Source organism: Siniperca chuatsi, linkage group LG21 (genome assembly GCF_020085105.1).
Source record: "Siniperca chuatsi isolate FFG_IHB_CAS linkage group LG21, ASM2008510v1, whole genome shotgun sequence".
NCBI classification, from domain to species: Eukaryota; Metazoa; Chordata; class Actinopteri; order Centrarchiformes; family Sinipercidae; genus Siniperca; species Siniperca chuatsi.
In genome coordinates this window covers 21,761,218-21,878,145 of record NC_058062.1, presented here as the reverse complement: position 1 = coordinate 21,878,145, position 116,928 = coordinate 21,761,218, and the positions used below count along the sequence as shown (strand labels likewise).

Here is a 116,928-nt window from a genome sequence, read left to right as displayed (position 1 = left end):
AAGAATTCATTCTTCTGAACTGTACCAACCAATGACACCGAAAAGCTCCTGGACATTTGGTTCTCCATCACCAGGTCGATATTCGAAACATAAATGTAATTATAATATATAATACATGATCTCATTACCAACCGTACTGAAATAGTGCGCAAATATTTGCTGCCAAAAGAAAAAAGGAACAGATTTTTGCATTAATGTCATAGAACAAAGTCCCATTTCAAAACGCAAAATAAAATAATACAACTATACATGTTTCATTATGAAAATCTGCTTTTGTTTTGTTTTAAATAAAGGTGATCTTAGAACCATAAGGTTACATCTGTCTTCTTTTGAAGGAAAATGTATTTATTCACACAGGTATTATCTGTATCTCTATCCCTTACAACTTCCAACTTACTTGAAAAAATTGGCAGTTTCCCCACCTTTTACCTGAGTTACTTTGCCAAAAACATCCAGGTCTGCTGCATTCAAGCTGCACAAAATTTCACCAAATCCAGACGAAATTTCTAGGAGACAGGGTTGCCTGAGGAAGTCCTCGACTGTCTGTAGAAACCGACAAGACCACATAAACTGGTGGAGGGCGGTGGTGTGTGGTGGGATGTTCCAGCTGCAAGGTCCTGTGTCTTCATTGCGTCCATGAAAAGGCCGGAAACCCCAATACAAGCAACAAACACAAAGAAACCAACAGAGCGGGAATCGAGAGGCCTGTTTGTGCCCCCTGTTCTGTGTTGCTGCTTTATTTTCTATTAAAATTTAACTCGGGGCATTTGCATATAGGAAGCGTTGGATCCGCATCTCCTGCTAACCAGACACCCTGCAGTTTGGAAAGGTCACGTGTGGGTCACTGAAGGTCTAAAAACAAGTTTTCTGGGTTTAAATAGGAATAGAACTGAATCTGAATGCTGTCTGTGCTGGAAACTGATTTTCGAGGACCATCCAGGCGTTTGTTTAGACATGTAGTTTGCCAGCGTTATTTGTTTATCCCTGTTGATAGCAGATTAGATAGGCACAAATCCTGGCTAAATCCGTAAATGTAAATTGGATGTTTTATAATACACATAGAAGACGGTATGAACGCAGACTGAGGAAACCAAATAAAACAGCTGAAATAGCTGACCGGGTATGTTGTGCAGTCAGTCATATGTGGGTCCTTGCAGGGTCGAAATCGGATCTTTTGGTTGATAAAGTGTTCCCAAAACCAGCATTTTAACTTGTCCAATACTCTGGTTTTGGTATCCAAGAGTTTCTGAAAATGTAGAGCTGAAAATATCACTTTGGACAAATTCTGTCTTATTGAAGCAGACACACTAATTGTTTGTGTCATACTGCTGCAGAGGAGGCGGCATATAGCTTATTTAAGATTCACGAGGCGTTGAATTTCGGCTCAGGTTCCTGCGTGAGAGGACAGGAACTTAATTAACAAAATCAAGTAGTAGAAGCATTTAAACATGTTACATGAGCCCAGCAGAGGAAACCAATTCCCTTACAAACAGTAGCCGTTAAACTTCAAATTCCGGTCATTCAGGTGTGTTTTCACATATCTGCTTTGAGACAATCCTCTAACCGCAATCTTGTAAAGCAATATTTTGTGTAAAAAAAGTCACTGCGGTGTCTTTGTAGAGTCTCTGAGCATCCTGCAGACCGTTAAAATGGTGACGTGTTGCCGCATTGCGAAACCGCTTTTACGCACGGCTTTTCAGGCCCGCACTACCACTGAGGTGGTGCTGTTCTTGTTCCTGCAAATCGCCATCGGCTCAAATTTCACCAAGTTTACTGAAAGTAGTGTGCAGCATTTCACCCCTCTGTACCTTGGTAGATACAAACAAGGGACATGGACACCTCTGTCAAAACTATAGCTATTTCACTCTGGGGCGTAAAATATATATGTTTATAAAATGACAAGTCTTATCATCATATTAACCTAGGTGGTTGGGAATAATGAGATTTTGCCACCGGTTTTGATCACCGGTTTTCTTGCGTTATGGTGCAGCCACCCAGAGAGCCAGCTTCAGAGACACATTTTTCTTGGATCTACATCTGTTGGCTTGGCTGTCTTATGAGACACTGCGGAGGTTTACTCACACCAGACACTGCCGCTCTTAGAACAACACAACACTGAATATTGGGGGTGCAAATAATTCAGAACATGCAATGTATTTGAAAACATTTTTCCAAACTGGACAAATCTCTTATGTGGTTAATTCACATGACAAGTCCAACATCAGCAAATAAATGAAGCAGTCTATTGTTAGTTGTGTTGCCTTAAAGCAACACAGCACAAACACAGATGAAAGGAAAGGAGAAGAAGAAAACAAGAGCAGAATTCTCAATTTCTTTCATGTGCTTTGTGAGCTGCTAGCGTGTTGTTTTTAAGAGGGCAGAAGAAGAAGAAAATGGCGGCGGGGAGAATGAGAGAAAGAGAAGGAGCAGCTCCCCTCTAACAGCACTCCATGAAGAAATGCAATAAATTCCTTGTTGTTTTATGAAAATTTACAACTTTGTGATACAAGTTTATGAGTGGCCGCGTGCGGGGATTGGCCGACGGGCTGGTCATGTGGACGCGCTTAACGTGAACATGAACTTTTTATGATTTCCCAAGTGGCTATATTGCTGCTGCACTCCGCTCCGGCCCGAGCAGCCGACTCTCCTCCCTTGCTCTGCCCGGGGTTTGCGAGGCGCCGCGCGAAGCCCGGCAACCGCGAGGAAATGATCGCCCTGCTATAATTAAACGAACTAGTTAATGAGAATACTAGTTGTGACTGTGGAAACCGGCACGAGGAGACGTTGACAACAACCCCCCGACCCCCCTCCTCCTCCTCATGCTCTTCCTCCTCAGCTATGGCTCCTCGCTCCGTCTGGTCTCGTGCTGCTGTCTACGCTAAATCGGCGGACCGAGTTGGAGACAGTTCCGCTGTGATGAGGCAAAGAGGGGGGGAGTTGCGGGACCAAACCTGTAAAAACTATCCCGGAGACCACATTATTATTTTTTTAATTTTAATTTGACATTTTATAGAATTTGTCATTTGTCACCGCGAGGATGATGATGAAATGGGCGGTGATGAAGATGACGGCGGTGTTTTGACGACTTGGTGACAACGGGCAACGTACCCCCTCCAATTTCTCCACCTCATCATCCTCACCTCCTCACGCCGCCACCCCTCTGTCAAATTATCATCCATCCATCCGGTCTACACACGGTAGGGCTGTCTCGTGCCATTCCGGGGTGCCTGGCTGCCTGCACGCGGGACACCGAAGTGAGCTGCAGGTGTGTGGGACTCGTGACGGATTATCAACAAACGGTAAGAACCATTCATGCACGTTCCTCCTCTGGCAGCCCTGCGCGCGCTGCTGCATGCGCATTGTTAAAGGAGCAAAACAAGTCAAACTGCAGTGCTTTGCGTGATTCTGCTGCTTCTGGTTGATACTTAACGTCATAAATGAAGTGTTACTTTTCCATCTCAGATTAAAGCGTTTGTTAGCTGGAATATGCTCCATGATGAATTATCCAGATGAACTGGTTCTCTAAATGGTGGGATTAGCCGCGGAAGAGCCATCCATCGGTTAAAACTCGACTGTTTGAGATCCGGAAGATTAGCTCACGTCTTTTTGCCCCAGGACGTTCACGGTGTGCAGAGGGAGGGGTAGACATTTTAAATAACTTGTTTCATTCTATTTTTAAAGAAAATAGACCTTAGTTTGTGCATCCCACCGGTTGTTTCTTATTTTATGTCTTTACCAGGTTGCAGGTAGAGTAACTGTAAATTGTAGTCCCTCTACCTTTTGCTATCTGTGTTTCTATCTTTCCTTTTGTGCTCTCGGTGTGTGTGGGTTTTTTTTTATTGTTTCACTTCAAGATCTCAGTGGAATAGCTTGCAGGTTCTTTCAGCTGACTGACAGCTTGTGAGTTTGTGTGTGTATATGTATGTGTGTGTACGTACACAGGAATGTTTTTTAGTCTCGATCCGTCCAGCCCAGTTTTATGACTTTGTTTCCCTTCTTATTTCCTCCCTGCGGCGGGTGGGCTGTTTTTTTCTACAGCTAACCGACCAGGACACCGCCCAACAAACCCCCCTACCAACCCACACTCACAAACACATCTGCTGGTCTGTCTGTCCGTCTTCTCTTTGGTCTGCAATTTGTTGCTGTCTCAAATATCAAACACCTCCACTGGAGGGAATCCCTTAATACCAAACACACACACACACACACACACACACACACACACACACACACACACACACACACTGATAGTAAGATTATTTTTGCCTGAGAATAATTCCTCAGAATTAGGTTTTATGTTTTGTTTTGTTTTAATACCTTTTAAATGTATTTGTAAATGCCCATGCTCTGCTCAGTCAGTTTATCTTGTAACTAATGAATGTTTCTATGCCTTCTTCAACTGTATTGGATAACACCCATCTCCAAATTCATGGAGGCTGCTAGTTTGGTTCACTTGTTATGGTAAACAGCCACAGGCTAATAAGAAATTGATACAACTTGCTGTCCAAAATGACATATTTGCTATTAGACTTGTATTGAGTAATATTGAAACGTATATACCACGATGTACAGCTAAATTAACTGAATAAAGATTCGTGACAATGTGTAGATCTGAAGAAATTATTTCCTACAAGCGCGAAAACATTTCTGGTTGGTTATCTGTCTCAGAAAATCGCACAACTGTGCAGATGTGATGTGGAAATAGACGATCAACAAGATGAGGTCTTAAGTAGCTTAATTTATGGTATTTTTAGAAGTCACAAGACACATCCATAGACATTTCTACAAAATATACGTTCAAATTCAACATTTTGGATAGCTTCGAATATCCGCTGGCCACTGCTTCTCCTCCGCCACTCTTTAGGTGAACACGGTCAAGCGTTCATACTATATCCAGTGAATATCAGTAACACCTTTATTTTGAAAGATAGCTTTCTTCTTTGGTCGAATATGTCACTGCATATCGCTGCCTAGGAAAATATACTCTACAGTATAAATTTGAAACCAGTACAGCCACTTCTCTTCCTTTCTGAACCAACAAATAAACAATAAAGTTATCATCAGTTATCAAAAATACAATGATATAGTAGGCCATTAATATAAACTTACAATGCTTTAGCTCTGTCAGCACCAACTAAGTAATACTAGCATTATAAGCATCACTGGCCCACTACGTTTCCCATAATCTATAAGCGTATTATTGGCTCAGAATTTTTCTTATGTTTCATTACAGAATTAGTCGCATTTTCATGCTGCAACCCTATCACCAGACAAGAACGTCAATATTGGACGCCTCTGCAAAACTCCGGATTACGTTCAGGGACATTTTTTTATTTTATTTTTTTTACTTTTTACGTCCAATGGCAACGTTTATAACATTTTCACTTTAATATCTGCCTATAGCAACTCTGGTTAAGGGATATTATGCTGTCATATTAATAGGCTCTAGGCTTTAAGCAATCTTCCTTCATTACCACAGCAAAAACATTTCTCTGTTAAATTGGCTCATATTTAAAACACACATTCTGTGTGTGAGAGAAAGGGGTAGTAATAACAAAGACAAAGAAGCATAAGACTTGCTCAGCTCTGGCACAGATTTACGCTTTAAGTATCGGCCTAAATATATTGTTATTATATACAAATACTGAATTTCTAAATATGAACGTATAAGTAAAAACCCTGTTTCAGAAGATCTACTTAGCAGGCCTTGTCTACCACAGTAAACAGATACACAAAAGCGTAGGTTGAGAGAAACACTATTGTCTTTTGAATATTTGCAATTCAGTCATTTACTATTGTTGCTGTTATTGTTTCTGTTTGTAGTACATCAATAGAAGTGGTTATTATTGTTGTTAATATAAATAATGATTATACGAGAATTATTAATATTCTTCACAGTTAATAATAGTATTCTTATGATTGGTTAGTTCTAACAGAAGCGGCAATTCTGTCTTATTGCCTATGACCTGCAGTAGCAGCAGCAGAATTAGTATTAGCAGTGTGTGTGTGCGTGTATGTGTGTGTGTGTGTGTGTGTGTTTATGTGTGCATTAACGGACTCAGGGCTCAAGTCAAGTTTATAAGTTTATTTATATAAACAAGCATTTGTACAACCATATATTATTCATATAGGCCTACACGCATATACATTCATATCCCCAGTACAGATCAATACCAACTTGCATCACAAGCAGGCTATGTAGGCCTATATAGCCCATCATATACATGGCATATTCTGCCAAATACTGCGATTACAGCCTACAGGGAATTAAAATAGAATTTTCAATTGCCTATATAAAGTAAAAGTCGAACAATATTAAAGCCAGGCTCACACAAGAGGTACAGACGTGCATCTGCAGAAACAACAGGAGCGGTGGTCACAATGACACCCAGTCAGGACCATGCTTCTGTTCGGCGGCGGGACTCACCAGTAGCCCCAACCCGCTCCTTCAAAACGCGCTGGTGCCATCTAGCGTCGTGTTGACAACAGTACCAAACATTCCCAAACACACACAGGCTTCATCCTCAGGGTAATACTCACTAGTCAAAGACTACACGCACGCTATGCAATGCTAAATGTCTCTGTCGTAGTTCGAATGTGTGATGTGCTGTTGGCCAAGTGTGTGAGTGTGTATTGTATTAGCTGTTGACACACCGATGATGTGCCCGCGATTTCACTTTTGTGTTCTCTTTGGAAAGAAACCAGACATGACGAGATACAGGGAGCGCGTGTATGTGCGCGCACGGGGCCGTGTGGGTGTGTGTGGGGCTACAATTTGTCTTTTTAGTTGTTGGCTTCTTTCTTTGATGTAAAGGCAGAGAGAGACAGATGTGTGGAGAAATCCATGCGCGAGAGCACACATATGGGTTCTGTGTGCGCGCGCGTGCGCATGTGCCAAAGGAAGCAGAAGCTTAGAATGTAACATTTTTGCTGATTGGTAAGGGTCGCTGTTTCGATAAACAGAGGCAACCAGCGGCTCCACTGTACGCGTCGTACTTGCTTATGTGTTCGCGTGTGTGTAAACATAATAACTGTGTGATTTCATCATCTTTACTGGCTTGCTCGCAGATCTGCTGTGCAATCCCCCCAAATACATGCATCGCTGCGTGTGTGTGTGTGTGTGTGTGTGATCATTTGAAAGACCCTTGTGGACGGAAGGCGGTAGGAGGCAGTAATCCACAATGTTGTTTTAATGTACGCCTCCAGCACTTTCTTACTTCAATCTGGCATTCAAAATCAACTTCAGTGCATTAAGATCAGATGGAAAATCAATATTTTCCCCCTCTCATCTATTCTTTTTCTACTCGACATCCGGACACCTCAGTTGGATTTTCTGTGTAGTGAGATTACGATTATTATCAAGACGGTAGTATCAGAGGGTAATTCCACATTAATATCTAGCTGCATATGAACGATTCAAACCTAGAAAACTCATAGGAAGTACATTTGTATTGCGCTTTGGTAATATTAATGGTAAATGAAAAATACAGTGCAGGCTCAGAAGATAATAAGTGAAACTGAATTAATTTTAGGTAACTGAATTATTGGTATTAACCACATTAAAACTACGATAGTAGTTATATATATATATATATATATATATATATATATATATATATATATATATATATATATATATATATATATATATATATATAGGCTAATTTGTTATACATTAGGCTACATATTTAGCCTTCGTATTATAATTAAATTATATAATACATTTATAATAAATATTATAAATAACAGTTAGCTCTAGCGTTCACGATAATACAAATAGCACTGCTAGTACTGCCACTACTACTACTACTATTACTAAGAATAATAATAATATAAAATGTAGCTATTTATTGTTTACATTCAATTTAATTTTGTATATAATACAAAATATAAATAATGTATTAAATTAAATAAAGTAATTAAAATAATGTAGGTATGTTAGGACGCATCTGCATGTGCGCATGTCCGCTTCTTCCTTATTTAACAGAGAAAAGCAAGCGGCCTCATCCGTGATGCTGCATTCATTCTTACGTTAATCTTTAACTCGTCCTGGGGCCCTTATGAGGCCGAGGGCTCGCGCCCACCGGTAACAATCCGGTGAACTGACCCAGAGCACTAGCTCATGGTACCGTGAAGGACGAGGCCAGCCTGCTTGTGCTGCCTGGAAACGATTAATACATTAAAGCAAAAAAGCACTAGTGAGGCAGTTTCTTTCAGTTTGTCATTAACTTGTGCAGGAGAGGTCGTTCAACACACACAAACACACACAAAAACACAGTCACACACTTCTTCCTATCCGGTGTATCGAGTCTCACTACTCTAAAGGCATGAACATTAGACCTATATGTGTGTAAACCTCGACATTGCTGTAAAGAATACAGAATTGCTTTAGGTAAAGTCCCACTTTTCCTCTTTTCCTGACATGATTCAACAATTGCTAATTTAAAGTAAAGCCTATTCTAAAACCTAGTAGGCTAATTAAACTTTGGAAATAAAACCACCTTTGAGGATATTTATTATTTTAAAAACATATTTCTCTTCCTGATTAGAACATTTCTGAATTTACTTTTCTTTTAGGTACTGTGGAGTTTTGAAATGGTTTTTAACTATTCCCCAATTTTAAATAATCAACAATGCATTCATGGGTTTAAAGATGAACACATCATACATTTTTAAATTTAAAAATAAAGATAGGGGTGTTTGTGAAATTATAGCTGCAATATAAATCCTATCACATCTGTCAGTCGGTAAAGGAATGTTTTTTTAAAACATTCTAGTGTAGATCACTCTATGTATCGCTTGAAATCAAATTCCGGATAAAAAAGAAAAAAGTGTGAGCCGCCAAAATAAATAGCGAAGGTTTGATTTCATAGTAATTATTTCTCAGTTCTTGTTAATAATACTGAGTGAAATGCAGGCGATTTGAGCTTTGCCGGGCCTGGAATGAACCGCAGATGAACTGTACAGTGCCCGTGCGTGTGTGTGTGTGCACGCGCGTTCCTTGTTTGCAGTACAGCACATTTGTTCATCTGCTGTTTGCTGCGGGCCTGTTTTTTAGTTCGTCGCCATTCCTCGGACTTTACAAGGAGTCATAAACGGTCATAAAGCCATAAAAGTCCCGAGGTCTCACACACACGCACACACACGAGGTGAAAAAGAGCCATAAAGCTATAAAGCAGCAGTCTGACTCCTTCAGCTTTAATTGTCGATAATCTCTGAAGTTTCTCAGATTCCTGGAGTTCCTTCAGCAGCTCTTAACTATTTACACTGCAGCTCAATCACAGCTACACCAGTATGATTTCCTGCGCAGGAATATAGCAGGAAATCATATATCTTTTATGAAAAATCTGCCATTTGTAATTATCGTCCTGTCGCAGTTGAAAACCGTAGGCAATACAAACTCTTTAAACATAATGCAGGTTATTATTATTGTCAGAATATCTGTCTTATCTGGCTCTAATTTGTTGTCTGTTATATTTTCGCAGACTGAGCACACTGTTTCAATTTCTTCTCCATATTATTATTACTTACTTCGTTTTAATTCTTCTATTTCGCACAAAAGTTTAATTATTTAATGTGAGGAAGAAGTCCTAGATTGTCGTCCTACAAGGTAACATGTCGTCTTGCCTCACAAAAGTTGTTAAAAACGTAATGCCTTTCTGGAAAACCACATCCGTCAGACTATATGTAACGTTAAATGCCTTGAACACAAGGGTGAAAAAGGGGCCAAATGTACAGCGACATGTAGCCTTCTTTTCAATATGTGCCTCAGGCACGCAATACGGTTCAAGTCTGGCTGAACTACATTATGCTAATCTACAGGAAGAAACGGCAAAAAGGGAGACAAACACGGTGACGGTTAGGGCGCGTGACAGAATACATGACTGTCTCCCTTTAAGGTATGTCCTTCTATTATCCCTTTATGTGTCTATCCTTCTCTGTCTCTTTCTCTCTCTCTCTCTCTCTCTCTCTCTCTCTCTCTCTCTCTCTCTCTCTCTCTCTCTCGCATACACTTCTGCTTCTAACCGGACAGACTCCCAGTTTTCATTAAGCAAACAGTTTCCAGTCTCCTTTTCCGGTCCCAAGTCTTCCTTTCTTCCTGCCGTTTGGTGCGCTTTGCCACGCCGCTTCTACCAAACTGCAACCCACCTGCAACGATAAACAAGAACCCGGCCATTACACCTAGGCTACACAGACCGCTAGCATGTAGGATACTGTATGAATATTTCAAGGCAGTCACATGATATTGTAACAGAAATTAGGTCACATTGTTGCCTTCGAGTTCTGTTGAATGAAGCAGTTATTCACATAGTAAACTTTATTTAAGTAAACTAGCCATATAACTCAGTTGGAGTAACCTATACTACTGCTCCGTTATTATAGAATTTAACACTAATATGTAAGAAGTCCTATCATTAGCCAACATAATTGTCATGTTATAAAGTTTTATGTTATATCTAGTTTTTGGTAAAAAGACTGTAGGCCTACTATTTTAAAACATGCCATAATGCTAGATTGTGTCACTAGGCTTATAGCAGGCTATATTTATTTATATTATATATTTATATTTTTAGGTTTTTACTGTTAATTAGTGTATGCATTTTTGAATGGAATTGCATGTGGAAACACTTGACTTCTTACATCTGCACCGGTTATCATGGTACATCTGTCAGTCACATTGCATTTAAAAAATATGCAGTTTAAATGCAGATTGTATGTTATTGAAGCAGGTTGGGCTAACATTACCCAAGACATCTTAGCACCTATATTTAACAAACTTATGGAGTGTTATAAAACTTAATAATGCAGCATTGTTAGAAACACTTGAACCTCACCTGCTGAGTCCTGGCATTAATTTACGATGCGTGATACCATTTAATTCAACACATGGTAAACACTTTTTTAACAGCATATCAATCTTACTGTGTCGACACAGTCGTGTTGGCTCTAACTGCTACATTGGATAAATCTGAAAATGTCACTCTTCTGTCAGAAAGTCATATACACTCCAGGCTGCTGAGCAGGTACCACCGATAGTATGCCAAAGCCACAATCACGTTTAAGACCGTGCAAATGCATATTGGCTGTATATATATAATAGTAGTATTACCGTCTTGTGTGTGTCCCAGGCTGTAGGTCATGCCTGTCCTGTACCGACTGTTAGTGCTCATTAATGATTAAACCACAGTCAGCTCCAACACAATGCTGCTGCTTCCCGTTCCCACAAAGCAGGGAGGAAACGGAGCGTCCTGCCAGAGAGAGAGAGAGAGAGAGAGAGAGAGGTCAAAATGAAAGTTAAAAAGAGAGATTCCCCATCTGTCTGTGTGATACTGCACAGAAAGCAGGAGTCGAATATTAAACTTAATATCTGTCTCCCTGCTCTGAATAGTGTTACTTAAAAAAGAGAGAAGACATGGAGGAATGGGGTTGGGAGGGTAAAGTAAAAGTAAAAATAGAGTCTTTGTCTCTATTTGTCAGTCGGATTGTCTGCAGTTTGGCCATGCAGACAAGTCAGAGCCTGTAGGGGAAACACAGAGAAAGACACAGAGAGGGAGACTTATTTATGGCTGCGGTTATTTTACGACCTCAGCGACACATATTCCGTTTGTAACTGCGAATGAAAAGCAGGCCGACTTAGCTTTTCTTTTTCTCACTCTTTTTCAAGAAGAAGAAGAGAAGGTGGAAAAAGGATTGTGCTGGAAAGAGAGGATATCAATGATATCAGTGATATTTCTTTCATAATTTTGTAAGTTGAAAGAATAGTAGCCTACTTAAGAAGTGTGTGTGTGTGTGTGTGTGTGTGTGTGTGTGTGTGTGTGTGCATTTTGGTTTTATTTATTACTTTTAAATTCATAATCTCGAAAACTCTAAAACTATTATGCTAAAAGACGCCACAATGACGATATTAATAATAAAAAGTTTGTGATAACAACTATTCAGAACAGACTCTCTCTCTCTCTCTCTCTCTCTCTATATATATATATATATATATATATATATATATATATATATATATATATATATAATATAATATAATATATATATTGATAAAATAAATAACAATTGTGTGATATAGGCCTATTATAGACACAGCTGCTGTAGTTTTTATATATTTATTTTTCTTTTTAACATTTATATTTTTAGTTTAAATTGTGATGTGTTTTTTCATTTTATTTCTATTTATGTATTTATATGTGTTTGCCTAAACATGATGAATTTAGGTCTACTAATTTGTAGATCGTATTGTTAACTCATTGCTGGATGCGTTAGTGATAAGCTGTAATATATGATGAAGTAAGTTTTTTTTTCTTTCTTACGACTGTAGTTTATATCCTTTAGGATTTTCACCTGAATATATTTTGTCCCCATGGAAAGAGTTTCAGGCGCGAGGCTATAATCAGTGTCAAGAAAACGAAAAAAAAATGGGAATCTTAGAGACTGTTTCCTTTCTTCTTCTCCGTTTACATTTCAGCCTAATCACTGTCACAGAAGAAGAAAATAATAATTCATTGCACACACTGATCAAACCGAATAGACTCCTGTAGAATACAACTGGAACACTTCAGCTTTAATTTTCTACAGTCATCACAGCCCGGACCTCGTACAGCAGAACACGGGACAGAGCAGCGTCACACAGGTTATCTTTCATCAATAAAATATTAACAGCTATCAAATTATGTTCAGAAAATCCCTTCCAGATTATCAATTACACCTGGAGAAATGGAGAAAATAATGCGGTAAGAAGAGGACACACGCACGCACACACATTGACCGGGTGGGGGGTATAAATCTACCCACCGACCCAAATATACCAATTATAAATGTACAAACACCTCAATTATAGACAAGCATAGCTCACATTTTATTGTGGGCCAACTCACATCCCCGCCACACACACACACACACACACACACACACACACACACACACACACGGGACCACACATGACTGGTGTGCGCTCCCGGCTGTGATTTACGCTCTCCAAATTCATTTTAATGCGGTCGGTATTATCTGCAAAGCGCCGGGAATATGTTTTATTATTCGGTTGCCTCTGGTGGTGCAGCAGCAATCGGGGATGGTGCGCGTGCGTGTGTGTGAGCTGCTGGTTTTTATGGGTCCAACAACAGACGGAGGAAGACACACAGGGAGAAAAAGAATCAATTTAACGCGCGGAGGATTCCGGTGTGATTGCGCAATCTCACCGGAACCGGAGGAAGATTAGAAAGAGAGATTGAATGAGAATTAGGAAGAGAGAAAGGGAGTGGGAGATTGAAAAAGGGAAATAGGAAAGAGGAGAGGTGGTGGGGGAGAGGGGGTCGCGGTAGAGTCCCCCCCTCCTCTCTCCAACGAAAGGAAAAGGGGCGAACGAATGCCAGGCACGGAAGTTTCACATTGGTCAGTCTGAGGTCAGCTGGTCTCCCCCCTTCATACCCCTCCTCACCCTATCCCGTCATCTCCGCACAGAAACACACACAGACTCTCTCTCTTGTTCTCGCCCTGTGTCTCTCTCTCTCTCTCTCTCTCTCTCTCTCTCTCTCTCTCTCTGCCCCACACTGGCATTCATCCACCCAGATACCTACCCCCCTTCTCACCCTCTCACCCTCACCCTCCTTACCCCCCTCCTCCCAATCTGCGATAAACTAAGTGATAGCAGCAGCCTGTCGGACTGTCGGCTATAAAACACAACAAATCATAAAGTGCAGGCAGGGGAAAGCAGAGGAAGGAGGACGGGTGGGAGAACCGTTAGCCGTTAGCCGTTAGCCTCCTTCTACTCCTCCTTCTTCTTCGTCGCGTGAACGTTGTTGTTGTGCTTGTTTCGTGCCCTCCTGTCCTCCCCTCTCCTCTTCTTCTCCTCTCCTCTCTCCTCTTCCTTCTTCTCATACTTTCTCCCGATGAGTTCTTATTTTGTTAACTCCTCTTTCCCGGTGACGCTACCGGGAACGGGTGGAGGCGGGCAGGCGGCGGAGTCGTTCCTTGGTCAGATCCCGCTCTACTCGTCGGGATATGCCGCTGACCACCCGCTCAGGCACTACCCGGCAGCAGCCGTTACCGCTGCCGCGGCCGTGGCTTATGGCGCGAGCGGCGGTGGCGTGCACCAGGACAAACCGTACTCGGCGTCCACCTACTACCAGCAAGCGGCGAACGGAGCGTACAGCGGGCACCGGGCAGCGGCAGCAGCGGCCGGGGTCAGTGTAGGTGGCGCAACCGGAGCCGGTGCCTGCGACTACGCCACGGCGGCGGCAGCAGCGGCGGCTGCGGCGGCGGCCACGAGCTTCTACCGGGACAAGGAGCACCCGTGCAGCCTGGAAGAGCACCAGCTCGCGCTGAGCCAGGACGGCATGCACCGTAAGGCGGAGTGCGCGGGGCTGAGTGGGAAAGTGCTGTTTGGTGAAGCGATGGACGACAAGCAATCGGCGTCAGCCCCCATTTATCCGTGGATGCAGCGGATGAACGCGTGCAACGGTGAGTGTCTTCTTCTTCCTTTTCCTCTCTTTCTTGCATATTTTGTGATCCCCGTCATAAAACTGACGTCTATTTCTTCTGTCAGCCTCTCAGCTGTCTTTACTTTCTCTCTTTCCTCCTCCTCCTCTACCAGTAGCTACTTTATGATCCCCGTTTGTTGGCCTGTCAGTCAGTCATGTGCTCGGTATTTTATTGTCCGTCATAAACCGGGTTTGTTTGGGTTGCAGCTCCTGTTACTGTTTGTGACCTGCTGACCGACGCTGCTACCGAGCTGGGGGAAAGAAAGTTGAGAGGAAAAACCTGTCAGAGAGTGTTGTGGATGACAACAAGAAACAGATAGAAAGATAGATAGACAGAGATGAAACTAAAAGCATGCAGTCTCTACCAGTCCGTTATCTATGTAATTGTTTCTGTCTCATTCCTTTTATTAAAACTGTAATCTTCTTTCGGGCTCCTAGTCTCCCTTTAGGCACGAACAAAAATCTTAAAAATTAATTAAAAAATACGTAACCCACTGACATTTAAAGCAAACATGTTTTCACAAACGTTTAATATGCCAGTACTGATAAACGATGCATGGTATCTGCTGCTATTTTTGTTTACCACAAATTATTTTCTGTTATCTTATATGGAGCCTGTACCGTTAACCTTAGGCTACCGCTGACAGTGTCATGCGCTGTTTATTCATAACCGAACAGATGAGATATTATAGACCTGCTGCCAAGTTCGGAGTGAAAGTGAGACTTAAGGGGGAAACAATTAGATTTATTTGACTGCCCAAAATAAGCATACATTTGTCCTGTTTTACACTGTTGTGTAAAATTGTGGATAAAATAATTGTATTGTTTTTGTGAGCCACTGTACTGCAAACCCGAGTGTCTTTGTTTAACAGAGAAAAACGGCCTGTTGAGAATGAAGTGAGTAATGGTGGATGATGCAGGGATACTGCTGTACAAAGCCCTGCAGGACACTCCGAGTTATGACAGATGAGGTGGAAACAGGCTCCGCCGCAAAGAAATATATAGCCTACGGAATAAAACGCAACGCGGGCTATAAATGACAGTTGAAGATGTGAATGGCAGCTGGAGAGAGAACAGAGTGGCACAGAAACCCTGAGTGCTCTTCCATAATCCAGTTTGGCTGAGTTTTTATTTATGGATATTTAGATTTAGATGTGTGCCCTAAGCAGTGTGCGGTTTTCCATCCATGCTCTGCCTTTCAGATCGATACAGAAACTGAAGCTGCTAAACTGACAACATGGCGATTTGTTTACCACCGGGGGCCAAAATACTGTTAGTGAGGATCAGAGGAGACTAAAGCCCTGGAAGCTAATACTCACCGGGGGGAATGTCCTCTGAAATATTATTGTTACTGTCCTTACTTTCATTATTGTTATTATTATTATTATTATTAATTTTTGGACTGTAAAAGTGGAAGAAAGCGTTCTTCTCTTCTCCGCTGAATGCTGTTAAATAAATAACTAAATATGTTTATTTTTTTAAGACGTTTTATTTTGGTTCTACAAAAAAATCAACTTCATAATTCCACCCTTCACCAAGGAGAAAACATGCGTCAGTTTCTCTAATCAGGCTGGCTGGACTAAACATTTAACTAAAATGATGCTAAAACCAGATTATAAATAGGCTCTAACGGGGTCTCTCTGTAAAGTAGCTCAGTCCAAGAAAACGCGCACTTTTAGAAGGACATCAGGACACTATTTGATTGGGGGACTGATTAACTGAGGGATTCACTTCTAACTTTATTGATCCCCAATTGGTAGATGGGGAACAGAATACATTTGAACAACGGGCATTAAAGCAGCAAAACCAATGACGTTACAGCGTTTTAGAATAGAATTTAATAGAATAAGACAAAATCCCGCACTGAAGGTGACTCACTCTTTCTCTCTCTCTCTATGTCAGCAGGTACAGCCTATGTGTTATTACTTTGGTTAAAACGTAACTTTCTGTGTCTGTCTTTCCTTCTCTCACAGGGACATTCGGCAGCCCCGGGAGGCGCGGGCGGCAAACTTACACGCGCTACCAGACTCTCGAGCTGGAGAAGGAGTTTCACTTCAACCGGTACCTCACACGGCGGCGGCGGATCGAGATCGCGCACGCGCTCTGCCTCACAGAGCGGCAGATCAAGATCTGGTTCCAAAACCGGAGGATGAAGTGGAAGAAGGAGAACAAGCTGATCAACTCCTCTTCTTCTTCTTCATCCTCCTCCTCTTCCTCCACGGTGAACGGTGCAGAGGAAGAGGAGAAACGGACGGAGTGAAAGAGGAGAAACAAACTGACTGTAAGACACATAAAAGAGGAGGATGGAAGAAAAGACATGCTGGTTAATTCCTTCCCCTCACCGTCTCAAGGTTCACCCAGAAGTTTGTCTGGTGTAAAAACTTTGGGGAAAAGTAGCCTACATTTTATTTTTTATTTTTGTTTTTTACCGGAGCAGAGGTTAAACACGTACTAGAGAAGGAAGAGGAAGAAGAGGATTCCTTTTTGATCCCTCTAATATCGCCACCCACCACAAATGTAGGCTACCCAACTGCTTCTATAGGCTGAATTTGCCTCTTTGTGTGGTTTGAAAATTGGTAAATAATTTGTAAAAGATTAAAGAAGGAACCGTGGGACTGTGGAAAGAACAGATAAAATTAGGAATTATAAAAAGACAAACAAGAACATAAAAAAGAGAGAGGGGATGGTGGTGGGGCAGGTTATGGCAAACATAGTGAATTTAAAATCTACTATAAATACCGCCAAACTGACAAACTGTAAGACACAATTCATTGTTGCATTCCATGAAAACCACCGAACTTCTTATTCTACTTAGTTTCTATTTTTGTCAAATGTACTTCCTGTCTGTCAGGCACTTGTTTTGAAGCTTTTAGGACTCGAATTGGGGCTGTTTTCCCCCCGATTTTTTTTTCTTTCTGATTTTGTAAACGTGTTGTGTGTATTATAGCCTACCGTCAATTAAACACGTGGATACACACAACAATGTGGGGATGAAAAGCAACTGGAGAAGTTTATGTATGTCATATGGTGTTCATATTTAAACTGTATAGAAATAAGCAAGGGAAGAAATCACCTTGAACGGTGAAAATAATGTAAGTGGGGGTGGGGGTAATTTAACCTTTCCAGCTGTTTCACTATAGATGGGGCGCGTGGGAGGGGGTGTTAACCTACTGATGATGTTATTCTCCAAACTACCTTAAAACGTTCAGGAAAGTGTATATTTTATTGAGTTTTACATTGTTTGTTTATGTTAGTGTTTTTTGTCAAGTAATTACGTATACTACCTATGAGCTATAAGAAATGTTCAATAAATTGTAAAGACATGTATGGAGAGAGATTCTGTTTGTTTTGTTTTTTTTGAGGGTGAGTTTGGGGGGGGGGTTGATAAATGATTCATTAATCAGTTAAAACAGTGACATTTTAGTTGACTATCAAAAGTGAACATTGAGAAGTAGAATTATAAACATTTTACAATGATATATATATAATAATTAATTTTACTTGAAACATGCACAGATATATTTACTGCGCGCGAGGGCAAAGTAAGCGCACTCGGCGGTCCGGAGGGGAAGTGACAAGGGGCGCGAGCTCCTGCTGATGGCGGTCTAAACTAATTGATGACCAGACCGAGTTAGAGAAAGTTGACCTGTCCTCGAGCCGGCCAACCAGACACGTCACACATATACACACTTTACCCAGACAAAGTGGACAATGTCCTCGTGACCCTTTGAACTCTGCTTGTCCCCTGAGTGACCGGCGCGGGTTCCATCTCTCGGCAGCAGTGGCTTGGGTTTCAGTGATGCATGCGCGTTTTTCTACATTAACTTATCTCTTGCAAATTATCAGCATTGTTGACACGTAAAAAACATGAACACGCACAATAACGATATTAGCATTAACACATGACAGAAACTCCGCCATTACTTGGCATGACAACCATTCTTTCATTTTTGCTCTTTACATTACATTAATAAAGTTGACTAATAGAAATTCTTATAATGTATGAAATGTTATTCTATTGTTAAAAGGTCCATTTATAACACTCATAATCAGTTTGTATTTTCTAAATGTATTATACATGCTGGCAACAAAGGACACTATTATATAATAACGTTACCACATTATTTAATTTGTATGAGTTTATCAACAGCATACTTCTAAAAAAAACTCGGACTGGCATGCATGCATTAGTTTTTTTATTATTTGTATAACATGTGCCTATTGGAGTAACTCACATCTGCTTTAAACTTGCAGCTCATTGAGTTGGAGTAAGTTAAGTTTGCTAATAAAAGCCCATTCAGTTGAAAGATGTGCTGCCAAGGTAATAGACGGCATGGGTTTTCGGTAAATAATTAATACCACACTGAGGAAATAAAATATTTTCTGCAGTCTGTGTGTGAGAGAGGAAGTAAGTTTAGATTTAATATAATGTAATTCACTGCAATACCTTTTGATAATCACTGTTGGTTTGCAGCTAAATTCAATTCAATATCCACAGACAAAAACAGATAGACTTGACATCAATGATCTTGGCAGGATATCATTTGGCTGGGTAAAGGCAGAGAACTTGATCTGGCTTGTTGTATAGTTATTGTTTAGGCTTCTTCTTTGGCTCTGACCATGCCATGGTTGGTGGTTCAATTCCCACAGTGAAAATGTCTGCTGTAAGGTGAAGTGCATGCTGGCAGATGTTCTATGTTAAACACAGTGGAAATGGTTTCACTGTGACCCAAAGGGCTCATTTTACCAACCAACACAATCTAACTGGAGACACGTGTTTGGTGTTTTTCACATTTTTGGCAAAGAATGTTATGGATCTTTATTGTCTATGCTTTGTATCCTCCACTTAAACACTTGTTGCTCCAAATATAAAGTTTTAAAGAGCTGCTTTGTTTTACGCTATTAGGCCACTTTCTGAGCTCAGTTTATATCTGTGCACATCTTGAAATGAGGATTAAAGTACTCTATAGATTACAATGAATTGTGCTCACATTTGTGTGCTCCATTTAAGAATATCTGTTATTTAGTGGATGATTTTATCTATAAACAATCTGAGATGAAACTGATTCAGAATGTGTGGCTCCAGCTGGAGCACCTTGCTCTACTAACAGGAATTCAAACCCTGAATCCTGAACATCCTGAGAGCCATCAAGCAAACTGGAGAGCTAACAAAACATTATCATGACATCATTAAAATGTATGTTTTGTATTCTATGCTAAAAATCTAAATTAATAGCCACTGACCCGTCTTATCTGAAAATGTGGAATTTGTTTGGCCCAAAATGGTCAGCGAGCTATTTCACAGTACAGCTATTCAGTGTGATGGTGGAAATCTATATATAATGAGGGGAGTGTGTTCAGAAGTGTGTGCCAACTGGGTCAGTGGCTCCTCCACATCATCCCTGCGGCTTATAGGCCATTCCTGGCACACTTTGGATTCTGTGCTTTTTAGCTCCTCGGCCTGTTTTCAGGCCAACAGTCGGCTGATTTAGTATTAGTATCAAAACTCTAGTGGGTAAAATAATAAATCTAATATCTGTTTTGTGCATTTTAGCCCAGTTTTGCCTGTTGCAAGTATTTCACTCTGCCTGGTTACTTTGGAATAGTCAAGATGATTTCCATTCCAACTGCTGGTTTCTCTTGCCAACGCACAGTGTGAGAGCAACTGAGTGTCTGAAATGTGGCCTGAAACTACACACACATGCAGAAGCACATTTATGCACACACACTCCCCCACAGAGTGCATTCATTTGTCTCAGAAATCTGGAATTCTCCATCTGTCCCATGTTCTAGCCTGTGTGCATGTACATGTGTGGTGTGTGTCAGAGTTATAGCGAAACATACCCACCCAAGTGCATGTTGAGGCCTACTACACACACACACACACACACACACACACACACACACACACAGACAGACACAAGCACACACACACACACACACACACACACACACACACACACACACACACACACACACACACACACAGACAGACACACACCCTAGCACCCTAGTTGAAATGCATCTCAACCCGGGAATTAACAAATCATAAATCAGCAGATTTCCATCCAGTGTGGACGTCACAGATCAGGTTTAACATTCTTCCTCTGCAGCTGGAAGGGAGGCTGCAGGGAGAATGGTGGAGATAGGGAGAGAGGGAGAGAGAGAGCGAGACAGACAGACAGACAGAAAGAAAGGAAGAAAGAAGCACAATAGTAGGCCAAATCTGACTTTATGGACTCCATGGCCTCACAAAGTGTTTATGTCAATACGTGGGTTTATGAGTGTGTGTGTGTTTGTTAGTTATTTTGATTAAAGTTATGGTTAGGTTTTGGTTTATTGTCAACATACTGCCTAGTTTACTAAAGTCAGCCAACATTTGAATGTACAGTATTTTTTTAGAATGTCTTCAGTGGAGAGGATGTATACATATGCAAAGAGGGAACACTGCGCAATATTAACAATTAATGAAGTCGTGTTGAACTTGGTTGAAGAGGCCACTTTTTGTGTTTGAGGTGGATAATTGGGATACATATTGATGATATTAAATATATTTCAACAAAAATAGAGAAGCAACCCTCTTTTGTCCTTTGCCTCTGGTCGGTAATTGTTTTAGAGAACAATTCACTCGGCCCTGATTGCATCACTGTATCTTGCCACAGCTGTTATGGTGCAATAGAAGTGCATAATGACGCAGTAATGTGCCTTAGCGGCTTTTATGGCATAGTAAAAGCTAGTTCATATTTGTGACGTCCGACACATCATTGATGTTGTTATTTTAATTGTTTTTAGGCATATTATTGATATTAGTAGGCCTACTGGTAGTAGCAGTAGTGTTATAATTGCTGTGGTTATATTTGTCCATGTAGGCCTAATTGCGGATGGAAAAGCTGTTATTATTATTATTGTTAGTTGTCTGCGGTGTTAAATATTTCATTAATAATGGGTTATTTATTGGGGTTTATGGTCACAGACTCCTAATTTCCAGCCTAAGCAAAAGTCAGATAACAGGCCTGTGTGACAAAAGACACACACACTCACAGGGAGAGAGAAGGAGGGAGACAGAGAATATTATAGAACAGCCGTAAGAACTACTTTCTGCTTCTCCTTCTCTTTTTGTCTTTTTAATCAGTGCAATAAATTATGTCTGCAGTAGGTGGCGCTCTGAGCTCACCCCCGGCTCCTCCAGCAGCAGAATAAAGGGTGAGAGAGAGAGAGAAAAGAGAGAGAGAGTTCCCCCACCCACCCCGTCATCATTAGAAACCTCAGAGCATGAATTACCTCCAAAGTCATCGGCGAGAATTTACGACTGGTCAACAAAAGCACGTGACCGCACCTCCTACTTCTCTCTGTCTCTCTCTCCTCCCTCACCTCACCCCTCACCTCCCCCATCACACACACCCCTCAATCCAATACACTCTCACACACACACACACACACACTACCCCACCCCCATATTTGGACGGCGCATACATAGCTAAAAACGAAGTACAGTGCAACGCCATAATTCACTAATACATCATAAATCGTTGAAAGTACCCGCGTTATAACGACCGAGGGAAATCTAACAAATCAAGCGCCCCTTACTACTCAACTGTAAGCCTGCAACTCTCTAAAACAACCTAAATGAGCTCTTACTTTGTAAACTCGTTCTCGGGGCGCTACCCAAATGGCCCCGACTATCAACTGCTAAATTATGGAGCCAGCAGCGGCGCATTGAACGGCGGGACGTACAGGGACTCTTCCTCCGCCACCATGCACCATGCGACGGGCTCTTACGGCTACAGCTATAATGGCATGGACCTGACCGTCACTAACCGTGGAGGGGGGAGCAGCAGCGCCGCCAACACCGGAGGACACTTTGGGAGCGGCTCGGTCGTCGGGGATTCCCTGGGCTTCGGCTCCCCAGCCCCGGAGAGGGGCTTCAGACAGCCGTCCAGCTGCTCCCTTGCCTCTGCGGCAGACTCCCTCCTGTCACCCGGTAGTGGAGACACCAAGCTGGGCGCCCAGAGCTCGTCTCCCCGCTCGGAGCAACCAGGAGGCAGTAATCTCAGCTCTCCAAACCTGTCCTCCACCTCGTCCGTCTGTGGTGGCGGCGGCGGCGGCACGGCGCAGCGCTTCACGGAGCTGGATGATTCGCCGCCAGAGTCCAAGGAGTTGCAGCACAACCGTGACGCCGGCCACGGCAACAACCCGCCCCCCAGGACCGGGCACCCGCAACCCGTGCAGAAGCAGGAGGGCGGCCCGGCTGGATCAGCCGCTGGCAGCACGACGGGCAGCGAGGCACAGTCACCACAGATATTCCCCTGGATGAGAAAGCTGCACATTAGCCATGGTACATGCTGCTCTTGTGTTTACAGCTGATTAGCTCGGTAGCATAGAAGTTCCACGGCGATAATAGTCATAATGCTGGCTCAATAGATTGTAGCCTGTATGTTTGGACACATGGAGTTTAGCGCTTGTCGAAACTACATGGGGAGCCATGGTGCTCCGTGCATCTTTGTATCACATTAAAGCTTCAGCAGACTTATTGCTGCTTTGATTTGAGTTGAGTAAACTGGTTGCTTGAGAATAGCTGAAAGACACACATTTAGCCATGGTTCCATGTTTTTGTTCGCACCCCACCAACCCCACCAAGCCTTTTCCCACTGCATCAATTTAATATTTTCATATGACCGTCAGAAATCAGTTAACGAGGTGTTTGAACCTCCCAGTAAAGCACAACGTATCTGTTGGTATTTTGCGTCTTGCTTTCATGCAGATAAAGAGTTATGCGGACATTTCAGTAGGTCTATTTATTTTTTTACTCATTTAGAAATCAGAAACTAACTAAACAGCTGGCCACCTTCTTGTTAACCAGCTGAAGTTATGTATTAGCGTTTTCTCAGTGCATCAGGGTACAATTCGTTTGGCATTTCCCCTTGTTGAATTTAGACAAGCCGGATGGTTGCCCCCTTTTTCTTTTCTCCCTCTTTTTTTATTTTAGCAAATTCCACAAAAGCGTCATAAATCTGTCAGTGGAGAGGCAACCCGGGCACCAAAGCCCAACAGGCTGTTGAGCCATGAGACATAGCCGGGTGGGAAAAGAAAAAAGACAGAGAGGCCAGGAAGGCTTTGGAGGCTGTTGCGCCTTTGAAAAGTGAACCTTTATTGCGTGTGGGAACTTTATTAGGGAGGTGAGGCAGAGGACGGGACAATAAAAGCCTGAAGGGAGCTAGAGGGAGTAAAAGGGGGAATAGAGAGGGTGATGGTGAAGATGGTGGTTAAAAAAGAAAACAGTAATGTGACAATAAAAGCAAATCTTGTAGCACAGGCTGTGGAGTGGAAGTGGCAGACACAAAATGTGTCAAGAAAGACTGCTGTCAGAATAAGGAACAATTTTACCCGCTATTGTTTTGCCTTTACGCACTTTTGTTCTGATAAAACTATGGGTGAAATCAGCCCTCTATTTCGAGTGTATGCTACACCTGTAGCTACAATATAGTAGAATCCAGTGCGGCAAACCTGTAAAAAAAACCCACCAGCTCTGTGAAGAATAATGTTACGCCAAAGAATGTATTGAAAGGTGGTCGTGGTATTTTGTCCCACTGTTTGTGTGCATTTCTAAATGATCACCCGTTTATGTAACATATTGGTGCATCCAAACACGCCCCCTAATAGCCTTTTGTTCGCTCCAAACCCTCAGATATGACGGGCCCGGACGGGAAACGGGCGCGGACGGCGTACACCCGCTACCAGACTCTCGAGTTGGAGAAGGAGTTTCACTTCAACCGGTACCTCACGCGGCGAAGACGGATCGAAATTGCGCACGCGCTCTGCCTTACGGAGCGGCAGATCAAGATCTGGTTCCAAAACCGGAGGATGAAGTGGAAGAAAGACAACAAACTGAAAGGCATGAGCCTCGCCACCGCCGGCAGCGCCTTCCAACCCTAGAAATTACCCAGTAAAAACGTCTAGAGACAGAAAAAGCCATCAGAAAATGGAACAAAAGGAGACGGTGATGAAGACACATGTGTATAACAAACAGATTCCAAATCTAGATTTTAAAAACCCTTCCTATCATCAACTAAGTACTGTACAACAGCGCAGCACTTTTTATTTGTTCGGCATGTTGGTCTTTGGTGTTTTAGGGCAACGTAAAAAAATGACTGTGGTACTTGCTCTTGTAAAAAAACGAAAACATAGTGTTCCTGTATGTTGTCGTCGTTTTTAACATAGCTGTCCGGAGGAGAGGACTCAAGATAAGGAAAGGATGAATAGTGCTACCCAACAACGTTTATACCCACGTCCTACCTTACAACCTTGCTACCTACCTGTTGTTTAATGTCTAAATATCGTTTTATGTGTGAGGTGCGATGTTTTGTAATTGACGAAGTGCTTTCTAGAGAAGTTAGCATGTAAGCTCTTATTGTAAGTTATTTACAGCCAATAACGCGTGTATAGCCTACTAGTTTGAGTCCCCCTTCCTCTCTCTCTGTCAGTTACTTACCATTCAAATCTGGTCCTATTTTTATTGAGGAAGCAGGGAATGTGTGTGTGTGTGTGTGTGTGTGTGTGTACGTGTGTGTGTGTGCGCGCGCGCGTTTGTGTGTGTGTTTGTCTAAATACAAACCAGCCCTACCTACATCTCCGTATCAATTCATAATGTTGTGTATAGCGCTATTATTCGAAAAAGTTTAACTGTATATTATTGTTATTATTATTGTAATTATTGGATCCATGTTTCAGAAAGGATGTATATAGATATATATTGACATTTTTAAATGTGACCAGTTGGCTATTTGTGGTTGCAGTGTGTGAGTGCGTGCGTGCTTGCGTGCAGCGTGTGAGAGCGTATGTGTGTGTGAGGGAAATGTCTAACGTCCTGTGAGGCCTGTAAGCTTTCTCACAATGAGCTTTTTGTATTTGTTTGTAACTTGGAGTAAAAAAAAAAAACAACAATAAAATCCCTCATACTCATCAAAACCAGACAGACTTAACCAGCTGCTCATGTACCAAACTGTCGCACAAATGGCTTAACTGGTTGAAAACCATGACACTCACACTAGCCAAAAGTTTTAGAAGTATTCAGGTTGTGCTGGAGCAGCGCCCTCGGTCGAAATTTGGTTTAGACAAACCAATCGTGAACATTTGCGCTAGTTGCCGTATGAATTGTGTTTCAAGTACAAATCCCTATCGTGGGATGACATGAGGTCATATTATGAAGTCTATCTGACTGAGAAATAGTCCGGGATAGTATGGTTTGATCAGGATTAAGCCATATGTGGGTCTGGACTAATTGTCTGACATATCCGAGTCCAATTGTTTCAGAAAAATCCCTTGCTTTTATACTTCTGTGCATTTTCGTCCTCCACCACTTTTTACATATTCTTGTACGCATTTCTGAGCCTGATCTAATGAAAATAGCTTTCTGTCCGTTTTCAGTTCTACCAAATGATTCCAGTTGGAAAAATCGTACTGCATCATGCTTAAAGACGCATCACACCAAACACCCGTCCGGAGGCCTGCCGTCTGTTTTCCAGGCCTCACTTTAACCCTGAACGCCACATTTTCGAGGCGACAACCTCCTGGACCTTAGCAGCATCACAGTGCCATGTTCATCAATCACTAAACACGCTGCATAAAACACACACATAACAGACGCACACAGGCCAATTTTCATCTTTGCTGACCAAGTCTGACAAGACAACAAACAACCCGCAGTGGACAAATTGGTCACTTTTCTCTAAACGGCCTCCCTTTTCCGTCCCAAAGGAGGCCACTCCCGGCCAAATTAGGTTAACTTCTCCAGGTTTCTAACTGTAAACAAGCAGCTGAACTGTTAAACTCACCGTCTGATGCTGCTGCAACTTCGCTGCTCAGACACGGTTCTATTTCTGAGCTGATGGGGGGGGGAACGAGGTCCTGCTCCGAGCCTCATCTGGACACAACCGCTATCTCCTGCCTCCTCTGTGTGTGTATGCGTGTTGAGATATTTTTTTTAAAGCTAATCCCCTTCTGCTTTAGGGCAAACTATAAAAAGAAGGCAGCTTTGACATTTACATGTCAAACGGATGAGGGTTTTTATCTACAAGTTGGATCGTAAAGATCAGGCCTGGCCTCAGACTGATACCTCTCACTGGCTCTCCTCTGGTCACGTGGGGTCCATAAAGTTAGTTTTATGGTTTTGGGGAGTTGACAATGTACTATATATTTCACATTCTAGAAAGCAAGTGACGGTTTAACGGCTTCGCGGGGATCCTAAAGGGGTCAGTAAAGTAGAGACAGAGCTGGAGAGGGAGGGAGTGTGTGTGTGTGTGAGAGAGAGAGAGCAGGCCACTACTACCGGCCGCTGTTCCTGCTCCGGTTCACACGCGGAGCCCACTGAGCTCCGGTCTGTGCCGTTCTACACGCTGGGAGAGACCCGGTAGAGAGAAGGAGGCAGGACGCACAGTAAGTAATGTTTGAAGGCTGCCTGTAAGTGGGGGCTAAGTAGAGAGCGGAGGGGTGGGGGTGGTAAAGGGAGAGAGAGAGCTACGTAATTACCATGTCACTCACTCACTCTGTAATGCTGCTGTATTAATGCGCTAGCTGAGTGCCGCGAAGCTCTGGTGTATTTAAGATAGGCCTATTTGAGATTCGTTGTTGCGGCTGGTCCGGACCATGAGACGGTGGGGGGCGTCACAGATGGAGTGAGATACTGCGTGTGTACACGAGCGCAGTTGTGTGTACTTTTGTGTAGCGCCCAATATATGTGTGTATGCGTCTTAGTGCGTGCATAATGATGGCGCACAGACACACATGAGACTTGTTGGTTCACAGAGTGGTTTACATCCGTACAGGTTATGTGTGTATCCGTGTGTGCCTGCGTGTACGTGTGTAACATACTAAACTTCAACAAAAGTAAAATGAAAAGGAAGTGTGAGCTGTGAGAATGACGTTAAGACTGCGTAAAAACTATTTTCTGGTTTTACCATGGGGTTCTTATTTCTTAAATTTTAATATGGACTTGTTGGAGTGCTTGAATAATGCATTTAATATAAGGCTGATGAACTGACCCAGAACAGAAAATGTTGTTCGTTGTTGTTTGCGTGATATTTTAAGATGTGGAACTGATCTGACTATGTTCTATCTCTCTGGATAACAGGGAAATATATGGCAATCATGTTGTGAAGTGAATTCATATTTCCTCCCTGATGGCTTTTATTGCAGCATTTTTGGAAAGGAAACGTACGTTTGTTTTGACACTTTTACGTGTGCGTAAAATAAAGGATTGAGAGCTGGAAAAATGTCCCTGTGTGCTAACGTTAACCAAGAAGTAAATGGACAAGGACACCGCCTGTAGTCATATACGTCCTTGGGTACAAGAAAATCTTTGTCCGTCCCCGCCCTTGTATTTCCCAGGCAGGATGGGTGTGAGTGAAAAAGTGTCGTGGATACAAACATTCCCAGGGCTCACCACCAGAGTCCTTGCAGGTTGTTTTACACCAGAGATTTTGTCTGTTGTTTGAATCTCAGCAAACACACACACACACACACACACACACACACACACACACACACACACACACACACACACACACACACACAATGTATATGTGCTCATCTCAAGCTTTGTTGGAGAAAAGCTTGTAAATCAAATCAAACTTCCACCAGACGCTAGGGCCTCCGAATTAACCCCATACAGAGAAAACTTCCATTAAATTATTTAATCAGAGGGCACAAAAACACCTGATCTAAACCAACTCTAATACAGAATTTCAAGACTAAATTTAAGCTTTGTTGTTGTCTTAAAAGGCTTTTATATCAAGTGCTACTGACATTTTGTATGGCAAGGGGCATAAACTATCATCTGTACCAAATATTAGTGAAATTGTTTATCAGAGCAGGGCACCCATATAATACATTGAAAAACACACTGATGATATGCAAACTCTGCGCTTGAATCAATTAAACATTTCATGAAACCAAAACTCTTAATCGAAAGCTATACCAATCACACTTTTTTTATGAGGACGTGAACGTGAAACAAAAACAGTATGCCACTAAAACTTAAATCCTCTTAATATTAGCGACACCAGAACTCTTCATTAATGCCACTGAAATTCTAACAGCCTTCAAATCAGATTTAGCTCCCAAATTCATTTTTCAAAATCAAAGTGAATGAAACCAGTTCAGACACGTGGGACTGTCAATATTAATAATAATGGAATAGTAATAGAAAGTAATACTACTGAGGCCACGTGATACCAAAAACCTCAATTAAAACAACCTAATGGACTTCTATGATGCAACAGTTAAACCATGTAACTCCAAAATACACAAATGAAACTAAAACTAATAAAATTCTTAATACAACAAATATCCGTTTAAAATCACCAGGAATAACACTCTGTATCTCTAATAATTGAAGAAAATATGGGGTAACATGTTTGAGAATGTAACACCTAATTTATCCGTTGAAATCAACAGTCAACGGCTGTAAACCGTATTTAGACACAAAAAAATCACCGTCATTGGTCGATGACGCCAAAGCCGCCAAGGAAACCAACAACTTTATCTGATGTTATTAAATAATGAAATAACTATAGGCTGTCTTGTAGGCCTAAATAAAAGGGGAGAAGGTGGGGGTGTTATCAGTACAGTCTCTTACTGTTTCCACTGACCCTGTAAATCTTCATTAATTCTCCACACTATTTCCCTCTGATGTCTGAAGCGGGACTCAAACTGTCAAACAGCACGGCTACCAGTCACGCGGCGCCGTCCTCTCCACGCGCACGCTTGCTTTTTATTGCTTAGATCCATCATGTAAATTGTTTAATGTCCAGTGTCAAGGCGGACGCTCACATTTCGGTATATATCGAGCGGAGTTTCAAAAAGTTTTTTAAAACATTCAATCACTGCGGCGTCACCGCTCCCGGTAGATTGTTATCAGCCAATCTCCGGTAGTTAAACTGCAGATCAAATGGGTTTCGTCACAATAATTTGTGTTAAGGCCAACCGAAACATGGCGACCTTAAGACGCCGACAAATACAAAGTGGAGAGGGATGATTCCCCGCATTGACATAGGCGTACAACTTCCTAAATAATAATATTTTTACTCAAATCAGACATGTATCTTTGAAATAAGTTGGCAGCGAAAATTTTATTTCAGAAAATATAACACAATATAGACTCCATCCGCAAAGGAAGAACGTGGGATGCGGCAGAAAGCTACGAAAAAAAAGGTAGTAGTGGACCTTGAATTCCCGTCAAAATGTGGGTCTAGTTTTAAGGGGATTTCATTGTAATATTCTGACACAGTCTATTTTGTGTCACAATATGGGTATTTTATTTTGTTTTAGGAACCTTTCACCAAACGTGTGTCCATGTACTAATATTTTTAAAGTAGGCCTAATTGTATTTGATTTGATTTTTCACTTTAATTAACTCTCTCAAATGAAGTTTTTAATTATTATTTTGGCCTATATAAGTATTTCACGGTGTAAGTAAACCTAAACTAAATCTGTTCTTACAGAAAGCCTATTTATACTTTATACTGTACTTCACGTATGAGTGTATTTCTCCTCGCCACGACCACACAGTTAATCCGGGGTCCTCTGCACTCCGCTAATAAGAGATGAGGATTCTCCCGCTCTGCTCTCAAACTGTCATTTATAATGTACACTTTAGGTGTGAAGCCAGCCTGCCCCAATGCATTTTCAGGCTGGGGATTCCTGGCACTGCCCTCTGCCATCACAATGATTTCTCACAAGCTTCACAAGAATGTTATTTAGAGTCATGCTCGGGATACCATAAATTATTCGGACACCAGTGGAGAGACAAAAAGTTAAGACCATCTTCTTCTAAAAAAGTAAACGTTTTCTCTGTCAGATAATGGGAAAAGGTTAATTTCATTACAACAGACGCCACCACATATTTGACTTTGTTCAATTTAAATTTGTGCTTCTGAAAAAAGAAACAACTCTTTCTTTTCAGGCTGTGTTTTGTAATAATGTGGAAATAACGTATGCTATTATCATTTACGCTATCTGAATAAGATAATTTGCCCGTAAAAATAGTCAAGTGTTTTCCGCTCCAAAAACTAAAGGTCTGCTTACTTACTTTTTCTAGGGCTTTCATAGGATGTTTATTTTTACTTTTTCTAAGCATGTTATTATTCTACAATTCTACAGACCACAGCTGTATTACCTATTCCATTCTAAAACAAAATAGACCAAAACAAACCAATAATAATAATAATAATTCACCTTGCATATAGCTCAGTCCAGTACATGTTTTTGTGAGTATGTTATGCAGTCAACCTTTTTTCCAGCACGACATTATTTTGTACCCCCCACCCATATCTACACGTATGTGTGTGAGAGTGTGTGTGCGTGTTTGTCACGGGAGCGGCCTGGGTCCTTGAGGAAGTTTCAGTTCAGTAAACAGGAAGGCGAAAAAACTCCCCATTTCATTTTTCATCAACTTCCTCCTTTTAATGATGATACAGGAACACCCCCACCAGCACCAGAACCCCCCCCCCCCCCCCCCCCGTCCCCGGCCTCTCAACACACACACACACACAGGGACGGGGCATGACACGCGTGACACAAATGTAGTTCCTTTTCTTGTCGGGATAAGTGAGAGAGGCTGTGACATGGGAAGGCGCAGCAGCAGCTCTATATGGGCTCCTTTGTTTTTTCTGTGTGTGTCATCTGTTTCCCGTGTATGTACACAGCGCAGCTCCAGCATGCAGATCCGCTTCTCCTCAGCATTGTGTGTATTATGTGTATTATGTGTACGGGCATGCTGCTCCTTTGAACCTGTCGAGGCTTTGAGAAGGCGCTGAGTTTGGCTTTACAGTCTCTGTGTTGGTGATGATGAGTGGGGTGAGTAGCCTGACTATTGCGAATGGCCCTTTTTTATTGCATTGGCAAAGGTGTGTTTGTCTGTGTGAGATAGTCGCGGGCTGTATGTGGGAGTACGTGGGGTGTGCTTTCTTGTGTTTGTGGGTTTACTAGGGCATGAGAGAGCTGAGAGAGAACGAAAGGTGAATGACCCAGGCATGGGAAGAGCCTGTGTGTGTTTTCACAGAAACCATCGGCGTGCAACACTTGCGGTGCTTTTTGCTCAGCCCCAAACTGATCATTGGAGGCGATTTTGTTAAATTTTGGGCTATTTGCTGCGTATTTATATTTACACAGAAGAATATCATTTAGTGGATTGGAGATATAGGATGAAGCAGTTACAATATCCATGTCCCCTGCAACCACACACACACACACATACTCCTGACTCCGATCTTTCCCCCCTTTTTTCGGTCGCAGCATCTCATGTGATTGCTTTACGTAATCAGAATGAATTTGCGAAGCCTAATGTCTTCTGCATACTGATAGGGGTGAACCGCGCGGCCACACCTCATGAATAATGTATGAGCAGGAGTCACCGCCAGGTCAGTAGACAGGCTCGAGCCACGCACGAGGAGACTGCCGCGCAGGCGCAGGAGAGGGAAGAAAGCTTACAGCACCTTACTACTCCCCATGCGTGTGTGTTTACTTCAACAACAAAGGGGAAAGGATTCAACAACTGGCTGCTTTTATTTATCTGGCAGTGTTCCCCACATCCGGGTCAGAAGGGAGGGAAGTTTACCTCAGACAAACTAAAAACTTCCACAATTTAAATCAGGCTGGCTCGGTAAATACACAGTGGTAACCCGACAGTTCAACCAAGCCAACCACCAAAAATCATGGTTTTAAGCACACGATTAATTATAATACAAAATGGCATAATATCATTAGTGGAGAAAAAATAAATATATTTACCACAGATTTTAGAAAACGGGTGACACACTTGTCTGTATAAATTAACCTGCACCGAATGACCACCGTCATAAATGTTGAATGCTCGAAATGAAGGGAAACCAAGGTTGATTGGGTAAAGTCAATAAAAACCTTTATCAGTGCCGCTTTTTGAGACTGGTAAGAAAGCCTGGATAAAACCAAAATAGTTTTGTTTGCCTTGGCGATGGGTTATGACAAGCCGATAACCTTGCAAATATTTAAAGTTACCCAGGTCATGGGCGGGTATCATGTTTATTTTTCAGGTTATGCCATGTTCAATGTAAGCTACGCCTGGGCCACACACTCTAACAGAGAGACTATAGTTAGATGTTGGCTTAAGAAACAGCATGTTAAAAGTCATTCATAGGTAAGCTTGCTAGGCTACTTGGGCGTTATTGATAGAAAAGGTACAGCTATAGCTGTGTTATTATTAAAAGAATATGTTAAATGAAGGATATTATTAATACAAATCAATCCAGTGCTATTGTCAGTTTAAATAGCAACTTCTATATAGGTCTTACTATTTACGGTATTATTAGTAGGAGCAATGGGGGGAAATATACTACTGCTACTAGGCTACTAATAATAATAATTATTAGGTGTCTCCGTTGCTGCTCTAACAGCAGTAGTAGTGTGATAGTAGTAGCTTTTTGTTGTCCTGACGGCGCCACTCCCCATGCTTTTGAAGGTTTTCCGCCCCCAAACATGAATGAATGAGTTTTAGCCGTTTTCCAGTTTATTTTAATCGCCATCCCATGGTTTCAATGCGTGCCAGATGATTATATTTTCCCATAGAATGCAGCTCTCTCGCGCCGCCACCAGAGCCCGCTTCAGACCAGTAGGACAGCGAGATCCAGCCCGAGAGCCCCTGCGAGCCCCACCCTGTTCCTACCCCCTCCCACTACGCGCCCCCGTCCTTTTGAATCCTAACCGACGATAACCAGCAACAACCTCCCGTGTCTCCCTCGCTGTTAAAATACACAACTGTCAGAACTGTCGTTGTCTTTTGCAGTTGGGTTAGGCAGAAGCACAAAAACTGGACAACATTCAAGCTACCAAGTGAATTAATACCTAATAGCCTATACTGTCTCTGTTTCTCTCTTTCTTAAAAGGGAGGAGCAAAACGAATCCAGGGTTATTATCAAGAGAACAGCCTGGGTGGATGTCCGAGCTAATAGCCAGCCGAAGGTTCATGGAGTTGAAGGGTCAAAAGTTCACCGTCGTGCGTGAGTTCCGCCCTCGCCTCTCCTCACTCACTCGACTCTCGACCAATTGCTGCATGTCAAAGGGAAAAAAGAGGGAGGGAGGGAGTAAAAGGAGCAGAGGTAGGGAGGGGGTACAGATGAGAGAAATGATAGCATGAGGCAAAGGAGAGGTGAAGGCCTGACCCCTTCCCTTCCCCGGTAACAAAAGCAACGCTTCTCCTGCTGCCGCAATGTACAAAGACAGAGAGATGAAGAGAAAAGAAAGACAGGAAAAATGGAGGGGTTGAAGGTGGTGGTGGGAGGGAAGGTATTCGGTGACATGGATGGGTGGGTGGGGGTGTGCAGGTGTTTGGCTATACATTTTATTCACACCGACTAACATTTGTATTTCATATGGAGTGACTTTCTTTTCAATGATCACGTTTGATATTTTCATCATGGGCAAAGATTACTTCACTGAGGTGAAGGAAAAGGGTAAACAAAATAAAAAATGCGTAATATTACCACATGCAGTTGAAACTAGGCATGGTCATTTTGAATAAAAAAAAAACACTAATGGCTCAAACATCCCCACATCAACCTAATGTAATGCATTTCATTTTTACATTAGCAACAACCATTCTTACACATGTGTATGAACTAACCTGCCGTTATAATGATATTCATATTGGGAGCTAATGACATAAATATCACGTACCCGGTCTAATAACATTTATTGACACATCCTGCCATTAAATGCTAAAAACAGCCTAACAATGTCAAATAGACTGTATTTATACAGAGCTTTTCAACCTTACCGGTGTATAAGTGTCATGCTCAAGGGCACTTCGACACATGGACAGGAGGAGCCGATGACTGAACCGCCAACCCTGGGATCAGGCTAATGGACGACTCGCTCTATATCCTGACGTATAGACATATTTTTGCATTTGAACATAGTAAGGGTTTGTTTTACAACAACCTCACTATATTTAATGCAAAAATATCTGTCTATAATGTATAATGTTAGAAAAATGTATTATTAATACGTCTTATAGGAAACAATAGTGCCACGTTACTGGAGGTATGTGTGTATGTGCATAACCAGAGAGTGGTTTTAAAGTGGTGGTTTTGTGCTTGGAGCTAACAGCTATTTATAGCCTATTTCCCCAAACCATTTTGGAGAGGGAGTTTAGCAAAGCAGCGCTCTTCCTCTCCTCAGCCTTATCAACACAACCCTGTCAAAAATAAACTCTTATCTCGCGCACCATCCATTACTCTACATATGTGATTTTCCACAGCAAGATTAATGTCTGGCCTCGTTTACTTTTCTAGCTGAGAAAAATGAGCCTCAACCCTGAAACCCTCTGCTTTCCATCCCTCTGCCTGCTTTCTTTCTTTCTTTTTATTTCTTTCTTCTAAAGTTGAGCAAATAAGCTACTTACATTTTTAACAGCTACCTGAGAGTAACCAAATGTACAGATTCGACTTGTTTTGTTGTTATTGCTGTTAACAAACTGGCAACTTGTTCTGCTCTGTATATCAGGGGGTATTCACATAAAGTTAGTGTGTGTGTGTGTGTGGGGGGGGGGGGGGACATCTGAAACAGAACCTAAGAAAGAGTGATACAAGTGAGAAAAGTATGATAAATGTGATATAAATAGAGATTTAAAAATAAAAAATTTTTTGATCGCTGAATAACCGAACTAAGGCTAAGGCTGTTTGATCTGACTAAGTGCTTTGACCTCAAACGATGCGACAAACAATCTGAACTCCAGATTGTTTAATCTCAATTTGTTAAATAGCACCATTTGGACACATATTGTTGGAGCTATGCTTTATGGTTCAACTGAGGAGGGGGTCAGAAAGGAGGGGAAATGAGTCTCCACAGTAGAGGAAAATGATAATTCAGTAAATAAATAATCCGTTTATTTACGTAAACACGCTGGCCTGGGCTGGCACGGCTCCGCCTGGCCCGGTCAACACACACACATACACAACATAAGGTAATGGGTGAATAACTACGTTACAGATTCCTTCTTTCTCCAAAGGTTCATCCCGAGTTCACCAAATTAATTCAATTTAGGTTGTCGGTTGTCTGTCAAACAGTGAAGCTATTGGCCATGACTTTTAATAATCTATTGCATTTTGCACGTGCACAGCCCTTCTAAAACATCACACGTGAATATCACTTTCTTCGCATGTCTTTATCTATATAAATATATAGGGTATTATTCACAAAAATATCACGTAGCCTAAAATGGAATTTTATTGAACAGAGGAAACAACACTACACATATGTTCTCTTTAACCGACATGGTAGTGATAGAAAGCGGAAATATAATGAAAGTATTACTAGTGAAAAGTGTACTGAGAAGTGTGCAGTTAACGCGATATAAATTCGTCGCAGCGTTGCAGTCGAACAACATCAATATAAATCCCCCATACCTCTGTGTCTCATCTCCACGCGGCTCAAAGCCTGTTAATCACACTAAAAATGGTTGTTTATACGAACTAAGCTGCATTCAACACATTTGTTTCTACGAAATATGCATGTATAAGACTCTGAAGTGATGGTGCGATTATGCTGTGGGTTCACATGTCAGCGTGCACGGCGGTGTCATTTATATGTATACAACAAAAGGAAAAGGAGAAATGATCCTGGAAGAAAAGAAAAATCTGTGTGTGAGAGAGAAAGAAAAAGAACCCCCCCACCCCACCCCCCTTCGCATCTACTGACCATTTTTCTTCAAAGTAATGACTGTAGCTGAATTGAGTATGACGGAGAGAGAGAGGGAAGGGTAAAGAACAAAATGACAAAAAGAGGGAATGAGGGAGAGAAGAGAGAGAGAGAGGTGGAAAGAGCGGAAAGAAAGGGTGTGGAAAAGGGAGGGAGAGAGAGAGGGGGGCTTGGCTGTGCTCGGGGTGAACGGGAGGTCAGCGCGTCTCACCAATATTAAAATGTGTACCGGGGACGCGGGGTGACACGCCTCGCCCGTTATACAAAGAGTGTGCCAAACTGGCAGATTAATTTGAAAACTTGAGTCCATGCACACACACACAACACTTAATGCCTTAAAGAGCCCACACTCTCCGCAGCAGCCCTGCTTGGTCTCCCTCAGCCCCAGCCCGCTCGTGGTAACACCGCGAAACTCGGGGAACGGCCACCGGGGGTTTCCGATTTAGTTGCACGGAGCACTCGGTGCTGGTGTAGCAACGTTAAATTGACGTGTTGCCTTTGTATTCGCTGGATTATCATCGTTAACGTGGTTCCAACTGTACAGTAGCCTATTATTTTGTTTAAACGCGGATTCTGAGCGATGCGGTTCGGATACAGTCACGTTTACGCTTTACCGGACACCGGGGTGTGTGCGTTTCTGCGCGTGTGCACGTGAGCGTGGGTGTCCACGGAAATGACAAGGACTTTTTTTTTTTTAAGATACCACAAAGAAACCCGAAGAGGTCAAAAAACCTGTGGCGTCGGAAGAAGAGAGAGGTGGGGGACTGTGGTGTGAATGCTGAAGTAGGCATGCTTCTCTTTATGGAGAAAAAAAGAGTGGAACACAGCTGTCGATTTGTTGGAGATGTAAAGTAGAAGAACAAGAAAATGTAATAATGATAACATCAGGAAAAATGGTTGAAATCGATGTGACGACGACGCCAGAAAGGAGAGGCGGATCCGCGAGCTACAGAGGAGTGAGTACACAAAAAATAGAAATCTTCTTGTAGAAGACGAAGCTGCCTCATTTGCATATCGTTGTGTGTGTCCGCTTTCTTGCTCGTGTATGTGTGTGTGTGTGTGTGTGTGTGGCAGGTGCTTTGCCCATGCTGGGAGGAAGGGGAAGACCACGTGTTGAAGGAGCTACCGCAGAACCCCTCCTCAACATCCTCCCCTTCCTCCGGTTTCCAAGACAGTTTAGTTTATAATGTCGATTATAAGCTGTGCACGTCACGCCGTGGGTGTTTGAACTGTGTGTTTCCTTTTTGCAAGCTCCATTTCCTTCAATGTATCTTCACTATAGTGCTAGCTAATTAGTTAGCCTAATTAAGCCACTTGGGGCGGTGTGACTTCAGTGTGCACTACAGACATTTCTTCCTCCTCTTGTCAACCAGACACTAGCTTATAAGGATATATGTTCAAATATTAATAGGTAGATAGATGTGGCTTTTTTATTAACCTCCTCAGGCCTAGATGCCCCCCCCAGCACACACACACACACACACACAATCACCAATATATGGCTACCGAGGGTGAAGGCGAGGTCGTGGCCAGTGGAGGGTTGAAGGTCACGCTGGACAACTTTCTCCGACTATAGCCTTAAATAAAATTAGGAAAAATGATCCCTACAGCGTATTAAATTCGGGATAGCAGATATCGCCATTGCTAAAGATTGTGCCAGTTGATTTTCTATGTGCTGTTATAAAAAACCTAAAATAGTAACAAAGAAATCCGTTGGTAATGGTTCCACATGTTGCATAATTGTACTGTAATTGTAGAAAAATACAGTGAGTATGAATGAGGTGATTTTTTATTTTTTTTGCAGTGGTTTTGACTCAGCATGAGTATTGCTGCGGTTTCATCAGTTTGCGTCCAGATGTGTGGTTTTCTGCTGTTGATGTACAAACACATGGCGTATCAAGCGTGTTAGCAATATGAGCCTGTTGAAAGCGGTCGTGGTTTCATCTGTTTATTTTCCTCTGCTGATTGCTAATGTGCTGTTTCTTTGATTATACGATGGCTGCGGAATGAAATGATCAGGTTCTACAGGGAGCATTTCCTTCCCTCCTTCCAGTTTCTATCCATCGTTTGTGCTCCTCCATCAATACAAATGCTGTGCTAATGCTGTACATATCCAGTCTGTGTTCACCAACCAGTTCAAATATGCCACTAATTAACATGTTTATGTGCGTCCATTTAGCATCAAAAATGAAGCTTTGAGTAGAACCGCACGATGTGCTTATCTCTATTTTTTAATGCATGCTGTAATTTCATTCATATAAAAAGACGGAGACGTTGTTGTACAACATTAGCTTGCAGCACAGAAAAAAATAGACATACTGTGTTTGATTAGAGTTACAGTTTCAGTGTCTTCAGATTTATCTTTAAAAAGAAGGGAGGACCTTTTGAAGATGTGAACGATGGAACGTTTTGTTGGAGTTTATTGGATTTTATTGAACACAGAAAAAGTGCAGCAGTAGGCCTCTTTCTCTGGTCATTTTGTAGCAAGCGCTTGGATTCCACTTTATTTCCTCCCTGCTGTTTATATTTCCCAGTTTTACCTGACACTCTGCAGGCTGATGTTCCGCCTACTGCGCCGTGAAATTAATTTAGACTTACCCTACTGTCAGAGCCGAGCTTCCAACTTCCACACAATAGATATCCCAGAAAACACCTTTTGATTAATACTTGCCACACGGAGGGACAGGCCTCTGCAGCACTTCATTTTTTTCTCTGCCTGATACTTTGCATGACAATAACCAGGAGAATGGACTTGGATATATTTTTCAAACAGCACAAAGGCGCTAAATCACATTTCTCTTCTTCGTCGTTGTCCCTACAGCTTTTTCACCTCGGTAATATTTCAGAACGTTGACAGGTCCGGTCGCTGCAGATAATGAGGCCGTTTAACCCTTCAATATGTTCATTTTAATTTTCTCATTTTGGCTTTATACCAGTTAAGGCCTGCCATTTTGCTTTTTAATGTAATTTTTCAGGTTAAGTTTAAAAACGGATGAACACAAAAATCTAACTTAATGTGGCCATTCTATTAGGATATTATTTTTACGGAGCTGACAAATGTGTATTTTTCTAGCGCAAGCTATTCACGGAGTGAGTACCCTGCAAGAGCCGTTTAGCCTTCCCTATTAAATCTCACCATTTATTCCTTCACTATGAAACTACCCAGGGCTATACAAACGATGAAATCTTACCTTAATGCTCGTTAAACTTAATCCATTTAAGACAAAAATGTAATCCCAATTTGTAGGAATCGATAGGTCTGCAGTTTTTTTCAGCAGCTTTGCCAACAACAGCTGAGTTTGTGAGCCTTTGATGGGACAAACTTAGAAAGGTCGTAAATTGTGAGGGTGACTTTAAAGTTATTTATTCACCCCGGCCCTCTTTCGCTCTCTGAATATTTTATAGCTTTTTATTTCACCCCCTCCCTGCAAAAACCTTTCAACCTCCGGGAAGTAACCGTTTGAGCTTGTTGGCGTTTGAGCTGTAAACTGAATTGACCCGCAATAAAAGCCACATGTTTAAATCCAGATCCGCTGACCTTTTCCACTCACTGTATCCCGCTGTATGTCATCCTCTCTCTATGTCACTGTCACTCGGGCTGTCTTCAGTTAAACACGCCCTGATATTATTATCTAAATGTTACAGCCGAGAGAAAGCGTAGTTTTATTTTTAACTCTAGAGCAGGCAGCTGACTCCAGTTTACTCGTCGTGCATGTGTGTGTGTGGTTTGAAAACCGGACAATCTGGTTTTTCAGGTGGGGTGCCACAGCTACTGAAGTGGTCCTTAGCTCCCTCACAGGTTAGGATTTATAATATTTATATAAACTAAACTAAAAAATGAAGGTTTGTTTTGCGTATTTCAAAAGCACATATTTAGCAAAATGGTACATTTATGTTATGGAATAGCGAACAGCTGTTTTTAGTGTCATTAGAGATTCCTGTCTTATTTTGTTGATATTACATTCCACTATGTCTGGAACCTATACATTTAATTGGCGTTTTTCTTTCCGTATCCTCTAAATATCTCTGAGTATGTGTGCACATTGAACTCTACCTGTAGCCGGAAACAATGGGCTCCCGTTGAACTGAATGATTGCAGCTGACAAACTTGACAGAGGGAAGGGAAGTGCCGCAGTCAGACTCAACACACCTTGATCGATACCTGAGGTGACCCGCAGCATAGCGGGGGTCAAGGTGACAGAAATCCCCCACCCCCTCCGCATAGTATAATAGAATAGACTAGAATAGAGACTACACTGGATTGTATTGGAACTAAACACTACAAAAAAGATAAAAGAAACAGAGAGAAATAAATAAAAACTATGCAGAAATAGAAAAAAACACATACTAGAAGCAGATTAGAAGCAAACTGACAGTGCCTCTCCCTCCAGTCTGAAGAGTCTCCATGTTCTGCTTTTGTTGTCCGGTCTGGTGATGTATGAGCAACTTTTGGAGGAAACAGAGAACAGCAATATTGCCTGCAGCAGACGGGGAGTGTCAGTGGCATAAAATCAATGTGGGAGCAGCACAGGAGAAGATAGAAATTAAAATAAAAAAAATAGCAGGAAAACAAGTTTATCTTGAAAGCATGAATAGCTTCAAAATGCATCAGGAGCAGCAGCATTCTAATATTAGTCAATTTTTATTTTATTTTTCCACTTAAACAACCTCTTTTTACAGCCTATCAATGTGATATAATATTCACTAAATGTAAACTAGTTTGAGGCCAAATGCATTTAAATCAGTGAGGTTTTAATTGGAATGGAACATTTGTGTTTTTGTGCTGTTTTAACTGTGATTTTTATTCTATTTAGATAGATAGATAGATAGATAGATAGATAGATAGATAGATAGATAGATAGATAGATAGATAGATAGATAGATAGATAGATAGATAGATAGATAGATAGATAGATAGATAGGAAAGAAAAAAGGACAATTATAGAGTGCAGGCCCTAGACTGCAATTAATTTACCATATTGAAGAGACATTTATTCATTGGTCCATCCATTCTTCAGTCAGATCATTCAGAACAATTTTTGATAGGACAGTGTTTCCTGTGCCAAGCGATTTGTCTTTTCTTTCATTAAATTGTGTTCATGCTGTTAGAACGGTCCACGGTTGGAGCTGCCAATTTTTTTTTTTTTTTTTTTGTTTTGTTTTTTCTTAGGTAACTACAACTGTACTACTAATTAAATTGTGTGTTACGTGGATGGAAAGCTTTAGGGATATTTCGATTTTGAATAAAACATTGGTTTTAGGTTGGCCAAGAAAATATTCAAATAGATAAAAAGGAGATACATAAAGCTTTGTCATTGACAGAGGCCTGATCTCCCCTTCACAGTAGAATTGTACTTGTCCTTATACAGGATAAAAAATTATGTTATTTCATATCATAAATAATATTTCACAATTCCTGGAGTATAATTTTACTATATGCATTTTACTCTCAATGTAACATCTTATAATACTGATAAGCAATTAATAATTCAATGCACATTCCATTAAAATAAAGAGAATAGGCCTTTATTTTTTCCAGTCAAGATTTATTTGGCTGTTTCTCATTTAAACCTGCACATGGAACCATAATTTAAACGGACCTGCAATGCAGACTCGAGCACACCTGTCGTCCCTTCTCTGCTCCACATTTCCATCACTTTCTAAAAGAAAAACAAAAACGGCAGATATGTTACATGAAGTGTTACAGCATTATAACTTAATTTCCCAGATCCCCACCAGCAGTGAGGAGGTCACGGGTCAGAGACAGTACAGATGGATGAAAATATTCAAGTGTGGCTACGATAGGGAGTTTATGAAAGCAATAAAGGTATTTCCACGGTGTGACCTTGTGCCTCCAGAGAGCCGCTGTCTTCTATATCTACCCTGTAGATCCGGATTTGTGTAAAAATCATTAAAAGAATCACAAATTCGCTTCTAGGGGAGTATATAGTTGATTTATACACGACGGCAGCGATGGATCCAACACAGGGAGGAGAGGCCTTTGGCTGCTGTCATTGGATTGTAACGCCTTTGTTCATTATGGATCGCTGCTTTAGATTTTAATTTGTAAAAGTGGAACTGTGAAGGTTTAAAAAGATGTCTCTTCCATGAATTAGTATTTCCTTTTAGCATAGACATAAGCCAATGTAGCGTATTTATTTAAGGACTTTATTGGTGGTTATGTGATGTTTATTTTGAAGCACCTGTGTGGATCAAGCACCGTGTTGTGGGTCTATTATGCTCCAAAGTGATGAAAACTCAGTCCAAGTCTTGTATTTTTTTTTCCGATCATCAAACCGCCTCATAGTTTTATAGTTTTAAAGGCCAACTCCAGGTTGAATCGGTTTTTATTTATTATTTGTCTTGTTGAAAAATGATGCGGTTGGATTCACTGTTAATCTAGAAAGGCGTATTGGGGGGTTGTGTGTGTGTGTGTGTGTATGGGGGGTCGATTTCGAGACGGTCAATTTCTCGAAACAAAGGACTTGGATATCTCCATCATCTGGCCTGTGTCTCTCTCTGTGTGTGCGCGCACCTTTGATAACAGAGTGCACAGCAGCCTCCTTAAAACATCAGTTGTTTTTTTGTTTACCTGACACAGGGTTTTGGTCTTGTTTCGATGCTGTTGAACGCACACAGAAATTGCAGCAAGCAGATTTTACTGGAATTAAAGGAGTTTGCTGTAAAACTTGTTAGGTGAGAATCTGGGAAAATAGTATTATTAATATTATTTATAATGCAGACCGTCGTCTAGTTTCTGTGCGTCTTCTCTCGTCTCTGTAAAGGTGTAAGTCCTTGTTATATGGTGTATTGTGTCTGTTTTATAGCAGTTTGAAAGTACAGTGAGACTGCGTTACATGGTAGTCTGTTCAGTAATGCACAGCTCAAGGGCAAATGAAGCCGCACAATCTGAATGAGGGCATATGGACTTGTTATGCCAGTGATGCTTTTCAATCGGAAAAGTGGAGGGAAATAAATCCTGTTTTTTCATGCAAGGCAAAAGACGACCCTGGCTGTGGCTGAATTACCATGCAAGGGGAGTTAAATGTAGAATTGGCGCCTGTTGAAGCAACGCGGGTTTTTAAAAAAGAGGGAAATGGTGCTGGATTCTCGTACCGAATGCAAAGGTCTGCAGTGATTTAGGAGGCCGTGTAACCTGAATTAGTTGATGAATTTTCTATCGATCCTAAACAAGCCAGATTTATCTCTGACAAGGTGCTGCAGCAGCCGGCCAGGCCACTCTCCCACTCCCCATTATTAGCGATTTAGAAATAACAGGAAAAAAAGAAAAAAGCTTTGGCAAGCAAGTCCCTACACACACCCAAATATATACACAGAGGGTGGTGCAAGCAGGCGCCACTTTAAATCCCCCCAAGCGCTTTCTTTCTGCTGCTTCTTTTTTTCTGTTTTCTTTATTTTTTTCTATTTGAAGTTCCAGCCAGACGCAGGGGGAAAGGGTTCGTTTGCAATAAGGGAGGACTTGTCATCTGTACTGTACTCTGTTGCTCGAGTGAATTCATGCGTGCGCGTTCCTCAGTGGCTTCAGCTGGAGCGAGATGTATTTTCAGCGTGTCAGAAGTGCTTTGTTGTTGTTGTGATTCTCTGCCTGCTTAGGAAGGCATGCACGCCGACATGTGGTGGGGAGATATATAGATAGACATAAGGAGAGAGACGGTGAGGCAGAGGGGAAAGTATTGTAAGACTGTGAATGCCCACAAAATGAGGCCATCTGATGATGCGCGTGCGGGGGCCGTGTATACGCTTAATCCCATTTCCTTATCCGGGGTCCGTCTGGAGGCGCGCCATTGGCCGGCTGCCGTCACGTGGCTTCTTAACTTTGTTCACTTGACAGAAAAGTAGGAGGGTTCAACGGAACAGGAATAACCGAAGAGTAAAGGGATGAGAATATATTTTAGTTATATATTTTCCAAGTGGGTGCAATTCCACAAAAACACTGAAATTAATGGCCATGAGCTCCTATTTGATCAACTCCAACTATGTGGATCCGAAGTTCCCACCATGCGAGGAATACTCACAGAGCGACTATCTGCCCAGCCACTCTCCGGACTATTACAGCTCCCAGAGGCAGGAGTCTGCTGCCTTTCAGCCGGACTCTCTCTACCACCATCAACACCACCAGAACCACCACCAGCAGCGAGCCGAGCCGCCATACACGCCGTGCCAGCGTGCAGTTCAGCCCGCCTCGGTGGTGATGTCCCCTCGGGGTCACGTCCTCCCCCCGGCCGGGCTGCAGACCACCCCCGTCCCGGAGCAGAGCCACCGCTGCGACTCGGTGACACCCAGCCCGCCTCCGTCTTGCGGCCAAAAGCCCCACAGCCAAAGCACTTCGTCCCCCGCGAGCACTCCTAAGGACCCCGTAGTCTACCCTTGGATGAAGAAAGTCCATGTAAACATCGGTAAGTGCTGCATGCAAACTTCTTTCTCTCTCTCCCCCTTTCTCTCTTGCTACGCCTTTGTGCCTGCAGTTGAAACCCATGCAGTCAGCTAGGTGACCACCGTCAAAATCTACGGCTTCCCCTCCCTGTTTTCTGTTACAAGTAGAAGAGTAGCCCTTGGGTGAAGATTTACGAGCGTCTGTTTGCTCGGCCAATATAATTACACCCTCCATAAATTTTTATTACACCTCTTCGCTGAGGTGCCTTTTGAAGTCCGATCTCATGCTCGTCTTCTCTAATTCCTCGCCTTATGACAACTCAGACCGAGCCCATAAGTTAGCTTTTATGCTTTGGTAATTTGATTTTAAGTGGTCGGGTTGTATAAACGGTGTACTTTACTCTGTCGAGCCTTCCTTCCCCACTCGTTGTTCCAGGGGAGGGAACGTTTTATGGCAGCTGAAATATTCATGTTTATGGAGCCGGCCGTAAAACACTAATGTAAAACCGAATAGCTCCAGTCTATTATGGCTTCTCTTCAGTGTTATAATAGACTTGCTGCGTTTTGCGTATTGGGATAACCGTAGCGCATGCTCGCGCTGCAACAAAATGCCACTTTTATAAAGTCACCGTAATGCATTCACCCCACCGGATAGTTTACTCGGTAAGAAAACTCTTTCTTGCATGTTTCCCTTTGCAGAGTAATTCTAGCTGTCTTGTCTTAGGAGACATCGGACTCGGCTGCAGCATGTTTGGTTGCTGTTGTACGGCTGTATTTTTGGGGATTTGTTGAATCATTACCCACTCGGGCCATTCAGTGCCGTCGTGTAGCTGCTGCACCACCTTTATTCTCAACCAGTTTATACAAGACAGACAATGCCACCATTCTTGCTCTCCGTCCATGGCTTCTGTGCATAAGATCAGTGAAAGAAAAGGTAACTGTTCAATTGGCTCGTCGCTGCTCTTACTGTTTTTATGTATTTATTTTTTTCCGACAGTCCTAGTCGTCGTGCGCAAACGTGTCAGAATAGCAGTTTTCCAACCTTTAAATGCGACCATGGCCCCGATTTGCTCTCAGATCACAACCTTTACACACCAGCGTCAGGCTGACAGTGCTGGGAAGATTCACACCACGGCATGGCCTAAATGACACCTGACAACATGTGTTCCCTGAAAATGCAGAGTCTAAGCAACAAAGTGTCGTGTAAAATAAACGAGTCCAGCTGTAACAGCTGCATTTGAGATGGCAGAAAGGAAGATTTGTCGTAGACTCAGATTGCAATCATTAAAGGGTCTGCCAAGGTTACAGCCATTTTGTATTCTACCACAACCGTGTTGGGCATGGTTTTATTTATCTTCGTTGCATGATCATAATGTACTGACATTTGTTCTCTCCCTATGGCTTGATGTGCTGTTTTCAGTTTTGGAAATTACCACTAGACTACTGTGTTGCGCCCTCATTAATTAGGACACCCTGCTAGATATAAAACAATTACTCTATGTATTTTTAGTGTAAGCCAATATTGTACTCCCTACCTATGTTTCTAAAAAGGTGTTGCAGTGTTGTAAATCTGAAAGCAGTCGGTTGGCATTCTGTTTTATAGTGCAGCTTCTGAATCTGCTACATTATTATTACGCTATATTTTGGAGGTAATTGTATTGTGGTTGTTTGTTTGTTTTGTTTTTTTGTTTGTTTGTTTTTTTGAGTGGTTAATATTGTGATTATCATTTATTTAAATTGTTCTCCCACAGTGAGTTCAAACTACACAGGGGGTGAGCCGAAGCGCTCGCGGACGGCCTACACGCGCCAGCAGGTCCTGGAGCTCGAGAAGGAGTTCCACTACAACCGGTACCTGACGCGCAGGCGCAGGGTGGAGATCGCGCATACGCTGTGCCTGTCAGAGCGGCAGATCAAGATCTGGTTCCAGAACCGGAGGATGAAATGGAAGAAGGACCACAAGTTGCCCAACACCAAGGTCCGCTCCGGGACAAACAACAATAACACAAACTCCCAGGCTCTAACCGGCTCCCAGAACCGCACCGGACCCCTATAGCCCGATTCTTTGGCTCTTTGTCTGATGTTTGCCCTCCCTTTCCCTGATTCCCAGACTGAACGCCGAAGCGGCAGCCACGTTTGTAACCGCCGAAGCCTGCACTTCGGACCGGAATAACGCCTTTGCTCTGGAGGGAGGGAGAGATGTCATTGCTGCCTGTTCGGCCCTGATATGTGCCGATGTTTCACACTATAATATGACGTTATGGCATGGGAGGGGGTGGAGGGAGAGATTTCCCATTCATAAAAAATGAAATGAACAAAAGAAGGCGAAGAAGGAGACTTAAAGAACTGATCCCCCAATTCTCTCTCTGCCTCTCTCGCTCTCTGCTTTTTATATTTCTGTCTTTTTATATTCGTCTCTCTCTTCCTCTATGACAGAGCATAAGACGTAGGCTGAGGATAATGTGCCCGCGTGCGTGTGGTTTCTTTCCTTCTTTTTTTCTATCCGAGACTTTTTTGGTGAAGATGGATCCTCGTTTTCATCTTTAATCATGCCAAACTCGGGCCCCATTTGTCATGTTTACTCTGCGGGTACAAAGCAAAGGGGTGAACCGCGGCTCTGCCCATTACCCCTCGCCCCCACCCCCCTGCACCGCTCCCCAAACCACTACCGTTCAACCCTCCACCCACTCACTCACGCACATGTAATTAATGGAACTCACGTTTCGTCAAGAGAAGTATTCTTACACCCCGCCACACACACACATACAAAAACCACGCATGGCCGTACCCCCCGTCCGCCCTTATAGTATGCAAAATCAAATATAACCTCCGGTATGATCCAAAATGACGCCAGGCAGTTTTCTGTCTTGCTGTTATCATTATAACTGTTGGTATTTCTGTTTTGTTAAATGACAAAATATAGCTTTTTAAATTTTAATTATCATTATTTTGAATTCAGTGTTGATTGTAAAATTATACGTTATGCTGTTATTGCTGAGAATGACAAGGAGCGTGGTCGGTTGATTGTTCATTTTGTGATGTTGTATACAGGGAAACAGACTGACAGGGTGATTAAAGTGAAATAAAGTTAAATTAAGGCATTTTCCACTACGTGCCAAACGGGGTTTATATAGCTGCCTAAACAAAGGACACTAATAGGCCTATCCAAACCAAAATCCTGGTACAAATAGCTCAAGAACACATTATGAACGCAGCACTATACAATGTACTACCTATTACCTCAGTTGTACTTATATATATAATTTTATTTTTTGTCGTCATATTTTCTCTTGCTCGTTTAATGAAGTGACAGCTTTTCGAGCTTTTATATTTTTAAAATGGTGTGACGAGTTATTATAATAATTATTGTTACCTGCAATACAAAAAGCGCTATTCATTTCTTGTATGTGGACATTTTTAAAATGTAATTTAATTCTAAGCAATTGTTGTGGCCAGGGACACTCAGAAAAATAAGGAGCCTTTTGTTGCTTGTCTGAATGATGTTCATTTATTTTTCTATGTTTTCCTATTTGTCTCTTCTTTCTCCGCACATTAAATGCCCACACACTTCCTTTTTCGTATTTGTTTATCCCCCTTTTCTCTGTTCTGTCACCTTGTGCCACTTCTTAGATATTTTATTCTGCAAATGTTCTTTAATTGATGTTATTTTATTTACATTCCAAAGATCCGTTTCTATCGTTATTGGTGATGATGATAATAACAATGATGGTATTGTTTAACACGTGTTACCTCCTCCGATATGTAATTTGCTCCTTTTTCCTATGTCTCCCCAGTGTCTACCTTCCTATTATTTGTAAATAGTTCATAGAAATTTAAATAAATGGCTAAAAAAGTTTCGTTTTCTATCTTCTTCTCTTTCATTTCCTCTCTCAAAATTATGATTTGTCCAGTTTCTTCTCATCGAGGTTTAACGGTGTAGGATGTATTTAAATCATACATTCACGCTCCCACATGCACACACAGTAAATAATTTTATTTAATTCCAGTGTTGGTATTGCCTACAAACGCACAGCGACCTGTCTTGAGAAATCAGCAGCCTGCGATGATTAATCTGTCCCTGCCGTGAGTGATCTTGGTACATTACGTCCTGTAATCTCGTTTTAAATCACAAACCGTCCCTTCGTTTCACTCTCGTTCTCCCGTTAATTTAACGGCTGCTCAGACGCACTGGCCCAACACAGAGTTTGGGACACCCCCTCCCTCCGTCTCCTGGTTCTGAGGAAAAAAAACATTAAATAGTTTCTCGGTTCGTGGTCTTTTAATGCTTTAATGAGTGTCATTTTTGCAGAACTGTTTTTTTTTTAATATCGGTGTTTTCTGGACCGGTGCTGTGCGCGCATGTGTGTTTTATTTTTTTATGTATTACAAAAAGGGAGCGGGCCGGCGCCATAGCTCAAACCCTGACAACCAAATAGATAATCAACAAGACGAATGGCTTCTTTTGTAAGGCGCGGCTCCCGTATTAATTTTCATTTTCTTTTCTTAGAGCAGGTATCGAAAAATATAGAGCAAGAGGGGGGAGAACGAGAAAATAGCATTCCTCTCGATGAACTTTAAACAAAAAAAAAATGTGCCCCTTAAATTGGTCCGTGCGTATTCCTCGGCCCAGAGAAGATTCCTTGTTACTTGTTGGTTGATTTCTCCCTGGGCTTCTTGCCACAGAAACTCCCTCTGCCCATTTATCTGTTTTCTTCCTGTTTATGAAAGGCTCCCCCAGAGCTAAAACCGCCCTCCTATCAAACTGTACAGCTAAGTGTGCTCAAACACACACGCGCGCGCACACGCTGCGCTAAAATGGTAAAGCTTTACATATGGTGACTCAGGAATAGGCTTGTAAACCTGCATTTTCAAACATTTTATGTTCATTACTGTAAAAATCATTTTTTGTTTTACTATTAACCACTCTGCCCCAAAGTGACTACAACGCGTTTTCACTCGTTTCGTTTTTTGAGAATGTGCATTAATTTCCAATTGCTGAAAACAAGCCATATATATAGGCTATACTTTCCTCTTATATGGTGAACGCTATAATGTTTAATACCCCCTCCTCCACACACAAACACAAACCCTCAGGCGGTCCACCTCTCCTCACATAAGACAATATTTGTGTCTTATAATGCTTTCGCTACACACCAATTGTCCTATATTGCAGCATCTAAAGAGACACCCCCTCCACAATATTCACACACATATGTTCCTCCACAATAACCCCTAAAGCCCCTGAGCACTTGCAGTCCGAGTTGAAATAAATTTGCGTGTGAGGTGACACCGCGCACAATAAAATCCACCAAGGAATCCTTATTCTTTTTTACCCCCCTTTATCAGCCGGGGCCTTCTGCTGCTTCGGTGAATGGGAGCAGATTTTTGTGAGGATATTCACCCCCACCCTTTACCCACCCGCACCCCACGAAAAAGTTCACCGCCATTATTTTCTGGACAGGACAGAGGGGACGGCACCTCAAGAAAAATGCGAGAATTATACAAGAAAAATCATTAATCACTTGCTCTTCTTTAAACACTTCTCCTTCTTCTTCTGCTTCTTCTTTTTCTTCTTCTTCTCTATTGTCATCCGGCAGCCACACACAAGACCCCTTCTGCCAGGAGAGAGAGAGAAAGGGGAAGGAACAGAGACAGACAGAGGAGAAGTAAAAGAAGACGTCTTGGAAGACACTTGGAAGACACCCCCTCCTCCCTCCCTCACAAGCAAATACACACCCTCCTCACACACACACACACACACACACACACACACACACACACACACACACACACACACACACACGTCCCCTTCCCAACCATCAGTAAGCTATCTTTTACACCCCACAAGTATCCTACCATAAGCAAAAACTTTTTTCTTCCTCACTGGAAAGAAGAAAGTCCTTCCAAAGAAACTCCAACAAACCAGCGAGAGAGCCCTCATGGCGCCGAAGAAGATGGCCCAGAGGTCGCTGAAAGTGGTGGCATCTAAGGTAAGAGGCCTGGGAACTAATTTTGTCTCCTTTTCTGTCTTTGCCTCTCTTGCTCCTCTGTGTCTGATGGCTCGGTGGCGTTTTTATGGTTTTATTGCCCCATGCGCATTTGGCGAGGTCAGGCGAAGAGGGCATTTATGGCCGTGGAGGCTTTGATTTTAACACAGGGACTTTTGGAGCTGCGTATTTGTGTTGGAAGGTGTGTGTGTGTGTGTGTTTGCATGCAGCGTATACAGCTACAGATGAGGGGCTTGTGTTGTGCTGTTTTCTGTTATCGCCTGAGTTTTTGCAACTGTTTCCGTCCCCTTTTGCTGCGGTGGTGTCACTTGTGTGTCTGTCAGTCATGGGGCCTGCCGTTTCTTGATCATCTGTTGTTGTGCATAAAATGTGCTATTGTGCGTCTTTTACGCACGTTATTTGGGTGGGTAGTTCTGATGAAAGAGTTCATTTCATGTGATTTTTCAGATTCAGCCGACGGTGTATTTTTAATTTATATGGCTTATATGATGCAGTTTGACTAAGAGTTCACCGCAGTCGCCTGTGCAGGCTCCTATTACTTCAGGGAATTTCAGAAATGCTCTAGCTAATGTATATGAGAATGGGCCACGTGAATAATTCCTGGTTCGTCCGGAGCTTATTATGCATTGTGTCTTGGCTGTGTTTCTGCCGTTATAAAGTGTTGCTGTGGTTTAAGCCTATAACTTTTAATGAGATAGTGTTGCATGCGCGTGTGTGTGCATGTATGTGTTTTGCCGGCCAGGTGCGAAGAGGGTATGGAGACTCCAGTAGGAATATGAATAATACGGCGCTCAATTGGAGAGAGGGATGCAGGGGGAGGAGGGAGGGTGAAAAAGAAAAATTAAAAGAACTGGGGGGAGTGCTGGTTAATGGATACTCTCGCGGTTGCGCTCCAAAACAATTTACCTCGAAAACAAACGATCTACGAGGCTTTCCAAATGAACTGCGAACGATCGCCGCCGTGCGCGCTCAGGCCTCCGATATCTGCTGAGCCGAGCAGTAGCGGCCTCAGGAAGCGCACTCACTCCTGTTTGACCCCTTCAGAAATCAATCTGCCCGGGATTAAAAATAAAAGTGCAGCGGTTCTGGTGGAGGGGCTCCGGCCTCTCATGGGGATGCAGGTCATGGCGTGATGCGATGCGTGGAGAAGTAAGAGAAACAAATGAGAGAAAATTAAGCGGCGGATATCGAAGGAAAGGCAGAGAGAGAGGGAGAGGTGGAGGAGGAAAAAAAATCGATGATCATGCAGAGGCAGCGGAATGGCCAAGCTGCGGCCACAGAGGGTTCAACCACGGGGCACGTTTTTCTGACCGATGAGGGCCACTGGCTCTGAAGCCAGATGCTGACCCGTGGTTACCCCTGCACACACCACTCCTAACCCCACCACTCCTGGTCCCCCTTGACCTCGCAAGGCTGCTGGACCCTCCGCTCCCTGGGACATTTCCAGACCTCCGGAGCCCCCGGGCCACTTAGTCATAACAGGACGAGTTCAGGGCACTGTAACCCACGGGTACGGCGACGATATCTCCGCTCCCACACCCAGGCAGACAGTTAGACAGACAGGCAAGTAAGCTGCAGGGGTCAGCTATAGGCCAGTGCTGACTGTCATGGCTGTGTTGCTGAGACTGGCTGAAATGAAAAAAATTGATTCACAAACATAAGACACTTTTGGAATATGTTTTCACTGCTTAACATAATAATATTAATACCATTTGACCTATTATTTGCCCCTAATACAAGGATACTGTTATGTAAATTATGCCTCAAAGCAGCTGTCTCATGTCATTTAAGAGCAGATCTTGTTAAATTTGGTGTTCTGTCTCAATCTAAAGCATTGAACACTAACACAAGGTGTTGTGAGACATTCTAACTGTATGATTTGGTATGAAAGGGTCAGCCAGGCCTAGGCTGAAATGTGCAGAGAATGTGCAGCCTGATGCTGGACAGTATTTAGACAGGCTGGGACCTCAGTGTAAACAGAGTCTGCCCCTCCTGATTGCCTTGTTGAAAAGCTGCTGAGCAGCCTTTTTAACTTCCAGACTTGTTCCAGCCATGTTTGCACGTTGTATTCAGGAGGAGAATGCTATACTTGAATGTGTTTAGTAAAATTCAGGGCATGGCACTCATTTTGACAAGCTGATTCATAGTAAACAATAAATAAAATAAAATAGAATGCTGGTAGTTTTACTCTAAAAGTGATTTTGTGCAATTCAGTGAGTTGCAGCTCTTCCTTCTGTCTTACAGATGAACTCTTTCGGCAACTTAAACAAAAGTGTAGAGGAACTCAGAGAGCACAGAGTCAAGCTTTCTCAAGATGCTAGATGGGCAACTTTAGTATGTAATAATAATTGTAAAATGTCAAATATAGGGACCGTAGATTAAGAAGATGGTCAGGTAAACAAAAAGTCACAGGTCTGATCCCAGAATATCCACAAGTCCCACTGAAGAGACCTTAAAGCAACATTGAACCACATCCTGCTTTCACCAGTTGAGAGCAGCACTTCAGCATCTGAAAATTAGATAAATATTTCACAACTGAAGTTTTAGATGCCACCATCAGACCACATACTGCACGTGATATGAAAATATCTGTTTGCATGAGTTTGAATGACTTATGGGTGATTGTTAAAATAATACAAATCCCCCTTAAGCCCCACCGATTATTCAGTCTGGTATCTTTGGATGCTGACTGAAATTAAAACAAAATTGTATGGCTCTGTACAGAGCTTCACAGCACAACAAGTGAGTGAAAGCATAGACCCATTGTTGTAAAGGTGCAAGAGATTGCATAGGTAATACTGTAATAATTAAATGTTGCATGCCTTATGAGACCTTTGTGAAATCTAAAATCTAAAATGAAGGAGCATATATATACGCTGTATGGGAAACAAACAGCATTTTCCCTATATGGCATTGTCCCTTTGATTAATCAGTACTTCCCAACACACACACACACACACACACACACACACACACACACACACACACACACACACACACACACACACACACACACACACACACAGCACCCTTCCCAGCTGCAGGTCAGATTACTAGGCTGGAAAATGACCGCCAGCCCAATGCTGATAAATGTTTGATCTAGTCTCTGAGTTCTTAATAAGTTTGACGTGGCTGTGTTTTTTGCCCTTGTATTTTTTTATGCTTTGTGTGTTTTTTGGTCCTTGGTTACATATTACATGAAATGCTTTCAGCAAAGTATTGAACTGAAACAGATATAAGAGAGCAGCTTCTTTCAGCAGGCTAAAGAGGAAGATAACATGAGATGTATGAGGACCAACATGCACAATAGCATGATGGTGACATAATAACAACAACATACAACAACTTTATACAACCTGTTTAGTTGTAAAGCTAATAATGTGGCATTCATAAATTTATGGTGTGAAGTTATGGATAGTGGATGAACATACAAAGCCTTTGGCGGAGACTGAAAAACATCCTATTTTGTCATTTAGGTATGCATTTCACATTTCTGTTAATTGCAGAAACAAACTCATGTCTGTAATGCTTCCTAACAGGTTGCAATGTGTCATTAAAATGATAAAAAGGTGGTGCAGGTTTCAAAGCAGAACAAAAATAAGAAAACTATGTGGCATAAAATGCATTCAATATATTTGACTTTATACACAATGCATTTAGGTGAGAAATATTGCAATCAGGTGACATGATAAATACTGTATATACACAGGGAAATGAAAACTTAACACTATCAGTATTAATGCTATCTACCGCTCATTGATTTATACAGAAATGCTGTGGAGTAGTTTGTAAAGTTTCTCAGCATAAACCTTGAATGGAGTAAATTTAACTTCTGCCCTGAGTGGATCAACAGCTTCATTAAAAACGCACAAATTAAACATCCTGCTGCTCTGCTGATGCATAAATGCCTGCTGATCTCTTATAAAGTGAAACTAGATTTAGTTATTTACAGATTAGTTTTTGTGATTTCAAGTTTCTGTCCCCGGTATGTTAATATGAGTTGGGGGGTTTTCTGCAGCTGTATCACTTGTCCTGGTGCTTTTCTCCAACAACTATTTGTGGGTTTAGCAAATAACTGTGAAGTAAAAGTATGAAACAACAAGAGCTCTGACAGATGTGAGCCAGCTCTCACTCTGACCCGTAGTTTACAGAGAAGCTGCTTTCTGCTTTACAGTCTGCTGTCATTGAGATGTTTGAAGGGCTTGGACCATTTGATGGAGCAGATTTTTCAACAGCAGCTTTGCACAGGAAGCTGCAGGCTTTTAGGGTTCACAACACAGAGACATTCACACATGCAGGAGGGTGGGTGTACACATGCACTGTGACATGCATTGTTCAGGTCAGAGGCACCAAATATGGCTCCACTGTGTGTGTTTGTGAGCATGCACGTGTTCACAAGTTTCAATGATCATCACAGGCTGACACACACACACACACACACACACACACACAACCAAAAAACAACATAACCAATTTGTAATTTTATATGCCAGGATAAAACACAGACACCGGACACCAAGACCTCTCTCTCTCTCTCTCTCTCTCTCTCTGTCTCTCTCTCTCTCTCTCTCTCTCTCTCTCTCTCTCTCTCTCTCTCTCTCTCTCTCTCTCTCTCTCTCTCTGTCTGTGTCTCTCTCTCTCTGGGAGTTTGCTAATTGCCAGACAAATCGCCCGCGCGTTTTTAGTTTTTTTTTTTCCTTGCTTGCGCAGCCGCTTTTTGCCCGATAAATTTATTATTCTGGAGAGCGCGAGGAGCCAAGGAGGTCACGGTGCAGGCGCGCGGGCTTCAGTAGGAGGTCGTCACGAGAGATATATGGCTGCCAGGCTTTTACTACTGCACCGGCTGTGTGTGTGTGTGTGTGTGTGTATGTGTGTGTGTGTGTGTGAGCGTGCGAGCCATTTAAAAGTAGACGTGTATTAAGTATTAAAAAGACAGCGCCAAATGATGGTTGCCAAGTTGCAACACGCGCATGAACAAATTATTTTTATAGGCCAGGCTGTTGTAGTAGCCTATAATGCTGTGGCAATGTGACTGTGTTTTGGAGTGTACAGTTAGTCGACAGGTATTTTTTTAATAATTAACTAATTACTAACTAGAATGAGTATGATCAAATCAGTAACCTCAAGCAATAATTAATTTGAAAAACCGAAACTGTAAATCTCTTGGTATCCCGTTATTCTTTGTCAGAACTGCTTATACTAGCAATAGGTAGGAAGGAAGCATACCCTTCTAGTGGACTGTTTGCCTCCCCTCTTTCTGGAAAAAGACGCCACAGCATCTGAGCCAAAACGACTGTCTAACTGTTGTAACAGCAGGTTTTACTTGTTTATTGAAACAAACACAACCTTTTATAATTATGTTTTGTTTCTTATTGTTTTACATCAAATCTGCAGACGGGTCACAGCGTGACAACCCAAATGCTTTGTATATTAAAGAATTCTAAGGTCCCATCACTGATTAAATAATAAATATAAAAGCATGCCATATATGCCTTTTTTTTTATTGTAAAGTAGCCCTGTTGTCTAGCAGCTTTAGGATCGTTGACGCTGCATTTAGTGAATGGGGACAAGCAGACCTATAGTGTGATGATCCTACCTTTGTGTGTTACAGCAGCGCTCATATCCGTTAGATGTAATTGATAAATAGGCTTCTGTGGTCTGTATGACTAATGGCGGAGCATTAGCCCCCCCTTACCTTTTACTTATCAATACTCTAATGACAAAGACGCGCTAACTGCTGTTATGTCATAGAGCCTATAATAAGATCCTGTGGACAGCAAATCTGACACACACACAGATTAGAATACAGTTTATTATAAGTGTCGCAGAAATTCGTTTTCAGAAATTAGAGGAACAAGAAAAACAAGAAATTAGCAGCAAAAATGAAAAAAAAAAAACACTTCCACTTACGACGAAACAATTAATTTGGACCCTGATTTTGCTTTTTATTCCCCCGTGAGCATTTCGATTGATAATAAGCCTAAAAAATTAATTAAAAACTTTCAAACAAGGAGCAAAAGGAAGTGCAAAATTCACTACAGGTAGTATGCATTAGTGCTACTTATCAGTTATGCCCATCTTGTCATATATTCATCGTTCTTTTATGTATAATAGATATCTCTGTACACTTTAAATGTGGTTGCAAATTTTTATTTTAGCAAAATGTTTATTTTAGCATGTGCCCGCTAGTGCTTTACAGCCAGCATTGGACCACATGCCAATTAGTTTGTCACCAGTAATCTAGAGGTGAATATGTATTAGTGTTACGCCAAAACACTCAAAAGCATGTGGCTACATTGTGTTAGTAGGAATCCAGATGTTGTTCAGATTGTTATACTGTTGGCTTTAAACTGGCACGTGAAACACAGAAAATCACTCAATTGAAAGACCAACATAAGAAGTGTAATTGTAAAAATGTAACATATAAAGAGTAATTGATCTGTACTTTTACTCAGCAGGCTCTACCCCAGACTTTATAAAGTTAATAATGGTGAGGCAGTTTGAACATTGCTCAAAAGCCATTGATCCTGTCACGTCTGACAACAAAACAGCCACAGCAGCCTATTCAAATGCACTGTACGTCTTATTTAAAGTACAGGTGGACGGTTTTCAAAAATGGGTCGAATATCAATCCTGTTCCGTTCATAATAATAATAATAAAACAGTAATGAGGGCGTCCATGCTTACAGGTGCATTTAAAAAAAGTTTAATTACACACATGTTATCGGTTGTTGATTGGTCCTTAACGTTTATAAAATAGAGAACAATAATAAGCCATGGGGTCTCTACCGGCCAAGCCACACGGCTCGTGAGACCGGCCGGGGATGTCTCTGGTGCTATCCCATAACGGGGGGAAGACCTCACGTCTCGAGCAGGAGAATAATATATTTCAAAAAACGGTTGTGCGCGTGCTGCCGTCTCGAGACAGATTTATGAGCCGCAGTAAAAGGCTAGATGTCGGGACTTGGTAAATCAATCTCTCTCTCTCTCTCTCTCTCTCTCTCTCTCTCTCTCTGTCTCTGTCTCTGTCTCTCTCTCCCTCTTCCTCTCCCTCTCTCTCTCTCTATCTATCTATCTATCTATCTATCTATCTATCTATCTATCTATCTATCTATCTATCTATCTATCTATCTATCTATCTATCTATCTATCTATCTATCTATCTCTTCTCTCTATCTCTCTTGCTATCCAGTTCAATTGAAAAGCTTTATTGGCATGAAAGTTTTGAAAAATAATTTTGCCAAAGCATCCAAGTACAAGTTGATCAAATATTCGGACACTCTCTCTCTCTCTCTTTCTCTTAGGGTGTCTGTCTTTCTTGATCTCTCTCGGACCAATCTGTCCTTAATAATTAATAATAATAATAAAAATAATTATTGTGGATATATTCTATTGTGATATAATATGTAACCACTTAATCACGTCTTGGACACTTTAATTTTACGGCCATTCTACATTTTAACAAAGAGACATTTTCAGTTTCTCTCTTTTTATTCAAAGCCTAGCTAATCATTAACGAGGAGGAAGAATCTACCTGTCTTAATCCATCACGGACCAAGAGACCCCCAAGATCTCAAAGATCTCCAACATCACTTCACTTATTGACTTTTGGTACTATTGTGTGCCTAGCTAATATATATTAAAATATCTGTTTTAATAAGCGGTGAACCATATTTTTATGCCGATTTGAATAATAGGCCTACAATATTTGCAAAAAATCTGCTTGTAATTTTCTGTAAATATATGAATTATTAGTTGGTTATAGATACTTTTTTTTTAAATGTTTCTGTCGCTTTGTATTGATAATATTAAGCGTGCAATTGCTAAAGTAGCCAAGTCCAGCATCTCACAAAGACATTCCCTTTCTGTTGTCAGATGTAGCTATGGCGGTAGTCTACCATCACTAAATGAATGATTATTATGATTTAGCGACAGCGTTACAGCACTTTAGTTGTAAAGTATCTCCTCCTGGTTGACCCCCCCCCCCCCCCAATAATTCGGATGTTTAGGCTATTGAAATGGTTTTGTGTGTGTAATAGCTTTGCATGCGGCTATGCCAAGTTTAGAGAGCTGATTCGTATTGCTGTTGTCAGGCCGGCCCAGGTCTCTGTGCTGCTACTTATCTTAGCTGTTGTTTCACACTGTGATTGCCATAATTTATGGCCGTCATTACAGACGCCATCATCACCACCGTAAATGTTTGATTTCAATCTTGTTGTGGGTAAAATCTCAAGGAAGCGCCACGGTGCTCGGAATGCAGGTTTAAAGGACTCTCTCTGTGCGCTTTTTAGTGCATCAAAAAACAAACAAACAACGAGTTGGCCTAATAAAGAAATTAGAACTACATTTGTTTCCTTCTTACTAATCATTTTTATACCTTTGTCATGTTGTAGAATATATTTTTTAGAAAGTGGCGAAATGCGTTTCTGCTCTGATCTCACCACCAAGTACTTCTGACTAATTGCATTTGATATTACACATATTTTATTTGTCTCTACTTCTCTGGCCTCCCAGTTGTTTACAATTGACTGAATACAATCTAAAATAAAATGACTTTAGTTTTAAGGGTGTTATGGGGAGCTTTTGTATTTTTAGCATTTAGATACCTGAAGGATTGAGAGGCCGGTAGTGTTGTTGAGGATACACGGCGATTTTTAAATGGCCTTTGAAACCCATCTGTTCCTGTGAGGAGAACCCGCGTGTCTTGAGGCTGCTGCCCGTTTGACCTTGAAGCTTTCTTGTAAGCTACTCAGCAGCTAGGTTAGCTCTGTTATAGCGTCCCAGCCTGAACTCTTTTTTAGAGCTCCATTGTTCTGCTAGAGGCGGCTCGAGCTCTGGAACCGGGAGACAGAGAGCCAAAAGGATTCCAACGTCCTATTGTTGCTGCCCTGCACGCACTCGCGACGGGGGTTTTGTCTCTCACTTGTTCCTTCGTATGTCTCTCCCTCACTCTCTCCTTATTCTCTCTGCCTCCTTAGTATCTTTTTCTCTGTGTTACCATATCCATCTTTCTTTGTCTCCATTTCTTTCTGTAACAGCCTTGTTCTCGGCTCGGTTCCGCGTGCTACCTGTCCCTCACTCGTCCCTCTAAATATATGGCCCTTTCTTCTAAATGGACTTGTTAATGGGATAAAAGAAGGTGCGTGTTTGGACAATTTAGTCCAAATGAAATATGAAATATTTGATTCTGATTAATATCATCACACAGAAGTGGAAGAAAAGCCTTGTCTCGTCTGTTTTAGGGATTTGACTTTTTTTATCTTAGATTTCCAGCCGCCTTACTCTCACATTTCGATGCGGAACATGATTTTGTAGCCTAATTATTAAACAAACATTTGGCGTGATTTGTTGCAACCGACACAGTTGGCTTCGGTCTTTGTGGCTGTTAAATATTTAGTTTAGCTCCAGGACGCGCTGACATGACATCGAATATGAGAAATAATCTCTGCTGTTGTTTTGAGATGCACAATAGTAGTAGATAAAATTTGCCCGTGCTTTTCTCCGTCATCATCGAATATTTCAAATTGCTGGAAACATGTACATTGAAATACAAAACAGGACAATATAAGGGATTCCCCTTGTTCTGTCGACTAACGGCCAACTGAGAAAGAGGTGACAGTGAGGAATAACGAAGAAAGAGTCTGAGGCGTGCAGTCATTTTTAAAAAAACGAATACTCGGTGACAGTCATCTTTTATCGGTCTCTCTGTGCGTCTGTCATAGGCCTTCCTCTGCTTTACCTTACAGTTTATAACACACACCACTCATTGCCTCCCACTGAAAAGTGCTCACAACTGTTTTTGTGTTCATTTGTTTTAACTCAGACAGAGTCCTACAGCACTCCTGCATGCACTGGTCCGGATGGGTCCCACAAACGGAGAGGCGCACGGATAACCCCCACCACCCCCACTCCACACCCCCCGCCCCGACCACACGTCACGTGATTCATTAAATAATTAATGCAGAGGTTGCAGAATAGATATGTATTAGTCAGGAATATAACGGTAAGACATGGTGCCGCTCCAGTGTGTGTATGCCTGACGTCGAAAATTCAACTGTCCTTTAAAAAAAAAGAAATACAAACCCCCCTACAGCAGTGGTGAGAGGGGGAGAGAGAGAGAGAAAAAAAAGAGAGGGAGAGAAGAGGAGACACTGAGAAACGCCAACGGAGAGAGAGAGGGGAAGAGAAAAGAGAGGGTGAAGGAGGCTGCAATAAAACAAATTTGGACGGGTGTGTGTCTTGCGGGTCGTTGTGGACACCGTGAGTATTGCGGAAGGAAGGGGACTACATGGGGGGAAACCACACTTCTTCTTCCTCATCTTCTACGCCGCTACACCGCCTTCGCCCGCATCCCTCTCAGTGAATCATAGGCTATTTTAACATCGTGGTAAATATGCCCAAAAAATACCCATCTCTTCGTCGTGTTTTCTCATCGTGCATGTTGCTGTCGTGTTGTTTACACATCACCCCCCACCCATCATCATCAGCCATTGTTTATAGGTTGAAGCGGTGCAGCCGCCTGCAAACCGGCGAGAGAGAGAGAGAGAGAGAGGGAGCAATGCAATGTTAGCCGATGGCTGTTTATATTTTAAGAAGCACTTGGATATTCTCCTCCATCTTTCTCCCATCAACTCCTGTCTGCCTCTACATCTCTCTCTATCTGCCTGACTCTCTGTCCATCCCTCTCTCTCCTTCTCTCCTCCTCTCTTTCTCTCTTCTTATTTATTTATTTTTTTACCAAGCCAGCTACTTCTCTTGATTTATAGTGAGGCAGGGTGTCAGCGTGCGGCCGGGGCTTCCATTGTGTGTTTGTGAGGGAGTGCTGTTGTTTATGGTGCTGCTCGCGATAAATCACGTTTTCCTCTGCTGTGGGAAGACGGTGGGGAAAAATTACGGTCGGAACGAGGAAGAAGAGGGAGAGGAGGAAGAGATCTCGCCACGGAGGCCGCCGGCGCCTCTGTTTTCGCTCTGTTTTCTCTGCCTTGCTCTCTTTCTTCCTTCTCTATATCTGCCTGCCTTTCCTTTCATGCCCTCACACACCCCTCCGCTTTTTTACCCTTGATTGTTAGTAGTGGTGTTTTCTTTTTTTCTTGCTCAGTAGCTATGACAGTGGCTGGCTGTAGCTCCGGGTCTTGAATTACTGCGGCGACCAATTAACGAGAGATTTGTTTAAATCTGGCACACCGGGCACGCCTCGGCCGCCGAGAAATCTCATAAAAAAGGACCTACCAGCCAGAAAAATCTCATCCATCTACTCAAGAGGTGTGAGTGAATCCAAGTAACTCAGCCAGGGAAGCCAAGCTGAAGATCTAAATGACGCAGGTTCAAGCCCATGGCTTCTCAAGCACAATTAGCCTCTGCCCTGGTTTTAAATGAAAAACAATCATTAAACTGCTGTTTGCATTTACAGAAGCTATATCAAGGGAGAATTAACTTGGCTTTGGAATCCATATCGGCTCTATTTATGTCATCGAGACTACTACTACTACTACTACTACTTGTTATAGTATAGTGAAAATAGTCTGCGACATAATACATCTGCAGCTTTTCATTTAGAGGAGACCAGAGGTGTTTTATGGTGTCCAGCTAACCCTATGCATAAAACCACTGACTCTGAGTATATTTTTTTAGAAGTTGTTTTTAATCTTTCTCTCTCCATACATTTTTTTTCAATGTATTTTCTTTGGTTGCCTGCTGGAATGAAGCTGGGTGCAATTATTCATGTCAGCACTCAGTGTCTCTGCCTTTGCTCAAATCCTTCACAGTGAATCAAATCAGACCTTCTTCTTTTCTTTAAATGTGGCGAGGAAAATAAGATGCAGGGATGGGGAGATTTTTTTTAAAATTTTTTTGCTCCATGTCAAGTCCATGTTTATCTTTACGTATATCTCATATCAAATTCTGTTGCATTTATTCCTATGGCTACGGTAAATCAAATGCAATGACTCAATGAGACATTGTGAATTGGTTGTGGTACCTTTTTTAGCCTTTCCACTTGCGGGTAGCAAGTGGGGTGGGGTGAGGAGGGGTGGGATGTAGTAACGTAATTTCACCGGATAACCTCATAACTCACTATAGTAGATAACGCTTGTGTGGTGTTGTTTTGGTGTTAAGTCAGCTGGTAATATATGCAAAGTGCAATAATACGCCTACAGTCAGAGGACAGTAAATGCAGCATCAAAATTTTTATTACATAGCCTACATACAACATTAGCTTGCAAGATAAATTTTAAAGACATTGCATTGATGATGATGATGATAATAATAATAATAATAATAATAATAATAATAATAATAATAATATTAATAACTGATGTGTATTACAGACTTATTAACAAATGTAGGGGAGGCATGTAATGCGACTGGAATGTATGGATGGATGGATGGATGGATGTGCACCCGGAATCATTTTACAATTGCGTTCCCCTCTCTGTGTCTCTCCCTACTCGGCCATTACTACCAGTGTAAACCTTAGGGTAACCAAATTAGAGCGGCTTCCCATCACATAATAATGGCAGTAGCAGCAAGAGGCAGCGCTTTTCAAAATGTGTATTCCTGCTGTCCGCCGCCGTGTCAAAAACAATATCTCGCCTCATTTCTGCGGACGGAGAAAGAGACGAAGATTGTGTGTGTGTGTGTGTGTGTGTGTGTGTGTGTGTGTGTGTGTGTGTGTGTGTGTGTGTGGAGGGTTGACAGGATTTCCTTTATTTTGCTGGGTATCTCGACCTCATATCTGATTTGGGTGACAGGGAAGCGTTGAAAATACATTGGTTGTGAGCATGATCCTGCACAGAAGGAAAAGTTAAGAGGAAAACATACCTGAAGTTAAATTAGTCAAATCACAAGTTCATTACACTGCATGACAATTGTCTAACGTCACACAGTGAACGGAACACCACAGCAGAGGTTGGTTTATCTTATCTTATTCCAGGCATGTGTCCACTGTTAAGTGTGTTTTGTCTGGCAAGATAGTTCCAGATCAAACCCAGCTGAAATAGTTCAAATATTTGAAACGGTGTTGAGAAATGATATCACTCTCTGTCTCACATCGATTATAGCTGCTGGAGGGGGATTTCAACTCCCGTGAGGCCTCGCCACATGCACATTTTATAATCCAGATGTGAAAAGGCATGTTTTTACCCCACTATGAAAAACACAGATAGATGGCGTTAATGTGTCACTGTGCTGTGTCTTAAAATAATAGGTAGCCTATTGTGACACCACAAACATTTGAGACTTAAATGAAATGTTTGCACCGAAACCTGCTGCAGGACAAAAACAGCATAAGGGTAGAATAAAGGAAGCAGCTAACAATGCCACTGGCCTATTGTAAGACGGGTAGCTTGTTTTGTGTATGTTAATATAGTTATTTTTCTTAACTGTTTGATTGTAGCATTTTGTTGAAGCTGGAGCGGAATCATTAAATGGAAGCGGCTTGTGTAAACATTTCGGTGAAGGGCTGCATAGGCTATTTAAAGAATGATGGTGCATTTCCGTTAGATGTGTACCTTATTGTTATATATCATCACTTCTAATGAATTTAACTGCGCTCTACGTCTTGCGTATTTGAAAGGATGCAAATGTGTGTGTGTGTGTGTGTGTGTGTGTGTGTGTGAGAGAGAGAGAGAGAGAGAGAGAGAGAGAGAGAGAGAGAGAGAGAGAGAGTCTTTATCGCAAATGTCTTGTTTACTGCTGATTTACCAGTAACAGCTCAGGGGAAAGCTTGTTTTAAATCGTGGCTTGACGTGACGGAAGGACACTCAACAGAAGCTCCATGTCTCGTGGCGCTTTAGTGTTCGCCAAGGCAAAAACGGCAAACAAATCAGGCTGATACGCACTAAAAATGGACATAGGCTATCTGTTTGTATCCACCGTTATTGAAGCATCCTTTTATTGCATGTGCTCAAAGGACGGTGCAGACCCACGCGTCTGACAGACACACATGAAAGCAAGCAGGCATGCGGACTAGACTTCACACAAGGCGCATCTTCCCACTTACTAATGGGCCTGGCAGCCATATTGTCTTCTTCTCTGTTCTTTTCCTAAGCCAAAAAGTATCTAAATGCGCTGAGCGACCATTCCGGTAGGTGGGAAAACTGTCTTTTTTAATCAACACGAAATTGTAACACTTTAATTAATATCTAATTAAACATAACTCGTTATTTTAACTTAGGTGCCTACAAACATCGCCAAATTCTAAAACTAGCTTTTTAGAAAATACGTAGGCTAATATAGAACGAAATCACCTTGAATTTGAGCATGCCACATAACACAGCACACTGTTAGCAGCATCAAGAGAGCAAACAGGCGTTTGTTTTATGGCCCGTGTTGACCTATAAGGCCTATATGGAGACAAGGTTGAAGTATGGTATGTGAAATTAAATATTTCAATTAAAATATTTGTAGAAGGACAAAAAATGTTTTCGTTGCACCTTTAAAATGCTCAATATGTAGACTGCTCTGTAAGCTTTCCTACCAATACTCCAGTCATGCAGAAAAGCGCTGTAAAAAGGGCCTGTAAACTGTGAAAATTAATCCATCCAACGAACAACACTCCAGTTTTTAGCAGCACTGAAAATGCATTACATATCCATAAGACTGGTGCTTATTGCTCGAATCCCCCCTCGGCTATAAAACGGCGCAGGGTTAATTTAACATTACGGTTTTACATGTAAGCCTATAGCCTAATATTTGCTTGCAGACAAGCCGTTTTAATTTCTCGCTGAATTGAACTGAAAACGCAAAAACCATGGGAGCAATGAAAGCGGTTCGGTTTAAAAATGGGAAGTGAGCAGGGATTCTCCGAAAACACTCAAACATAAATCAGAAGACCGCTCGGCCTCATAAATATGCAGCCGCTGGACGTTAACGAGCGAAAGATTTAAGTGTGGGGGAAATAATGTTAACAAAACACGTTAACATGTGTTTAAATCAACCCTAACAAGGGGGTATTTTAGAAACGCTATTTGAATAGAAATACACGAGTAGCTAATATAGCACTATTAATATTATTATTATTATCAATATTGCCTTATTTCTTCGAGGCTGCAGATATCCAGCCTCGTGCTCCATGCCCCATGCAGGTACTTCCGGGGCTCTTCCTCTCGCGGAGATAATTACCCGTTCGGAAATAAATCAATAAGAAGCCTCGCGCTAATTTATAATCGTCTTCGCAAGAGCAGTGATTCAAAGCGCGTGAAAAATGATCGGCTGAAACTGTATCCAGAGCCCGCGAGCTTCGCTTTTTTCCTTCAACCGGGCCGGAAAGCAACATGCACGAGAGCGATAAGAGAGACAGAGCTGCTGAGCCGAGGACGGGAACAGGCACGAGCTTTTTCCCCTCTCCGTCCTCTTTCTTTTATCAAAGCGGGTACAAACTAAAAATAACGGATTTGCTTTCGTGCAATTGAACTTCTCTCTCTCTCTCTTTCTTTATCCTCTTTCTCGCTTTATCTCTCTCACCCCCGTGTGTGTGTATACGTGTGTGGCGGTGAATGCATGTCTATACGCGTGGGCAGATAATACAAATACACACACTGAGGGAGAGGGAGAGAGACAGAGAGATAGAGAGAGAGCAAAGCTAAGTGCATCTGTTTGATATTAATTTAAAGTCTAAATTTTACCAGTAAATAACGGTCGATACCGTCAGGACAGGGCGCTCAAACAATCTTCACAAATAAAGAATTGCAATCCAGTAACATGTCCAGGGTGTCCAAAAATGTCCCAAAATCCTATCTCTGTGATAGGCTGACAAGATGCATTTGGCTATTTTAATAATTTCAGAGCAGCATATCCTACAAAATAGTAAGCATTATTTTAACCAATATTGTGCTTCCTGATCATTTGTATTGGCTGCCAAATAATAACACAATTGGAGTGACATCTCTATCAGGTTTATGGTCATCATATGGGAAGGGTCCACATCAAATTATTTTGGTTACAGAAATAGTTGGGTCAATTTTATTCTTTGCCGATAAATATTAAATTGAAAGTGAAACCTCTTTGGTAAAGTTTGCTTTCGCTTAGATTAATGTAAGGTTTTGACCATGGTTTTCTCACATCCCGTATGAATAATGGACAATTCACGGTTTCGAATGTAAATGCACAAATCAGACAGGCCTATAGGCTATATTCTACGACTGAATGTGTAAACAAGCCAAACACTGCAGCGACAGTTTCCTGTGTGGACGCGCAGGTCAACTCACAGCCGAATTTCTGCTCTTCCTCCCCTCTCTCAACCTCCTTCTCCCCCTTTCTCTCTTCTGATTGCTCTCAGTTTGACTCCATGTAATAACCAACATCTGGCCCTTACGCACGCAGAACGGACAGGCAGGTCACGCTGAACCTCGCTAACCCCCTGGCGCACCTCAACCAGACTCCCCTATTGGACAGGAACAGAACCAGAACCCCCTCCTCCTCCCCGCCTCTCTCGCTGCCTGTCTAGCTGTCAGTCCGTAGCCCGGTTCAGGAACAGTTCACGGTGTCAATCTGCCTATCCCACACCAGCAAAGCCCGGACGAACGAACAAGGCAGAGGTCCGAGCAGGGAGAAACACCGGCGGAGAGGGAAAGACAGCGATGGTATGAGGGGGAGAACCAGGTCATCTGTGATAGTCTTCAATGTTCCGCAGATAATCAGTGAAACAGTTTAAATGCGCATGACGGGGACGTTTGACTATTTGAGAGACAAATCTAGAATATTTTGGTCCGCAAGGGTTGCAGTTCAGCAGGGAGGGCTAACGGCTACTAGTTAGCAATGCAACAATGAAACAACAACAGTGTGTGTGTTTTCTTGAGTGTAAGCTAGCCTGGACGAAAAGCCGTCAGGGTGGTAGGAAGGAACGTGAAGAACAAGAAGGACAGAATGCTTGACTCTGCTCCTCTCTCTTGGTGTACTGGGAAAGAATACGATAAAGAAGAGGAAAGAAAGAGGTTGAGAGAGATAGAGACAGAGGAGGAGAGCCCAGGGAATACGGCGTCACGCTAAATCCAGAAAAGCTCTTGCAGAGGAAACTGCTTTCTTTTGGAGGCTCGGTCAGCATACTGTTTGCCCAGCGGAGCTCGCGCTGTACCCCAACCTTTGCTCTCGTGTCGGTGGATAATGTAACATAAGGTTTCAAGAAAAGAAAAGCGCGAGCCCTGACCGTGGTGCTGGCCAGGCACACACCGGTCCACTAGACGGGGAATTTTGCAGCACAGGCGGAAGGGGGTAAGCGCGCGCACGCGGTGTGTTTTTTAGGGTAAAGTAGCCCTGCGAGTCCCACACAGAGCAGTCCCCGTCAGCTTCTGTGCTTGTAGGTAGGCTTTGATTGTTGGAGATTTATGGCGGAGCCGACCAAGATTTATAGCTTTTCCCAAACCGGGCTTGGCGTCTCTTTTACGTTATGTTTTAGAGACGTTCTAATAGATACACCAGTAATATAAGAACAGGCAACATTGCTCTTTAAACGCCGGGTTTAACTGGCATGAATGTTGTTTTAGTGCCATTTTGGACTCAAATGCATGTTAGAAAAACAGTCGGACTGACTGCGCCTAATTACGCACTAGCAATCCGTGAAAAATACGTCCATGCTTTTCCAAGAAGGGCTTCTCTGGTCTTCGTTACTCCAGCCAGTGTGTCCGTCCGTGTCCAAAACAGATTGCATCCAGGGAAAAAGAGACAACACCAGGAGGGGAGACACGCGGAGAGAGCAGGTAAGGTCTGCCGGGATGCCTCTCGCTCAGTGTCCCGGTGTGTGTTCCCGAGGCGTCCCCGTCCCACGCCCTCCGCCGCTCGACATGTCATTAATTATCTGTTGTGTGACCGTGGTCTCTCTCGAACTCGCAAAGGCATTCGCGGGGTGTGCCCGCGTGCAAGCTCTATTGCTAGCCAAAAAACTTTTTTTCTTCTGTGGTGTGTGTGTGTGTGTGTGTGTGTGCGAACGCAGCTGAAGACAGATGCCTCAGAATAGGTAACAGACAAGGGGGCGAAAAGGGCGCATTGTCGTTCTCTCTCTCTCTCTCTCTCTCTCTCTCTCTCTCTCTCTCTCTCTCTCTCTCTCTCTCTCTCTAGTCATTTAAAAAGAAGTTTACTTGCAGCGTGAAATGGCGTTCTGTGGTTTGGACAGAGAGGTGTGTGTCTGGTAAGTGTGTGCGCGTAGGGAGAATGAGTCGTAGTGAATAGGGACCTGACGGTTAGGTATAAAGAAAGAAGATACATGTTAGCCACACTGTGATTTATGATAGTGTGAAAAGATTGCTTACGCAAGAATCCCCCCACCCCAAAGTGGTTATACGTGAATGTATAATTGCAAGTTTACAAGTGCAACTATTTCAGTCTGAATTATTACAAACTGAAGTTGAATACAGCATCTACCAATGAAAAAATAATGAACTTCTCTCTCTTTCTTTCTTTATCCTCTTTCTCGCTTTATCTCTCTCACCCCGTGTGTGTGTATACGTGTGTGGCGGTGAATGCATGTCTATACGCTTGTGCAGATAATACAAATACACACACTGAGGGAGAGGGAGAGAGAGAGAGAGAGAGAGAGAAACAAAGCTAAGTGCATCTGTTTGATATTAATTTAAAGTCTAAATTTTACCAGTAAATAACGGTCGATACCGTCAGGACAGGGCGCTCAAACAATCTTCACAAATAAAGAATTGCAATCCAGTAACATGTCCAGGTGTCCAAAATGTCCCAAAATCCTATCTCTGTGATAGGCTGACAAGATGCATTTGGCTATTTTAATAATTTCAGAGCAGCATATCCTACAAAATAGTAAAGCATTATTTTAACCAATATTGTGCTTCTGATCATTTGTATTGGCTGCCAAATAATAACACAATTGGAGTGACATCTCTATCAGGTTTATGGTCATCATATGGGAAGGGTCCACATCAAATTATTTTGGTTACAGAAATAGTTACTCAATTTTATTCTTTGCCGATAAATATTAAATTGAAAGTGAAACCTCTTTAGTAAAGTTTGCTTTCGCTTAGATTAATGTAAGGTTTTGACCATGGTTTTCTCACATCCCGTATGAATAATGGACAATTCACGGTTTCGAATGTAAATGCACAAATCAGACAGGCCTATAGGCTATATTCTACGACTGAATGTGTAAACAAGCCAAACACTGCAGCGACAGTTTCCTGTGTGGACGCGCAGGTCAACTCACAGCCGAATTTCTGCTCTTCCCTCCTCTCTCAACCTCCTTCTCCCCCTTTCTCTCTTCTGATTGCTCTCAGTTTGACTCCATGTAATAACCAACATCTGGCCCTTACGCACGCAGAACGGACAGGCAGGTCACGCTGAACCTCGCTAACTCCCTGGCGCACCTCAACCAGACTCCTATTGGACAGGAACAGAAATCCAGAACCCCTCTCCTCCTCCCCGCCTCTCTCGCTGCCTGTCTCTAGCTGTCAGTCCGTAGCCCGGTTCAGGAACAGTTCACGGTGTCAATCTGCCTATCCCACACCAGCAAAGCCCGGACGAACGAACAAGGCAGAGGTCCGAGCAGGGAGAAACACCGGCGGAGAGGGAAGGACAGCGCGATGGTATGAGGGGGGAGAACCAGGTCATCTGTGATAGTCTTCAATGTTCCGCAGATAATCAGTGAAACAGTTTAAATGCGCATGACGGGGACGTTTGACTATTTGAGAGACAAATCTAGAATATTTTGGTCCGCAAGGGTTGCAGTTCAGCAGGGAGGGCTAACGGCTACTAGTTAGCAATGCAACAATGAAACAACAACAGTGTGTGTGTTTTCTTGAGTGTAAGCTAGCCTGGACGAAAAGCCGTCAGGGTGGTAGGAAGGAACGTGAAGAACAAGAAGGACAGAATGCTTGACTCTGCTCCTCTCTCTTGGTGTACTGGGAAAGAATACGATAAAGAAGAGGAAAGAAAGAGGTTGAGAGAGATAGAGACAGAGGAGGAGAGCCCAGGGGAATACGGCGTCACGCTAAATCCAGAAAAGCTCTTGCAGAGGAAACTGCTTTCTTTTGGAGGCTCGGTCAGCATACTGTTTGCCCAGCGGAGCTCACGCTGCACCCCAACCTTTGCTCTCGTGTCGGTGGATAATGTAACATAAGGTTTCAAGAAAAGAAAAGCGCGAGCCCTGACCGTGGTGCTGGCCAGGCACACACCGGTCCACTAGACGGGGAATTTTGCAGCACAGGCGGAAGGGGGTAAGCGCGCATGCACGCGGTGTGTTTTTTAGGGTAAAGTAGCCCTGCGAGTCCCACACAGAGCAGTCCCCGTCAGCTTCTGTGCTTGTAGGTAGGCTTTGATTGTTGGAGATTTATGGCGGAGCCGACCAAGATTTATAGCTTTTCCCAAAACCGGGCTTGGCGTCTCTTTTACGTTATGTTTTAGAGACGTTCTAATAGATACACCAGTAATATAAGAACAGGCAACATTGCTCTTTAAACGCCGGGTTTAACTGGCATGAATGTTGTTTTAGTGCCATTTTGGACTCAAATGCATGTTAGAAAAACAGTCGGACTGACTGCGCCTAATTACGCACTAGCAATCCGTGAAAAATACGTCCATGCTTTTCCAAGAAGGGCTTCTCTGGTCTTCGTTACTCCAGCCAGTGTGTCCGTCCGTGTCCAAAACACAGATTGCATCCAGGGAAAAAGAGACAACACCAGGAGGGGGAGACACGCGGAGAGCAGGTAAAGGTCTGCCGGGATGCCTCTCGCTCAGTGTCCCGGGTGTGTGTTCCCGAGGCGTCCCCGTCCCACGCCCTCCGCCGCTCGACATGTCATTAATTATCTGTTGTGTGACCGTGGTCTCTCTCGAACTCGCAAAGGCATTCGCGGGGTGTGCCCGCGTGCAAGCTCTATTGCTAGCCAAAAACTTTTTTTCTTCTGTGGTGTGTGTGTGTGTGTGTGTGTGTGCAGAACGCAGCTGAAGACAGATGCCTCAGAATAGGTAACAGACAAGGGGGCGAAAAGGGCGCATTGTCGTTCTCTCTCTCTCTCTCTCTCTCTCTCTCTCTCCTCTCTCTCTCTCTCTCTCTCTCTCTCTCTAGTCATTTAAAAGAAGTTTACTTGCAGCGTGAAATGGCGTTCTGTGGTTTGGACAGAGAGGTGTGTGTCTGGTAAGTGTGTGCGCGTAGGGAGAATGAGTCGTAGTGAATAGGGACCTGACGGTTAGGTATAAAGAAAGAAGATACATGTTAGCCACACTGTGATTTATGATAGTGTGAAAAGATTGCTTACGCAAGAATCCCCCCACCCCAAAGTGGTTATACGTGAATGTATAATTGCAAGTTTACAAGTGCAACTATTTCAGTCTGAATTATTACAAACTGAAGTTGAATACAGCATCTACCAATGAAAAATAATGGCCTTTTAGGAATTGCTTATAAAAGCCAGGTAGCCAAGTATTAAGTGTAGGCCTCACCATCAATGAGTAGTCCCACAAGACAAGAGAGACTACCTGATTTCATTTGAAGGATGTGAGATGTAATGGGTTGCATCCAAATCTATTAGTAAATACAATCATATGTTATTGTTTGTTATCAATACAAGTTTTCCATGTGACCAGATGTTGATCTCCATGCAGGGCCAGGATTTTAGAAATACTGAGGTCATGAATCCTGAATGAGGCTTACAAATAAGAAGTGGTTTTGTTGCCATATTTGGTTGGAAACATGACTAAGCCTTAGCCCTTTGCCCCCCTATTTTCACACCTGATTAATACTAAAAATATGAATTTAAACATGGTAACAAGTTTCAGTCACAAGATGACAAGATGATACAGGGATAAGAAAGAAAAACATATATATCTCTTACACAAATATGTTTTATTTGTTTTTGCTTTTTGCTTATGAAATCCTGGATAATTTCATGTCTTCGGGGCACCTAAAATCATTCAAATGAAACAATCTGAGAAGTAAAAATCACTTTTAGTTTGAACTGTTTGCCAATCATGTCTACACTAAGGCCATAACCTGTGATAAGGGGTCGCAAGAAGACATTCCTTCATTTTAGGAGGTCACAAGCCAAAAAGGCTTTGAACCACTGCTCTATATGTACGTCATATCAAATAATAGCTAAACAGCTCCTCTTGGAAGCTTGGTTGACCTTGGCGGTTTTTGCTCACTTCCAGGTATAGAGACTTTAAAGTCATGAAAAACCCACAGCAACTCCAACACAGCCGTGATTTAATTGATTTTTTCATACATCACTGACAAACTATGGGCAAAACACCAATCAGAATAAAATAGTGGGGGCAAGCACGCCTAACGCTGTCGCAGTGTATAAAGGCTGACAGGTCTGGCCAAGATCCATGTAGCCGCTTTCTGCTGCTGTTACAGGCTTAATAGCAGATCTGTCTGCTGCTGGGCCAAGTGGCCTGATTATATTACAATCACTGGCTTCTTTTTCTGATCCATGTGTCATAAGAGGAACACGTTGTTAGGAAATGGATGCAGGCCTATTGTACTGGCACATGTTGTTCAACACTCAGCGTAATTAGGCCTCAGTGCTATATAATAACTTAAATCAATTTTTAAGGCAATGCCAAACCACAAATTACTACAGATACATATCACTGAGTGCTAGTGTCCTGGATGGACTGCAGAAAATTATCTTTTTTGACCAACCAGCAGCCACAGGCTGTATGTACTGAAATTCAACCACCACCATTGTTCAGACAACTGGATACACAATGACAAAACCTCTGAAAAAGATGCTCTGTCATTGGACAAAGTGGCTTGCAGAGGACAGCCAAAACCTACACCCATCCTGCTGTAATCCTCAGGAATACACATGAGCTAGTGGAACTGTGCATGGGGCTGCAGTGTATACAGCAGGAGTAACTTGTCACTATTGTTAATATAATCTGAGAGTTAAACATTGATGCAGCAAGGCTTTGAGACATTCTCCTGAAATGCCTCTGAAGGCTTTCCACATAGACTTCCTGTAAAATCAACCATCAGCTATGAGATATTACTGTGTCTTTAACTGAAGGGCCTGCAGTATTTTCAAACATGGTGATATTTGTTGTGACTAGCACTCAGCAGAGAACAGTGTGGCTGTACTAAACTTTCATATCACTACCAGTACATTTTTTCAATCCACGATAATATTAACTAATATGTTTCACCATCCATATACTCATCAATATAAGCTTTTAATATAGAACATGCAAACCTAACATCTCCTGTGTTACTGGTTAGGACTTCAGAAACCCCTTGAATCTTTTTGACATCACACACAGAAACCACACAAAAACCATGGATCACTTTTGCTGATTTAAGTCAGAGTTATAGAAATACTTCATTATTTAGGGTCAGAACAAACATGCTGACACTGTCTAAGCTTTGAATGTAATATTTAAATACAGTCTATCAACTTTATCAGAGCTCAGACAGAAATGAAACTTGCCCCTACAAACCTTTCCAGCACTTGCGCGCACGCACACACACACACACACACACACACACACACACACAAACACACACACACACACACACACACACACACACACACACACAGTCACATCCATCCCTGTTCTTCCAATGCCTGACAGAGTTGGTGAGCTTGACACTTTTCATGGCTCAGGAGCAGAAAGGGCAATTTAACCCCCACACCCTACCTCCCTCTAAACCTCCAAACAAACTCTTCCTCTCTCTCTCTCTCCCTCTCTCTCTCTCTCTCTCTCTCTCTCTCTCTCTCTCTCTCTCTCTCTCTCTCCTATCATCAGGGCTTTCTTTGAGTTTTAGGTTAAAGATTAGCATCTCTGATAAAGATTAACTCTCTGTCAAAGGAAGGTGCTGATGGCATGAGTTTCTGGTTCAGGCCTGTTGACACAGAGGTGAGCTCTTCTGGGTTATGGGCGGACCCTGCCTGCAGCAAGAGAGTAGAGTAGAGACTGGGCCAAAATGTTCGGCTAATGTATAAGATAATACAACATAACATAATGGAATGCAACATAGTTGGTTAAAGTTAGGTTTTGGTCATGTTTCACTTAATGTAAAGATGGCTTGGTTTATCCCACACAACTTGGAACTGTCTATACATGTAGAAATAAGATTAATACAAAGGAAGGAAGCCAACAGACATTTTCAGCTTCCAAGCAACCTTCAGTCTACCTCTTGTTAATAATTTGTTGAAGTCTAAGTTCGCTTCTGATTGTTGGTAAATTGTGCATGATCCCCTGCAAACTCTTCTGAGACCAAGAATTTGGAATCATATTTGTCCTCTCCAGCAGAAGCCTGTGGCTTAAACAGGATTCAAAAACTTTTGTACACAGGATGAATGTAATGCCTCAGTTATGTATCTACAGCCAGGAGCAACAGATTTTATAAGTAGAATATTTGTTCAGATTTCAAAAGCCTGAATGAAAAGAATGTGCTCACAAAATAAGGGGATGCATATCATAATGGCAGATGATGCCATTTCTTCTAACATGCTTCAGTTCACACCCTGGTGTACCACAGATGTGAAGCTGTTAGATGTAACTGAAAAATGTCAGTTAGAAACATGGTTGTACATACCCATGGAGGTTATGTAATTTACAGTGGTTGTGAAATGAATAGACTATCATGTGTACTCAAAGGGTTTCTCGTGAATGCATGTTGGTTTATTACACAAACCTTTATACTGGAATAACACCTATTAAGAATAAAAATATATGATTGTGTCGTGGTTGATACATTTCAAAACAAAGTTACTAAGTTGTCAATGCATAGAAGTTGTTTGATTTGAGTTTCTTTATAAGCTTCCAAAACAGGGTTTATTGCTGTTGCATTGGATTGAATCGATTTGTACAGGCATACCTAACTGATAATTGGATACAGGTAACTGCATGGGCAACAAAACCAAAAACCTTTACTCCTCTGAGAAGAACATGTAAGGTGTCTCTCTCTCTCTCTTTCTCTCTCATATCAAATAATAGCTAAACAGCTCCTCTTGGAAGCTTGGTTGACCTTGGCGGTTTTTGCTCACTTCCAGGTATAGAGACTTTAAAGTCATGAAAAACCCACAGCAACTCCAACACAGCCGTGATTTAATTGATTTTTTCATACATCACTGACAAACTATGGGCAAAACACCAATCAGAATAAAATAGTGGGGCAAGCACGCCTAACGCTGTCGCAGTGTATAAAGGCTGACAGGTCTGGCCAAGATCCATGTAGCCGCTTTCTGCTGCTGTTACAGGCTTAATAGCAGATCTGTCTGCTGCTGGGCCAAGTGGCCTGATTATATTACAATCACTGGCTTCTTTTTCTGATCCATGTGTCATAAGAGGAACACGTTGTTAGGAAATGGATGCAGGCCTATTGTACTGGCACATGTTGTTCAACACTCAGCGTAATTAGGCCTCAGTGCTATATAATAACTTAAATCAATTTTTAAGGCAATGCCAAACCACAAATTACTACAGATACATATCACTGAGTGCTAGTGTCCCTGGATGGACTGCAGAAAATTATCTTTTTTGACCAACCGGCAGCCACAGGCTGTATGTACTGAAATTCAACCACCACCATTGTTCAGACAACTGGATACACAATGACAAAACCTCTGAAAAAGATGCTCTGTCATTGGACAAAGTGGCTTGCAGAGGACAGCCAAAACCTACACCCATCCTGCTGTAATCCTCAGGAATACACATGAGCTAGTGGAACTGTGCATGGGGCTGCAGTGTATACAGCAGGAGTAACTTGTCACTATTGTTAATATAATCTGAGAGTTAAACATTGATGCAGCAAGGCTTTGAGACATTCTCCTGAAATGCCTCTGAAGGCTTTCCACATAGACTTCCTGTAAAATCAACCATCAGCTATGAGATATTACTGTGTCTTTAACTGAAGGGCCTGCAGTATTTTCAAACATGGTGATATTTGTTGTGACTAGCACTCAGCAGAGAACAGTGTGGCTGTACTAAACTTTCATATCACTACCAGTACATTTTTTTTCAATCCACGATAATATTAACTAATATGTTTCACCATCCATATACTCATCAATATAAGCTTTTAATATAGAACATGCAAACCTAACATCTCCTGTGTTACTGGTTAGGACTTCAGAAACCCCTTGAATCTTTTTGACATCACACACAGAAACCACACAAAACCATGGATCACTTTTGCTGATTTAAGTCAGAGTTATAGAAATACTTCATTATTTAGGGGTCAGAACAAAACATGCTGACACTGTCTAAGCTTTGAATGTAATATTTAAATACAGTCTATCAACTTTATCAGAGCTCAGACAGAAATGAAACTTGCCCCCTACAAACCTTTCCAGCACTTCGCGCGCACACACACACACACACACACACACACACACACACACAAACACACACACACACACACACACACACACACACACACACACAGTCACATCCATCCCTGTTCTTCCAATGCCTGACAGAGTTGGTGAGCTTGACACTTTTCATGGCTCAGGAGCAGAAAGGGCAATTTAACCCCCACACCCTACCTCCCTCTAAACCTCCAAACAAACTCTTCCTCTCTCTCTCTCTCCCTCTCTCTCTCTCTCTCTCTCTCTCTCTCTCTCTCTCTCTCTCTCTCCTATCATCAGGGCTTTCTTTGAGTTTTAGGTTAAAGATTAGCATCTCTGATAAAGATTAACTCTCTGTCAAAGGAAGGTGCTGATGGCATGAGTTTCTGGTTCAGGCCTGTTGACACAGAGGTGAGCTCTTCTGGGTTATGGGCGACCCTGCCTGCAGCAAGAGAGTAGAGTAGAGACTGGGCTAAAATGTTCGCTTAATGTATAAGATAATACAACATAACATAATGGAATGCAACATAGTTGGTTAAAGTTAGGTTTTGGTCATGTTTCACTTAATGTAAAGATGGCTTGGTTTATCCCACACAACTTGGAACTGTCTATACATGTAGAAATAAGATTAATACAAAGGAAGGAAGCCAACAGACATTTTCAGCTTCCAAGCAACCTTCAGTCTACCTCTTGTTAATAATTTGTTGAAGTCTAAGTTCGCTCTGATTGTTGGTAAATTTGTGCATGATCCCTGCAAACTCTTCTGAGACCAAGAATTTGGAATCATATTTGTCCTCTCCAGCAGAAGCCTGTGGCTTAAACAGGATTCAAAAACTTTTGTACACAGGATGAATGTAATGCCTCAGTTATGTATCTACAGCCAGGAGCAACAGATTTTATAAGTAGAATATTTGTTCAGATTTCAAAAGCCTGAATGAAAAGAATGTGCTCACAAAATAAGGGGATGCATATCATAATGGCAGATGATGCCATTTCTTCTAACATGCTTCAGTTCACACCCTGGTGTACCACAGATGTGAAGCTGTTAGATGTAACTGAAAAATGTCAGTTAGAAACATGGTTGTACATACCCATGGAGGTTATGTAATTTACAGTGGTTGTGAAATGAATAGACTATCATGTGTACTCAAAGGGTTTCTCGTGAATGCATGTTGGTTTATTACACAAACCTTTATACTGGAATAACACCTATTAAGAATAAAAATATATGATTGTGTCGTGGTTGATACATTTCAAAACAAAGTTACTAAGTTGTCAATGCATAGAAGTTGTTTGATTTGAGTTTCTTTATAAGCTTCCAAAACAGGGTTTATTGCTGTTGCATTGGATTGAATCGATTTGTACAGGCATACCTAACTGATAATTGGATACAGGTAACTGCATGGGCAACAAACCAAAAAACCTTTACTCCTCTGAGAAGAACATGTAAGGTGTCTCTCTCTCTCTCACTTTCTCTCAGTAGTGAATACCTGCCCTCTGAAAACGTTGTTGAAACTTGTGTGTCATCCACCCGAAGCAGGAGGGGAGGAGATGAAATGTGTTGCAGTATAGGTTTGTCGTCGCTTGTCCATTTGGTGTGGCTGTGTTAGTGGTGCTGGTGATGATGCTGGATGGCCGTTCAACCTCATTACACTTCAAGGAAAGCTTTGAATGGACTTGATGAAAAATGTCCTTTTGGCAAAATAAGTATGGATATTGACTGATCTTTGGGGAAGTGAATGGCGATGGCAATGGGTGCTTTGTAGAGACATTCTAAACAAGGAAAGACAGGTGTTGTATATGTAGTTTTAGACAAAATGAATTACTATGAACTAACTATGAACAAAAAAATAACTGTCATGTGATATCAGACTACAAATGTGTAAAAGTTTACAAATGTAAACCAAGGTGTGTCTAAAAAGCCCATGTTCTAAATTGACTCGATTGGTTTCCATATATGACTGTTTTTTGCCATTGAAATGAGAACAAAACAGGAAGTTCAGCTTCTGGGAAAAGAAACGTGATATATCCAAACTAAATGAAATTCTAACCATGGAGATCATTTCAGAAGAATGTAAGTGGCCAGAAGCCCACTGACATTGCAGTAAATTACGTCAAATCCGGAAATTGGTTACATATGGTGGGATGTGTTCAACAGATAGGTTGTTTGAAGCCAGGGCATTTTAAAGTTGTGTTTCTAATTCTGCAGCTACTGCAACTGGCCTCGAGGTCCAGCTTTGTCTAATAATGCTTCTTAGTTGGTTAAATAAGGCTGAACAAATTTAGAAAGATTTTTATGTTCTCTACATGATCTGAGAATGGTGGTTGGCGCCATTTTCAAACAACCATCCTCAAAGTTGGCATTCAGTTTATGTGGTCTGCATTTGAACATGGACCTGACTACATGGACTGTAATTAAAATGGAGACTGAGCTCTGAGAGTTGGCTTAAAACAGTGCTGTGCACTAAAATAAAACACTGCATTTCTTTAAAACAGAAAAAAAAATCAACCTGTTATTAATAATTACCAAAACAACCTTGATAAACTACAATTGTTCAATGTAAGCATATTTTGGATGATAATCTTACACTTAGTATGATTAATGTCAATATGCTTTTGTGTTGGAGTTGGTAGGGATTACTTGTAGGCGCTGCGGTTATATTTGTTGTCTGTCCTGTTACCAGCGGGCTGCAGTTTCACGTCAACAGCTACAAAAATAATCCTAATGGTTTAAATTGAAAGTTTAAATTTCTTTTTCTGTTAATCATGTCTATGTCAAAGGGTCACAGGTTTAAGGATTAAATCATAAAATAGTACAAGAAAATGGGATTCTAAAGCACTTTGCCAGTTGGTTGATCATTAAAGAACTGAGCTATTGCTCCTCCAGGTCAAAGGTTTCTTTTTGAGAGCTGTATGCAATAGTTCATTGTGTGACTGCTTCGGTGGGGGCTTTATGCTCCTGTGTTCATACCACAAGGTACTTTTTTTTAACCACATTTGTAAAGTAACAGCATTGATACTAATACTGAAAGGTCTAAACTTGTGCAGTTGTGTTGTAGTTGTATGTTGTGTTTCAGTTGGATCGAAGGTCACAGAAGTATAAGGACAAAGAAAAACATAAAACTTTTAGATCAAGCCAACCCAGAAACACTACAATTGTTTAGTTTTATCCTGCACATAGACTTTGATAAACATAGTGCATGTAAAACTATTCTGAAAAGCAGAATATGTGATAAAGTAGTGATAAAGTTTATTCAGATCATGTGAAACTTGAATGAAGCTGCAGCAGTAAGCAGCAACATCAATCCATCCATCAACATAGATCAAGTTGTCATGCTATCAACAACATTGTTTGGATGCTTAAAACTCTAACATTGCATCACATTTCAAGAGATTTGTACATAGAAGAGTATCCTGCAAAGTAAGCACAGAATTCAGATAAATGCAGTATGTTTCCCTACGAAATATATATATAAGTAAAAGTATAAGTAAAAATATAGGCTAAAAATATAGGTCAGTACTCAAGTACCAGTTTCACAAAAATGCTTTATTTGAGTAAATGTGCTTTGATACTTTCAGCTTTTGTTCCATCCATGCATCCATCCATTCATTCCTTCATCATCCAGGAGTCTAAAACTGCTGTTCACTTATTATACATTCTATTAAATTATGCACCAACAGACCCTTTGTTGCTTCCACCTATGTTGCTGCTGTTTCTACCGTTGCTCCATCCTTAATTTCAAACTTTCACTTCATCCAACCTGATAAAAACAAAAAGGATCGTGCGGCTCAGACAAGAGCACTGATTTCATCTGAAAGTCCCCTTCTCCCCCCCAGCCTCCTCTTCAAAATGTGGCTCATCAGCTGTTCTGGGGCTCTGGAGGCGACCTCCTCCCTTTGTCTCGGCCTATAGGCTAGCTGGCTAAGCTAGTCAGGCCCTGCATCACTTTCTGGGCAACTTTAGACTAGTCCACACCTGCTCCGTGGCTCCAAATTTCCGACTAAGCCGCGGGGCTGAGGGGGGACACAGGGAGGAAACCCCGGCTGGTGCTGCGATGGGGATGGACGGCAGCCAGAGCTGTGCGTGAGTGCATGGACGGAAACAATAAATAACTTTATAGTAGTAGGAGTCGTAGTAGTAGTGGTGGTGGTGGTGGTGGTGGTGTAGGCTGGTACGGGGAGGTCGGGGGATCCTTGCTTTTGATTTATGTGTTAGGGGAAGCTGTCAGGAGCAGAAACAGGAGCAGCGCGGGCCCGAGCTTTTATTCCAGCACTTTAATAATATAGAACAGCCATTATGCAACAACACGGACAGCGCTTTTCATCCTGCTGTAGTGGATATTATACAATTATACAATTCACCTTTAAACAATGTTTACTACCGCATGCAGCAGTGGATGAATGTATATCGATGGGATGCGTTCTCCTGCTCTGGTTGCTCAACCCACATGAGGATAACCGGGCAATAACATTAAAAGCTTTCCGGGATGTTAGTTTCATGCTGAAGATATTTATGGGCTGCGTGGATGCAGAGCCGCTGGTAAACATATGTTGGCTTTATGGGGCCGCTTCTCCTTTTCCTGTGCTTCTCATTTTTTCATCGTCGGGCCGTTTGGTGTTTTTAGAAGTCATTCTTATTGTGATTGTTATGGTATTTTACAGTAGTAATGCAGAGCTTATATGTGTTAATGTTAAGCGTTTCACAATAGGCTTTGAATTATAGTTTTATGATAACTCCCATTAAAATTAATCGGCATCAGGATTTAGACGCACCCCATGCTTTTCTGTTTTAGATATTTACTCTATTTTTGTTATAGCTGTTCATGCTTGGTGTATTAATGCACCAATTTATGTGTTAACGTTCTCACAACAGGTTGCTGCCATGCTATTTCGATAAGATAATTAAGTAAACAGCCTATTTATTATTTTAATTACTTTATTTTTTTATTTTATTTTATAGAATAACACCCTCGAACACAGGCTTGTTGTTTTACTATTACTATTATTACCCCATGAGCTGATTTCACAATACTATTTTAAAAAATTGCGGATCATTTTATTGTATTTTCGATTATTTCTATCTCTCCATTCCGACTTAAACGGCATTACTGATGGGAAAAAGCTCAATTTTTCCTTGTTAAATGTTAAAGACTTTCCCAACAGCAGGCAATCCAGATCAGAGATTTCCACCGTTTTTAAAACACAGGGAAAACATGGTAATTATAATAGGATGTGTAATATGATCACCAGAATCAATAAAATCTTAGATCGCTCCCACCCAGCCTTCTTCCCTCTCTCTACTCTTATTGCTTTTATTCCGGAATTTTTCTCCGGGAATAATTTAAGGTCAGCAATAGCCTACCTGTCAGCGGTTGCTCCTGTCCCAAACGTTCGATTAGACTACAAGAGGTCTGTGCTCTGTATCGGATTTTACCAAGACCTTTTGATTGCATATCTCTTTCTTTCCTATCTTTTCCCCTCCTTCTCTCCCCTTCCCTCTTCATCCTGCAGTTCTTAGGAGCCTTCTGGAAGCCGTTTTCTTCCATCAAGACATCAGAAGATAAGAAGAAATCTTTCTGTGAGTCCTACTGTTTCCCTTTATTCCTTGTGATGCTATACAATTTTAGAACGAGGTTTTAAGTCTGTGCTAATGTAATCCGTCGACACGTTATCAGACCGTAGAAAATGTGGCTATTTCGTTTAAAAACCTCGTAACTGCAAGTAAGGCGATTTCTGTTCAGACTATTAAATCTGTTCAAAACACTAAATATTTTAAAAAATATGGGCGGTGATCATTTTGTTTTAATTGACTATGTACTTTAAGACAAGTTGTAGCCCTGCCACGTGCTACACGTCATTTATTCTTCTTATTATCATTATTATTAGGCTACATTTCGACGCTATGACGTTTGAATTTCACCGTTTACAAAAACAGATAAAGCGCAGCTATAATGTTAACGCAGTTAAATTGATGCGAAAAGTATGTAGGAAGTGATTTTGTTACATTAATAGACGATTTACTTTATAAAATTAGTTTCCTTTAAAAACTGACTGTAGGCCAAATTTATAGAACAGTGCAGCTGAATGTATGCCAAATGTTACGTGCATGTGTGTGTGTTGTAATATAATGTAATGATTCCTGCTAATGAAATATAATGAGAGGTATGAAGGGCAGTGTGACGGCCGCGAGTTACAGCCGCAACAGTAAACATTAAAGGGTCAGTTCATTATTTGACAAGACAGTTACTAAAACAACACTTTGTAACTGCAATAATGACACGAATGTTAACACTACCAGTAGTAATAATGGCAATGAAACTAACAGCACTAACAGCAGCACACAGCAGCAGTTGTAGAAATGCATAAAGTTATTTTCACTCAGATCACATTAGGAACGCATATTACAAATAATTCTTCATCCTTCATTTGTGTTGAATATTTTAGCATCGGCATTTACAGCAACACTGTGTATCCCGTTGTCGAAGGAAATTAATTTGTGTCATCCTCAGTGTCTGTCCTACATGTCTGAAGGGCTGGGGGGAAAAAATAAAACAAATGGAAAGAGGATTTCCATGGCTCTGCAAGGCACAGAGTTTCAGTTGTGAAACCCAATATCCGTGACTCAATCCGAAACGTGAAGCCAATAACTTTATAGTAGTAGGAGTCGTAGTAGTAGTGGTGGTGGTGGTGGTGGTGGTGTGGTGTAGGCTGGTACGGGGAGGTCGGGGGATCCTTGCTTTTGATTTATGTGTTAGGGGAAGCTGTCAGGAGCAGAAACAGGAGCAGCGCGGGCCCGAGCTTTTATTCCAGCACTTTAATAATATAGAACAGCCATTATGCAACAACACGGACAGCGCTTTTCATCCTGCTGTAGTGGATATTATACAATTATACAATTCACCTTTAAACAATGTTTACTACCGCATGCAGCAGTGGATGAATGTATATCGATGGGATGCGTTCTCCTGCTCTGGTTGCTCAACCCACATGAGGATAACCGGGCAATAACATTAAAAGCTTTCCGGGATGTTAGTTTCATGCTGAAGATATTTATGGGCTGCGTGGATGCAGAGCCGCTGGTAAACATATGTTGGCTTTATGGGGCCGCTTCTCCTTTTCCTGTGCTTCTCATTTTTTCATCGTCGGGCCGTTTGGTGTTTTTAGAAGTCATTCTTATTGTGATTGTTATGGTATTTTACAGTAGTAATGCAGAGCTTATATGTGTTAATGTTAAGCGTTTCACAATAGGCTTTGAATTATAGTTTTATGATAACTCCCATTAAAATTAATCGGCATCAGGATTTAGACGCACCCCATGCTTTTCTGTTTTAGATATTTACTCTATTTTTGTTATAGCTGTTCATGCTTGGTGTATTAATGCACCAATTTATGTGTTAACGTTCTCACAACAGGTTGCTGCCATGCTATTTCGATAAGATAATTAAGTAAACAGCCTATTTATTATTTTAATTACTTTATTTTTTTTTATTTTATTTTATAGAATAACACCCTCGAACACAGGCTTGTTGTTTTACTATTACTATTATTACCCCATGAGCTGATTTCACAATACTATTTTAAAAAATTGCGGATCATTTTATTGTATTTTCGATTATTTCTATCTCTCCATTCCGACTTAAACGGCATTACTGATGGGAAAAAGCTCAATTTTTCCTTGTTAAATGTTAAAGACTTTCCCAACAGCAGGCAATCCAGATCAGAGATTTCCACCGTTTTTAAAACACAGGAAAAACATGGTAATTATAATAGGATGTGTAATATGATCACCAGAATCAATAAAATCTTAGATCGCTCCCACCCAGCCTTCTTCCCTCTCTCTACTCTTATTGCTTTTATTCCGGAATTTTTCTCCGGGAATAATTTAAGGTCAGCAATAGCCTACCTGTCAGCGGTTGCTCCTGTCCCAAACGTTCGATTAGACTACAAGAGGTCTGTGCTCTGTATCGGATTTTACCAAGACCTTTTGATTGCATATCTCTTTCTTTCCTATCTTTTCCCCTCCCTTCTCTCCCCCTTCCCCTCTTCATCCTGCAGTTCTTAGGAGCCTTCTGGAAGCCGTTTTCTTCCATCAAGACATCAGAAGATAAGAAGAAATCTTTCTGTGAGTCCTACTGTTTCCCTTTATTCCTTGTGATGCTATACAATTTTAGAACGAGGTTTTAAGTCTGTGCTAATGTAATCCGTCGACACGTTATCAGACCGTAGAAAATGTGGCTATTTCGTTTAAAAACCTCGTAACTGCAAGTAAGGCGATTTCTGTTCAGACTATTAAATCTGTTCAAAACACTAAATATTTTAAAAATATGGGGGCGGTGATCATTTTGTTTTAATTGACTATGTACTTTAAGACAAGTTGTAGCCCTGCCACGTGCTACACGTCATTTATTCTTCTTATTATCATTATTATTAGGCTACATTTCGACGCTATGACGTTTGAATTTCACCGTTTACAAAAACAGATAAAGCGCAGCTATAATGTTAACGCAGTTAAATTGATGCGAAAAGTATGTAGGAAGTGATTTTGTTACATTAATAGACGATTTACTTTATAAAATTAGTTTCCTTTAAAAACTGACTGTAGGCCAAATTTATAGAACAGTGCAGCTGAATGTATGCCAAATGTTACGTGCATGTGTGTGTGTTGTAATATAATGTAATGATTCCTGCTAATGAAATATAATGAGAGGTATGAAGGGCAGTGTGACGGCCGCGGGTTACAGCCGCAACAGTAAACATTAAAGGGTCAGTTCATTATTTGACAAGACAGTTACTAAAACAACACTTTGTAACTGCAATAATGACACGAATGTTAACACTACCAGTAGTAATAATGGCAATGAAACTAACAGCACTAACAGCAGCACACAGCAGCAGTTGTAGAAATGCATAAAGTTATTTTCACTCAGATCACATTAGGAACGCATATTACAAATAATTCTTCATCCTTCATTTGTGTTGAATATTTTAGCATCGGCATTTACAGCAACACTGTGTATCCCGTTGTCGAAGGAAATTAATTTGTGTCATCCTCAGTGTCTGTCCTACATGTCTGAAGGGCTGGGGGGAAAAAATAAAACAAATGGAAAGAGGATTTCCATGGCTCTGCAAGGCACAGAGTTTCAGTTGTGAAACCCAATATCCGTGACTCAATCCGAAACGTGAAGCCGTCGATGCGCGTCTGCCATCCAAGGAAAATAAAGAATAACTGCCATCCTTTACAAGCACCGGCGTGCTTTTACAAGTCAATACATACATGTAATCCGCTCTACTTATTTCTCCACGTGCATTCTCTTCCCACACTATTGCTCAGTGGAAAAAAGACAGGGACAAAAAAAATAGCTGATTTGTGGTTTGGTTAATGAGTAATGAGGTTTTTCCAGCAGGAGTTAGCAGATCCTTTAGTCCGTATAAAGGCTGGTTTGAAGAAACAGTTGCAGACAGACACATTTCAGGCTCCCACCTTCCACCTACACGGAGCTCATCCTCTCATTTCAGCAGCTCACAGCAAATGCTATCTGTTTTAAAGTTGGGCTGTTTACACACACACCCACACACACACACACACTCGCTGCTGGGTGCGAGAAAACTCATAAATCTTACGTAGCTATAAACGACAGGGGTAGCGTCCTGAATAATAAAAATAGAGGGAAGTGGGAGAGAGAGCTCGAGAGACAGAGAGTGTGTGTGAGTGGTGGTGTTGGGGGAGGGTATGAAAACATTGTGAGATACCTTCATATTTTCATTTTCATTTTGGTCTCACCTCTCGGTGTCTCTTTCCTTCTGGGTTTTCTTGTCACTCTTTAGCCTACTTCACTGTTTTCTTCAAACGTCGCTGCACTTCGCTCCTGTCTTCCTCCCATGTGTGTTAAAGTCGAAACACAGGGAAGAACGCAGATATTAAAAAGACCTGAAAGTGGAGAAGTTAAAGGCAGAAGTTTCCCTTCCAGCAGTGCAGCCTGTAAGACTTGCTTATATCATGCATTCTTATTACCTTTTTGATTTTTTACATTGTTACTGTTGTCTGTACCTTTTTATGTCAGTCTCATTCTTTCAACTATGGGCTCCTTTTCTATTTATTGACCTTTTTTTTCTGTACAAAAGTAGCAGCAAGGAGAGACAAGGTGTTGAAATCTTAACAATGCAAAAGTGTCTAGTTTCTGCAGGGAGACATGGAATGAGCTGCAGGAGAGGCTCTGTAAAAACAATAATAAAATGTTTTCACATTTCCTTGAAAAGTAGTGAGAGAGGGAAAAAGTAAGAGAGCAACAGTCTTCTCATGTTGCATGTAAAATGTCACCAAATGTTACCAAATTAATTCACCAAATTGCCACAAACAGGTGAATGATAAGCACACCGCAGTCTAAATGAAGTGATACCTACCAAAAGAGTAGTAAAGGTATAATCTACATTCACTCATTTAAGTCATGGATCTGGCTCTCCAACTGATTATGTTGGCTATATTACACTTTCAAATGAATACTTTCTCTACATTTCCAGTTACAGTCTAACTTGGCATAAAAATAGATAAATAAATATATATCAGCCATTAATAAGATAGGTTATTTGATTTATGAGTATACAGTTAAGGCATTAGGAAATAAATGCTGAATGATGCTATCAGCTGTTTGCTTTAGTCTCTTTAGTTTGACACAAACTAGCCTATCTCTCTGTTCATAACATGTTCATGATAATGTTCTCAAATGAGGTCTACAATACTAATACAGCTTCTGTGATTGTTACCATAGTTTATTTATTAGATTAGTGTTATTAGTGTTTATATTTTGCTTTTGCCATGTGTCAGATTTAAAGCTTAGTTCCTTCATGCATGGAGTGCAAAGCAGTTTGATGTTAGTACCTATAATTTTAATTTACATGGTACCAGCTAAGCAAATAGGCCTGCTACATTAAACTAATCTAGCAGCCAAACTCAGCAAAAAAGAACTGCTACCCCTGATTGGAAAATGAAACTATGGCTAATACTAATACTCCAAAGCTGTTATCTCTGTCCTTCTCCTGTTCACCCTGACCCACCCTAAACAATATCATGGCCAACAAGTACAGTTAGCCTTGTACATCTAAGTCAAATATTGTAATAGTAAATTGTAGCCTATGTGGCCTAGTCGCATATAGTCTATTAATTAGAAAATAAAGAGACGGGTAAAGATGGTCTCTCCTACCCGAACAACAGGCCCACGCTCTTTCCACGCGTTTTTAAGAGATAATGGAAATGTAAGGGCAGAATAGGAGTTTCAAGCCGAAACAGCATGTTTTTATATTGCATAAAAGTTACGCCAAAGTTCACTTAGTGAAAATAGACAGCTGTTGTAGGCTATATGTTAACATAACTATATCGAAAAAAGTCCAATTTGAAAGACTTCAATTCTGAACTAATTGTGACACAGAAAAGTCACCTATATGCCTGGTTGTAGCATAACTAACATAACTGCCTGGGTGTTTTACATCCAGTCAGTGAAATTAGCATAATCTGTGAGTGACGCTGAGCTGTTTGATGGGGGGAAAACGCGTCCACAAGTCAAGCCCAGTTATTTCCTCCGTTACACCTCAGTGAGCGTCGCTGATACCCGGTCTTGTTGTCAACAACATGATGAGAATACCAACTACCTACTACCACCACAACTAACCTACTAACGTTACTAATATAACTCCTGCTGCTACCCTTGTGGAATAAGCACACCACCTATAGCGTTCCAGAGACCGAAGCGAGGCGGAAACACAGACCCAAGACGCGGAGGGAGAGAGGGGGAGACCCGGGGAGGCGGATAGAGGAGAGAAGGAGAAGGGAAATAAAAAGAAGGACTAATAACCATCCAAAAATGCGATGGGCTGATATTTAGTGGCGGACCTGTTCCTCAGTGGCTGTCTTACTGACTGGGTGGCTGCTGGCTGTGTGAGCGAAAGAGGCTAAAAAAGAAAGACATTTGAGGCCATTGTTATCAGCCAGCAGCGGTGCAGGCAACGCTGGTGCTGGGGCGGAGGGGGTGGGGGGCGCGAACAGGCAGCAGGCAGGCACCCGGTAAGCTCGTTCAGCTCGTGCGCTAGCTAGCCTGCCTGTAGCCTATACCAAGCCTGTCCGTTAATTCCCGTAGCCTATATCGAGCCCCCCACCGACGCCCTGAGTCCGTCAAGCTCTCTCATCAGCCAGCCGTAGACTACATGCCACACGTTGTCCGGTTCGCCGCCCTCGCGCAGCCCGGTCTGCCGCTGCTGCTGGCTCCAGGAGGTGTTGTGGTGGTGGTGGTCGCGAGCAGCCGTGCTAGTCTCGAGACAGCACCGGAGGAGCAGCGGGTTTGCGGAGAGAAGAAGAGAGGAGGCGGAGAGGAAAACGGGAGAAAAGCGAGTGGATTAATTATTTATTCAGTTATTTATTATTTTGTTATTGATTACCTAGTAGTGAACGTGCGTGAGGACTAATCTGTGATGCGGTGTTGCTGGGTCCGTGCCGGACTGGACCGGGACCACCGGTGCTAAGGAAGGTAAGGAGCATCACCGGCAGGCAGGCCAGCCGGTAATGCACGAACTCAACAACAAACCAGAAATACAGAGTGTGTTTGTTCGGTGTGCAGTTTGTGAACGGCGGAGTGGCTGGCTCAGTGATTTATGGCCCTTATGACTTCAATCCCGGTTCAAGAAGAGTTCACAATGCTTTAAGCTGCCGTAACCAGGCTCCGCCGCAAGCAGCCCCCCTTCTTCTTTCGGCCTTCCATCTCTGTCTTTTTTCTTTCAGTTTTTTCCTCCAATTTTATCTACTATTCTGTCCATGCCTCGTCCTCACTTATAGCTAGGCTATTTATTTACAAAGCAATGGCCGACCATTTTTATGGTTATGATGATCCACATCTCCCTGGCGTTTAGGCTACTTTTTTTCCCTTCCCCACGGGCCTCCGTTTTATTATTTTGCTAATATCTGACATTTAACTATTATTTTTTTAGATGCTGTAATTTTATTCACACATGGAGGCTTCACTCTTTGGTGATTTTAGCCTAAATCCAGGCCATGGCAACAATAGCTCTGACCAGGCCAATCTTTTATTGTTTCTGGGCTCGGCTCCATATAATTGGCTGCTCTTTCTCTGTGTCTGTTAATGGGATAAGGGATACGTGGATTGTCCAAGTTAATGCATTCTCTCCGTGTCTCCCTGCCTACATAGCTCTTCATAGCAGGCGCCATTTGTAATTTTATATGCCAGGATAAAACACAGACACTGGACACCAAGGCCGACCTCTCTCTCTCTCTCTCTCTCTCTCTCTCTCTCTCTCTCTCTCTGTCTTTCTCTCTCTCTCTCCCCCTCTGTTGTTTTTGTTTGGGTGGCTGTTTTTCCGTCGGTATAAGTGGATTATTCAAGGAGGCGTCTAGTAAAGTTGGTGATTGTATTAAGATGTAGCCCTACAAGCCAGGGCAGAGACATTACGTGTCCTGTTTAATGACGAAACAGCGATATGATTTAATAACATATTCCTCCTACACTCACGGCCCCTCTCTCTCTCTCTCTCTCTCTCTCTCTCTCTCTCGCTCTGTCTGTCTGTCTGTCTCCCTCCCTCTCTCTTCTTGGGACTATTCCTCAGAGTAAATAATTAGGATTCCAGCTTGTCTACTGGAAAGATAAATGGCTGACATGTGTGACGTGCTGAGAGCTGGAGTAGGGTTGGGCTGTCTGATAAAAAGTAGCCTATAATAGTAATATTTTAAAAGCTAAATTATAGCTTTTAGCGCAATTTTACCCCATTATGAAAACATTCGTATCTGAAATAGGATTTAGGCTACTTATTTATTGTCTTAGCTCTCTTTTTTGCTATTTTTTCTGCTATGTATTTATTTAGGAAATGTATCATCTAGGCCTATCTGCTACTGGCGTTTATTTTTTAGGCTATATAAATCATTAATATCGTGAAGTCATACAAGTAGACAACATGATTTCAGATTTTTTTTCAGCGTAGCTTTTTGTAGCGTAGGCCTGATATCTAACAAAATAGGCTAATGGTGTCACTCTATCTTACTCGCTTTAGCTGATTCTTTTTCCCCCCTGTATTGGTCCGCAATGAAGACGGTCAATAACAGGCCGCCAAACACACAAGTAGCTTCAATTTTAGGACAATATTAAAAAGAATTGATGGCTACATAATATCTGTGTGGGCTAGCATAAGCTAAGTTTGTCTGATGGCAGAGCCAGTAGAGCCGCTTCACCTCCGCTTCTCCCCGTTAAACATTTTATCTCCAGAGGAGAAATGAATGCCAGGTGCTCTCTCGCGCCTGACAAGCTGGCCACAGGCCACCCCAGCGGTGTGCGCGAGATAGGGACTCCATGGGCGCTCACATTGCTGTTTTTTCCTTCCTCTCTTTTTCCCTTAAGGGGCCATGATAGAGCACTCTGGCCACTCGACCCTAATGAATCACTGACTCGTGAAGCTTCTTCCGGGGATTCTTTCTTTCTTTCTAAATATCTATATCATATTTATTGTTGGCCTCTAAAATCCAAGTGGTTTGTTTATTTATTTATTTTGTCATTTTTCTTAAAGGTATAGGCCCACCGATTAACCAAATGCAAGTTTCTGGAAATGATTTATATATACTACACCCTAACCCCGATTTCCCCTGTCCAAAAATAATTATTTGAGATATATATCTCACCTTGCTAGTTTGATGACCTTTACCATTAATACGTTTTTCTTTGTTACTTCATTTAGAAAATCAAAAAATCTTAATAACGTGCAAAAATATGCATTACTCTCATGTTTCATCTGACCCGTTAAAAATCTGTGTTGCAAGAGTAGCCTGTTATTCAGCAGCAATGGTCGCTTCCGGAGATAGACTCCTATGAGTAAGGATGTGTGAGGTAACAGCCGATTAGACGGAATACAGTAAATCATGTGTGTAAGGCAGAGGTTGACAGAAATAGGCTACCTACACACAAGGAAAATATATACAGGCCACATTCACTGCTGCCATTAGACAACAAAATGTCATGTTCCGCTTGAATAACACCAGACATGGTGGGGGAGTGCTTTATTACAAATAATATTAAAAATAATTCTAAATGAAATTAACTTATCGAATAAATAGAAAAATACTACATATAGTAATGTTTAAAACAATACTGAAAAGAGATTTTATTTCATTTCATTCTTAAATTCAAAGGTGAAGCATCATCATCATCATCCTTGGATTAACTGCTGAAAAATGAGAATTAGTGAATAACACAAAAATAACAACTAATAATTCTACAACTACTACCATTATTAATAATAAGACTAGATAGGCTACTATGTTATTACTTAATAACACTAATAAGAACAATAATAATAATAACTTTGAATTACTATGTGACTTAAGGTAACATTTCAATGAACATTTAACATTAATAAGTGTATGCGTCTTTTCATGTATGTGTGTGAGTACAGAGAGTGAACACAGTTTGCCCTCCTTGTGCCCCCTCCACTAGAGCATCTGCAGGCTGTGCAATGGACTCAGAACGGAGGGGGAGGGTAAGGGGGGTGAGAAAAGAAAAGCAGTGGTTTCTATTCATGTCATGGTGCCTTTCATTGGAGGAAGATGGATTTATCTCTCATTTCTTTACTCTGCCTCTCCTAACTTTTTAGGTCAGATTGCAGGGGACCGTTGGAGAGACACCGTCACGTGACCCCCGGTACCAAATGGTCTTCCGGCAGTGGCTCTCAGCAAGGACCGGAGCACAAGAAGACGCCACCACTTCTCTCAGAAATGCAGAAGACAACATACTACGACAACTCCTCAACACTTTTTGGTGGCTACTCATCCTACCAGGTGCAGGGAGTGGCAGCAGCAGCCGCCAATGGCTTTGGGGGCTACGATGCCCCGGTCCCAGTGTCCCACCACCAGCCGGCCTTCCAGTCAGCAACCCATCTGGATGTGGATTCGTACCAGCGCTCTGCCTGCTCTTTACAGTCGCTGGGCAGTAACGGTGGCCACCAGCAGCCGCAGCAGCTAGCCAAGACCAAGGAGCTGAATGGCAGCTGCATGCGGCCCAGTCTGCCATCTGAGCACCACCCCGGCTCCCAGGTGTCCCCTCCACTGCCGCCCAACTCCAGCAACGGTAATACTGGGGCTCAGCAGCCGGGGGGCAGTGCTGGGGCCTCCTCAGTCTCTAAATCAGGCCCAAATAAGTCCTCTAATTCTTCTGCCTCCATTTCGTCCTCCACATCGTCCTCCTCCTCCTCACTGCCCCCCAACCCGACTATAGCCAAGCAGATCTTTCCCTGGATGAAAGAGAGTCGGCAGACGACCAAGCAGAAAACCTGTTCACCCAGCAACAACTCTGGCAATGGTGTGTTATATTACACCTGTTTCTGTCTCTCTATCTGTCTTTGCTTTGACCCCCACCCCCACCCATAGTACCACAGAAACAACATGGCTTAGCAGAATAATTATTCCTCCTGCACCAGTCTCTCGCTTTCTCTCCCTCATTACTCCTTTCCTTAGCTCCTTCTGTCCTCCTTCTATTTCTTTTTTCCTTCATTTTCCTTCCTCATTAGTGTCTTTGTTCCTATTATCCTGCCTTCTTCTTCCCATCACCACATCCCTCTTTCCTCACCTCTCTTATCAACATCCTCTTTCAAGCACCAGATCCCCAGAGGATTTAAAAGGGTTCTCAGACAATTATGGCAAAACAGGTTTTCACAGGCACTGGTTCAGACAGGGAAATTACCATAGCCAACTAGTCAAGCTGTATTATTTATCTGTACCTGGTGAGTCAGTCTGCTCTTGTCCAAGGTCATTTTAGGCATCTAATTGCTTTTAAATTCACTGATTTGGCTGGTGAGCTGGATTCACTAAAGCATTTATACATCTCCCTGAGAAAGCAATGTTAGCATGAAAGCTGAACAGCACACGCCTAAAATCAAAATAAATTCTGCTTTATAGTTTCTTTAACTTGTCAAAGTTTTTGTTACAAAGTTTAGTCTTTAGTCTTTTGAATGACTAAAGCCCATCAGTAGAGTAACTTTCAAATCCCTAAATATGGCGAGCAGTGAAGTCAAAGGTCAGAGGCATGGCAGTCTGACAAAATAAGTAAAAAGCAGGAAGAAAATATATAACTTTAAAGGTTGGGTATGCGATTCTAATCCAATACATGTCTTTTTGTCAAATTCAGCGAATATCTCCTCATGGTCCACTAGCTGTCTGTTCTGTGTGTGTGCTGAAAAAAACTGTATTTGTACACAGCCCTGGCTCTGTAAATGGAAAACAAACAAAGTGGCTCGGACCGGGCCACACAACACCAGCCATTCCAGCCATGATTTGTGTGTCCCACGGACATTCAGCTTACTTTGTAGGTTGCCAAGATATGCTGTTGTTGTGATGTTTGTTATAGTAGCAGGAGAGTTGTGAGAATTGCTGTCTGGAGCTGGTGTGCTGGCTCTGGGAAACGTCTCGTCCTCTCTGGCTGTTAGCTTCGCAGCAGCAACTGTAGCAACAGTTTTCCAACCCACAACCTTAGTTACATTACTTGCTGTGTGGTCATGGTGTTGGATTTTTCCCTAATCGCATACCCCACCTTTAATGACAAAAGTCCACATACTTACTTGTTGGAAAGGGACAGTTAGTTATTTATATGATGTTTACAAATGAAATAGGGATGTTTGGATTCAACAAATGAAGATCCGAAACACATTTAAAAATACAACTTTGGGCTTTCTTTTCAAGAGTTAGATGAAGACCATTATTATGTCCCTGTGTTAGGTGCAGAGCTGGAATAAGAAGGTGATTTGATTGGCTTAGCTTAGCATAAAGATTGGAAACAGGGGGAAACAGCTAACCTGATTCTGTCTGAAGAGAAAAAATACACCAAGCAACAACTCTAAAGCTCACTGATGCCAACTAATTAATGCATTGTATATCTTTTGTTTAATACGGTGTAGTCCCTCATTCGTCTAGGAGTGTTCTATCGTAGAAAAGGTTTCAGTCGTAGTCATCTGGACACTGTTTTCAGAATCAAGACGTTTCGGCTCCCATCCGGAAGTCAATCTCAATTCTCTTTTGTTTAATCTTTACACATATAGAAATGTAAAAACAACAATGTGTGGTTGTGTGCGGGGGTTACATGCTGGGACTATTTCTTGGCAAACAACAGCCAGGTGCAGGGACTTCATGGAGACGTGTCATCACAGTGAGCTTGCCAGGTTTGGTACCATCATGCCTGTATACTAAAACCTGTGCTCACACACCGTATCTGGCAACTGGTGCTATAGCGGGGGACACCGCACAGAAGTACTGGGTGGATAGATATAGTGTTGTTCATCAAGAAATAATAACACCCTAAAACCACATTTGAGAAATGTTATATCTTGAATATTGTTAAAACAAGGTAATAACAGGATCAGTTCAGTACTAGCAGAGGAGAAACATAGGGAAGAGAGAAACATCCGGTGTTCAATCAGTAATCAGTGTCAAATCTTAAGTAAAAGGACCTAAAAAAGCTGGACTCTATAGAGAAACTTCCATGGCAAATGGTCTAAGCTGACTTTCTTATCAATGACAACTGAGCAGCCATGAGTTCATTACTGAAACAGTACAGTCAATTATAGGACAGTCTAGCTAACCAGCTGCCACAAACCAGTAGCCAATAGCCTGTACACCTTCCTTCATTCATTTACTTTCTCCTCTTCACCTGGCACCTCCTCCTCTCCTTTCCTTGCTCCCCACCCTCTGGTTATTATTTGCCTTCCGATTGCTCTCCTTCCTCCCCTCTCTTCTCCTCCTCTCTTTTTGGCACCTCCCTGGAAAACCACTGCAGGAAGGAAGATATTAACAGGATGAATTTAAATGTCATGTATGATAACAGATGAATAGATTTTCAGAGAGAGGGAGAATGACAAGCAGACATTTGAAATGAAAGATATTAGCAAATGAAGAAAAAATGCAACAGGATGATACATTTGAAAATCATCTGCATATCTGATAATGGGCAAAGACAGATATGTTATTTGAATTGGTAGTTATCATTGAGAAAGAAATATGTTCTGCCATAATGAATGTGAGTCTCATATTCGTATTCAAAAAGCTTTCAGTTGACTGGGCATAGAGTTGAGAAGAGATTAGACTGTTTATTGATGAGAATTTTAAACAATCATTTTGAGAATGTCACTGCTCTGTGAGACAGATGATGTGATGGTTACCACTAGAGTCAACTGTTTATACTGTTGAGAGAGAGATAGAATTATGGAAAGATAGGATCTCAGTGCTTGCTTTGAACTATACCGCATCAGCAATTATTATGTTGTATGAACAATTGCAAGCATGCACATATCAACGTATTCATAACAGAGGCATATTCAACATACACAGAGAGATGGAAGAGCACTGTACCATCACTACTATCTAGTATGGAATGAACATCAAGATGGAAAAAGCACCAGCCCAGAGCTAGCAAAGTATTATGTTGCTGTGTAAGGTAGCATACTTTAGCAGACATTTACTTAAACTTCATTGTGACACATGGAACCTTCAGTATTGCTGGGTTCTAATGATGCAGTGGCTTTTCACACGCTCATGGCACATGGAAAAAAACTCTCAAGTTTTTTTAACACCAGGCATGAAAGATTTGAGAAAAACTAGGTTTTATTTTTAGAGCTCTGGCCATTGGTTCTGTCATGACATAACCAATGGCCATGTAACCATGTTACACCAAAGTAATTGCTGGGATCTTGAAATGCAGCAAGAAACACTAGGGGCCAGACAAACAGACAGGTTGTAAACAAACTCTCAGATTAGTCAAATTTATTTGGAAATGAAGGCGAACAATAAAATTATTACCAAAACTAAACATCATTCACAGTGTAGTGGCTGACTTTGATCTACTGTGCTTGCTGTAGTTGTGTGCACTCACACGAGTTACTTCCATTTCCTGTAGCATCATTTTTGAGGATGTAGTTGGTGCTGTTGAACTGTATCATGTTATAATGACAGGTGTTTCTATTATTTACTCTTCCCCATTGATATAAATGGGTTGGACATAATATTAGAAACACCTCTCAGAATGATGCAACATAATTTAACAACACCACAGACTGCATCCTCCAAAATGATCAGAAAGTTGAATCAACACCTCTCTAAACATTATAATCTTCACGAAGGCACAATTTATTACAGGACTGTTGTATTAGAATGCATCAGTTTGAGCTAGGTGTACCTAATATGCTGGTTGTTCACCTGTTGGGCCTATTTTTACTTATGTTGCCATGTTTCAATATCTCAGCAATTACTTTGATGACCACAATGTTATCATAACCAACAGAACTAATGTTCAGAGCTAAGAAACTAAAACGTTGTAATAGACAAGTGTACCTTAACATTTTTTACATTCTCACTATGGTGGCAGTACTGCTGAAGAATGGCAGTGATTTGGAAAATAAAGGAAGAAGAGTCTAACTTATGAACTGTAAAACTTATTTTGCAATTTATATTGCTATATCATCATTATTTTTATTCTCTTTTTGTTAGTAAAACTATGTGTGTGAAAGGGGCTTTACTTTTACTAATCTTCTCAACCCAGGCTGTTTTTGTCTAAACATACATCTGACTGATAAAGAAGTGACAGTAGCTGATTTGAGGTTCACCAGCTTTTATGGCTTGCAAACAAATTATATGAAGCATCCTGCAAACATTTAATTTTAACAATTTTTAGGCAGAACACTTTATTGCAGAACTGATGGAAATTATGGACGATAATCATCAGCTACATGCTAGTTCATTGTGGCTAGTATATTTGACTAGTTGAGGTGTTTTGTGTCAGATAACCAACTATCATTGCGAATCTTATTCAGTTAAACACGTGTCTTATAAAGCAGTGACAGCAGCTGGTGGATTTGAAGTTTAGCAGGTTCTAAGGCCTTAAAACTAAATGATTAGCCTCCTGCTGAGAGTAACATACACATTACCATTATGAAAAAAAAAAAACATTGTCATTTATCACTTGCACTCACTATGAGTGACTAACAATGCACCAGTAGATAGCAGGTTTCCACTGGTATCCAAAGCCCAAGGGTCATGAAATTCACTCAAAATAAACAACAGTGGTATCAAATCAAGTAAAAAAAAAAAAATCAAACAAATTGTAGATACAAGCTTTTTAAAACCCAGCACCATCCTCATCAACAAAAACATGTTCAAAATCCTCCCCCCAAGTGTCTGAGCAAGTCTCTGAATATAATTCAGCTCTATTAGGAGTCAGTATAACTATCACATAAATGTGGTGAGAAGTTTGACTTTTCTTGGCGATGAGAGTGCAGGTCAACCTCAGTTCCTGTTCATAGTCCTTATGCTGCATCTGCTCTTGCTGTCGGGGTTTGTCTTTCTAGCCAAGATGCAATTTAGTTGCCTTCGGCCAGTGCCGGGCCCTCTGTCTCTTAATAACTGCCACTGTTATGAAGTGTTGACAACTAATATCAAGGGATAATTCTGCCAGCATGCCCATACCCCCCTCTGCTTTATTAAGAACCTGAATGCTTTCAATTTCCTCCAGCATGCAGCCTGAGTGTGTTTTATTCTCTCTTCCTCTCTGGGTCTCTCAATTTTCGTTTCATCATCTTTTTGCCTCTTTCCTTACTATATCTTCCTTTTTTCATTACCACTCTTTTCTTCCTTTTTTGTATATTTCTCCCACTTTCACCCTCTTAATTTTCTTGGGTTTTTGTGCTCCCATGTTTCTTTTGATAGTTTTTCTTTGTTTTTTTCCCTGTATCCTCTTCATTTTTTCATTTTATTTTCCCTGTATTTTTCTCACTTGCCCTTTCTCTGTGTAATGTTTTGTCTTCACTCCTCAGCATCAGGAGGAGCTGAGAGTGGTAGCAGTGGGGAGAAGAGTCCTACCAGCGGGTCATCAGCGTCATCTAAGCGGGCTCGTACGGCGTACACCAGCGCCCAGCTGGTTGAGCTGGAGAAGGAGTTCCACTTCAACCGGTACCTGTGCCGGCCGCGGCGCGTGGAGATGGCCAACCTGCTCAACCTGTCCGAACGCCAGATCAAGATCTGGTTCCAGAACCGACGTATGAAGTACAAGAAGGACCAGAAGTCCAAGGGCCTGAGCTCCAGCTCTGGAGGGCCCTCACCAACTGGCTCCCCACCCCTACCCATGCAGTCCTCCGCCAGCTTCCTCAACTCAATGCACTCCATGGGAGGGGGAGGCGGGGGAGGAGGGGCAGGTTATGACGTGCCATCTCCGCAATCCTTTGGCAAGCCCCACCAGGGAGTTTCTTACTCCATGTCCACTGCCTACTCCAATGTCCCCATGAAGGGCTGCCCCCCTCAGCAGAAGTATGGTGCCCCAGACCCAGACTATGGTGAACCCCATCCCCACCATGGCCTAGTGCAGGCCAACAGCTCCGGCTATGGGACTCCCACCAACATGCAGGCCAGTCCAGTCTACGTGGGGGGTGGCAGCTATGTGGAACCCATGCCTGGCTCGGGGCCCTCCATGTATGGGCTAAACCACCTCGGCCCCACACCACCCCACCACCAAACCATGGACTACAATGGCGCGGGGCCCATGTCGGCCACCAACCAGCACCACGTGGGTGGAGGGCCCCCCCCGGGTCCCTGTGACCCTCCCACACACCCGACGTACACCGAGCTGTCGGCGCACCACACCTCGACTCAGGGCAGAATCCAGGAAGCACCCAAGCTCACTCACCTGTAGCAGGTTTGGAAAAAAAAATGACAACGTAGGAAATAGTAAAGACGTCAAGAACACGTAACACGACGTGACTCACTAACAGACTAACACGTGGAGACTTTACTTCTGCAACGGGACAGCAGGAGAGACAGAACTAGACAGACAGGAACCATCCAGTGGTTTGTCCTGTGCACTACACAAAGGGGAACGATCAGTGTTTGGTGTTGTCCAGCCCCACCCTGTTTCCACTGCCTTCACCAATAGCTCCATTAAGTCTGATTAGGGCTCACTGTTACCTTGAAGGGGCAGTTTAATTTTAAAAAGACAAAGGTTGTGACGATTATCAAGTAGCAGCAATCAAACCAAACCATTCGTGCTGCCAAAAGAGTCAATAAAAGGCACATCTCTGCTGTGTAAAGTACTGAAATCAATGGTAGTTTCCTAAAATGTTTTAAGCAGGGACCAAACTTACTAACTCAGAATCAGTTTTATTAGTCAAGTATGTGTACACACACAATGAATTTGAATCTGGTTTTAAGTTGATCACAATGTACTTAAACATGTAGAACTCTCTACTACTGAAACCTTACATCCTCATACAGGCAAAAAGAAAACTAAAACTTTTTTACCTTCCCATAAAAAATGGTTAATTTAACTTACACATTCAAAACTGCTGTCAATGTAAATTATCAGTAATTAATGTTTCTTTTTAGAACTCTTGGTTTCCTTTACCCATGCTTACACATTTAACAATGATCTTTTTAGAGCAATTTACACTAAACTCTGAGTCTATTTCTTGGTCCCAGAGCAGTGAAGCATATTGTAGGTGTGGGAGACGAGGTGTACAGTCAATTGTCTCCCACGTCCCCCAGGGACAATAAATATCAGGAAGCTTGTCTTGTGGCACTGGTGCAGAGACATATCGGCAGCTGTATGGCATAACAGGATATATGGTGAGCACCATTGTTTAGTATTCATTAGACTGATAATCTAAAATCAAAAAAATGCAATATGGACTACTGTATTCAAACAAAGCACATGTCAAAAAAGTGAGATATCAGTTTTTGATGAACAATATTTCTCAGAAACCAAAAAATAATCTAAAGTGAAAGAAAAGTCTCTCTTTATAATGTGGTATATTTAAGTTACTCAGCAAAATAATTGCAGCATTATTATTTACTAGTTATACAAGTTTTCCTTCATGGATTTTTAATGCATTACTGGACTTATCCAAACACTTTTTGTGTGGGCGGAGCAAATTGCAGCAGTAGCTCAGCTACCATGTTGTAAAAAAGCCTGTAATGGCTCTGTTAGAGCTAGTACAGGGTTTAAAATTGTACTTTGATAATAAAATCTCCCCCCTAAGACACACACATATACAAACAGTTCTCCCGCCTGGTAAATGAAATAGTTGAGATGTTAATGGGCAGTAAACGAGGTGGTTAGATTTATGACGCTGAGCTCTCTCCCCCTCCAGGCAACACATGTTGTTGTCAGCCAAGCTGAGCTATGTGGAGGACTCTGCCTCTCCATCAGCCGGAGAGAGAGGGAGAACAGAAATATATGGCTCGAGCTGGCAGCACTCGTCTTCCTCTGTTCCCCTCGTTCCACAAAGCACATAAAAACCACTGGATGGTCTTTCCTTCACTGTCTGTTTTTGCCTCCTGCCGTACCCGTTTCTGTCCATCCAGACTGAATCACTACTAACCCACCGTCTCCTGTCTGTGGCAGTAGCACATGGCTTCTGAAGGAGGCAAAATTTCTCACAATCCGCCACAGACTACCCCCCCACACACACATCATCACCACAAATGCACTCACCACCTCTCACATCACTCTAACAGGGTTTAAGAAGCTACAAACTCAAAGGCTAAACTAGCTCCCATAAGCACACATTTGTGCTAAGCTACATTAGCTAATCACTGTTTCACACACACACACAGCAATGGTAAGCTAGCTTCCTTTCATTGACACACATCCACAGCCAGGTTATGCCAGCTGTTGACATCTTCAAACAAACACATGAGAGGACATGGAAGAGAAATTTTTAATGTTCTTATTTTAGCACATCATCGACACAGGGTAAATATAAAGTGGAGAACACTATTTATTTATGTTTGGGTAAGTCATTGCCCACCTCTCTCTCTCTCTCTCTCTCTCTCTCTCTCTCTCTCTCTCTCTCTCCCCTCTCACTATCACTTTGGAAGGGTTCACTTACATTAGCGGACACCAATGCGTAAAAGTCCACATTATATATTGTTTTGTTTTGTTCTCACATATCTTAACTTTTAACATGGATACAGGGTATATATTTGAACAAACATGCATGTCCCAGAAACCTGAGCTGACGTGTATCGCACATTTTGAAAACAACTGGGTTTATTTGTTTGAACCATCAGTGAGGGGAGTTAGGGACAACACACACGAGACCCTTACAGAGTGTTTCAGCCAGTGTTCAAAACTGAAAACAAGCTGTGTGTTTGACTCTTACTACACTCTCTGCTGTTCTGGAAATAAACCTGTCATATGGTTTTTAAAAGTGCAGATTTACACAAACGCTTTTCACATCTGGGCATCATCGTTGCACTTAGAGTTTACATTTTGATGGTTAAAGGTAAAAAATAATAATAATAAAATCTTATTTTGAAGACGGAAGGCCCTCCAATCAATGCGTCTTTCGCCAATGTTTGTTCAAGTGAACATTCATATATAAATATTTATTTGTTATAGCCAGTTTAAAAAGACGTTCTGTTTTGTATTATTATTATTTATCCTTCATGTATTTATATCGAGAAAAAATACTGTACTTTTTTAGTATTCACCTGTTATGAAAGAAAAAAAACAATGTTGTGTTTCTTCTTGTCCATTGTACTGAAGTTACATTTTTTAGTTCTTGTATTTTAGAAGAAAATAAGTAGTTTTTATGTTCATATAATGACCCTTGTACATAAATGTCTTGGCTTGTACAGGGGAAAAGGCAAGGATGGGGATTGGTGACCCATCCGTGCATAGTTGGAAAATTTAGACAAACTATTAGCTGGAAAAAGAACAAGTCTTTTTGGAGAAAAAAACTCCTTTCTTTGTCCTTTGTAGCTCCTTTTTCTTTGATTGTTGAGAGAGTTGTCTGTCGAACAATTCTTTAATAAAATGTTATGTTATTCAGAGCTATCGTCAGTTTTTTATGATTCTCAGGAGTGAAGACTTGTGTTTTCATAAATAATTAATTTAATAATTACATCATCATCCCGAAAACTTAGAAAGTCCCATCAGAAAGTGCAATAAGACTTTGTTAGGCAGTGCTCCTGTCAGGTGAAAACCATGCCGACACCAATTGTATTGACTGTCATAGCAACATGCAAACAGCCCTTTGCACTGCTGGGAGCCTCTTGGCTGCCAGCTGTGGCGAACTTCATAAACTATGAAAATATGAAAATAATTGCACACCGGGATTAAAACTCAACAAACTTTTAAAGTAAGTGGTGGTGCATATTTTTGTTGATTATCAACTTAGAAGGATGACATATTCTTCTAAAAGAATTGTCATCTTACTAAACCCTTTAAAATCAGCTGACCTCAATGATAGAAAGTGTTGAAACCCAAAACAAGAGTGCTTTTTGTAGATACTGAGAAGTTAACATTTTATGTTGTGCGATGTAGAGTAATTGGTCTGTGTTCCAGTATAGGGATCATGTATATTCTATGATGTGATGATTGCGGACACAAAACACTGTTCATGAATCCCAGATCTGGTGTGACTTCTTTCAAACAGCATGTCTCTGGTTGAGGGATGACCTGACATTGATGCCAGCATTGAACATCAAGTTGATACCTCAGGCTACAGCATGACATCACTGTCAGAAAACTTTCCCTATAATTAAATATGAAGCCTAGAGCCACATGTAACATGTCAGAAATAAAAAGAAAACATATTTAACCTTTAGGAAAACGTCAAATCTGCTTTTAGCCTCCTTTATCCTTTACAAACTAGACAGAAAGAAGCTAAAGTATAGCTGCCAGAGAAGGTTTAATTTTCCAAGCACAGCTATAACACTATTATTTTGCTGGTGGCTGGTATTCATTTACCATACCAGTTACTATCACAAACGATCCACTGATGCTAATGTCAGATACTGCACTGCATCCTAGTGAAGGTCTAAGAATTATTCCTGTACTTAAAACCTGATACTTGTTGCCACTTGATTTTTTAGAGACCTCTCTTTAAGGAGGAAAAATTGAGCTCTGTTGTTTTTGTCTGAAGGTCCGTGTTCAGTAACAGAAAAAGCTCAAACTCACTCAGAACCAGTGTTGATAGTTTAGTGTCTGGTGTCGATATCAAATCTACCCTCACAGTTTCGCTTCTGATGGATGTATTCAGCAGTGATTACTGTCACTGGTTCTGAAGAAAACATTTAAGAGTCCATTTCTCTAAAAAAAAAAAAAAAAGATACAATTTTGGAAAATTGAATGCAGGCCGTGGTTTTAAATTATAAAATTAACTTGTTATCATGTTTAAGTTACCAATTATTTGGAGTAGCAAAGTGGCAGCAAAACGACTCTTAAACACACAATCCCTGCTGCTGAAGTGTCCTCAGAGCAAAACACTGAAACCCTATCTGACCTCTAAACCTGAACCCAAATCAGCACTGGACTTAGAGCTAAAAACAGAATGAACCAAATCCATCACTGCAGGAGTTTCACACAACACACTCTGTTCCTCTGCATAAACATTTGTATTTGTATTCGTATAAGTATTTGTCAAGTATTTTCTTGACATATTTCTTGCATGGCTTAGTGCAGCATTTTACTATTCAATTAAACCCCTGTTTGACAATTTAAAATTTTCATCATTTGAATTACTCACTGTTTAATAATTGACTGTTGATTATTAGCTGTCTGGATTGATGAGAACGTTAATTTTCATTCTTAGGGGGAAAAAGGTTCCACCTTTTTCAACAGATAGGAGACCCAAGATAAGTCGCCTGTGCCTAACTGCAGAACTAGTAGGGGAGCCAAGAGCAGAGAGCTTTTTTGAAACAGAGAAAAAAAACAAACAGTTCACAGTTCAGACATTTTAGCTTAACATTTTTTTTCTCTTTTCAGCTTCATTTTTCTCTTGCTATCTCTCTTTTTCACAAACAAATACTGATCCTCTTGCTAGCTATGTGTGCCCTGTGTTTATGTTTATGACTAAAAAAAGCAGGAGGCCTGCGCCTTGTCCCAGTCACGTGGTCTCTAACCCCACCCCACCCCTCTCCCTCTCTTTCCCTCCCTCTCTCTCTAGCACGCGCTTCTGCTCAGAGGCCTGAGAGCAGCATAAAACTTGGGACATAAATCAGGCTCCCATAAATAATTGCCGTACTTCCCTTTACATCTCCGTTGGACTAACAGACAATAAAAACACCAATAAGCAGAGATTGGATCTAATTTATTGCCTCATAAAAACAGACGGAGAGCTAGGCTCGGCTTCAGCAACGCAGTTACTGCTGAAAACAGTACAGCTACTACTGTAGAACACGCTCGCAGCCAGCTGATCTGGAGTAGTGTTCCAAAATTATAACTGCAATTTAATAAGGTTACGATTTTTACGTATATTAGGCAGAGAACCTGTCAAAAATGTTAGTTAGCATTAAGTACTAGACGAATAGTAGAAAATCCCTGGTCATTTATACTCAGCAGACTAAACAGAATGAGTAACTACAATTCATTAACTGTTACTTTTGAAGCTTTTTCTTTTCTTTGTTTTTTTAAAAACCGGAAACAGGTCTTGAACCAATAAAAATCTCAAATATTAATAATTAGTGATTCAATTAACTAGAACAAATTAAAACGTAGGTTCTGGAAGCAAAAATACATGATTTACCCTACCATTAAAAGTAACCCCAAAACAAAAGAAGGGACTGCAAAATAAAATTGCATTAAATTAAAAGTCAAAAATCCCCATCTTCAGTCGACCAATCCACGCGTCCCATGTAATGATTAGCATGGAAAAAGGGTTCTGCTCTCTTCCAAAACTCCCAATAAACTCGTCGAAATTTAACAAAAAAATAAAAATAGAATTATAAAATCGAGACATACTAAAAATGAGACAAAGAAAAGAAACCAAACTGGTGCAGTATTGTGATGTTGGAGCTCAGTCAGCAGATTGTGTCTGCTGTGTTTGGGCTTGTCTGTGGTGTGTGTTCATGCAGCCTCGGCCTACTCACTTCCTGCGCTTTCTGCTGCGCTCAATGGCCCTCACTCCCACACACATTTCTGCTTTTTCTGCCTCTTTTTCAGAGCCAGGGGGCGAAGCCAAATGGCATGGGAAAGAGGGGGGAGAATGGGGTGCGAGATAAATAGCTTATATCAATTTGTCCCTGGTTACTGAGTCATTTTTAAAGAGATATTTCGTCATGATATGCGCGTATTTGCTGCGCGTAAAAGCATTGTAAAAAATAATAAAACATGGCGAATAATGGACCTAAAAGGAGAGAGATATAGAGAGTAAGACTTGAGGTTTCCTTTTTATTTAGGGAGAGGGGGGCTGCTGTCAGTCTCTTTGCAGGGAGAGAAAGATTGATCACCGCACTTCTTTTTTTCCACTCGGGGCTCCTCTGGTCCTCCCCAAAATACCCTCTGCTGAACTCCCAAGTTCCTGATCTTAATAAAAAATCTACATGTACGTCCTGTTAAATCTTAAAGCCATCAGCACACCCTCACTTACTATTAGCATTGATATTATTGACGCTGTATTATTATTTTTACTATTAGGAGGAACAGGAGGCCTGCGCTCTCCCCTCCTTTTTCCAGCTGCAGGAGCGACCTCGCTGTGAACTCTCTCTCTCTCTCTCCCTCTCTCTCCCTCTTTCTCTGCGTAAACACACCGAGCATTTTTAACACACACACATTATACTGGAGAGAGGGGATGAGTGAGAACCATGGTAGCTTGCACGAAGAATTTTGGAGCTTGTGTGCAGAGACTATTTTAGTGAGATTATATTTAGACAGTAGGTTTCTATCTCTCGCAAACACACTGGGAACTCTCTCTCTCTCTCTGCGTAAACACACTGAGCATTTTTAACACACACAGTATACTGGAGTGAGGGGATGAGTGAGAACCATGGTAGCTTGCACGAAGAATTTTGGAGCTTGTGTGCAGAGACTATTTTAGTGAGATTATATTTAGACAGTAGGTTTCTATCTCTCGCAAACGCACACTGACGAATGCTCCAACGACTGTTTCAAAAAAAGCATAATCCCAAATACATGAAGAAGTCTATTAAATACAGAAAAATTACACTTACACACCAACAGGCTCCCTCGCTTCCCAGTTAAATCTAAGTTTTATGTCTTTCCTCTGTTAGAAGCCAATCTGCTTCATCTTCACTACCGCTGAGTAGAAATCTTCATCATCCTCTCCTCTTGAGCTTCTGCGCCATCTAAAACCCTGTCCAAGTTTTCTGTGTCTAAATTGGGGATTTTCACTCTCTGTCATACGTTATAAGATTAATGAGCTTAGTTCTGTAAACAGTACTTTTTTTCTAAAGGAGCCATATTGTAAACGGTGCTTGAAAGCTCCGTTCACCTAATGTTAACCGTCACTACATCACCCAGAGGACCGAAAACATGTCCGAGAGACGCTCTATTGTTTGTGCGTAACACCGGGCCGGGATGCGCCGACCCGCCGCCCACATGGCGCACATGGCGACCGGCCACCTTGCCGTTTTTTTTCTCCCCAGAATTTACCCCCGTTAAGGCAAAACAATAGCAACTATCATGTGATACAGCCCCTCTTTGCCACAGCATTTGGTGGAAAAATAATAATGCTGCTACCCACAGCCATCGCCGCCACCAGGCCGGGCCCCTAATTGGCTGTTTTGGGTCACATGACCAGGAATTGGCTGCAATTTCGCCCCATAGTTCTTCAGTTTAGCCTACCCAGGTCCCCATACGCTAGTAATATCACCAATATACACAATTATTATATAGCCACCGCATTTACGCCATTGCGGTCGGTAGCATAAATGCTCGTACGTTTTTTCATTTCGTTTTATTTGTTTAAGAAGCCATATTGTGTTGTGTGCGTGTGTGAGTGTGCGTGTGTGTATGTCTTTTTTTATTTTTTTATTTTGGGGAAGGGATTGTTCGGGGGTCTCGCCGTTTGAGGGTGAAACCGGTTTGAGGGAGCTATGAATTTTGAATTTGAGAGGGAGATCGGTTTTATAAACAGCCAGCCGTCCCTAGCAGAGTGCCTGACGTCCTTCCCCGCCATCCTGGAGTCATTTCAAACTTCATCAATCAAGGAGTCGACAGTAATTCCGCCTCCCTTCGAGCACACTATCCCCAGCCTCAGCCCCTGCACAGCCAGCCAGCCGAGACCGACTGCTAGGAGCCAGCAGAACCGGAGAACCTCCGCCACTAATGGCCTCCAGACGCACCACCGATCCGCCCAGCAGCCTTGCCCGCCCGGCCAGGCCCCTGGCACGGCCACGGTCACCCCGGCCGGTCCGCTGGCCCACGAGTTCCCCTGGATGAAGGAGAAGAAGTCATCAAAGAAGTGCCCCAAGCCTGGGAGCAGCTCCAGCAGTAGCGGATCCATCATCCCCCCCGCCTCGTCCTCCCCGTCGCCGACCGCCTCCGGGTACGCTTCGGCGGGCATCGAGTCCCCCACAGGTCGGTATACTGGGATGCAAGAGCCACTATGTGTGTGTGTGTGTGTGTGTGTGTGGTGGGAGTGTGAGGGGTGCGCAGCCTGTGTTTTAATTTTCTGTCTGGATCTTCATTTCACTTCCACTTCAGAAATAACCTACCATTCATTACACACACCATGGATGTTGTTAGATGGCATTGTCTTTTTCGTCCTCAGTGTGTGTGTGTGTGTGTATTGTGCAGTGCTGTAATGCTGTGTCAACAGGGAAGCCATATCTAGACCACTGCATTATGGTGCAGCACTTTGCACACTCCCTCATTATGCATTTAAATATGTACCCATTAATGTTTACACACATCATCTCTGTCATTTTTAGGATCAATATGTAGAATTCAGCTTTACACTGAGTAAACCCAACATCCCGTTAGTTCTGTACCGTCTATAGCCTACATTTCATTGCATTGCATTATGTCCATATAGAATTATTTATCGTGCATAAAGACCCGCATAGGAGGATTTTTTTAAATTTTCTTTATCCATCCTGCAGATGATTGCTGCTGCAGCCTTTATCATTCTGTTCACTGAGTGGTGTGATTTGCTATCAGCAGCAGCAGCAGCAGCAGCATCGTCCTAGTATTATATATTCATAAGACAACTGAAATGGTAGCCATATTGGATGGAGGTAGGAAATATAACGGCGAGGCAAAGATACCGGACAAAATTTGTTGGGGTGGGGGTTGGGTGTATGAGCTACATCCACACAGGATACAGACTGCGCAAAATCTGATTTTCTTGGATTTAGGTAATTTCTTTTACACTGACCTGAATAACAATCACTGCGTCTTAATATTTGTTCCCTCTTATTCTTCGCTTCTCCAAACACAAAATCCAACCCCCATTCATTTAAATGGAAATTTTTGTTTTCTCATCTTCTCGCCCAATTTCCTGCTATTTCATTTATAAAGCCATTCAGGGTTTTAGTTATGTTTATGACGGATACCGCCACATTTGTTTCACATCGACATCCCCACATTTCCCTGCACATTTCCTCCCTATCCCATGATTTATTTATTTTCCTGTCTGCATTTCTCTGATCACATGCTGCAGCCTCTCACAGCAGGCTCGCTGCACTCCAGGCTTTACAGAGGAATGAAACCCACTTTGACATTATGATCATCTGTCTTTATCTGAGTTTTCTTTTCTTTATTCCTTTCTTTTTTTCCTTTAACAAATTGTTCCGTTCTTACAGTTATGGCTTTGGCTGCTACTGTAATTGGAAGGAGTATTTTTATGAGACTTTTTGTATTTTATTACAGACAGAAGAGCCGAGGGGATTTCTGCTCGATGCTGAAGCAGCTTAGTTCTGAAAATCTTGCACGCAATAAAATTGTGGAGGTTTTACAGGGCTCTCTTGAAGTACATTACAATTTGAAGTTTAAACGAAATAAAAAATAAATAAATAAAAAAAATAGAATAGTTTCAAAAGATTTTGTACAATAAATCATCCACATAATTTCTCTCGGTCTCCCTCCCTTATTTGTCTTTGTCTCCCTGCAGACCCGAGCCAGGCGAGTCTGGATGGTGGAGGAGCCGGGTCCCGCCGGCTGCGCACGGCCTACACCAACACACAGCTGTTGGAGCTGGAGAAGGAGTTCCACTTCAACAAGTACCTATGCCGGCCCAGGAGGGTGGAGATCGCTGCCCTTTTGGATCTGACCGAGCGACAGGTCAAAGTTTGGTTCCAGAACCGGCGGATGAAACACAAGCGCCAGACTACGCACCACAGGGACGGCGGTGGAGGAGGCAATGAATCCAGCGACCCGGGCGCGTTTGAGCCACTCGAAGGCGCCGATGCCTCATCCCCGTACTCAAGCCAGCCGCTGGAAGCATCTGGCACCGGGGAGGCTACATCGGAGGGGGAGCCGGGGAGCGGCAATCCATCTTCGGTCGCTGCTCCCACCTCCTACGCTAATGACAGCGGGGACAATGCACAGCCCACGCCGGAGGAGGGCTGTAGTTTGAGCCGTCCCGAACGCCCACCGCTGCCAGGGTTATCTGGCTCCTCTGACGCTGCTGCGACTCACCCCTCCCCGCCGGCATTCGCCGCGACAAACTCCGCTGACAACCCGGGCCTAATGCAGCTCTGCGAGGTCGGGCTCGCAGCAGCCACAGCGTCCGAATCGTCATTCTCCGAGCAGCCGGACTCCTCCATCACCTCCTCCTCTGCTCCTCCTGCCGCCTCCTCATCCACGCTCCCCGACCTGACCTTCTTTGCCGGGGACGCCTGCCTGTCACCCAGCTTGCAGAGTTCCCTGGATAGTCCGGTGGATTTCTCCGAGGAGGACTTCGACCTGTTCACAAGCACACTGTGCACCATAGACCTGCAGCACCTCAACTTCTGAGGCCATCTGCAACGTTTAAATATGAACGAAAAATCTAAATGAAAAACCAAGTGAAGGAGTGGACGAACAATCGAGCAGAGGAGACAGAACTCGGCGAGGACTCTGTTGTTTAAAAAGCATAAAAGCTTCTCGGCAACATTCCTGAAACATTTCTGAATGAAAATTATGTTCGTTTTTAAATACATTTTTTCGTATTCTTGCTGGTTTTAATTTGCAGCTATAATGTAGTTTAAGAGAGATGCATTTTTTTTTATTTTAAACATCGAAGGAAAATAGTTTTTTTTTTCACGACCGAAAAGTTGTGGATTTTTTCTCTCCCCTTGTCCAAATTTCAGGTATTTATTGCCTTTCTTGTTTTTGATATTTTTTGTTAAAATTATGAATCCTTAGTGAATCAGTATGCGTGGATTTGTTTCCTCTAGTCCATTCTGGTGCAGCTTCATGGATCCTTAATAACTTCTCAGGAACTGTTCACGGAGTCTAGGGGCAGATAGCTGGACTGCTCTTAGAAAATCGAAACTGAAGAATGAATTAATTCTCTCTCTGAACGAGACAAGACGAGAGAGAAGCCCTGCTGATGACCCGAGTTTTAGACCCTAGTTTATTTATTGAGATTCTTTAATAGTGAAAATTCAAATTATTTATTGTACATATATTTTCATAGTGGAATAATAATAATAATAATAATAATAAAAACCCACAAACATTTACGGTGTGGCCCATGTCGTTTTCTTCAAGGAGTGCTAAATACCTATAGCATACTTATATAATTATATAATAATTAGACATATGGCATGCAGTAAATCTATTTTTATGCAGCTAACACTAATAATACAGTGCAATTTTATAATAGCCTAAATATAAAACAAAGTGAGTATTCAACAGTAGACCTATTAGCATTTTTTATAATGTTTTGGCTGCTGTTACTTGTAATAGTGGACAATATTTGTATTTCTTTATAGTATATGCCTATATAATTTTCATAATTCATTTATACATTGCAAATAGCAATATGCCTATCATTTCCAGTTTTTTTCTTTCTAATTATTAAGATACAGTTTGACTTTATAGTGAAGTATTTGTCATTTTATGATATTTTTATCTTCTAATATATATTTTAATTCTGGCTCATAATTTGGACTGAATGCAGATTTCAAGTTTGAATGCATGGCTCTGTTTAGTTTTCCCACACTATAAAAGATAAATAGCCTATATAGCCTGGTGTGGCCCAGTATGGCTCAACTCATGTGTGTTTTCGCAGAGATAACCCTGAAGAAATGACTTTGAGGAAAGAATGAGATATTTTCCAGAGCAGATAAAAGGAAGAGAAACGTCTGAGGCCACAGCAGGATCATTGTTTTCCTCAAGTTAGCTTAGCATGGGTATTCCTCTGCCTCTGAGTAGGCACTAATGGTTAGCAAAGCATGGCCCTCCACAGCAGTAGCTTTCATTGTGTGAGAAGAGCAGAGTAACTACAATGTAGCCTTTTATTGAGAGTGTGTGAGACCCGGATTTAACCACAGTGTAGCACAACTCACCCTTTATTTGTAGTCTGTGAGCATGGAAGTTAACTGTAGCTTGGCATTGCAAATTATCTCCAATTATTAAGGCAGTAGGGTGAATTTGTAGCAAACCCTGAGTTAGCATGGCTAGCTCCATGCCATTAGTGTGTGTGGATGGGTTGCTAACTAGCTCCTCCTCCTCCTCCTCCTTCTCCTCCAGCAGAGTCAAAATGGCGCTGAAGACAAAGCAGGATGTGAACAATGAGCAGGGGCAGCCATTACAGGATGACTGGCTCACTGTGACAGGCATAGTGTGTGTGTGTGTGTGTGTGTGTGTGTGTGTGTGTGTGTGTGTGAGAGAGAGAGAGAGAGAGAGAGAGAGAGAGAGAGAGAGAGAGAGAGAGAGATAAATAAAAATAAATTGTGTGTGTGTGTAATAGGGAAAGTCAAAGAGAAAGAAATATGATTGTTTTATAGGCTACAGATTCAAGACAGGTTTATGGCTGATTGCTTTATTTATTGTAATAAAAAATACTAACAATAATAATAATAACAATAATAATAATCTTTTTAGGATATAATTTCATTTATAATTTTTAGACTATATCTAAATGTCAAAAATATTTACAAACCCACTGCTTCAGAAAAAAAAACATTGACTCAGTTGTTATTAGCAACACAAACAGTTAACATAGAGAAGTTTATGAATATTTCAGTTATTATATTGCAGTTTGATAGTCAATATAATTGCCTATTGCCTAATGCATGTCTATTGTGAAACAACTTCTAATCTGAGAAAATACTTTCCTAACCCTGTAGCAACACAAAAGCAACCAATTTTAGGGTTCTGACCCATAGTTTAATAAACCCTGCTGATTGTTCAGCCAAGCTCCACTGCCCAACTGTGGTCCATCACCTATCATAGAAAACATTGAGGACAAAAATATACAATTTTGGACTTTTTTTCTCTTTACCACACATTTGTAGTAAATGTAGTCAAAATGGCATGAAATAAAACATTGTGTTCAGTTCAGAAGTTGAATGTGGAACTTATAAGCTGAAAATAACACAACCTTAAGAGTAAGTCTAAACCAAGACTGAAGAAGCTGAACTCCCATTGATGCACTCTGATTTTCTTTTTTACCACAAACAGAGGCAATTCCTCACTTCATCTGGGACTCATTATTCAGCATTTTTATGGGATCCTTAAACTGCAAAGCATGCAATAGAATCATTCAGAGACCTACTGATATTCACTGTATCTCTGACTGATGATTACATACTAATGTTAGATCAATGTAGTAAAGGATACCTAACTATCTGCAAAGGCAATATTGCTCCTTTTGTGTGGTGATGATAAGTCATACAGAACTGCACTGAGACAAATCCAACTGAGGTCCATGCATGCGAGCAAAAGTTTTAAACTGTGTAGATGTATTTCCCATGAGAGCCAGTAGGCACACTACAGTATAACAACCTGATTTTTTCCCTACGGATACCAGCCCAGACGCCAGAATAAAATGTAGGCACTGTACGTTTCTGCAAACCACGTTTCTGCAAAATACGTTGAATCTATACATTTTAATACATATAATACTATCATATCAACGTTTGTATAAAACGTATCCTATCACCATTTGTATAATACATATCATATCAACATTTCTGGAAAGTGACGTAGTTAAGATAACTTTGAAGAGCAGACTCTCATATTTTGAGAAGGAGGAGGAGGGCCAGATGTTGACGGTCAGATGGCTGGAGTTGCAAAAGCAGCAGAGACCACAGTTCGCGACCACTATTTGCTTCCCGTTTCAACCGACAAAACCGGCTGTTTAACGTGTAGTCAGGACATTTGTAGACGTTTTTATGGATATTTTAACCCAAATAATAATCTTTTCCTGAGCCTAATCAAGTGGTTTTTATGCCTAAACCTAACCAGACCTTAACCACAGCTTTTGAAACGTACGGATTCAACGTTTAAAATAATGTACATAGATTCAAAGTAGCCGTGGAGAAACGTAAAACGGCATATTGATTGGGTTGAAAAAACACCACCAGAAAATACATCTTTGTATGTTTGGATGTATATGTTTGTATATTCTACTACTGCTACTACTACTACTAATAATAATAATCAGATCAGCCTGTAGTTGTACTGGGCAGCTTCCAGGTGTGAATGATAACTGTGTGTGAAATGTGATCAGGGCGTTCCTGAAAAAGAGAGAATTGCTCTCAGTGAAATTACTCTGAATAAATAAAGGTAAAAATAAATATATAAATACATAATAATAATAATAATAATAATAATAATAATAATAATAATAATGATAATAATAAGCAATTCCAAAGTTCTTTACATAAAATAAAAATGTGTCAATAAATTAGGCTACAAATAAAGCAAATACAGTAAAAGACAGTAAACATATTCAAAACAAAATAAAATCCAAAATATTTCACTATAAAAATGCTGTTAAAAGAAAATGTATTTAAGATTAAAAACTTAGATATAAAAGCAAGTGTGTCTTCTTAGGGGTCCTGCAGCAAACATCTTTAATCTTCAGTCTGGTCCTTTGGACAACAAACAGGCCAGAGTCTGAAATGTATTTGGGTCCAGTCCCAGGCATGTTTTAAAAATGGGCAGTAAAATGTTAAATTGTAACTAAAACTGGCATGATGTCTTCCCTCATTCTGGATCTGTCTGGCAGTAGGGTTTTGTACTAACTCAAGTGATTAGCTCAAGCAGCTATACAGTGAGACAAGATGTGACAAATGCACATATAACAGTTTTCAGGTTAATGAATGATTTTATCTTTAGCCATGTTTCCACCACAAAAACTTTCCCCAGGGAAGTAGTTCCTGTGAATAAAAGTTCTGGGAACTTTGGGTGGAATACTTTATTTAAATTATCAGGATTATCAGGATAAAACTGTAGCGACATGCTTTGTCATATCGTCTTTGTCATGTAGGGGGTCAGGTTGCAACATATTAAAAGAATCAAAAGAAAAAGTTATACCTGCCTAAAAATGAAAATCAGTCTGCGTCCACATATAATGTGAACCAGTGGCAACATGTAGACAATTCAGTATCAATTGTATTAATATATCGCCAATTCATAACAGAAGTTATCTCATTGCACTATTCATATAGAGCAGGTCTAGACCATACTCTTTATAATATTATTTACAGAGAACCAACAAATCCCAGACAGAAAACAGTAGTGGCCCCAATAAAGAATCATGGGGAACTCCACTGATCTAAGGCACCTTTGATGAACTTGAATCCCTAATATGGACAGAGACAGTGCTATTTCAAATAAATTAATTTAATACTGATCCTAGGATTCCACCCACTGTTTAAGACTTTCAGTTAAATTAAATGACCAACAGAGAGATCTTAAACTGAATATCAGATTGTCACTACAAATAAGATCCAGAGTGTGGCTCTTCATATGTGTGGTTCCAAAAGTGTTTGAGTCACATTAACAGCATAAAGGCAATTTTCAGTCTTATCATCTAAGCTAACCAGCTGCTGCCTCCAGCTACACATTTATTGTACAGACATGAGAGAGGCATCAATTTTCCCATCTAACTCTTGGTAAGCGAGTGCATTTCCAAAATGTTTAACTATTCCTTTAAAAAATATGTAAGCATCTATTAGACTTGTTAAACTACAGAGTCATGCATGCAGTGTGATATCGGATTGGCCAAACCACATCTGCAGTTGGTCTGTATTGCACTGCGATTGGCTCTCAGCCAGGTGTAAATGACATCTGTACAATTCAACCAAATTCTTAAGAAAAAATATTGGCCAACAAGTTGAAAGGTCATCTAAGTCTGCTTTTCCTTGTCTACTCTTGCAAAGCTATAGACTTTTCAGTACAAAATTTCTTGTGTCTTTTTATTTTTGTTTTTGCAGAGCCATGGCAAAGAGATACTTGTTAGTAGCCAAATTGTTGCCAAAAAAAAACAACCTTTGAACATTCCCTAGGACGAAGATACCCATCAATATAGCTAATTCAGACTGCTAAAGCATATGTTTGCTTCGGCTTAAGTTTCGAATGCATCTTTGCCAGAACAAAGACTGAGGATAGCTCATATTTTACAGTGTAATCTTGTCAGGAAGGGATCACAGCCAGTATGGAGAGGATGTATGATTACAAAAACCAGTAACTCTTTCAATGTACATATGACAGGTGAGTATTGTATTAAAGGTGATATTGATAACATTGATAACATCCAACCACTAGATGATGCACTCCCCCTACCCCCTTCCATTCCATTCCAGTGGTTGCCAGTTCGTCGCATAACCTGCATATTTCATGGTCGAGTGGAGTAAGACTCAGACTCAATCGTATCAAGTGATGAATCTTTCATGATAGAGTATTTGATTCATTTTGCAAAAACTATACATTAACTATAGATTTAGGTTTCTTTGTGTGGTGGTGTTTTTATGTAACATTATCTATGGTAATCTTAGGATATGGCTAGCTAGCTTTAGGTAACCCTTTTTTCCCCATTATATGGGCCCTATATTGCAACACTTACCATAAAATGACATAATTGTTACACTATTAGACATTAGGTAAATATTTATATTTTAATCCAATCAAAGAATACAGCACAATAGATTCAAGAGATGCGCTCAACATTAGACAGACAGCTACAGTAAAAGTTGATGTTAGCTAGCACATAGTGTTGACCTAACATTAGTTGAAGTGTTTTCTTGCTGAAAACAAATCTCATAGCAGATTATAGAAAACAGCTGAGTGCCACATAGCAACAATGGCTACCGGGAGAAAGGACGACTGTTTGATCATCATCATCAGTACCATAGCTGTTGAGCTCAAAGCAGCTGCCTACATG

At 41.6% G+C, this 116,928-nt stretch overlaps 5 protein-coding genes and 1 long non-coding RNA gene across 23 annotated transcripts; 5 read left to right on the top strand and 1 right to left on the bottom strand.

Moving 5' to 3' along the window:
* The first annotated feature begins 2,638 nt into the window (after positions 1 to 2,638).
* hoxb3a (homeobox B3a) lies at positions 2,639 to 102,697 on the top strand. Of its 17 annotated transcripts, none has more exons than XM_044182152.1 (7): positions 33,398 to 33,511; positions 50,198 to 50,590; positions 60,432 to 60,995; positions 66,885 to 67,188; positions 82,363 to 82,429; positions 92,488 to 93,191; positions 98,686 to 102,697. In XM_044182152.1, exons 6-7 carry the CDS (start codon positions 92,609 to 92,611, stop codon positions 99,555 to 99,557), a joined length of 1,455 nt encoding a protein of 484 aa, XP_044038087.1. In that variant the 5' UTR covers positions 33,398 to 33,511; positions 50,198 to 50,590; positions 60,432 to 60,995; positions 66,885 to 67,188; positions 82,363 to 82,429; positions 92,488 to 92,608; the 3' UTR covers positions 99,558 to 102,697. The 17 variants fall into 17 exon arrangements, with proteins under 17 accessions (XP_044038097.1, XP_044038089.1, XP_044038095.1 ...); XM_044182153.1 differs by having other exon boundaries at positions 66,885 to 68,301; XM_044182162.1 differs by lacking the exons at positions 60,432 to 60,995; positions 66,885 to 67,188 and adding an exon at positions 2,639 to 3,299 and having other exon boundaries at positions 98,686 to 99,560.
* On the bottom strand, positions 9,903 to 26,477 carry LOC122869323. 2 transcript variants are annotated; one of them, XR_006376296.1, is made up of 3 exons: positions 26,315 to 26,477; positions 11,111 to 11,249; positions 9,903 to 10,149 (listed from the first exon to the last, which is right to left on the bottom strand). It is a non-coding gene; the product is annotated as an uncharacterized LOC122869323 (long non-coding RNA). The 2 variants fall into 2 exon arrangements; XR_006376297.1 differs by lacking the exon at positions 26,315 to 26,477 and adding an exon at positions 22,302 to 22,439.
* hoxb6a (homeobox B6a) lies at positions 12,139 to 17,820 on the top strand. Its single transcript, XM_044182206.1, has 2 exons — positions 12,139 to 14,463; positions 16,457 to 17,820. The coding sequence occupies exons 1-2, from the start codon at positions 13,893 to 13,895 to the stop codon at positions 16,741 to 16,743; spliced, it is 858 nt and encodes a 285-aa protein (XP_044038141.1). The 5' UTR covers positions 12,139 to 13,892; the 3' UTR covers positions 16,744 to 17,820.
* Positions 20,469 to 25,448, top strand: hoxb5a (homeobox B5a). Its single transcript, XM_044182204.1, has 2 exons — positions 20,469 to 22,818; positions 24,169 to 25,448. Exons 1-2 carry the CDS (start codon positions 22,110 to 22,112, stop codon positions 24,414 to 24,416), a joined length of 957 nt encoding a protein of 318 aa, XP_044038139.1. The 5' UTR covers positions 20,469 to 22,109; the 3' UTR covers positions 24,417 to 25,448.
* Positions 41,754 to 50,267, top strand: hoxb4a (homeobox B4a). Its single transcript, XM_044182205.1, is given in 4 exon segments — positions 41,754 to 44,626; positions 46,355 to 46,627; positions 46,630 to 46,661; positions 46,663 to 50,267. Coding segments are annotated over 4 exon segments (870 nt in total). The 5' UTR covers positions 41,754 to 44,172; the 3' UTR covers positions 46,774 to 50,267.
* A 246-nt stretch (positions 102,698 to 102,943) lies between the features above and the next one.
* hoxb2a (homeobox B2a) lies at positions 102,944 to 111,272 on the top strand. The gene is made up of 2 exons (XM_044182171.1): positions 102,944 to 108,185; positions 109,720 to 111,272. The coding sequence occupies exons 1-2, from the start codon at positions 107,702 to 107,704 to the stop codon at positions 110,562 to 110,564; spliced, it is 1,329 nt and encodes a 442-aa protein (XP_044038106.1). The 5' UTR covers positions 102,944 to 107,701; the 3' UTR covers positions 110,565 to 111,272.
* The last annotated feature ends 5,656 nt before the right edge of the window (positions 111,273 to 116,928 follow it).

Bases quoted from the DNA above. Each gene is read 5' to 3' on its own strand.
- hoxb6a (XM_044182206.1), top strand. From the start codon at position 13,893: ATGAGTTCTTATTTTGTTAACTCCTCTTTCCCGGTGACGCTACCGGGA. The intron at 14,464-16,456 runs GTGAGTGTCTTC...CTTCTCTCACAG, and splicing joins GCGGATGAACGCGTGCAACG to GGACATTCGGCAGCCCCGGG.
- hoxb5a (XM_044182204.1), top strand. From the start codon at position 22,110: ATGAGCTCTTACTTTGTAAACTCGTTCTCGGGGCGCTACCCAAATGGC. The intron at 22,819-24,168 runs GTACATGCTGCT...CCAAACCCTCAG, and splicing joins AAAGCTGCACATTAGCCATG to ATATGACGGGCCCGGACGGG.
- hoxb3a (XM_044182154.1), top strand. From the start codon at position 92,609: ATGCAGAAGACAACATACTACGACAACTCCTCAACACTTTTTGGTGGC. The intron at 93,192-98,685 runs GTGTGTTATATT...TTCACTCCTCAG, and splicing joins CAGCAACAACTCTGGCAATG to CATCAGGAGGAGCTGAGAGT.
- hoxb2a (XM_044182171.1), top strand. From the start codon at position 107,702: ATGAATTTTGAATTTGAGAGGGAGATCGGTTTTATAAACAGCCAGCCG. The intron at 108,186-109,719 runs GTCGGTATACTG...GTCTCCCTGCAG, and splicing joins GGGCATCGAGTCCCCCACAG to ACCCGAGCCAGGCGAGTCTG.